Source organism: Pimephales promelas, chromosome 14 (genome assembly GCF_988280905.1).
Source record: "Pimephales promelas chromosome 14, fPimPro1.hap1.1, whole genome shotgun sequence".
Lineage (NCBI taxonomy): Eukaryota > Metazoa > Chordata > Actinopteri > Cypriniformes > Leuciscidae > Pimephales > Pimephales promelas.
This window is the reverse complement of record NC_142782.1, coordinates 5,362,631-5,477,724: the sequence shown is the minus strand read 5'-3', so window position 1 is coordinate 5,477,724 and position 115,094 is coordinate 5,362,631. Positions and strand designations below refer to the sequence as shown.

The 115,094-nt window shown below is 37.6% G+C and overlaps 2 protein-coding genes across 3 annotated transcripts; one reads left to right on the top strand and one right to left on the bottom strand.

Annotated features, from left to right (window-relative positions):
- Positions 1 to 12,207: 12,207 nt before the first annotated feature.
- opn7d (opsin 7, group member d) lies at positions 12,208 to 88,428 on the bottom strand. Of its 2 annotated transcripts, XM_089119315.1 has the most exons (7): positions 87,990 to 88,428; positions 33,129 to 33,216; positions 30,925 to 31,087; positions 30,306 to 30,433; positions 26,525 to 26,663; positions 20,357 to 20,552; positions 12,208 to 16,824 (listed from the first exon to the last, which is right to left on the bottom strand). In XM_089119315.1, exons 2-7 carry the CDS (start codon positions 33,214 to 33,216, stop codon positions 16,327 to 16,329), a joined length of 1,212 nt encoding a protein of 403 aa, XP_088975441.1. In that variant the 5' UTR covers positions 87,990 to 88,428; the 3' UTR covers positions 12,208 to 16,326. The 2 variants fall into 2 exon arrangements, with proteins under 2 accessions (XP_088975441.1, XP_088975440.1); XM_089119314.1 differs by lacking the exon at positions 87,990 to 88,428 and having other exon boundaries at positions 33,129 to 33,243.
- A 2,674-nt stretch (positions 88,429 to 91,102) lies between these two features.
- rasef (RAS and EF-hand domain containing) lies at positions 91,103 to 114,773 on the top strand. The gene is made up of 17 exons (XM_039674908.2): positions 91,103 to 91,771; positions 94,001 to 94,147; positions 95,998 to 96,088; positions 97,400 to 97,495; positions 97,747 to 97,824; positions 99,048 to 99,163; positions 100,066 to 100,134; positions 101,867 to 101,948; positions 102,172 to 102,236; positions 102,454 to 102,736; positions 106,154 to 106,288; positions 106,407 to 106,554; positions 106,648 to 106,729; positions 106,906 to 107,020; positions 108,989 to 109,108; positions 109,758 to 109,834; positions 113,289 to 114,773. Exons 1-17 carry the CDS (start codon positions 91,449 to 91,451, stop codon positions 113,392 to 113,394), a joined length of 2,133 nt encoding a protein of 710 aa, XP_039530842.2. The 5' UTR covers positions 91,103 to 91,448; the 3' UTR covers positions 113,395 to 114,773.
- The last annotated feature ends 321 nt before the right edge of the window (positions 114,774 to 115,094 follow it).

The following is a 115,094-nucleotide window of genomic DNA, read 5'->3' as shown; positions in this document are numbered from 1 at the left end:
TGACAACTGTCATTAAGTGTTATTCGCTCATAATGACATTTTGAATGCAAATATGACATTGCTTAAGATGTCTTTGTTATGACACCTTGACATAAAATGAAGTTAAACTGCCATATGGTTGGGTTTGACATTGACCGTCATGAGGCCATTATAACTGTCATGAATATTTTTCTTGACCTCAACTACGGTGGTACTAATTGAATTTGTCATTAAAAAGCTATAATGGCTTCATTACGGCCAATGTCAAACCCAACCACCTGACAGATTAATGTAATGTTGACCAATAAAGCTTCTTAAGTTTGATCATTAATCAGATTGTGTTGTCTTAGTAATGTCAAGTTGTCATAACAAAGACACTGACAGGTTATGATGTATTGGTTTATGTCAAGGTGTCATAACCAGTGTTGGGTAAGTTACTCTAAAAAAGTAATTAATTACTAGTTACTAATTACCTCTTCAACAATGTAATTAGATTACTGTACTAATTACTCTCTCTAAAAAGTATTTAATTACTTTTAATTACTAATTACTTTCAAAATCCCATATCAATCTCAACCAGTTGAATAATACAAGGATAGACATGAATCTGTTTTAATTTTTTCAAATAAATACTATAAAATTGCATGAATTATCCTTAAACAGACCAAGGTGGAGAAGGTTACATTATAAAAACATACTTTTTAACATCAGATAATACATTTTGATGTTAAACCCACTATTGTTTTATGTCTGATCTCATGACATTTCACACTTTTTTCATACATAATTTACAATAATTCATACGAATTTGTACGAGTGCGGTCGTACAATTTAGACAGCTCATGAAATGCATACGAATCGCTGTGAGATCGGATTGATCTATACACAGTATTTACCTCAATTACATCAGAAGTAACTGTAATTAAATTACAGATTACAAATACATCCGGAAATGCTTCTCACCTTCATCCACCTTAAGTGAATGTAGCCTTGGCCTGGAGGGCCAACACTAGTCATAACAAAGACAATAAGACATCTTAAACAATGTCATATTTGCATTAAAAATGTCATAATTGAGCGAATGACACTTAATGACAGTTGTCATAAACATGCATAAAACTTCCTTCATATTCATAACATATGTCATGTCTTATGCACACCCCTTCAAGTAAAGTGTTACCGTAGAATGTCTAAAGTTTACCAAAGAAACAAAGTAACCAAAATAATGCGTATGTTGTTGTTTTTTAAGGTTATTAGATTAACACACATGACTTTTTTGCGATTATACAGAAAATATTCTTAAAATTGCAATTTTTTGACAATATATGATGAACAATGCGATTTTACAGTGTATTACCCTAGGTTAAATCAAGGTTACAGCTTCTCAGTAATTTGTTAGCAGTTGGCAAAATGAGCCCATGCATTCTCATGAGGCACGCTTCATCATGCGAAACAACTGTCCTTTTAAATTTATGATGTAACAAGATGATGATGATGAGGACAAATGATTTGTTCTCCTCTCTTTTCTCTCCCCGCACCTCGTGCAAAGAGAAAATCTTGCATTCTATCACAAATTAAGGACATGCATTCCCACAAAGCTCACAAACAAATACATGCTCAAGAGCCTAAGCGTGTGTGCTGAAGTGAATGCAGCTGAGCTGAGAGATACACACGCCAACATGGATTTGCAAATCGAGCAAAAGTGTCGCTGGGAATCACTGGGAAGGTCCACAACAGCTGGTGAGACAAATCTCAGCAGACGCCCCAAACTCACTGACTACAGCGGCCCTCAGGGCTTCAACAACAACTAGAACAACAACTACAGGCCATGCTGTTTCAAATCATGAGCTTTGAAATCATATTACAAATACACTTCAACTATATATATCTATAGGGACTACAGAATATTGAGAATATTCAACTTTAGCATACTTTTATTATGGAAATAATATGCAAACTGAATGCAATGTTGCATGCTATTGTAATTAAATGAAAATGGATTATAATTTCAATTTGTTTTAATGCAATTTAGTTGATCTTAAAGGGATAGTTTGCCCCAAAACGTACAAATTCTGTCATCATTTACTCGTCCGTAAGACTCGGAACACAAATTAAGATCAATTAAGATGAAATCTGAGAGATTTCTGTCCCTTCATTGACAGCTATGCAACTGCCACTTTGACGCTTCAAAAAGTAAACAGAGATCATAAAACTAATCCATCCAAAAGAGACACAACCACTTTATATGATCAACAGATTGAATTTAGGCTTTTATTCACTTATAAATCCAAGTGAAAAAAAAAATACTTTATTGTATTTCAAATATATTCCCTTTTTCAATAGTACATTGCTAACAAAAATGTATCTTTAAATATATTAAAACGTTTAACACACTTTAAAATAATTATACGTTGGTATATTTTCTACAAATATATTTTAGAAAAAATATACTTGAAGTGAAAGTGTATTTATTACTCGGTCGTAAATGTAAGATCACTTGGATGTGGCTGTGGTTCCAAAACGATAGGCCATTAATTTGTACTTACATTTACGAGTCATTAAATCATGTTTAATTTGGACTTCTCTGTGCATAATCTTTGAGGTGGTGACCATAGACCTCCATTATATGACTGATAGACAAGAACGGTTTGACCTAAAAATATCAAAATTGAACTACTGCGGAAACAAAGACACCCACATCTTGGATACCCTTGAGGTAAGCTAAAACATACCAAAAATTGATTTCAAAGTGAACTATCCCTTTAAATTATGTACATAAACTATTTATCAAAAACACCACTATTAACTGGACGCATTATGGCAAGGTGTCCAGTGTTTCCAGTTTATCTCCAGCCATAATTAAACAAAACCTGATCAAGATCATTAGGATCAATGAAATCTTCCAGGCAAGCGCTGGAGCTAAACATTAAGAGGAATAATCACCTCGGAGCTATGCGCATTACTACATATACTACATGTAGTTCATTTCACAGCATGCAAGGGACAAGTTTATCTTGGAAAATAAAAGAGCTTAGGTTTTTCCAATGATAATTGCTTTAAAGCGGCAAATTCACCTCAGACCTTAATCTCTTTGTCACAATAGCCACGCCAGTCACTTTCTCATTAACGCAAGGTGTAGTTTTTTGCGTTTCAGTAGGGACAGGCTGAACTGAATGGAGATCGGTTATATTCATCACATTTAATAGTGATTCAGGAATATGAATGATTACCTGACGAATAGCAATCAGCGAGCAGAAGATAAGCCACAGGATAGCATCGAGTCCCAGGTCAGGTGATTATACTGCTGACTACAACTCAATGTATCAATGTCACCAATATCAGGAGGGTGCTTCACATTTTTTTTAATTGTCCATTTTCACTAAAAGGAAAGAAGGCAAGGTGCTCTGCAAGCATATTTACAATATACGCATGCAACATGCAATAATACATGCGTGGGCTATATGTATATGACATTCTTGCTCATGTCTCTTGCACTTCAATAAATGTGTTTAATTTGAGTAAGGAAATTCCTGATAAACATTACTAAAGCAAGATCAATTTTTAAGAATGTGTAAAAATTGATGCGTTATTCAATCACTTTAATAATCTTTTTAATGAATGTATTTCATTGCAGTCGGTAACAGTAAATCAAACACAAATAAGAATTAATAAGGTAGATCATCATTGTTTGAAAATGTAGGTGAAAGTCCTGTAAGTATGTCAGGTGGTTCAAGGAAGCATCAAGACTACTGAGGCCCTGTCCACACAAACACAGGTATTTTCAAATGGGGAGTCTCCATAAAATTTGCACTAAGCCGCTCGATTCATATTAGTTTTACAATCTCTTAATGAACTTTTTGAAGCGTCTAAGTTGCACAGCTATAAATGAAGGGACAGAGATCTCTCAGACTTATAAATATCTTCATTTGTGTTCCGAAGATGAACGAAAGTTTTACAGGTTTGGAACGACAATAATGACAGAATTTTATTTTTTGGGTAAACTAAACTTTGTGTGCTTTTTTGATAAGAAAATAAGTATACTTCTTTAAATAATTACAAAATTATTAAAACATAATAATTTAAAATGTATTAAACTTTTACAACTTTTAATGAGATATTATTTAATGAAATAATGTGATGTTAGTGCACTTTTTAAGTGTAGGCTACTTAAGTGTACTCACTTTATGAGGCCTTATATTTAATTAATATTATATTATATGCAAGTATGCAAGTACAGTTTTTTTTAAATACTTTTATGATTTAAAGTACACTATAAAACAATTAAGCACACTTCTTTTTCTCAAGGGTTTTTCTTTGATCTGGACCAGTGTATAAGTTTTATTTAGTTTTAGTAATTTTGTTGTACGTTTTTGCCATTTTTATTAGTTTTTGTGTTACTTAGTTTAATGAAAATGAGAAATGTTGCTTTGGTAACTAGCTTTTATTTCAAGTAACATAAATGGCTCTATCTTTCATTTTCTTAACCCTGATTTGAGCCCAATAATAAATCAGCTAGAACACGCTAGCAATGCCCTAGCAACCAGTATACCATCAAAATACCCACATAGCAACACACTAAAATACCTTAGCAACGCCTTACCACAATGGTCTTTCTTGTGAAGCCATGTAATAATATAGAGTAAGACCTCTCAGGGTCAGTCGATGTCTGAGTAGCAAAGCATGCAAAATTGCTACATCTGTTTGGTTATGTAACATAATTTAGATGACTACGCAGAAAGTGCTGCCCGCTTATTTAGCTAGCCTGTCAAGCCACATAAAGTCATTATGTGTGTATTGTGTGCGGCCCTTAAGACATCTGCATCACTGAAGGCTGCAAAAGGCATCCTACTCACACGACCCCCTCAAACGCTTGCTTTCTAACTCTTTGTTGTTCTCTTGCTCTGTTTTGTGTCTGTGTCTGTTTTCCGCTCTATTCTTTTGCACTATGTTAGCAGTTCTGTGTAATGCATTAACCTCCATAGCACTAAATTATCTTGTGTTTCATTGCACACAGTAAAGCTTTCGATTTGAGTCACGATCTGTTTGAGTTTCAGCATCTTGAACTGGAGTTTCTTGACTGTATGATTCAACTGACGAAGACGCAGCGCAAGTTCCTTTGAAAGGGAACTGAATTTATTTAAAATGTAAATCTTTTACAACATTATACATGTCTTTAATGACACTTTTGATCAATTTCATGCATCCCTGCTGATCCATTTTGAAAAAAAAGCTATAACACTAATACAGTAACAGCTCGACTCGATTCGACTCGGCTCGCCTTTGTTTGATTTTCCACTGTGTAAAAGTTGTACCTGTACATGCTTTCGGGTTCTATTTTTTGTACTGTATCTCCTATGGCGAGGTTCTGAGCGAGCTGAGGTGATACAAAATTGTGATGTGAAAACAATGCCGACTGCTGATTGGTCAGAGAGAATCGTCACTATTCACCACATCATTGCACGCGCCAGATGGAGTATCGAGAATAACCCCGCCATTTTTAAATAGCTTGGCCAGAGATATTTACTAAACTTACTACTATTATTATGACAAGGAGGTGCAAACTTTCCTTTGTTTGGTTGGCAAAGAGAGGATCCAGCGAGAGCTTGATGGGGCAACGAGGAACGAAAGACGTCACTATGACGACCAGGTACTATTTGTGGCGGTACTGTCTGCAATGGAAAATGGAGCGAAATGTGAGCTGAGTTGAGGCGAGCCGAGTCGAGACGAGCTGGTACTGGTAATGGAAAAGCGCCATATGATTGTAATTTTAATTACTTTTCAGGTATGTTTACATGACAATGATGCACAAAAAAATGGAAAAATGTTTTCCTTCATGTTTTTCACGTACAAATGACAATGTTGTCTAAAAGATCCCGTTCATATGCAAGATTCCACGAAAAAGATAAGAAATGCTGTATTATGCTGCCAGACCATTAGTTGGCGATGTCACTTTGTAAATAAACACTACGCGCCAATAGACTGAACCAGAGCCATATATTGAGAGAGTTGCGAGACGCTTTGATGTCGCCACAAGGCTGTCACGTGGTTCATGGAAGCCCCAATACTTCCAAAACATACGCGGGCTGTCATGTTCTTCTATGGACAAACAACAGCGATTGCATTATTAAATGGTAAATTTAAAATAAATCACACATCTAAGTAATTTTTGAAGCTTTTATTGCATTAGGTTAATGTCAGTGTTGCATTTGGAGAGGCAGGGTGACAACTTAGATACGTTATAGAATATATTTTTGGAGGGAAAAGCCTAGTGTTCATGTTCGCATTGGTGGTTGCACTGGCTTTAGCGGCTCTAACTTAACTTTTCCATGTCATTCATCTGATGATGGACGTCTCATGATATTTATTTTAGCACAACTGGGCTGTATGAGTGTATAGTTCTATGGACCATTTCACTCATTAACTCGTCATCATCATTATCAGGACATACATATAAAATGGTCCATAGCACTATACAAAATAAAGTACATTTAAAATAGAAAAAAAAAATAAAAAAAAGGAAAAAAATTGTAAAAAAAATGACTACACAGTCAAGATTCAATCTCTATAATAAGAAAAATATCTATGTCTCCGGTTTCATTTTATGAAGTTAAAATTTACCGAACATTGCTGTTATACAGTCGTTGCTAGGTTATGGGAGCAGTCTATTTCCCTCCCTATATCATTAATTTGTACATGCACAGCGTAATTATTTACATTTTATGTTGGTTGTCATGGTTGTAATCTTGAACGGGTTACCACGGCAGACCTTTTTACGTGATCACGGTAGGCTAATGGCTGAATCGGAATTCATAAGCAAGATCACGGGAATCAATAACCTCTACAGCCTAGCTGTGCTAAAATAAATTGGAGCAGCCAAGAGTTCCATAGTTCCAGCATTGAACCCCATTCATTTTCAGTGCTTCCGAAGTACGCTCGCTGGTAAATTAAAGAAATTACTGTTTTTTTTTTGTTTTGTTTTTTTTTGCTTTTACACACATAAGCCGACCTCTCGTGAATCTAGTCTGTAGTTATATGTTGTGTAGCCAGGTGTAGTAAATGTTTATTGGAAGATAATAGGTTAATCGCAGAGATAGCTTACGTGACCAACACTTCACGTTGTTAGCTAAATTATGGTAACCTGGGGCCCGTTTTAATAAGGAGGTTCAACCAACTCTGAGTTAAAGCTTGAACTCAGAGTTGACTTACCCTGAGATGGGAAACTCTGAGTTTTCGGTTACAGAACAGCTGAAATGAGTTAGTTCAATCAACTCTGAGTTGACCGACTCTGAGTTAAGCGCTTGCACCACAACTATAAAAAGCCATTATCAATGGAGCACAGATATTATGAGTCACCATGGCAACAGCGCCAGACAAAAAGAGGTGTTTAATAATTACCAAGTAATCTAAATATTGTAATTTAATTAAAGGGATTACTCTTAATTCTTCTGTAATTTAAAATAAAATATGATGCAATTACATTAAATAGGCTACTACATAAACCAATTAAGTATAAAACAATAGTGGATTTAACATAAATTTTTAAAAGGTATATTTTTTATGTAACCTTCTCCCTCTACACTTTGATCAATTCAAGAATAATTCATGCAATTGTATATTGTGAATTTGAAAGAATTAAAAGTGCAGTTTCTTGTCTCTCCTCTTTGTATTAATCAAGTGGTTGAGGTTGAGATTTAGCAATTAGTAATATGTAGACCAATACTTTCTAGAGATAGTAGCCTGATTATTACATTAATCTAACTACACCGTTGAAGATGTCAGTTAATAATTCATAACTATTTTAGAGTAACTTACTGTTATAATATAGTAAACTTACTGTTATTCAACCTAAAGTAGGCTACTATTACTTTGATAAAATTTTACCTAAGTTAAAGTAAAAATACCAGTCTAAAAATCCACTCAAGTAAAAAGTAGTTAATTTAAAACATGAGTAAAAGTTGCTGAGTAACTTGTGGGGGTGGGGTGGGGGACTCCCCCATGTGGGGAGAGTTGAGAAACATCTCAGAAAATATCACGGTTTATGGTATTAAACAATTATTAAATATATAAACTGCATTCTTAAATTATGGTTATTATTATCATCAGTTAAAATGACAGTTAAATAAATTAAACATTTGTTCAATAAAACATATCAACTAACTTCAATAATTGATTATGAATAAGATTAACATCTTATTTTTTATCATTAATAACTTATTAAATTATGTTTGAAAAATAAGTGAGTTCTACTAAATGTTTTTTATTCCAATTTTTTTAATGATTTAATAGAAATATATGATCAAAAACGGTGGTAATCAAATAAAAGTTTAGCAAACGTTTTAAATCCTTTTATTTTTTGGAAAAGTGCTACAAAACAGATTTAGTCAATTAAACCATGGACAAACAATATATATTCCTTAAAGAATGTGTAAATACATTTTAGTATTATTGTTGGTGTTTAACAGCACTTCCTCTTTAAAAAAGGGGAGGAGACCGCAAGAAACTCTGAGTTTACTGAAGAAAACCTGCTCCCGACCAGGTTAGGTTCACGGAGTAAGTTACCATGGTAACTGACTCTGAGTATAAGTTACCTCTCTTTCAGAAATGGGCTTGACCTACTCTGCTGTCTCAGGTTTAACTTTTAACTCCCTTTCTGAAACGGAAAACCCAGAGTTTCCCTCATTTCAGGGTTAACATACTCAGAGTTTTCACTTAACCTCCTTTCTGAAACAGGCCCCAGATGTATAAAATATTTTGTATAATATTATACACACACACACACACACACACACACATATATATCTTGCATAGCCTATATCATATTAGAAACAAACAAACACACAGACACACACACAATTCATGTATTTAAATGGTTTAGGGTTATGCATATGTGTTTGTGTAATGCATATATAGGCATACATAAATTCACATGCATTCATATATATATATATATATACATATACTGTATATAAATGTGTGTGTGTGTGGGGGGGGTAGGGTTAGTTATTATGTGTGATTTCAACATGTGTACTGTGCACAATACATTGTATATATGTATTTGTGTGTGTTTTCTGATGAATGGTTTAGTCTATGATTGAGTAGGATGAAGGGGTACATTAGCCATACTGAATTGAATCCCAACAGTTATGGATCGTATTTAGTATACAACACGTGTTACATCCGCATTCCTATGGCAGTCTATGGGAGTGTCGTAACTCTTTTTCCATGGCTCTGGACCGAACACGAAATCCGCATGTGAATGACGTCATCGTTTTCTCAAATTGACGTGTTTGTAATTTACAGAGAGACATTACCGGTAACGCTTTCAAAAACCCACACTTAGTTTGAAACTCGTTTTCAAAAGCCATCAAAACGCCATTGTTGTGTAAATGAATGGCAAATGAATAAAAGTTTTCTTTCTTTCTTTCTTTTTTTTTTTTAAAAAGTGCCAAACGGCCCCTAAAAAAAATAATGCCAATCCACCTGTGATGCATGTCCATGTTAAAAAAAGTGAAAGTGTGTGTGTTTTAAAAGTGTGAGACCTACTAAAAAGACAAAACACAACAAAATGACTGAAAATAACATATTTACTAGCATCGCTGACTAAGGCCGTGTGTCCACCAAAGCCTTTTTCCACGCGCCTGGCGTATGTTTTCAATTGTTTTCAATGGGAGCGCAGCGTTTTTTAAACGCCATGAGCGTACCGAGGCGCTGAGCGTTTTTTTTCACGCTGAAGCGCCGAGCGCCCAGGCTTTTTTACTGGTCGCTGGGAGTTCAAAAATGTTCAACTTTGGATAAAACGCAGCGCTCATCACTGTCACTTTTTACCCAGCCGTCCAATCACAGTGGAGGAGGGGTGGGACTAATACCACACCGACCAACTGTCACAACATTCAACTGCTGCGGATATTCTGTATCATAGCAACGAAACGTCTCAACGGAAAAAACGCTACACTGCCAAAACGCACAAAGCACGGCATCTTCGGCAGAGCGTCTAGCGTTTTCAGCTGGCTAAAAACGCTTTTGTGGACACACGGCCTAAGGGTTTCTAGATGTTTCAGGAACTGCAAGATGCAGCTATATTTAGGTATAATAAACTTTTATTTACAAATTGACTATTGCATAATGTGTAAACATTTCTTTCCACAGTGCATTCCAAATCATGATAATAGCCAGTATTATGATATTTATTTCAATCTTATTTACAGAATATACACAATATATCACAAAAATTAAAGAGAAATGAAACCCCAAATTGAAAATTGTTAACATTTAGTCCCTTTCAACATCAGATTGGCACAATGTCTTGTTGCGGCACAGGAGAAGACTTTCAGTGAATAATAACTTTAAGGGTGAGTAAATAATTCAAAAATTTGGATGAACTGTCCCTTTAACAGAAACGTTTTCGTTTAGACAGGATATCATTCCAGCAGTGGAGACATTTAGAGAAATATACTACGCTTGTCCCAGAAACTGTTGATCAATACTGTGAGAGATTATATGATTTTGGGAGCAGATTAGCCATCCAGATGGAATGAGTGATGGGTTAAGGCTATGTTCAGGGACAGGCTTAGTCTTTTGTAAATCTGCCCTCTGAGTAAAGATGACTCCACACATAGTGCCAGTGTGACATTAGTCAGAAATGAAAGCTCACAGCCTGAAAATATACAGGTTTTAAAATCAAGGGGCAAAATTCAGTGCAACTGCTGAAGGAGGATTTTCACAGATCCCGCAGGCCGTGGCTGTTTTAAACCGGAACTCAGGCTAAGGATTAGTCCATACTGAAATAAACAAGGAGTCATTTCAGATACACGGTCACTCACATTCTCCAAGCTGGAGGCAATCACATGGGGGAATGAAATCTCATGAAAATGGTCACATTTCCAGGTCATGTTTCACCCCAAAATCAAGTGAAATAATTAATAAATTATATTTTGTTTACAAAAAAATGAATGTGACAAGCAGGGCGAGGCCAAGAGCTGTGGGAACGGAGCCAGTTTATGTTAAGTTTATCATTAAAGTTAGTGCCGTTTCCCTGCCTTCTTCCCTTTGCTACAATGAACGGTAAAACATTGATGCATATTTTAACTCTGTGCTGCAATAAAAAGGATATTATTAAATTAAGTATTTATACATCATTTTAGTATCAAATCACCTAAATTCATGCAATCGCCATTGCAAAAACAATTGCAAACTCTAAAGTAATGACAAGGTAGGGTAAGAAAGATGGAAGAATCTGTTTTGAAACTGATGTCACAAGCTCCTAAATTTAGATTCATTTTCTAAAGGTCAAAACTAGTTTCTTTTTTTGGCATTTAAACACACGCATATATAATTTTGGTGTGAAATGAGATCTAAATGGCTTATTGGGAGAAATCTATGTACTATTTTATGCCATTTTATCATATGATTGTCTTATTGTCACCCAGTGTCTTTCTAGAAATAAGAAGGAATACATGATTACTGTATAATATGAATACTGTTGTGGGCATTAACAGTAGATACGCAAAATATGGTAAGGTTTTAGTGCATCCTCGTGCTTCTTCCATTTTCTCAATAAATGTGTTTTTCACAACACCATCAGATATATAATGTGAACTATTTACAAATCTCAAATATAAATAACAAATCAAGCATTGAAATTTAAGAATAAAATTTGAAATGCTTTTTAAACGCTGTCAGCTCCATCTAATGAAGAAAATCTGACAGCGTTGACAAATTAATCATATATTTTGCATTACATAAAGAAGTCAGTTTGTTTGATGTAGCTTATTACTTATAGGACATTCTCAAAATGAGAGAAATTACTTGAAAAATGTTTTTTTGTTTTTGTTTTTTTCACAATTTATGGAAATGAACCTCTCCAGTTTGTCAAAACATGTACAAATGTTCTAAAGATATATATTTAGCCTATTTTTTTTGTTTCTAATATATATATATATATATATATATGAGTGTGTTTTGCACGTACTTGGTCTTCCTCAATATACAGTAGATAATGTTATTTGTTATTCAGATGAATATATGAAGAGTTCAGATGCAAAAGCCTCTAAATGCCATTTGAAATTTTCATCTTTAATGATGATTTTTATCAAACTTGTATATTTAAGTTCAGTAATTTCACTTAAATAACAATTAATAGGTAATTATCATTGCCATTTAAGTAAAATTACTGAACTTAAATATACAAGTTTGATAAAAATCATTAAAGAAGAAAATTTCAAATGGCATTTAGAGGCTTTTGCATCTGAACATACATATTAATCTGGATAATGTTAACTATATTGAGTAATGCTCTAAGGACTCAGCGTTTTTTGAGTAGTAATCTATAAAAATCAAATGAAATAGAAACTCATAAGAACATTCTATTGATCATCTCCGATTAATTTTACTTGTTCTAATGGCAGATTAGAATTAGTCAGTTGTCTCGCTGTAGTATATCATAGCTCACTGTGTTTTACTGATATGAAAACAGCAATAAATGCTGCATTGATACAGAATGTCATGTGATATCATATTCCCACATCCAGAAATGTCTTTTAGTTCCAGTAATGATCATCTGATTTTTTAATTGCAGCTGCTTTAAAAAAATAAAAAATATATACACTGCATGCAAGTTTTAATAATGTTTTTTACTTTTGCATAACTATTAGTAGTGTTTAACAACAATATACATAGAATATATATAAAAAACAGTGAATTTTGGAACTCACAGATACTTTTATAGAACGCAAAGACCATTTTATGAGGATGTTGATGTCAGTCTGCTGAAACCCATGTCCTCCCCAGAGCTTTACTCCTCTAGCTGACCTTTGTCCTGCTTTTCTGCGTATCGGCTCTTTCTTTCTCCACAGAGAATTTGGTGTTCAGTAAAATGTTATAAAGAATCTCCTCTTCTTCTTTGTCACTGTTTCATTGAACGATTACTGATTCACCTTCCTCTAATGTCACAAGATCTGATCAGGCACCAGCTGTGCTAGTTAAACAAAGTCAGTCACTGTTTCTTGTTATGTTGGTGATTGTGGCAAAGCCATGGTTCAAAGCAATGGAGAAATTTTCACACAATATTTTGTGATCTATGATGGTTTTCAGTGAATAGTAAAATGGAGTAGTTGATTTCACAGATTTTCCAGTTCCCCTAGGCTATTTCTCTGAAAATACTCTTATGAACTTCCTGAATTGACCCTTCACTTAGCTCCGCCCCCTTTGTTACTGTCACTCTCTCAGACCAAAAAGGTTGAATATTTGGAGAAAGCTTATCATTAGCATTCCCATTCATCTCAATGACTGTGCAAGTATGCGATTTCAAATCAGCCAACATAGGCATGATATGGGCTTGAGGTATAGTCCCAACATTGGGCTAATTGACCTATGGCTAAGCCACGCCCCCTCCAGGCGCTTTGGCAGTGGTCACAGTAGACATTTCACAGGAGGCAATTGGTGATTTTTGGAGACAGAAAGAGTATATATCATCCCGAAGTCACCTAAAGGGCCTATTGTATTGGAGGGTTAAATTAATCATTTTATTGTTGAGAAGGTCGATGAAAATCTTCAGCTCCAGGCAAAAATGTACAGGTCACAGTGTTAATGTGATAAACCGCATATCGTTGCCATCACCGTTTGGTGCTAAATCATTCAGCACAACATTGTTAACATTTGTTATTTCAGTTATTTACAGTTAATGAAGCTAAGCTAAGCTAAGATGTAGCTAGAAGCTAACGTTAACGTTTTCTAATGTTAGGCTAACTTTACATTAGAGATTTTAAAGATAACATTCAAATACGTTGTTGACTTAACTTAGAACAGATGTAGACATCCTTGTTTAATTTATCCACGTTTGGTGTTGTGGTCAACCGCATAACTTAATCCAGAGCAGACACTTATCTCGGTTGAGATGTGGCTTGGGAAAGGGTAAAAAAATACACACCGTCGCCCAGCCTCTCGGAAACCTAGTGTTGGAGTTGCATGTACCCCATGCACACCGTTTGCCAATTTTAAACTTAAAGTGACAAGAAAAAACTAATGAAAACTGATTAACTGCTATGGACGTGGAAGCAGAGAATGTCCGAGTGTATTGGGTTAGCTGCGCACTGTGATTGGCTCATCGTGTTTGAGGGTGTGGCTTAGCCCATAAACCCATAGGGCTCATAATTTAAGCTCATATTGTGCCTAAATTTGCCCCACAATGAAATGTCTAAACCGTTTAAGCTGTAACATCAAAGGAAGCAGTCCTGGGAATGTTTTTTTTTCTTCTAAAAATCGATTTCAATAAATAAAAATAAATAAAAAAATCAGGCACAGGTAAAATATTTACTATGACTCGATTAAACATGCACAATGGTGCTTGCAAGAGATTAGTTTGGTTAGAATACATGGATACTTTTTGTCAACGACACATGCTGTTAGTGGTCCTCACACGTGGCACCAAATCAATGGTGTGGGTTTTGGTGGTACAGAACGTCACTAAAGGTGAAGTATGTAAGATTTTATTTTGTAAAAATACATGCTATTAACCCAGTTTTGTTGTTCATTGACTACTGTTTATCTCCTTAAAAAATGTAAATGGTTTCCTCGGCACCATCAAAATTTTGAGAGTGGTCTGCTCAGGAGTGTGTTTCCCGTACAACTATGTAGCTCGCTGCTTCACTACCATAGTACAATGCATCGTTGGAGAAATCAACTAGCTAGTCACGACTGTTTCCCGAAACCTATTGTCGCAAAGTATCGTTCAACCACGTTGGTTTATGACGTCTCGCACGTGGTGGAGTAATAACTACTTTTAATTTACGTTTACTGTTTGAGATCCAATTAACGCTAGATTTTTATGTCATCTGAGGACTATTTCTAATTGTTCGCAATTTGCTTCATTACCAGACTCAATATTTGGCTCGTTCTTGCGTAGTAGAGCATGTTCGCACATGCGCACTCTTCAAACACGTTACTTTAAAACTTTTGACAAACTAAAAGACGTAAATTACATTTGTATGTATTCTAAATAAAAGGCACCCATTGTATTGAATGTCGGCTTGCTGATTTTGCTCAGGATAAGGATTTATTACGTCCAAATGTCATGCAATATAGAAACGATGCTTCTAACCGGTCGAGAGCAACTTTGCGATGCTGTGTGTGAATGTTTGCTGGAATGATAGTTTCGGGAAACACTGACTCATAGAACTATGCTGAATACGCCGGAACTTGCAACCATATTTGGCAAACTATGCTTTCAGGAAACGCACCGAGACCAGTGACAGACCGTTGAAATTTCGAAACGTTTACTGAAATCAGCAGTTTGATAACAGCTCAAAATTAACAGCTCATGGTTTCACGAAGCAGTTTCGAAAGTGCCCGTCACTCACCCAGCATAGTCTGTTGTTTTACTGGAAGATCAAGTTAGGATATTTTAAACAAAAATTGAAGGTAAAAAAAAAAACGAAACGTATGCATAGATGAATTTTTCACAATAACATGCATCTGGAATATATACATGTCTTTTTATTTCATATCAACTTTAAATTTAGACTAGGCTAATAGTTTATTCAACCCCATACTTCACTTGTAAACATATTCTTATTAATTACTATTACTAATTGCTCTTCAGTACAGTTGATTTAAATTAAAGTAGAAGTTTGAGTCTACCTTTCAAAAATGAGTTGGCTCAACTAACTTCAGAAGTTGAGCAAACTTTGCTGGTTACCTTTTAAACGTATCTTTTACTTAAAGGTTTTCTAAGCGATGTCGGGTGACGTGACTTCTTGTTAACGTTTAAAGTATCTTCAAACAAAACGAAGGCTAGATAGACCCTCCCCCCTCCTCATCTGCACTGACCCCCCAAACCCCACCCCCAGGGCCTTCTTGTCAGTTATTGGCTGGAAGAGTTTGTTATGTTTCGTGGACGGGTCGCCGCAGTTTGTCTTTGTTGCTATTTGTGGAGCCCGGGCTGTCTGCATAGACCGCGTTTTTTTTACAGTGTGTTTAGGGGACAGGCATCTAGCGGATAATGAGGAGATGTTTGCTGTATGTGACAAAAAAAATGTTGGCCTAAAAACGTGTGACATCGCTTCGAGCACCTTTAACTTTTTTTTTTACAGTGAATGAATTGCAGATTTCTACAGATATTCAGTGAAAGAGCACAAGCTAGACTGACAAAATGGCAGACGGCCACAGCTTCTACGCTAGGATTGGTCAGTAACCTTTTTAAGGCGGGACTTTGTGTAGGGTCAATTGTTTTGCTGTTCTTATACATGACATCAGTATCTGAAGTGTTTCTTGACCACAGATTGACTTATCTCTAGTGGCCAGAAGTTTCATTTTGAGGCTGCCCATCCATCATGAGGTGAGCGTACAGGGCCTTCACAGAAGGTCAGCTTGCATCTTCTCCGGCATCTGACTCACAGTCACCTCGCTGTAGGATGTACCAATCAGCACACAGGCAGTCCTTTGAGGCGTGGTCTGTTGACATCGAGGGTCCGCCTCGGTGCAATGAAGACAAGCCCCATGGCTGTCTGCCAGGCCATTGGAGAGGCGAGTGGAGTTGCTAGCATCCTTGTTGCAGCATTGAGATATTTGCTGTTGAAGATCCTTTTGTCCAGGCACAGGGCTTCCCTTACATGGGCTGGAACATATTCGTCTGCGAATCTGAGCTGTGTCCCTGCTCAGAGATTTACGAAAGTTGGGCTTAAAGACCAGGTACACCACAGGGTTGTAGATTGTGGAGGATTTGGCAAAGATAGCTGCCAAAGCAAAGGCTAAAGGTGGGACGTCATTAGCTTCTCCAAATGCAGCCCACATTGCCACAACAGCATAGGGGCTCCAGGCGATCAGAAAACCAATGCAGACCGCCACAGAGAGCTAGAAGAGAAACAGAAATGACTCATGAGAACATTTACACATGTTCTGGAGAAAACGTCAAACAGGGTCATTCGTCATTTTTGGTGACAGATGGTGTCCCTTATCTTTGTTACAGTAAAAATAAACTTTAATTGTCAATAAAATATGAAATCTCTATTTTTAACATGTAGTAAGGAAAATTGATACTTTAAGTAAATCTAAATTTATTTGAAGTACTTATTGTTTATAATTATTTGATTTGCATATATTTTGTCACTCTTTATTTTTCAGTGGTAGTTGCGTATTTTACAACCCGAATTCCAGAAAAGTTGGGACGTTTTTTAAATTTGAATAAAATTAAAACTATACGACTTTCAAATCACATGAGCCAATATTTTATTCACAATAGAACATAGATAACATAACAAATGTTTAAACGGAGAAATTGTACACTTTTATCCACTAAATGAGCTCATTTCAAATTTGATGCCTGCTACAAGTCTCAAAATAGTTGGGACGGGGGCACGTTTACCATGGTGTAACATCTCCTCTTCTTTTCAAAACAGTATGAAGACGTCTGGGCATCGAGTTTTTGAGTGTCTGGAGTTTTGGTGTTGGAATTTGGTCCCATTCTTGCCTTATATAGGTTTCCAGCTGCTGAAGTGTTCGTGGTCGCCTTTGACGCATTTTTCGTTTAATGATGCGCCAAATGTTCTCTATAGGTGAAAGATCTGGAAAGGCAGGCCAATTCAGAACCCGGACTCTTCTATGACGAAGCCATGCTGTTGTAATAGCTGCAGTATGTGGTTTTGCATTGTCCTGCTGAAATACACAAGGCCTTCTCTGAAATAGACGTTGTCTGGACGGGAGCATATGTTGCTCTAAAACCTTTATATAGCTTTCAGCATTCATAGTGCCTCCCAAAACATGCAAGCTGCCCATACCGTATGCACTTATGCACCCCCATACCATCAGAGATGCTGGCTTTTGAACTGAACGCTGATAACACGATGGAAGGTCTCGCTCTTCTTTTGTCCGGAGGACACGGCGTCTGTGATTTCCAACAAAAATGTCAAATTTGGACTCGTTTGACCATAGGATACTTTTCCACTTTGAAATAGTCCATTTTAAATGAGCCTTGGCCCACAGGACACGACGGCGCTTCTGGACCATGTTCACATATGGCTTCCTTTTTGCATGATAGAGCTTTAGTTGGCATCGGGAGATGGCACGGCGGATTGTGTTTACCGACAGTGGTTTCTGGAAGTATTCCTGGGCCCATTTAGTAATATCATTCACACAATCATGCCGATGAGTGATGCAGTGTCGTCTGAGGGCCCGAAGACCACGGCATTCAATAAAGGTCTTCACCCTTGTCCCTTATGCACAGAGATTTCTCCAGTTTCTCTGAATCTTTTGATGATGTTGTGCACTGTAGATGATGAGATTTGCAAAGCCTTTGCAATTTGACGTTGAGGAACATTGTTTTTAAAGTGTTCCACAATCTTTTTACGCACTCTTTCACAGATTGGAGAGCCTCTGCCCATCTTTACTTCTGAGAGACTCTACCTCTCTAAGACATCCCTTTAATCATGTTACAGACCTGATATCAACTTAATTAGTTGCTATAGATGTTCTCCCACCTGAATCCTTTTTAAATTTATTGCTTTTTCAACCATTTGTTGCCCCCGTCCCAACTATTTTGAGACCTGTAGCAGGCATCAAATTTGAAATGAGCTCATTTAGTGGATTAAAGTGTAAAATTTCTCCATTTAAACATTTGTTATATTATATATGTTCTATTGTGAATAAAATATTTGCTCATGTGATTTGAAAGTCGTATAGTTTTCATTTTATTCACATTTAAAAAATGTCCCAACTTTTCCGGAATTCGGGTTGTAAATATTTAGATTTAAAAAAAATTCTGTAGAGACACGTGAAGCCCAAGTATGGAAACCCATAGTACGAATTTGACCTCTGCATTTAACTCATCCAAGTTTGTGCACACAAATTAGGAGTAGTGAGCAGTGAACACACACACTGCAAACCGTGGCCTTGAAACTAGCACAATGGCAGCCTCCATTTTATTTACCTCGAAAGACTAACACCACGGATAAAAACATGATTTGTCAAGAGGATTTCATTTCATAAAAAGCATGTAAATATATTATATTATTATAAAGAATGATAAACCTTTTGACTAATTTCTATCTCTCATTTGTCAATCCAAAGTCCCTTAAGGCCGGGAACAACGCCTAAAACCTAGCGACTGTGGCATCCCATCACGTGCGGCTGCGTGAGAGGACATGCCTCTCCCATACCAGCAGGTGGCAGTAGTCTGTATTTGGCATTCAAAAAGCAGGGCTGCCAACTCTTACGCATTGAGCGTGAGACTCGCGCAATTGGCTTTATGCCCAGCTGCACTACTTCCTGAACTTAAACCAGCTCCTTGTTTCTTGTCTGCCATTATTGGACAAATTGATTAATTCAGGTGTGCCTGACCTCAGTAGTCATGGCAACAATAATCAGACACACCTGAATTAATCAAGTTTGGCCAATAATGGCAGACAGGAAACAAGGAGCTGGCTTAAGTTCAGGAAGTAGTGGAGCTGTGCATAAAGCCAATTGAGCCAATTCCCACGCTATCACGCCACACCCCCGATTTCTCACGCTAAAGTATCGAGCCAGTCGGCAAACTACCTCAAAGATAAGTTAATCTATAAATCCACCAGTTGAGCCACTCGTGAAGTGATCGACTAGTTTTACCGCTAATTAGTTAAAATATCCTCTAATCTAGTCTAGAGCGATCGTGCATGCGAGACGGATGTTGAGCTCCTAACGGCGCGGACGCAAAACCAGGACTGAAGCCAATTCCTCTCTGCACTCTAAGCGTTCTGTTATCACTCCGGGTATACACATCACTGTAGTTATTACATCCACTACGGGTTTTCCAGTCTCACTCACAGGAAAAACTGCTCTGTGTTCACGTGAGCAAAGTGCACACGTTTCTCTAAAACACCCAGCACAAACAGAATGCCTATTCTTAAAGTCTTGTGCTGTTTTATGAAGGCAAACAGCCATATCAAGGTTTCGTTTTTTAGTTCATTGGCAAAATATAACGCTAGAGACCTTCATGTTAGTTTATGCATTTTACATCTCATATGTTCGGCAAAAGGCGGATTCGAACTCGGGTCCGAGCGCATCAAAAGCTCTTTCACGAACTACAAGCTCTACTATCTACACCACTGTAGCTGTTCCGTAATGGGCATGTTTTTGCTATAAAGACATTTATCAGAGCCAGAACCCCCCCCTAACCCCCCCCCCCCCCCCGGCCCCTCGGAAAAGTGTCACGCCAAGCTAAACTCAAAAGTTGGCAGCTCTGAAAAATGGAAACTAGAAGAGCCAGATCTGTGGTTTAGAGATGCACAGATCAGCTCTAACATCACTCGAATCCGCTGCTAACAAAGCCGACTGACGCTCAAACACCTGACGGCCGATCATCGGCTAGGTGTGTCTCAGGCTTTTAGCACTGATTGAAGTTTTATCCTCTCACCTTCACAATGAGGATGTGTGCATTCGTTGTCTTGGTCTGTGGCGACACGTGTTGCTGTACTGCCTGCCTTGACCCTCGTACGGTGATGAGGATCAGGATGTAGGACATTAGGATGATGCTAAGAGGCAGCGCATAGCAGAAGAGGAAGAGGCAGATAATATAGGACATGGACAGAGGATCCTGGCCTGGTGCATACCTGAAAGTTGAATAGAGAACAGGACATAGTCATGGTTATCAGGTACACTGCAAGATATTCTGACCCCCCTGTACAGTTTATTGCCTCTGGCTATAATCACTGATTACTGAATGCTGATCGTCTGACCAGGGCCCTTAGAATCATCCCAACATTTCTCTCCATTACAGAGCCCTTGTTCACATGCCCAGTTTGTTAGTGTCACCTGACCACCTGATTTATTGAGGCAAATGAATTACTGGCCCAGTATCTTAATGAATAAGGCACTTGTCTCCTAAACCAGAGATTGGGGGTTGGAGCCCAATCTGGGGTGGGTTAGCAGAGAGGTTGACCTCTGTTAAGATTTTTTTACTTAGATACAAAAGTCATATACTTGAAGCAAAGCTTCCAGAGTGCTATGCTAAGTTGTTTAACCAAACATTATATTTATAAAAAGGAGCAGTTAATGTGGGCCAAATGTCTGAATGGGTTCTCTTCTCAGGCAAGCAGAATGGTACACTGGGAATGTGCTAGGCCCATAATCCAGAGGTCCATGGATCATAATCTGCTATGGGCTTGTATGGGATTGCTAACTTACAAAGATGCCCAGACCCTAAATAAGGATTCAATTCCAATGTACAGGTGTAAAACACAAAACCTCTTACTGCATTAATGTTCTGAGAAGCTGTTGAAGTAGTTGAACAAACTCCAGTCATTGGGACCCACCTTACAGAATGTTTGAGATGTTTTTCTATTTAACAAGTTGATGAGTCGAATTAGGAGTTTCAATTATTGAGTCATCTAAACCATTCTGGGGAAGGACCTGAGGACTGAGGTGAAGAAACAGTAATCTAAATGATTATGTTTGTTGGCCTTATTCAAATACCCAGTTAATTGGTGTCACTGGGCCACCTGACTAAGACTGATAATTATTGGAGACACAATATAGGCCCAGCAGCCTAATAGATAAGGAACTTAAGTTTGAATATTGGCCTAAACACAAGCTGTTTTGAAGATTGCTGGGTATGAGATCAGGTCTAAGGTGAGCAGAGTGGCACAGAAAAAGTGTGCTGTAGGCCATAACCCAGAGGCTGATGGATCCTTTTTCTTATATAAAAAAAGGCCCAAACCATAAATATGGAGTGAATTCCATCCAGGCTCCAAAACCTCTTAGTGCCGGAACATATGCAATTCTGCATGAATGTTGTGAGAAGTTGATGTTCATATGGATGACGTTGTCTGCGTCCAAAAACTTGCTGCCTCATTGCCTTATAAGGCAATTACTTTGAAGGCAGCATTTACGTTTACAGCGTTTACCTCACAAAACTAATTTTGGAAAGACTTCTGAGGTAGCTTGGTTAATGGTTTAATGATCTACAGCAAAATAGAGCGAGCTTTGATGAGCAAATATTTAACTCAGTGTTGTAGTCGAGACCACCTCACTCAAGTCCGAGTCGACACCGAGACCAGAGAGAGTCGAGTCCGAGTCAAGACCGAGTCCATAGAGAGTCGAGTCCGAGTCGAGTCTGAGACCAGAGACGGTCGAGTCCGAGTCGAGACCGAGACCAGTGAGGGTTGATTACCTAATTTACTTTTATTTACTTAGAGAAATTTTTTTTTTTTTTACTGAATTTACTTAGAGTTTAAAAAATATGATCAGTTTAGGGTAAAAAGGCCACATAGTAGGTGGTGTTAAAAGTAATTTTATTACAATTTGTCATGCGCAGTTGCGCACAAGAAAATCACCAATCACTGGGCGTGTCAATCAATTTAAAGAAATATTTTATTAACATACATTAATAATCATGAAAAATATTTTTAATTGAACTCGAGTGGACTCGGGAATAATTCCGAGTCCTAAAAAAAAAATGTTCGAGTACGAGTCAATTCCGAGACCAAGACCATTAAAATATGGTCTCGAGACCGAGTCCGAGTCTCGAGTACTACAACACTGATTTAACTACTACAACAGTTATTTTCTCGCAGAATTGACATCAGAAATGGAAAACGTTGGTCAAAAACTTAAATTTACACACAAACTGACCACCAACTGCAACTTTCAGATGGCATCTTTATTTTTATTTAGCTCAATTGTCACAGAATGGAAAGCACGGGATTGTGGGATATCAAAGGCAACAAAGTAAACATCTACGCAGCCTTCAAAAATCAATCAGAAGGTATCTCAGGAGACAGGAAGTGAAGCTAGCATTGGACTCGTGTGTGCCTTGTTACCTTCTACCATGTAATGCGTCCTCCGAACGCTGCATTTATAAGCTTTCGGACGCACGAATTTGTTCAGATTCCTAGGATGTTGGTAGGAAATAAGCATTAGTCTCAGTGGAGTAATGGATAAGGCACTTGCCTCCTAAACCAGGGTTTGGGTTCAATTCTCATCTGGGATAACCTATGAAGTGAATGTGGGCTCTGAAGACACATGGGAAAGGGAGCTGTCCTACGGCAAGCATAGAGGTGCAGCAAGAACATGCTGGAACTGTAGACCACAGCAGGGATTACATACATTTGTTTGCCAACCTTGGTTAGCATTACCCTGGTTCCCCTGACAAAAAACAAAAAAACTAATGGGATTTTTCAGTTGGCTTTTGGATTATTGCAAAAAATAAGCTCTGGGACCCAACAAAAGTTTAAGATCCTTATACATTTCATTAGATTATTCTTCACAAATGAACACAATTTCTATTAATTTTGAATCCTAATTACAATCATAAGAAGTAAAAAAGCTAAAGGTAGGCTATAAACTGGCTACACCACTTTTGCACAACTTAAGCGTCACCACCACGATTTCCATTACACGAGAGTAGATGTTAAAACTTCATGCTGAAAATATAATGTAAATATATGTCAGTTGCATTGTTTTGTCTATGCACACCAGTAATGTTTTATTCTAAGGCATGTTTTAAGCCACGTAAAGGCCCTAATTGAACTAAGGCCTCATCCGGGCTTAATCTAAGCACTGTTTGTGAAACCAGGCCAAAGACTCATAGGCCCGGTCCACACTACTGCGTTTTCGTTTAAAAACGAAGAATTAAAACGAATCCGATCTCTGTCCAAACCAGCTTTTTATCTGCATATTAAATGATCTCCGTCCACATTAAAACGACTGAAAATGCGGATCACGTGACCATTCACTAACACCGGGCATGCACGTGCCGGTGTAAACAGTGGCTGATGATTCAGGGAAGGACACGTCATGACTGATGACACCCAATCATGGAGCCAAGCGTGAGCCTCTGCGTCAGCGTTCCTAAAGCCCTCCGTTTTGTCCCGTCTTCTCCAAAACACAAAACGGAGCAGCAGTGTTTCTAAACTTCTCCGTTTTATGTCTTCGTTTTTCCGTTTTAGTCTGGACGGGAGGTGCAAACGTAGCAAAAGGTCTCGGTTTTTAAACGAAAACGCAGCAGTGTGGACGGGGCCTTAGTCCTGAAACTATGGCAATACGGAGTGTTTGTTGGCCTTGTTCATACAGTATGTCCAGTTTATTGGTTTCACTGGGCCATCTGACAGATACTGGGAATTATTGGAAGCAAGAGAGCAACAGCGCCTATGGCATAAATGGATAAGGCCTCCCAAGCCAGGGATTGTGGGTTTGAGCCCCATTTGGGTTGGGTGGAAATGTGCTGGGCCAAGAGGTTGATACAGACCTGTCTTCTGCTAATAATTCTTAACCTCGGCTACAACTCATCTTATAAAATTGCCCAGGCCAAAATAAACTCTGCAGGATAGTGGTTATCCAGGAGGTGGTTTGGATACCCCTGCTATAGCTACCTTTCTGCGGTAGTTACGAACTGTCCGTAATTGTCAAGTGCTCCTGAACATCCTAGGCCTTGTACACACTAATATGTAAATCAAGTTTAAAGTTTAAATCAGTTTAAATCAGTTTATGAAGTTTGTGCCAGTTTAAAAACACATTTTTCTCTCCATTTTGGCTTTCAGTCCACAATGAGACAGCATTTGTATTAATGAAAATAAAACTTTTTGAAAATGCCGTTTTCGTGTTGTAGTGTGGACTGTCAAACCAGGGGCAGTGGTGTAGTGCAGGGTATACGCAGGTATACGGCGTATACCCACTTCCTTTTCAGTCGGCATTGCGTATACCCACTTCTAAATCCCCTCTGATGCGCATCATTTAGTTGCTAATCCAATTTCGTGAATAAAAATACAACCAGTTAGGGTCGTACCCGTAATATTAACTCTAATTTGTTGCTGCAATGATTCTCCCATCGCGACGATAACTGACCTTCTCATCTGATCTGCTTCAGCACTCAAACACCCGCTCGTCAATGTCAAAATGTTCGTGAGACCAATCAAAGAATGCAGTATTTTTGTTCACAGAAGCGCGAGCCGAGCGCGAATCCCAACGCGACGCTTCACTTCAGTTAACGATCATACAGTGTAAGATAAGATGCAAGTAGCTCACATTTATGGCTGTTTTTCAATAGACGTTTTAAATTCCGACAGAATTTCAGTTTGATTAAAGACAGTGGAAATTATAAGCTCAATAGCAACACAAGCACCCTATTAAAATATATTGTCATTATTATTATTGTATAAATATATTTGTATAACGTTTTTTCGAATGTGTTTGACTTTTCACTGTTTGTATAACTCTGAAGGTTTGCGCCACTTGCATCATTAAGCCAGTCTTTTTGAGTGAGCAATGGGCTATATGCACGCATAAGTTCCGCATTTGACGTAAGGATGCTCGTACATTTCCGGTTGTGTAGATTAAAGCGGAGGAAAACCGGAGAAAACGGGATTATGGCAGAGTCTTCAATATTTACTGTCCTCTCGTCTTTGAAACGAAACGTACATACGTTTAGATGTAATTTTATATATAGTTATGTTTATTTAATATAATTTTAAAAAGAAGCATAAACACAACGAGGGGTGTCTGTTTAATCTGTTTTTGTGACTAACGTTTCATTAGTATAACCATGGAGTATAAAATTCAATATAAATTCTCGGTATTGCATTGGACTCTATGATCGGCGGAAGTTATCGAGCATCCTTAATCCATCACCGGAAATAACGCCGTGCATAGAGCCCATTGAACCATTAATTAAATTAACAGATTAGTCCATAAAACATGGATTAATTTAGGAAAGAAAAGTAGCTGAAACTGGAACTGATTCTCATGTTTAAGAATCTGATCAAATAGGCTACTTCATGCTTTAAAAGCTACTGTTGTCAATTTTTTTGGCCATCAAAACACCTTAAAATGCTCATTTCGAGATCAGGAAAATCAAAATTTTCTCGGGGGGGCATGCCCCCCAACCCCCCAAACAATATAATTTATGGGACCTGGCACCTGGGTATTTATAAAACCATATGTGCGTCCCTGATATGCAAGAATACTGATTCTATGTGGTCTATTGTATCCATTATACTCTATTTTATAGTCTTGCATATTGAATACTAATGCAAGACTAGTAGTCTTACATGTCACTGTTTATAACACAGAGCGTTCATCTTTGACGCTCTGTGTCATCTTTGCTGGGACGCTTAAAAAATATTGGGGGCATAAATTAAGAGTATACCCACTTCTCCAGGCACCACTACATCACTGACAAGGGGTATTTAAAAATGATGATGTAAGGTTAATCATGTGACTCATATTGTACCAATAGATATTCATGTCTATTCTGGTATTGTGCCTATTCAAAATCTAAAAATAAAAAGAAATAAGAGTCCAATATACTTTAATAAACACGCCTTTCAGACCAGAATCTCAGTCTCTAAATTAGAATAGGGCTCTTTTGATTTGGGTCAGTAAACAACCATCCAGAACACACACTACTCAGAACACCTAAACGATTACAATGCCCTTTGCCCAGGCAATCACACTGAACACCATAGCCTAGCATTGTGGCACTAATGATGTATAAATTGCACACATCTGCCTTGCTTTGACTGGTTTTCTGAGAATCCTTTTGAGAATCCTAAAATCCTTTTCCATTAACATCATCCCAGCCACTTACCAATCAATGCAGCACGCTGTCCCATAGGGTTCAGGGCCATACTGACCCCAATTTGCCAAGGGACCCATAGCAAACACCATGGCATAGCACCACACCCCCACAATCATCAGACAGGCATGAGAGTAGGAGAATTTGTTTCCTGTTAAAGGAAAGCAGACACAAAGTATTAATTCAGCCCAAAGTATTGATCACTTTCATTTTTTAAACTAGAGATTATAAATAGAAATTGAAAACTGATTTTTAAGATTTGAAAAAAAAAAAAAAAAAAATCTTAAAAGTAAACCTTTAGAATCACACCACTTCCTGTTGCCCAAATACATTATTTCTCCCACATGCTCTTATGGTAGAACCCTTATTCTTGCAATGTTGTCAAAAGTACACAAATAAATTATTTCAATAAAAGTTGTTTTATTTTTTTATTTAAATGCTTAGCTTTTGGAAATAACGCCATTGAACATCAAAGTCATAAATAAGAGTGTTGCAGGGATTAGGTATTTTTTTGTAGGCCAAACCCCAGAAACAAGTTAGCATTTTAGCATCTGGTTGCATTGTCCTGAATTTAATGTTAAAAAAAAAATGCTTTCATTCATGTTTCCTCATATTTTTTAATTCAAAATAACTTGTTCTCCCCTCATTCTTGCAGCGACATCTCTTCTCTTTTCGGATGACATGTTTACTGATGCAAGCTGTCACTCACATGAGATCAGCCAATAGAAAATGACAGCTAAAGAACGATCCAATCAATTCCGATCAAAAAAAATCAAGTCCCACTTTATTTTTATTGTTTGAGGAGCCGTTTCACTCGGATGTACTGTATATCATAATAAGGAATAAACGAGTATGGCAACTTCTGTTTCAAGCCGACTTTATCACAAGCTCAAGATATTTTTTTATTCTACAACATAAAATCCATCAATACTTGTATTTAAAATTAAGCATTACAGTTCATAATGGTGTTTATTTGTGAAGATTATCATGATGAACAAAATGTGTAAGAAAAATAATCTTTAGTTACAGATATTATTTTCTAAAATAAATTAAATAAATTAATAAATAAACAAAAACTATAGACTAATTTTTAATTAGTAATTTTTTGAGATTCACCATAATAGCTTCAACATATTTCTAGACTATTAGGGCAAGATTTACTAAACAGGTAAATTAGCGGGAAAATTAGCCTCCTCTGATAAATTTTACATCTGAAATGGAAACTCCTACAAATGCATTAGCAATAAGGTCATCTGCAAAAATAACCCTGCCCATAGTGCAAATTTTTCACTGTTTGTCAAAAGAGGGTTTGCGCTTGGTAAATTTGGCCCATGGTCTGCTAGCTTGGCATATACTCTACACATGCCATTTAGTACTGTTGTGAACTCTTTCTTCTAAAGTGTTGGAACTCAGAAGCGAAGACCAGGAGACTCGGTTGTATCTTTTTTTAAGCAGGATTCTTTATTGCTGTTGGATCGCTGTAGTCTGCGTCGTCCAAAAGTCTTAGCCAAGTCAAACTAAACTAAAATACAGACTGTTCATATATGTTTCAGGGGGGTGGGATTAATTACATAGAGGAGAAACTCTTGAACAAAACATGTACTTTAATGAAGTATACAAATTTAGAAACCTGCCCTAGACTGAGAGTGCCTAATCCATTCAGCATAACTATTCAAACTGAGTCTGGGGCTCCCAGAACCATTTAAAACAAAAGGTAATTCGGATGCATAGAAACTAATCTAATCAGCCGGACCAGTCAATGACAAAAGGTGAACGTCTCCAAATGCTGAGACAGGAACTCAAAGAACCATTTAAAACAAAAGGTGATTTGAATGCAGAAACTGATCTAATCAGCCGGACTGTTCAATGACAAAAGGTGATAGTCTGAGACAGGAACTCAAAGAACCATTTAAAACAAAAGGTGATTGTATCAATTTAACTTGCAATAGAAATAATTTACCGCAGGCATATTTTACCTCAGTTACAAAATTCACTCAAATGAACTTCCTCAGTTTACATACTATTGTATTGGAACCTAAATTAAACATAAAATATGTAATCCTACACTGCACGTATTTGCAAATCATTAATGTATTTGCTCAGACCCAATAGACATCTATCTTTACACCCACAGCAAATTCCCCAGTGTTAAATTAACACTGAGAGTGTGAAAGTGTGAAACTCTGCTTCAGTGTTAAAGTTAATGAAATGATTAAGTGAATAATTGAGTGATGATTGAGCATTATGACCAGTATGAATCATTATTAAGTTACCATTATGGTGATCAGTGTTTGCTTTCATTGGGCTCTTTAAATTTATTTATTTATCAGGGACAATGCACAAAATACATTCATCTTACGAAAAGTCTACCCGGAGCAGTCCCCGGGCAGGTGAACACAATTTTTAAACCATTACATTACAAAACAACTATCAATATTAATAATAATGGGAAGTAGTCTACACATAATATTAGTCAATGAAGGTCATATAAAACAATCAGATTTTCAAGATGAGAGAACATATTCAAAAGACCCATATATTAAATGTGCTGATGCTGACACAGCTGGTTCTCAAGGATATATATCTTTAACTTTATCACTTTTAAGAGTAGATTTAAATGTTCTTTGACTCAAGTACATTTCTAATGTACTTCGTTACGCTGGGCGACGTTCGTCTCGTTACTTTATTTAAATGCAATACATGTTAAGAAATGCGTAGTTTATTCCAATTTTCTGGGGCATGAGTGATGTTCAATTCACAACTGAATCACTCTTTTAAGTCAGTTCTGTCGAAAGACTTGATCAAACAAGTTGGCAAAACTGTCTAAATTGGTTCGCGAATCTGTTTGAATTATTTGTTCAGTTCCATTCACGGACTGAATCGTCTGAAGCGGTTCTTGAACCAGCTAACTAGCTACTTGAGTAGTTTTTTTCCATTGGATATTTTTCTTAATCTTACTTATGTAACAATAAGGATTATTACTTTTACATTTTCTTTGAGTAATATTTCTACAAGTACTTGTACGTTTACTTGAGTACAGTTTTTGGATACTCAACCCACTCTGCTTTACACGAACCCATTTGATGGGGTATAGACCCAGGAATTTATGACACCGTAGCCAGAATGTAAATTTGTAAAGAATGTAAAAATACTGCTTATGAGATCATAAGAAAAGCAAAGAGTTCTGTGCACGCCAGCTTACCAACTGGCATTGAGGTCAATGGGAATGCTTCTGCACTACTTGGTTACCCTCAACACTGCTTATAATACAAACTATACTGTATATTACTCTCTTTAGGTGCCAAGTTAAAGAACCACATCTTATCTGGCAACGTGCCCTCTAAAATCTTCAACTGCATCCCAAATGTGTTTGCCTCGCGCACCTACAGAATTCATCTGTTTACCTGCTGCCCTTTTTGCCATCGTTATCTCTGTTCTCAAGCTCACCCACATGATAAACTATCCCGTTCGAATTTTCTCCACTCACCCACGCACACCTTCATCTTTTCAAGTCAATCAAAAGTTGAAACCAACTAAACTAATGAACTGAGGCCAACTGCTCCTGTCCATACATAGGAGTATTGACCAGAAGCCGAACAAACACCGGGCACAGACCCTGATGAGAATGAGAATATCCAATGAACATATTGGAGAAAGCCATAAGGTAATGAATTTCTCTTTAGTGTGCATCACGGCGGGACAGAAGGGTTGTCCAATTTTTAATTAAGATAAGGAGGAGGGCTTGGGAGGAAGATAAATGTATTGTGGTGTGAAAGGTGTCTAGGAAGAATACCATAGTTTGGGAAGCAGACTTTGAGGCAGCAGACGGATGACAGAGCGGTGAGATTTGTCAGGCTGGATAAGCCGAAGAGGACGCCACATACAGCATAGCATAAACACGTGAGCTCTCCAAACAACCACCTGAGAGAATGAGAGAGAATTACATTCACATATGGATTTGGCAGACTGAGAGGGGCAAGTCAAAAATCAAGGTACAATGACTTTTGTGTTTTCTACAAAGCCCCTATAAGTATGAGATTGGAGGAAAAATTATGTCAATATGTCAAATGTTTTGAAACTTTAAATTCGTTCACAAAATGCTTGCATTTTGCCAGAGAAACTTTGTGTTCTCTCGCAGTTCTTTGCGAGGGAACGCAAAGTTTCTTGGGGGAAAACAAACATTTTTGCAAGTGAACACAAAGGTTTCGCGAGCGAACGCAAAGCTTTTCTTTGCGAGAGACTTTTGCAAGGGAATACAAAGCCATTGAAATATTTCTTTCCTCCCATCTCATCTTTTTTCTATCACCATGTCCTTCAGGGGCTCTGTAGTTTTCACTATAGCCATCTCAACATTTAAAATGTGGGACAGTATTTTCAATAACTGTACAGTCATATTATTGGTATCTGCCTACTTGTGAGCAAAGGCTGATGGAATTGCCAAGGGAAAGAGTGTAACTGTCATTCCAAGGTCACTGATAGATAAATTTATGATGAAGAATTCTGCCGGCTTCAGAGATGATCTCTTACGATACGCAACAAGGAGCAGGATGCCATTCCCCAAGAGTGACAGAATACCTAAAAAGAAAAAAGAAATGCATTAAGTGAATAGTTGCTACCACAAGCAATTTGTTTTTCCTTGTTCTAACTCCCTGCGACCCCTATTTTACTGTTTTGTTATTGATCTGACAACTCGGCAACAAGTAAAACTGCAATGATTTATTCTGGCACTTTACGATTTGATGCCGCAATTTGATTGTATGTCCTCTTACTCCGTTTGCCAGTGACCTCTGAAGTTCTGATCTAACATCATCTTGATAATTTATTTTTCACATTACACTATAGCTGTAGCTCAAATTCACAGAATAGCTGTAGCTCTAATTCACTGTGAAGCTGATTTGATACAATCTGTCTTGCATGATCTTGCATGATTCAATAATTCATGTTAATTTAGCCAGCTCAAATACCTCTATTTGCTTCCTGTTTTCGGTCGAAGTCCACAGTAGTCGATTGTCGAGTTCAAGCGGGCGATCTTTGGTGAATATCATCTCAAACCTACCGCTGTGTGGTGTTCTGAGAACATCAGCTCCAATGGATAGTTCATCCGAATCAGATGTTGAACACACGGAGGAGGTTTGATATGATATTCACTAAGGATTGCGCACGTGAGATCGACAATCGACTACTGTGGGCTTCGACCGAAAACAGGAAGCAAATAGAGGTATGTGAGCTGGCTGAATTAACATAATTTTATTCACATGTTTCACATCTACTGCAGTCAGATTGAGCGTGGTCACTCACCACTCACATGGCTGTGCACTCGTAATGACAAATCAAGGATGTTAATAGGCTAAAAGCAGGTTTAGAACATGCCCCATTGAAGACGATAACTTTTTTTGTCAATTTTGACCAAAAAAAAAATAGCTCAATGTTAAAATTGAGTTCAATTGAATTGAATTAGAATTGAGTAAAATTGAGTGTGAAAGGAGTTCTCCTTTAACAACCTCAGTTGAGAGATCACTTTCTATGAGTTGGGCCCCCTCAGAAGCCAAACCCATAGTTTACAAATCTCAGGCCGGGGGTGAAATATTGAGACAAAAGGTCTCTCCTGATCAGGATCTCCAAGGGAGGGCCGCCAAGGAGATTAAATTAACTCCGCAAACCAAATTCGACTTGGCCAGCGTGGTGCTACTAGCAGTAGGCTTATTCCATCCTGGCAGACTCTCTTCAGAACTCCTGGGAGCAAAGCAACAGGGGGAAATGCGTACAGACATAGCCTCGGCCAAGTCTGCATCATAGCATCCCAGGGGGGATCGGTGAGTGAGGGAGAACCAAAGTGAACAGTGCGTCATGTACTGAGACGCAAACAGATCCACTTCTGCTTGGCTGTAAAACTCAAATTTTTCAATTCTCCAGCCTTGCGATCGATCGCTAGATCCACAAGAGCAATTGTTGCGTTCCTCTCGAATACCGGTCTTCCGCCTCTTTTAAACAGAAGTAAGTTATTAAGCCAGCTGATCCGACTGACGTCAACGGGGGATTCCAAGGAGCTCGGCAAGCTCTTGCGATAGTACAACCAAAACACAATAACACAAAGACTTGCGGGCAACAAAATCCGGTAAAAATAATTATATTATTGCAGCCGTCTTACAAAGTATAACATTTATATCGAACAGCCATACAATTATTATACACATTTCACCTCTTGCTCCATTACCAGAGCCTGCTCGGGATGCACTAACGTGAGAAACACCCCGTTGTAGCATGCGGACAAGAACCAAACTGAATTCTGTAACCTCTTTCTACTATCTGCAGGACCACTTGAGATATGTTTGGCAGGTTCTTCCATTCTGTCCGAAAATCTACTTAGGGAACCAACTTCAACTTCAACTACAAAAAATCTTATTTGTACATCTTTTATATCATTTATCTAATCTTATAATCTTATAAAATGGTATCAAAGTTTTTCAAAAACATATGAAACTAACATGAAGAAATTCTCATCCTGTTTCTCCTCTCTCTCCCTCAACTTTTCTGTCTCCTAACTGCTCAATAAATAAAGTCTAAAAATTCAATAAATAATATATAAACAGTATCACTTGTAAGTAAGTGGACTCACAGAAGGTCGTGTATATGGAACCCATGAAGACATCTTGTTCCTTTGGGATTCTGGAAACAAAAAGGGTAGTTTCCGAGGTATTTCCCATCTGCAGAGAAGATGAGAGAAAAGACATGAAGTTTAGATGAATATTGGGAAAAGGATGAAGCTGAAACCGTGGTAAAACAAGAACAAGTATAAAGCATTCATGAGCGAGCTGATGGTTTTCAGGGTTGAATCAGGCGACTTTGTGGTTCAATAAGCTCTTTGGTGAGACCATTACAATTGAGATTAGCAGCTCATCTCTCTATGAAAAGATCCAGATTCCCGTTCACAGCTAATGCCAACACAAGAATGTCCAGTCCTTTTGTTTTATGGAACATGTATAGGAAGGAAAGGAAATATATATAGACACCCACCTAAAGGATTATTAGGAACACCATACTAATACTGTGTTTGACCCCCTTTCGCCTTCAGAACTGCCTTAATTCTACGTGGCATTGATTCAACAAAGTGGCGAAAGCAATTTTTAAAAATGTTGGCCCATATTGATTGGATAGCATTTTTCAGTTGATGGAGATTTGTGGGATGCACATCCAGGGCACGAAGCTCCCGTTCCACCACATCCCAAAGATGCTCTATTGGGTTGAGATCTGGTGACTGTGGGGGTCATTTTAGTACAGTGAACTTTTTGTCATGTTCAAAAAACCAATTTGAAATTATTCGAGCTTTGTGACCTGGTGCATTATCCTGCTGGAAGTAGCCATCAGAGGATGGGGACATGGTGGCCATAAAGGGATGGACATGGTCAGAAACAATGCTCAGGTAGGCCATGACATTAAAACGATGCCCAATTGGCACTAAGGGGCCTAAAGTGTGCCAAGAAAACATCCCCCACACCATTACACCACCACCACCAGCCTGCACAGTGGTAACAAGGCATGATGGATCCATGTTCTCATATTGTTTGCGGCATCTGAATGACTTAACAGAAATCGAGACTCAAAAGCTTGAATCAGTCGGCCCATTCTCCTCTGACCTCTAGCATCAACAAGGCATTTTCCCCCACAGGACTGCCGCATACTGGATGTTTTTCCCTTTTCACACCATTCTTTGTAAACCCTAGAAATGGCTGTGTGTGAATATCCCAGTAATTGAGCAGATTGTGAAATACTCAGACTGGCCCGTCTGGCACCAACAATCACACCACATGCAAAAATGATTAAATCACCTTTCTTTCCCATTCTGACATTCAGTTTGGAGTTCAGGAGATTGTCTTGACCAGGATCACACCCCTAAATATATTGAAGCAACTGCCATGTGATTGGTTGATTAGATAATTACATTAATGAGAAATTGAACAGATGTTCCTAATAATCTAATATATAATCTAATATATATATATAGGTTATGGCCATTTTTATGGCCAAACTAAAGTTTAATTTGTCCAGAAAAAAAGAATCATTTTTGTAATTTGTTTCTGAAATATCGTTCTAATTTAACCAACAAATATAATTTCCACCACATTATGTATTGTTCAACATATTAATTAACATAACATAAATTTACTTTCAAAATGGAAATATACGGTACTGCGTTGACGATAGATGCGACAACCAATGAGCTTTGTCTTAGTTTACTGCACTGCGATTACATAAAGAATAAAACTGGGGTAGATCAAATTTTAAGTGAATACGTTTCAAATTACAGTCTGTTTTTCCTTTAATGAAGCATTCAGAAGGCTTTTCTGAGCTTGAATTACAACACCATCCTCTCATCCTTCAGCTTCATGGATGAAAAAGTCATATATGTTTGGAGAGACATTAGGGAGAGTAGATTTTTTATTTTGAAGGCATGGTAAAGTTGGCAAGAGAGTTTATTAAATAAAAGTCAGAGTGACTTTTGTGTAACAAAAAGAAGAAAAAAAAATCTCTTAGTTCTTCAACAGATTAAAAATCAACCCCTGAGACATAAATACCAGTAGATAAATACTGAAATACTGAACTAAAATCCACAATAGGAAACTGTTTGCCTGGGGAAATAGTTAATAACGTTTAGTGGTTATTAAACCAAACATAGTTTATTAAGGATAGAGACATAAAGATGTTCGTACATTGATTTCCCTGCAAAGCCTCTTACGATCTATACACAACTGGAAGAGTCAATGACCAAATTGTACAAATGGCCTACTTTCTGGAGGCTGATAGATGTCAACTCAGCGGTAATGCAAAAGAGGAGTGATGCTTCAGCCAATGCCTGAGGTTTAGGAACACAGCTTGTCTCTCTGTCTGTATGAGTCAAGCAGATACAAATAACAAGCACTGTTTCAGCATGAAAGATTACTACATATTGTTGTATTACACAGCTCTCTTCAATACTTTCTGATAACATGATAACATGCTCACAGCCAAATCCAGCAAAAACTCACATTATTAACACCATGTTTCGGTTCATGTTGGCGTAATCTGTTCTCCATTCATTCTGAAATCACTGCATCCAGCCACAGATTGTTTTTCTATTTTGTTTGTTTATTATTTATTTAACCCTTGTGCTGCATTAGATTTTTAACACCGTTGAGTGCATTAAGGACCAAAAATGGCCACATATTAAACATTGCCTAAAATATTATATATTATTATTATTATTTTCCACTTAAGTTAAATCTTTTAACCAGCATCAGTCCTCATCATAACTACCAAAAATGTATTCAATTTCAGGATTTTAACCCTTTAATTACCAGTTTTGTTTGCGAAACCATCGATTTGTATAAGAGGAAAAAACACAAAAATTCAATTATTTTCAATAAACTAAATGCAAAGAGAAAACTTTAGATTTGGATTATCACAGTCCCACTTTGCAAAAAATCCCACTTAGCGCGTTAGAGACCAAAAATGGCCACCTATTAAACATTGCCTATTGCCTAAAATAAGGTGCATTTCCACCCATAGGGAATAAATATGTAGTGACGTCATCTGGTGGAATACACTATATAATGCAAATATAATGCTTTTGCTTCAAAATGAAAGGAGGTTTGTGCAAAAATCATGTTTCATGTATTACTGACAGCCTCAGATTTAAACAACGTTTTAATGGGTTTCAATGGGCCATTTTTGGTCTTTATGGTGCTGAGTGTTACTATTTGATCTACACAGTGTGTGTTATACATATTTTGCAAAATGGGATCACATTTTTTACATGTATCCAAAAAGTCACAATTTTGCCAAATTTCATACCATTTGCATTAAAACAGCCAAAACGGTCAAAGAAATTAAACTGCAAACGACCAAAAATGTCCCTAATGCAGCATAAGGGTTAATTTGATTTGATTTTAAGGTTGGCTGCACAAGGGTACAAACAATTCTGAAAGTACAAATGCGAAGACTTTCTAAACTCCAACTGGCATCTTACAGAATAAAAGTTAAAAGAGGGAAGAACTACGGAAAGAGAATTAAGTAAAAAAAAAAAAAGGCAACATGATGCATTGAGGTTTTAGAATAACTGTCTTAAAGGTACACTTTGTAACAATTTCTTGTTTAGTTCAGAATTAACAATTTTACATAAAATATTTACTTGAAATACTCCCAAGCCTGAGGGTATATATTTGCTGAATGATATTGCATGTATTGTATAATGTTTCAGAACGTTTATTGCATTGGTTGTTACTTATGGCAACTCAGAATTGAAACTGATAAAAACACATTTGCTGAACCAACCATGCTCTTTTAGTTTGCTAAGTCTTTCATGGAGTGTCATGACTTGTATTTCACGATACTCATATCCGAACTCTCCATTTCACAACTGTACCAGGTGAGCTTCAAGCAAGTTTATATGTCAGAAAAGCCATACATATGGAGCTAGTTATGTAAACGTCAAAATGTTTTAGTTTACAAATCATTCAAATTTAATGTTTTAAGCATTGTGCAAGGAACTACGCAAATATAACTCTTTATTCATCGATAATTTGCAGATAATTTGTGTGAAAAAGTAATAGAATTGTTACAGTTTACTGCTTCTAGTGTTCATTTCAAATGAACTATAATGAAATTTTCAATGAACCTGGGTTGCAAAAAAAAAAAAAAAAAACCTGTATGCTGGATCAAATGAAGTAATGCCTTATCCAAATATGGTCTGTCAAGGAACACTGTTGCTCACACCATTGTTTGCTTTATGAAATGAAATGACAAAATAAGTAGAATTTCAGCATACTCCTCTCATATGATTCCCCCTCTGTGGTAGTGAGAAGCTCATTACCAGCTCACACCAAGCATGTCTCTCCAACTGTATTCAATTCCTGAGTAATTCAAAAAGCTGTCATAATGCCAGCAACAGTTTCTTGCTCAAAAATAGATGAGCCCTGGCATGAGTTCACACAGATGGGTTAGAAAGAACACAACTAGGCATTAGAACTATTCGGAAACATATTTTGATATTTTGCTAGCGAAACTCTGAATATTAAACAAACATCTGTTTGTGTTTAGTGTTTGAGTGATTATTTGCATTTCACCATCTGTAGCCTAGATAGGACATGCATACATGCATCAACATGAAATTATTAAAAAAAAATAAAAAAAAAATTGATGGACTGACCCAACAACTGCTGAGAAAGTCAGCTTGAAATGAAAATTCACTCAGCCTATTTTGTAAATGCATGTTATATAGATCTTATTGTGAACAGGGTTTTTAAGTAAGGAAGACTACAATTTACCTCAACAAGGACATAATGTACGACACTCGTCTCATTCGTGGAGGTGGAAAGTTCTTTGTGACTAAATTTAAATGCAGAAGAAAAGGCATGAGAGTCGGCTGTTTTTATCAATTTAAAAAAAAAGTTTTAATTTTAAAATGTTTGCGATTTTAATATGCGTACTACATGGTTAAATATTGGACCACTTGCTTGAGAAATATAACATATATAGAAGTAATCCATGGAATTATAGTCCTACATTGTTTATAGTGTTTAAACGTGCATACGTCCATTCAAGTTTGTAAAAGTGTACAAAGAGAATCGCAATGCTGACAAAACCATTTCTAGGGTTTACAAAGAATGATGTGAAAAGGGAAAAAAAAAACAGTATGCGGCAGTCCTGTGGGCAAAAATGCCTTGTTGATGAGGTCAGAGCCGAGAATGGGCCGACTGATTCAAGCTGATAGAAGAGCAACTTTGACTGAAAAAAACACTCGTTATAACACAGTCTCATCCCAAAAAGTCATATAACTGACGTCTTGGGACGTCTTTTGACCATACGTCAATATCCGCCTTTTTAGGGCCCCCTTAAACGTCGGTAGATGGCGATCCCGGGCCGTCATACAATTGACGCTAAACCTTTAACGTCAGTTAGGTGACGGGTTAGGTTTAGGGTTAGGTTTAGGTCTGGGGTAGAGTTAGGATCCCATAACCTCATCTACCGACGCTTAAGGGGGCCCTAAAAAGGCGAATATTGACGTATGGTCAAAAGACGTCCCAAAACGTCAGTTATATGACGTCTTGGGATGAGACCGGGTTGCTCGTTACAACCGGGGTATGCAACAAAGCATTTGTGAAGCCACATCACATTTACATTTATTCATTTAGCTGATGCTTTTATCCAAAACAACTTACAATTGCTATATATGTAGAGGTCGCACGCCTCGATCTGGAGCAACGGTGTCTTGCTCAGGGGCACATTGGTGTCTCACAGTGGATTCAAACCCAGGTCTCTCACACCAAAGGCATGTGTCTTATCCACTGCACCATCACCACCCAACAACACGCACAACCTTGAGGCGGATGGGCTACAACAGTGGAAGACCCCACTCACCTCCACTACAAATAGGAAAAAGAGGCTACAATATGCAAGAGCTCACCAAAATTGGACAGTTGAAGACTGGAAAAAGGTTGCCTGGTCTGATGAGTCTCGATTTCTGTTGAGACATTCAGATGGTAGAGTCAGAATTTGGCGTAAACAGAATGAGAACATGGATCCATCATGCCTTGTTCCCACTGTGCAGGCTGGTGGTGGTGGTGTAATGGTGTGGGGGATGTTTTCTTGGCACACTTTAGGCCCCTTAGTGCCAATTGGGCATCGTTTAAAATGCCACGGGCTACCTGAGCATTGTTTCTGACCATGTCCATCCCTTTATGGCCACCATGTACCCATCCTCTGATACAAATAATTTTAAATTGGTTTCTTGAACATGACAATGAGTTCACTGTACTAAAATGACCCCCACAGTCACCAGATCTCAACCCAATAGAGCATCTTTGGGATCATCTTTCGTGCCCTGGATGTGCAATCAATGCCACGTAGGCAGTTAAGGCAGTTCTGAAGGCGAAAGGGAGTCAAACACAGTATTAGTTTGGTGTTCCTAATAATCCTTTAGGTGAGTGTATATATATATATATATATATATATATATATATATATATATATATATATATATATATATATTTTTAGGGTTTATTTGCGTTACAAAGTACAAAATATATAGAATAATGAAAAATAAAACATTTTGCACTCCGGTAGTCTTTTTCCGCCTAGCTCCGGTGATAGGCACATCTGGATGATGTCTGCAACCAACAAGCTCTTGCGCGCATCTTCTTCTTTTCGTTTCATGGCTGTTCACTCCTTTGGAGTATTACCGCCACCAACTGTATACCTTACGCACGATTAATGGATCTGATTAACTTGCGTGCATCTGAACTCTTGATTTGGGATAGTTCAAAGATCGTCTCTTCTTCTGCTCTTTTTCTTGTTGTGGCGGTTAGCAAAGAGCATTGCATCACCACGCGCGCCCCCTTCTGGATTGGAGTGTGGATCACCTGTGACTGACTGTATGACGTTATGCACCGAACCATGACGTCTGTACCATGACGTCTGTCTTACTCTGCATAGCATGAAAGGTGTTGATGATGAATGATGTTTCCGAGACAAGGTGCAATAGAAATACATATGTGTATTAATACATTTAGACTGAACTTGGTTATTGCTATCAGGATGTAAAGAGACTTTCAACCAGCATAACCAAAAATGTTTCTGGAACAAATCACAGATTTTCAGATAAAGATTTCACATTTCTACACACTGGCTAGTATTGGTGTTAATATGCAAGTGAACATGACGTGGGTGTCCTTGAACTGTGCTTTGAGTGTTTGTGGCATTTGCCATGTCTTTTGTTTCATTTCCATGTTGAAATGATTAATGTAGTCCCTTGGGGCATTTACATGAGCTCTCAGGAGAGTTATTATCTCTAATGAAATGCTAAAGCTGGACACTTATGTTAAGGACATTTTGGTCATTGTAATATTTCATCCTGCTATGGCTGACTGCATTATAATCGGCAGAGACATAAAAACAGATGCCAAGGCAGGCATCACTACTATTATTTCTGATAGGATTAGGGATTTGAACAAACCCCTATCCTTAAGTATTAATCTTCGGCACATAACCAATGTTATTCCTGCTGAAGCCATGAATGATTCCTCAACTCATGCAGCTTGAGTAGAAGTGTGCTATAATATCTAAGTGATCAGATTTATGAGGGGTGATGAAATGGGTGTGAGAATCCTGTAGATTTACAATGAGGGATCCGAGTTATATCTAGAGACCAACATATTATAAAGACTTGTGGCACTCTGACAAGCAATGCATTAAAAAAACACTCAACCTGCTCGACATCCGCAGCATTTTAAACTTTCGTCATTGACTTTTGCATGGGAGAGCAGCACTCAAATTTTCTTCCGAAAATGTAGACATTTAGTTTAAAATATAAACCAACAACAAATGTATAGTCACACTAACTCACTAGTTTTAATCATGACGATTTTTCAAAAATTTAAATAAATCATGAAAACTATTAAATAGCATTACAATAGACATTTACTGAAGGATGAAAAACCACCAAAATGTCACTTGTAGCACGAATATGTTTTTGCCATGAAAATAAAAAGACTTTTCTCATAACTGCGAGTTCACATCTCACAATTCAACTCGCAACTGTGAGTTATAAAGTCAGAATTGCATGATATAAACCTGCAATTGCAAGAACAAAACAGGATTTTAGGCTGAAGTTTTAAAGGGTTAGTTCATCCAAAAATGAAAATTAAGTCATTAATTACTCACCCCCATGCTGTTCCAACCCCGTAAGACCTTTGTTCATCTTCGGAACACAAATAAAGATATTTTTGATTGAATCTGAGAGCTGGATCAGTCCTACATAGACTGCCTAATGCCGAGTTCAGACTGCATGATTTTCAAAGTAGTCGGGTCGCTGTTCTTTTCACACTGCATGACTATCTTGGCCAGCATTCAGTCACTGCTGTGTTCACACTGGACGATTGATCGGTGACAGAAGGTTTCACACTGCATGACTTTAGAAAAATCGCCGACAGACTCTGTCTAGCACGCTGCGCGCAAACTACGTTTCACAACAAACACACGTGAGATGTGAAAAAGAAACAACGCGACACCACACGTGCAAGACCGGAGTTCTCACGTGAGACTTTTTTTTTTCGACCCGGTTGTGGTACAGCTGGTGAAACGTCAAACAGACACGAGTGCTCCTCCCAAATTTCTCCTAATTTTTCTTCCATTTATTGTGTCCAAATAGACAGAGAAGAAGCTTTTTTTTTAAAACAAAGCCATATCATGTTGATATGTGATCTATAACTCCTCCCCAAACTCCCTGCTGCTCTGTATCTTGCTCTCTCACTGGCTGCCGGTGATCGCCAGTGTAGTTTTCAGTCAAAACACTTCACACAGCAGGATTTTGAATCGCCGACAGGTCCAGATATTTAGCATGCCAAATATCTCACGGGCGTCGGCGACTCGTCGGTGATTCTCTCAGTTCGCGTCTTTGTTCATTCACACTGAGTGATTATCACTCGCGTGAACGAGCGCCGATTTGCCTGTGATTTCAGGCATTTGTCGGCGACTTCTCAAAACCTGTCGGCGAGCCAAAATCGTGGCTAAAATCATGCAGTCTGAACGCGGCATAAGGGACTGGCTCTTGACGGCCCATAAAGTCATTAAAGAAAATGTTTAAATATTCCATGTGCCTACAGCGGCTCAATTATAAGTTTATCAAGCGACGAGACTACTTTTTGTGCGAAAAAAACATAAATAACGGCTTTATTCGACTATTTTATTACTTCCTTATGGGCGCATGCGCGAGAACTGAGACGAGGACGTTCTCATTCGTCTACTTCTTGTTACCGGCTGCTCACCGCTTAGGAGTTTTACCGCCCCCTACCGTATAAGATGATGTGCTGATATAGCTGGAAGCGCAAAACTTTCTGTTTACAAGCAGAGGAAGATGCGCGCTGTACATACGCTTTTCAATTTGCGTATTTTCCGCACTATAAGGTGCACTTAAAAGCCTTTAATCTTCTCAAAAAACGACAGTGTTCCTTATAATCCGGAGCACCTTATATATGGATCATCAGTTTATACGGTAGGTGGCGGTAAAACTCCTAAGCGGTGAGCAGCCGGTAACAAGAAGTAGACGAATGAGAACGTCCTCGTCTCAGTTCTCGCGCACGCGCCCATAAGGAAGTAATGGAATAGTCGAATAAAGTCGTTATTTATGTTTTTTTTCGCACAAAAAGTAGTCTCGTCGCTTGATAAACTTATAATTGAGCCGCTGTAGGCACATGGAATATTTAAACCTTTTCTTTAATGACTTTATGGGCCGTCAAGAGCCAGTCCCTTAGGCAGTCTATGTAGGACTGATCCAGCTCTCAGATTCAATCAAAAATATCTTTATTTGTGTTCCGAAGATGAACGAAGGTCTTACGGGGTTGGAACAGCATGGGGGTGAGTAATTAATGACTTAATTTTCATTTTTGGGTGAACTAACCCTTTAAAGAGGGGGTTTACTGCTTTTTTCTTTGCATGATTGTGTTTATAGGTGCAATATAACATTTATTCGTGTTTTTTCTTTTTGGAAATAATGTAGCATCTTGAACATCATCAGATAGATGGTTGCCATGAAAATGTGGGACAAGAAGAGTGGACAAACTGTTCAAAAGCTCAACTCGACATTCATTGCTCATCCGATTAGTGGTCTTTTATGCGGGTCCGGAGTGTGTCAAAGCGGGCAGTTATAGCATAGCCCAGCCTGGCTTCATTTCAGCCAAAGGGCGGCCGCTCCGCCTGTCCTTCACTAATCCGCTGGCTAAGGCATCCGAAGGACAACGTGTTAATATTTGCGATAACATCAGGAAGGCTATACTCAACCGCCTTATTGCCGGATGGCAAAGTGTTTGTTTTGATCTGAGGATGGGAATGTGAAGTGTCATGTATTATTGTGGATGTTTAGTGTCTGTGCCCTATGGGAGGAATTGCTGATGCATGACATGGAAGTCATTGCATTAGAGTCCAGAACATTTCATACTCAAAGGTCCCACTTTTGTTGTCATCACTGCACATGGCAGCTGTTTCAGTAATGCAGGCAATTTTATGTATCATTATTATTATTATTTTTTTTAAATAAAAGTAGCATGATGTCATTGTGGCTTATTCGTCATCAATTGCTTTTTATGTATGAAATCCATTTTATTGCTTAACATATGAAATATTACACTTTCAACTATGATTAATATGAAAACACAGACAGAAAAAAATATTAATACACTAAAATTTTATATTTTGTATATTATTCTATGTAAACTAGACAAACAAGTAAATATCACTTGTGAGCAGAATAATTACAACAAAGCTGCAATTATGCAAAAACTGTGCTAAAATGCAAGTGTTCCACCCCTGCTTCGTTATTATTATTTGCCTGATGATTTTAGCCAAAACCTACTGCCACTGGAATCCACGTTTCTGAGAAAACGTGTCTTGTGTAACTGCAGTGACATGCACTGGGTTTGTGCCACATGTAGCATGGCACATGTACCATACAGTGTGTGATATTTTACAGACCACTGGCCAATCAGCAGGCTGGAGGGATGGATATTCAGGCTCGGTTGGCCATGCCATGACTTACTCAAGTGTGAAGCCATGGCCATTGAACATTGTAGATGGAGCTGTGCAAGGTTTTTTCGTATCTGTGGAGAGGTTAAACCTTACAATGTTATGTTACTAAATATCTCATTTAAGTTTAAGGATCACTGGTGTGCAGTGGTGGAATGTAACGAAGTACAAATACTTCGTTACTTTACTTAAGTACATTTTTCACGTATCTTTACTTTACTTAAGTACAATAAATAGTGCATACTTTTTACTTTTACTTCGTTACATTTTGCAGCAATTATTATACTTTCTACTCCACTACATTTCTACAACTTCTGTTACATTTTCGTTACATTTTCTGATCAGTTTTTCCCCTGCCAAAACGTCATCTGACCATCCGTTCGTTGCACGTTTGTCTCACCAGTGACGTTTGCTTGCCATAGATACAGTATATTAACACGGTCACACTAAATGCGTCTCGCACGCAGTGTGTTTATCATGCAACTCATAGGCGAAAATTTGTTTTTACGTGCATAGGAAACACACCGTGTGTAATATATGTTTGGTTTGGTTAGGATTATGGCAAGCCAAGAGGTTCAGAATTACACCATAAATGAATCGCGTTTACTGCCAAACATAGTTATTAACATATAGTAAGGATAAGCATGATATTGCCTAATTGCAAGCTTGTTTCAGAAATGGTGACATTTTTTCCCATCATTATTGAACATCATTATAGGAGTAGGCTATTAGGTTGAATGAGTTAGAATTAAATGTTTTATTAATCATTAGAAAATAGACATTAAGATAATAAATTGTTATGCAAGTACTTTTACTTTTAATACTTAAAGTACATTTAAAATAAAGTACTTTTTACTTTTTACTTAAGTATGGTTGTCATTGTGTTACTTCTACTTTTACTAAAGTAAATATTTATCTGGGTATTTGTACTTTTACTTAAGTACTGAGATTCAGTACTTCCTCCACCACTGCTGGTGTGTGTGTGTGTTTGTGTCAAATACAAACCGTCTAGTTACCTGAGCAGTTTTACTTTTGTAGTAAATTGTAGTAGAAACATCTGAGTCAAAGTTAACCCTTCCTACTGTATTATATTTGATATATGCCATCGGAGGCCTCTAAATTATGAACATGGTCGCTAAAAAACATTTCGCACACAATCTAAGCCTTCCGTCGTCTGATTGATGGTTTATACTTTTCCAATATTTGTAAAAACGTCCCACTTCAGGTTGTGGTTCACGTATCATTTTGCTGTCAAATCTTTACAGATTTTTTGTAAAATAATCTCTAATTTTTATTGTTAGCAATATTTTAAGATGAACGTTTACTGGGGTGAAGCAACGTACATTTACTTGATTATTGATTCATAATTTCTTAGAAAAATCTCATAAGTAAAAAATAATCCTGTAAAAAAAACGGTAAACTACTGGAAGCTGTTGTTGCCAGCATCATGCCGTAAAAATACGGTGTGTAACTGTTTTTGAAACGAACAGCTAAATACTGTTTTGTCAGCTACAGTGTAAAACTTTAATTTACACAAAAACAGTAACACACCGTATTTTTACGCACACAGTAACACACACAGCTTCCAGGAGTTTACCATTTTTTTACAGGATTATTTCAATCACCATTGTATTGAATTATATTATATGCTTTGCCCTCACAATAAAAACTACAGAGCTTTTTAAAACGAAGCATTTAAACATCTCACTAAGACATTTTAATGGAAGATATGGAATGACAGCTGATATTTATATCTATTCTATGCAAGTATCTGCAAAAAGATCTCACTGTCGCAGGTCAAAACACCCCTCTTCTGTTCCAATAACAACATTAAACAGGTTCCACTGAGAATCCTGTTGAAAGAGCCCTAGTTATTGGTGATTCTATTACACGGGACGTGAAAATAGAGACACCAGCCACCATGGTCACATGTTTGCCGGGAGCCAGGGCGCCTGACATCAAAGCAAATTTAAAAGTCCCGGCTAATGCTAATCAAAAATTCTCTACGATTATTATTCACGTCGGCAACTACTTCGCCAGTCTGAGATCACCAAAATGAACGCTGAAGAGGTGTGTGAGCTCAAGTATGATGTCAAGCATTGTAATTTGCTCTGGTCCCCTTTACTATACACAGAAGTGATAGTATGCTCACTCAATGGCTGGCTATCTAAGTGGTGTCCGCAAAATAATATAGAATTCATAGACAATTGGAAATGTTTTGCGGGCAGACCTGACCTGTTGAAAAGAGATGATATTCATTCCTCTTGAGATGGTGCCACTCTTCTCTCTAGTAATATGGCTCCTTAGAGCTCAAACATGAATTCGGGCTCAGGTCAGGAAGCTGACAGATTGGCTAAACCGACCGTCTGCAAGCTGTCTCACGTCACTGAGGTCAGATAAATCTCATCACATAGACACTCTTTCACCTAGATATCATCATATAAAATCTGCTTAAACCCATTTAAGGGTAAAAAATGTATTGATGTTCAACAAATAAAAGGCAGATGATCCCTTACTTCAAATGCACTACATGATTACAGACTATAACCTAGATGTTGTGTGTTCGACAGAAACCTGGCTAAAACCAGATGATTATGTTACTTTAAATGAGTCCAACCCGCAAGATCATTTATAAACAAGAGCATCGTCTGAAAGGAAAAGGGGGAGGTGTTGCTGTAAGTTATATTAATATTTTCAAAATTACTCTAGTCTAGTTTTAAAGGGGTCATATAATGGTACATACACTTTTACATGTTGATTGTACTGAAATGTGTGTTGGCAGTGCCTGTACACAACCATCATATAATAAAAATCCATCAAGTGTTTTTTTTTTTTTATCTCCATATGTTTTCCCGTCTCAAATCGAGCCAGGACAGACAGGAGCCATCTTAGAAAATAGTCTCGATAAGTCGATCCCCGAACGCCGTTCATACAGTTCAGAAGTTCGTTGAACTTCATACAGTTCAGATCACTCAGCACGACGTTCGTGGTTTGACTTGTCGTGACTGTTTTCCAAGATGGCTCCTGTCTGTATGCACAAAGTGAACTGAAGGATCTTCTTATTAAACGGTCTGTACACTTACAATGTTCTCAATGCTTCGTTTTGCATGTATGGACCCTCATTATGTTACTGTGTTAGTGTGGGGCTATTTTGACTCTTGTTAGTGGTATTAACTAGCAATTTTATTTTTTTTACTTATTCTATGCCCCATATACTAGTGTTATACGCTAAGCAGTTTTTAGAGATAAAACTCTTTACATTCGATTATCATGAAAACAAATCTCAGAGAACGATTGACTAGGTACTGATGTTTTATTACAACAAATGTTAATTTTGCGCCAGAGTTCTCCTTTAATTTTGAAAAAATAACACAGTCTCATCTCAAGTCGTCGTATAACTGACGTCTTGGGACGTCTTTTGACCATACATCAACATCCGCCTTTTTAGGGTACCCTTAAACGTCGGTTAGTTGACGATCCAGGGCTGTCATACAACTGACGCTTTACCTTTAACGTCATTTGGGTAGGTTTAGGGGTAGGTTTAGGTCTGGGGTAGGGTTAGGATCCGATAATGTCATCTAACCGACGTTTAAGGGCACCCTTAAAAGGCAGATGTTGACGTATGGTCAAAAGACGTCCCAAGACGTCAGTTATATGACGTCTTGGGATGAGACTGTGCTGGAAAAAAACTGAGATTCTAATTATTGGAGAGAAAAAAACGTCCTCACCTAGAATATAACACTTGATGGCTGCTCTGTCAAGTCTTCGTCGTTGGTTAGGAACCTGGTTGTGCTCTTTGATACCAATTTTTCATTTGAAAGTCATGTGTCTAGTATCTATAAAACCTAATTTTTCCATCTTAAAAATATATCCAAATTACATCATGCTCTCAATAAAACATGCGGAACAGTTCAGTTCATGACATCAAGGCTAGATATTGTAATGCTATTATGGGTGGTTGCCCTGCACTTTTAATTAACACACTACAGCTGGTCCAAAACACAGCAGTTCGAACTAGAACCAGGAAGTATGACCATGTTTGCCTGGTTCTATCAATACTGCATTGATGGCTCCCTATTAAACATTGTATACATTTGAAAATATTGCAGATTACCTACAAAGCACTAAATGGTTTAGCATCTCAGTACTTGAGTGAGCTCTTAACACATTATAGTCCTTCACGTCTATTGCGATCTCAAAACTCCGGCCAGTTGATAATAGCTAGAAGATCAAAATCGACTGCTGGCGGTAGATCCTTTTCCCCTATATAGCAACAAAACTCTGAAAGAATCTTCCTAACATTTTCAGGGAAACAGACACACTCGGTCAGTTCAAGTCTAGACTAAAAACACATCTCTTTGAACTAGCATCCACATAACAGCTTCTAGACTTGTATAATTCAATGTTAGGCTGCATAGATTAGGTCAGCCAGAACCGGGAACACTTCCCATAAATCCTGATGTACTTGTTACATCATAAGAAGGATTGCGTCAATGTGAATCAATCAAAACTAACTTTAGCTGGACAATAACTTTATTCTAGAGCTGCTGTAAAGCCAAAACTATCTCTGGTACTTTTAATTCCTATTATGGGAAATTAAATGAGGCCGACTTGACTTGACTGATTTACATAATCGATCGCAATTTCATCTTACTTTTGGAGCATATATAAATATCAGTAACTGCTCGAAATTGCATATTTTTGCATATTGTGTTTTTTCCCTCCTCATGTGTGAGCTCTATATTCTTACTAATATATTAGATATAGAAGCTTGAATTATACTCGCAATATGATACACACCAAATCACATAAGTTTGAATGATAAAAATAGTGAAATAATTCATACAAACACTAATAATTAATCCCAACTGAGAACTCTGTGAAAAAACAACTAATTTGTGAAAGAGCCAAGGAGAAATACAATATTCCTCAGGGGTTTATAAAAAAGTGTACTGTTCAATTCGATAACAGCTGGTTGAAACCTGTAGAACTGTTAGAAGCAGCACACTCTAAAAAATGCTGGGTTGTTTTAACCCAATTCTGGGTAAAATATGGACAAACCCAGCCATTGGGTTACATTTTAAAATTACATTTTTTTACCCAATGGCTGGGTTTGTCCATATTTTACCCAAAATTGGGTTAAAATAACCCAGCATTTTTTAGAGTGCAGTGTCATGGGAGATTTAAAAGGAGAGACAGAATAAGTTGGGAGTATATCAGCGTAGTCAGCAATGCTCTGAGACAGCAGAAGATGTGTATGGAGGAGGATTGGGACGCAGTAAAGGAGAGACGAGGCAGATGTCTGGACAGGTGCTGATGTTAGGAGGTGGGCTGTAAATGGGGAACTGTGCCCGTCTGTAAACACACTTAGATAACCTAATGGGGTTGTCTTTCATTTGTACTATTAATACAGTATCTTGTTTAGACCTTTTTGTCAGTTTTTTTGGCTGATTTTCTCAAATGTGACACTGGCAAACGTTTTTCTTTCGCCGTTCAAGCTGTCCTTGCATGACTGGAAAGAGCTGTCCTGACAATGCTGATTGGCCAATTTGTGAAATTGCATGCTATACTTTTCAATGGCAGTCAATGGAGAAAAGTGTTCTTTGTTGACAGATGCTGTGGTTACGGCATCAACTGGACCATGTTAACCTGCCAGACCTTGAACCCTAGATGTATCCCAATAAAAGCTCAGACATTCTCGCCAAATCAAATGCTACATAAATTCCAACTATAGGCTATTTGCGGAAAATATAATATTCTGAAATAAATTCTGTTCACTTTCATGACTGTTTTTTTAACATACTTATACACTTTTAAAAAGTGCACTTTGTAATAATGTCAAATTAAAAACTTAAAATTTTAAATAATTATGTTTTATAGCTAAATCTTTTGTCATGGTTTAAAGTAGGCTACATTTCTTTTGACGTGTTGACTGACAAACTAGATAAAGTGAAGTTCTTGATAATAAATGTAACTAATGTGTTTCAATATTACCAGTGTTCCACTTTCAACATGAACTAGTTCAAAGTTCAGTTCACGCATTTTAAAATGAACTAGTTCAGTTCATAGTTCATACTTCAAAAAATGAACTAGTTCATTCATAGTTCTTTTTTTCCATATGTTGCGAGCTTCTTTTTTTAAATTATTATCATTGCCACAGCCAATATACAACCACAGACAACAATTATTTTGTCGACGAACAAAGTTTGCACAGAAATGTAAGATTTTTCCCATCCTCACCGACCTCATAAAATCATTTTAAAGGAACACTCCGACTTTTTGGGACTTTAGCCTAATCACCTTACCCCCCAGAGTTAGATAAGTCCATGCATACCTTTTTCATCTCCGTGCGTGCTATAAGTCTGTTTGACGCACCCACCGCTAGCCTAGCTTAGCACAAAGACTGGATGTGAATGGTTGCAGCTTTCATACTAATCCAAATGAGTGACAAAATAACGCAAACGTTTTCCTATTTACATGTTGTGGTGTGTATAGTCACAGAGTGTGCAAATATCAAGGCCATATGAGACACAGACATCTTTTAACCGTATAAATACTATATTTTCTGAAGGCGAAGCACTGCTACTTGGGCAGAGTGATAACAATCACCTGAGACGCACCGTGACGAGGAGCAGAGTGTTCGCTCAGTGTTGGAGTAAGTCAGCAATTACTAACGTTAGATAGAAAAGCATAGTTTATCATGGGTGTTTGCTTTATTGTATGAGCTGTGACAATAAACAGGGGAGGCCAGGTAATACAGTACCATGTTTCATTGATTTCCAACCAAAAACGCACCCAGATTTATAAATATCACATGAATAAATAATTATTATTACAGGAATCAATATATTTTAAATGCAATTTATTAGCTGAACCATGTATTCAACAGTAGCCTATATAATATACAGTATTGCATTACTATAGGATAGAATAAGGGGAAAGTAATAGCACAAATTGTTTTTGCACAATGAACTCACAGCCTATCGTACCCTTTTGCACGCTCAAGTTCGTTATTTCCATGGTTATTTCAAATTTAGGCTACTAGGCGCGCCGCGCGCAGGGTGCAAGTTCAACGCGGTGAACGCGCTCGTTTTTTTTCCCAAGCGCGTCCGCACCGCATCAAGATAAAAACATATTCATACCCTAATCATATAATAGTGTCACTAACGTTACATTAGCTCTGGCTAATGGCACTGTTACAGTAGGTCATCTAAAAACACTTACCTCAGCCGCAGGTGATCCACTTGTCCTGTCTGTGCTATCGATGGGATGGCCGTATCCTTCAGCACATTATGGTCCGTGTGGCAAATTCCATTTTTCAAAATAGTCGTCCATTGAAATGTACCGAGCAAACATAATGTTCCTTGATAATCTATTTAGGTGTGTTTGGATAAATATCCAGAGTAAGTTAGCCATTTCTTCATCCAGTCAGCGTTTTTAGTTGGAATTCTGTGAAACATGGTATTACCTCCCCTGTTTACTGTCGCAGCTATTTACAATAGAGCGAAAACCCATGACTCTAAACTACGCTTTTACTATTTATAAATTGCTGACTCTAATACCCAAACACTGAGCGAACTCTCCGCTCCTCACCACGGCGTGTCTCCGGTGATGCGGTTATTACGCCGTCAAAGTAGCAGTGCTTCGCCTTCAGAGAATAGTTCCCAGGTTTTATACGGTTAAAAGATGTCTGCGTCTCATTTGACTTTGTTATTTGTACATTATGTGACTACAAATCACAACATGTAAATAGGAAAACGTTTGCGTTATTTTGCCACTCATTTGGATTAGTATGAAAGCTGCAACCATTCACATCCAGTCTTTGTGCTAAGCTAGGCTAGCGGTGGGTGCGTCAAACAGACTTATAGCACGCACGGAGATGAAAAAGGTATGTATGGATTTATCTAACTCTGGGGGGTAAGGTGAATAGGCTAAAGTCCCAAAAAGTCGGAGTGTTCCTTTAAATGATCATTCGATGCCTCCTCGCTCGCTGCTATGTCAACGGCAGCCGCGGCGCGACACTGGTGTCTTGTGTTGCCAGATTGGGTGTTTTTTCGCTACATATTAAGGCCTATTTATGTGTGTTTTAGTTGGGTTTCGCCTGGAAGGCTCTATAGAAATCTGGCACCCTATTGTACGAAGTTAAACTGAGAGAGCGTGCGTTCACAGACACCAGAATGAACGAGTTCACAGTAAAGGCCAATTTACTGTATACTTCTGCGTCGAGGGTACGCCGTAGTGTACGGCGTTGGCTTCGCACGAAGGCGACGCCGTTGTGAGCATTTATACTTCTGCGTTCAGGTCTTGGTTGCTCTGCAGTACTGCTCCGAAACGCTAGGAGGCGGCGGAGGGTTTTAATGTTCCACTGTGTTTAGATTCCTCACGGCTAGGTTACTACAAGCAATAGCGACTGAAAGAGAGTGGATAATGTTGGAGTTGGAGCTTATTGGGGTGGAAAAACAGTTCATTTTAGTGAAATTACTAAAACTGAAAGGCAGAAATGAGAGAAGACGTCGGAGGAGATGATACGTGTGGAAATGCGTGAGAACCCAGATAGCAGACTGACATTGAATCAACGTGGAAATATGACATCGAAACAACGTTGATCTGACATTGTTTTGCTCATCGAATTAACGTTGAACCAACGTCAGATGCGTCATTCTTTCAAAACTAACGGAAAATCAACTTGAAATCAACGCGTTGTTTCAACGTTATGAAAGCAAACCAATTTTCGATTTCATTTAGCTTTGAAGAATGCCGCGTCTGACGTTGGTTCAACGTTAATTCGATGAGCAAATCAACGTTGTTTCAATGTCATGAGAGACGTCGTTTCCACGTTGATTCAATGTCAGTTTGCTATCTGGGAAGGTACGTGCGGAAATGCGTAGGAGGAAATGCGATGCTACCAAGCCGACCAATCACCGGTCTTGCGGTCCGCGTCGTCGCGACGTGTAGTTACATTTTTGAAGAGGTGCGCGTCAGGCAACGGCGAAGGGTACGCGGTATGGGACGCGTCTGTGCGTATGCTACGCCGTACCTACTGCGCGCACCCTACGCAGAAGTATAAATTGGCCTTAACGTTCATCAGGCAGTAGCCTAATACAGTAGGCTACGTTCAGTTCACGTTCGCCCAAAATATGAACGCGTTCAGGCACAACACTGAATATTACATTTAAAGTTAAAGTCCCCCTGTATCTTATCCCTTAAAACTCACCTTTGATCACCAAAATGACATTTAAACATTTTTTTTTCCTTAAAGGCCTTAAAATAACTTGAATGTAACCCTACACCCATGCCTCATTTAGAATACGGTCTTTGAATATGCAAATTAGCCCTGCCTCCACTCACTCACTCACTCACAACAGCTCGGAATTCCATTCGTTGAAGATCACACGTTGACCTGATTGGTTACAAGGAAGTTTTCAAATCATGTTTTTGAGGCTGTCTTTGGTTCACTGAAAGTTTTAAAGAGAAAATACTCAGCAATTGTGTTGAGTTATGAATGTTAAAACATATCAAAAACACCACATAGACATATAAACAACATTTAAAAACTTGATTTTCACAACAAGAGGAATTTAATTAAGGGATAATGCACATCCAGCCAAGAACAAATCTGACAATTTGAGAATAAATCCCCACGCGAACGCAAAGAAGAATTGTACTATCCTGCTTATTACACGGCTACTTGCTGCATAAATACTGATCTGAGTTTAAATGTTTTATTAGCTCTTTAAACCCAAAGCTTCCGCGGAGAGAGCAGTTGCAGCACAGCAAGTTAAAACTAGACCGACATTTAAGAGATACAGTACGGTATAAAGTCATACCACATATAATAGAATTTTGCCACATATGGAGAAAGGAGATATCGATTTCAGATTAAATGATTTTAAAATCGTACCTTTTTGTTATCCTATAATCCAACATTGTACAAAACAATAGTCACAAAATGGCAGCAGCTGTATTAAACTAGAGAGGGTGAGCCCACGATACTGGATGGCATAATTAAATAGCTGTTCACGAAATATTGATTCAACTGGGTTTTAATATTTTACTAACTTCCCAAAAGCAAAACTTCCACGAAGAAAAAAGTTTCTAGCAAGTGTATAGCACAGTAACCCGGATGAGCCTGTGTTATCTGTTTTCAGTGGTTGTTAAACTGCAACTTCATCATTACAAATGTGTAATTGCATGTACACTCACCTACAGGATTATTAGGAACACCAGTTCAATTTCTCATTAATGCAACTATCTAATCAACTAATCACAGGGCACAAAATTGAAGACTGGAAAAATGTTGCCTGGTCTGATGAGTCTCGATTTCTGTTGAGTCATTCAGATGGTAGAGTCAGAATTTGGCGTAAACAGAATGAGAACATGGATCCATCATGCCTTGTTCCCACTGTGCAGGCTGGTGGTGGTGGTGTAATGGTGTGGGGGATGTTTTCTTGGCACACTTTAGGCCCCTTACTGCCAATTGGGCATCGTTTAAATGCCACGGCCTACCTGAGCATTGTTTCTGACCATGTCCATCCCTTTATGGCCACCATGTCCCCATCCTCTGATGGCTACTTCCAGCAGGATAATGTTCCATGTCACAAAACTCGAATCACTTCAAATTTCTTGAACATGACAATGAGTTGACTGTACTAAAATGGGCCCCACAGTCACCAGATCTCAAACCAATAGAGCATCTTTGGGATGTGGTGGAACGGGAGCTTCGAGCCCTGGATGTGCATCCCACAAATCTCCATCAACTGCAAGATGCTATCCTATCAATATGGGCCAACATTTCTAAAGAATGCTTTCAGCACCTTGTTGAATCAATGCCATGTAGAATTAAAGCAATTCTGAAGGCGAAAGGGGGTCAAACACAGTATTAGTATGGTGTTCCTAATAATCCTTTAGGTGAGTATTTGAATACATGACATACTGTCATGGTTATGGAGTTTTATATTCTGTTTTGTTTAGTTCCTGTTTCTCTGCCTTTTTTCATTTTTCTTTTCTGATTATCTCCTCTGTTGTTTCTATAATTATGTATAACCACCAGTAAGTCATTATGTTCATATTGTATATAAACTCTGTTTTGTTCAGTCCATCGTCGGTTTCTCCGTTTATATGATTTGCATTTTCTCCTACTTTTCGTAAGATAGTGTTTGTTTTTCTAAATTAAGAAAGTCTTTTCACAAATTTGTGAACTCTATCGTTGTCTTACTGCAATCCTATTTTTTTCACATACAAGTTTCCATAGAAATGACAATAAAGTATATTTTAGTTTACCATAAATGCTTGTCAGTAAATTAGGCAATACACTTTAATCATATTTCAAAGACTTAAATTACATTTAAATATTTACTTAAGTTTTACTTAAGGTAGAAAAAAAACTAAAACTCAAACTAAACTTCATTTAATATATATATATTTTAATAATACATTTTCATGTAATTGCAAATGGGTTTAGTTAAGACGACATGAGCTTTTGATAATGGTGCCATAATATTTTCAAAATGCATTTTTTTCAAATCTGTAAATTGAAAAAAAAAAAAGATTAAATTTAATCATTTTAAAAGTATGATAATGCATGGTTTCAATGCATGCAAGCTATAGATTCAATTGGTTGTTTTTAATGATGACAAATATATAAAACTGGTTATCTTGCATTTAAAACTCATTCAGTTTATTAATACTAATACATAAATCTCACTCTTATTGCATTTATATATAACTGACAAATATGCATCACAATATGCATTTAGATGTAAATATATGCATATTTTTGTGTTTAGTTTCTTTCTTGCAGTTTTTCCTTCATGCCCTTCTCTCCTTGCACTTCTCCATTTAATATGCTCAATCAGTATGGTTATATAATTTCAAATCCAACATCTTTGTAGCTTGATTAAATTTCCTTAACCCTACCACCCCTTTCCAGTCTGAATGCTAAAAGAAACCACAATGGTACATAGTAAACTGCTATTATAAATCCCACGCTTAAACATTAAAGACACGTTTTTTATTCCCCCCCTCTTTCCTTTGCACTTTTAATCTAAATTTTCCACTATAATCGGCTTTTGGGCCATTAGCATTTGAACTTAACGGTCAACAGCCTCAATGTTGCAAAACGCATATCAAATGAATGGGACGCTTTGATGTGCTCTTATCCTCTGAGGGAAGTGAAGGCAAATTATTCTTAAAAAAGAAAAGTGTCTGTGGTACTCTTGAGCTGCTTTGCAAGCATGGCGAATACGTACTGTAATGAATGCTGCCGTAAACCTCTCAAACAAACTGATATGATCCATTCACTCTGCCAAACACACAAGTCAGCATCTTAACACCACTCTAAAATGAACTGAGGTTGAGAGGTTCATCGATTTGTTTTTAAAAATGAGCTTTGTACTGTTTTACACCTATACCGAGTACACAAATTGAGACGGAAATGACATATTCCTATTGCTACTTCAGTAAGGCTTGAGGCTTCACTTGTTCAAACTAAGACTGTGGCTTTAAAATTCGCCCAAAATCTTTTAAAAAAGTCAAACTTTTCACTCCATTGCATAACACTGATTAAGGAAAATCTTTTATACTCTGTTATGCGCTCTTTGGTTTTCTTTGATTATGAAGTGAGCCGCAAAATATTCTTAAGCTGTATCTTTCTTTTGCATTTCAGAAGACAATGGCCCATCGCTGGCCATTGAGAACTATTGCAAACATGATATTTTTGCAAATGTAATTTCCAGAGGAGAGGCAGGGGATTTACTTAAATTATTCTACATGGAATGACAGCCAAAGTTTTGTGCTGTTTTGCACCTATACCAAGTTTAAGGCGCAAATTACACATTCTCACTGAGGCTTGAGGCTTCACTAGTTCAAATTATGATTGTGGCTTTAAAATTGACCAAAATCTTAAGAAAAGGCTTTCATAACACTGATTAAGGACTTTCTTTTATTTGATTTTTGATAAATATCAAACATGATATTCTGTAAATGTAATTATCACAAGGAAAGGAATGACTATAATATAATTATATAATAAAATAGGAATATAATTCTATATAGGGTTCTTGACTAAATTTTAATTTTTGAGCACTTTAAAAAGGTTCTAAGGCGGGCATACACTGTGCGATTTTCGTCCGATTTTGAGCCGAATTCTGACTCGTGCGACTCATTTTCTTGTCGGACCGATTTTCAGCTTTGTCGTGCGTCGTTTGTCGTGCAGTGTTCGTGCAGTGTACAGGGAGAAACGAGAGGCGATTAACCTCTCACGATCGACAATCGGATGGTCGGATGAATTTCTGGCATGTCAGAAATTTTGGTCGCTCCTCGTGACTATATCGCACAGTTGAAGCAAAGCTACGAACCGACTGCCCTAAACTCAGTGTTTTTTCCCTCACTGCGCCTGCGCGAAAACAGAAGTTTAACCATTTCATCTGCAGCAAAAATAAAATTTAAATAAAAACGAGCTACAAATTACTGTTGCTTACCTCCAGTTCGTGTTGCAAAATGGATAATATTACCCACCGTCTTCAAGCCACCTGATATGTAACACCTCTTTTATTATTTTGTCAAACAATGTTTTTGAAATAAACCTGTTTTTAATTTTCATTGATGATTAATAATGGCAATGTTCGGACATATTATAGACTGTTAATAGTTATTTTATATGTATATAATTCATTGTAATCGACCTAAATGTTTTAGACAATTTTTAATGAGGAGTAAGATTAATTTTCCTCACAGCACGTTGGTTATGTATATATGTATGGTATATGTAATATTGCGTGGCAAATAGCGGATCAATTTAATAGTAAAATTAGCCTATAGGCCTCCCCTAATAATGATAATATAATAATAATAATAATTAAATGCATAAATTGAAAATACTAAATCATCTGGATACTGATTGCAGATGCTTGTTTTGACAATATCTCTGGATACATACACGTAAATAGGCGCAATCCAGGGGGTTATCGCAGATATTACACGTATAGTGTGAGCAGTGAAGTCGCAGCTCGACGATCGGACCGTACAGTGTGAGCACATAAATCCTGAACTTTGGCTTTGCATCGCATGCGATTTACTCGTTCAGTGTGAGTAGGTACCTTGCTGAAATCGCACAGACATCGCACAGTGTATGCCCGCCTTAAGGGGGAACGTCTTAAATGATTGCATAATACTTTCATGTTTAATGGATTATTTAAAAAAAATCTTGTGATAAAGTATATGCTTACATGGTTTTTAGTTCATAAAATTAAACAAAATTAAATCAAATTCATTAAATTATACCATGAGAACCCTTTATAGTTCAATTTAGAGCATTTTCAGGCATAGACAAGACTATGCTAATTAAGAACATTATCATACAATTTGTAAGATTTAAAACTTAACTTTGAATTGCATACGTGCATGTTTGTCATAAAAACATAAGAAATTATAAAAATAATTATAATGACTTTTTTAATCTGTTCTGACATGACTTATCACACATTTATAATGTTAATGTAAGGAAAGGAGTGTCAACATTTTACAAAGTATGTTCATTGTTTATGATCCACAGAAAATGACATTACTTTGTCAGCATGACTTTTCCAACTCCACAGAACATTGCTATTTCTCTGAAACTTATTGTGCATTTGCTGTACTTCACAATTGCTCAGAGTCCCCCATGCTTATTTTAATTAGATATTCATGAATGGCAAAGTGAATGCAATCATTCAACGCCACGCACACGGAGTCCCCCTGCCGAATTTGAAACTGAATATTGTAATGTGTCTTCCAATTATTGTCAGCACAGTTGAGTTTGGACATTTGTCCCCTTTGAAGTGAACTTACACTGCATCAGCTGCTGATGCGACGCACCCTTGCGGAACCTGATGTCTGAGGCACGAATAAATACGCCATCCAATGGCCGACTCAGTGCAATGACGTCGCAAGATACTCCCCAGCGTATAAGAAGGTCATCTGAGAACACATCATTAGCTTCTTTGTCTTCAGGAAGCCGTAAAACCTAATAGTAAAATGTTCTAAATAGAATTGAGTTCACTGCACTCAAATATGATTGAAACAGAACTCAAACTGAATGAGTTATAGAACATTTCCAGAATGATAACTGAATAATGATTGTGCACTCTAAAAAATGCTGGGCTGTTTTAACGCAATTTTGGGTCAAATATGGACAAACTCAAACATTGAATTAAAAATGTAATTTAAAAATGTAACCCAATGGCTGGGTTTGTCCATATTTGACCCAAAATTGGGTTAAAACAACCCAGCATTTTTTAGAGTGTAGGTCCCATTTTATATTGAGTGTACTTACATTGAAATAAATAATTTGATACAATAGACGTATTGTGTTTTTTTTACATTGTACTTATATTTTGAAAATACCTGCATGTAATTACAGCTGTAATTAATCTATGTAATTACACTGTTGCCCCATTCCCTTACACTTGAACCCACCCTTGTACCTACCCATACCACCACACCTTTCCCTAGCCGTAACCCGTATCACACCTCAATACAACCTGAACACAATACGTACATTGTACTTATTTTTGATGTAATGAAGTGATGATTGAGCATTAGTGATGAACACCTGCTGTTAACAAGCAGAATCACTGAAGAAAAGAGAAAAACAAGAACTATAACTGACTTTCTGTCAGGACCACTATTTTATTACAATTAGCATACAATTTGGATTGATGGTATGGTTCCGTTCTGGGAAAGAACAGCAGTAATAACCCCCTTGGGTTAAACAGAACTTGAATGTATTGCAGATATCATTAATTAATTTTAATGACAACATAATTAGAGAATTTTAGTCTGATTCAGGGGTAATCAGAATGCCAAATCCTGACTGATGAGAGGAGGAGCTGGGGATGGAGGAGGGTAATTAGCTCCTGAGAAACATGATAGCAGCTGAAAATACTGAAGGAGCTTATATATGTACATGGTGATAGGAGTCATATTCCTATAGTTAGACGTGGATCAGCTGAGAGTCAGCTGATGCAAGCTTGACCAACGTGACCTGCCTGAACTGACGCTATACGCTTGATTTCAGCTACAGCCTTAGATGAAATCAACTGAAGATAAAAGATGTTAAATCTCTGAAGATCTCAGCAGTGGATTAAACAACTCCAAAAACATCATTACCAGCTTCACATATTATTAACCAGTTTGACTTTCTTACTGCCATTCGTCTACAGAAGTTCTTATTAGAATTAACAGAGGTTTAGAAGTTGATGATTTGAGTTTCGTTTAAGGTCACCAGGATGGAGATCAGCGTTTGCTTTAGTTGTGCTCTTGTCCCTTGACTTTTGCATACAAGTTTCTCTTTGGCTGATGTAGCTGAGTGTTTATAAAACAAATGTTATTGCACAAAAGTCAAGGAAAATTATGAATGGGTGTTGATGAGATTCATGATGACAATCATCATTTAGAAACTCGATTCACTGATCACATTCAGAGACTAATCTCTGATTAACGGGCAACATTACATTTGTTTAATTCAAAACTGATTCTACAAGATAGGTGTCAGCACTGTTGTGACCATCAGATATTAGGAAAGACTTTACAAACAGTTTGTGAAGAAAAAGTTTCACAGAAAATGTATTGAATTGCCAAAACTCACACAGACATCAAGATTCAGCAAATTAATCTCATGTTCTCAATGGTGACAATGTTGACCATTAAAAAAAACGACTCATGCTGCAATGCATGCAGGGTACTAGCATTATACAAAACGTATCCATGGCTCCCAGCATGAACACTTTTTTAATGGTTACCATTGTTGAGATTCATATGATTATTCTTGATGTCTGTGTAAATCAGCATGATACCATAGAGATTTTTAAAATCTGATTGTCACAACAATGGACCTTACAGTATTCAGAGATTAGGCTCTGAAAAAAATCAGAGAATCAAGTCACTAATTGATTATTTTCATAATCAAATCACAACCATCGAATTTTGGCTTTTGTTCAATAACAAATCTGTTTTATAAACAGTATCAGCAGCCAAAATGTGGTGTTATAACGTCAAGGGTCAAGAGTCAAACTAAAGCAAAGACTGACCACTGTCATGGTTTCTTTAAATGAAACAATACATCACCATCATCATCATCTAAGCCACTGTTCATTCTCAATAACAACTTTTGTAGGTGTCTGACAGAAATAAAGTCAGTAATAAATCCGGTCAGTAATAAGTGAAGCTGATAATGGTGTTTGTGGAGTTGTTTAATCCTCCTGTGCTGAGATCTTCAGAGATTTAATGTCATCTTTTATCTTCATTTGATTTCATCTAAGACTGTGTCTGAAGACAGTTTTAGTTCTTGTGTTTCTCTTTCCTTCTGTGATTCTGCTTGTTAACAGCAGGTGTTCATCAATAATGCTCAATAATCACTTAATCACTTGAATACAATGTGTATCTACTTTTAGTGAACTCAACTGAAATAATAAAGACAATCAGGCAATCGGCATCCTCTCAAGTTTGTCATTTCACTGTTTTTATAAAGTATTTTTAATATAGAGAAGTTTCAGCTATATAAAGTATTTAAATGCAGTGTAAATTTTAATTGTTGATTAAAGGGTTAGTTCAAACAAAAATGAAAATTCTGTCAGTATTTACTCACCCTCATGTTGTTCCAACCCCGTAAGACCTTCGTTCATCTTCGGAACACAAATTAAGATATTTAAGATATTAAGATCGCTCCTGCATACAGTCCATAGGCTTCTTGAGGGACTGGCTCTTGCTGTCCTCGAAAAGTCATTAAAGACATCGTTAAAATAGTCCAAGCGACTACAGGGGCTCAATCTTAAGTTTATCAAACGACGAGAACACTTTTGTGCGCAAAAAAACAACAAAAATAACGACTTTATTTCAACTATTCGTTTATTTCTCCCTCTGCCTCGAGTCAGGTTACTAGTTTAATAGCGTAAGCTTCTGTTATTGTACGTCACACGCATCACACACACATGACCAGCGTCGGCCAATAGTGAGCCTACGTGTGACGTAGCTCTACGCAATCACACTACGTTAACGGACTTACAGGCTCATGGAGAAATAAAGGAATAGTTGAAATAAAGTCGTTATTTTTGTTGTTGTTTTTGCGCACAAAAGTGTTCTCGTCGTTTGATAAACTTAAGATTGAGCCCCTGTAGTCACTTGGACTATTTTAACAAAGTCTTTAATGACTTTTCGAGGACAGCAAGAGCCAGTCCCTCAAGAAGCCTATGGACTGTATGCAGGAGCGATCTTAATATCTTAAATATCTTAATTTGTGTTCCGAAGATGAACGAAGGTCTTACAGGGTTGGAACAACATGAGGGTGAGTAAATACTGACAGAATTTTCATTTTTGGGTGAACTAACCCTTTAAGAAATATCATTGTTTTAGAGTACTCTAAAACAAGTTCAGCCTTTCAGAGTACTCATAACTATTGTTTTTATAAACTTAATTGAACTGAGGCAATTGGTTTCCTCAAATGAAATGAGTTAGCTTAACTTGTTGGGTTTGAGTGCTGTGTGAAGATAGCAGTGTGTGAACAAAGGATAGAAGGCAAGAAGAACGTTCAGCCCTCGATGTAGAGGGGCTAAGCGAGCAGGGTTATGGGAGGATGCCTCGGTGGAAAGGAATTTAGGGAAAAATTACCGGGGACATCCTCATTCTGAAAGCTCCCATTTTGCCCTCTAGCATGATTCACACAACATCAAGGTTGGTGTGCAGAGCAAATGTGGCAGCTGGACAGACTGGTGGAGCTCTGCACACTATGGCAGCACTGCAAGCAGATCTGCTCAAAGATCTTGATCACGGGAAGGGTTTATCTATGCCACAAAAGTCCTGAAAAGTGAAGCCAAACTGTCTCGATCGCCCCCAGGTGGTTGGTCCCAATATAGGTCCTAAACCGGTTTATTTCACACCCGACATGATGTAGGTTCTGCAGTAAACATCTCTGTGAGAGTGTGTGCGGGGCTTTGATAACGTGACTCTATACTTCATGCTCACTACTGAGCAGAATCAGGACCCAAATCAGCAAGATGCCAGCACCATATTGGGACATTGGGGACTTTACTTTTCTACAATGAAAGAAAGTAAAAGTGGTTTGTCCAACTTTTTTACAGTCTATGGTATGGCCTAGCTCTTCATGCCACAAAAACGAAGCCCTCTCAATCGGCTGGTCCATGGCTACTATGGTGGCGGCAGATAGGTAGATCTCTGGCATAATTTGTCAGGAATTAAGGAGTCAGATACAACTGTCCTCCTTGATGCCCCTGTCTCGCCTTTGGGACTGTTTGGCACAGCTATTGAGACGGTTCTGGACAGGTTTAGAGAGGCAAGAACGCAGTCGGCTGCCTTTGAGAAGTAAATCACTTGCTGGCTTCAGGCCCCCCTAAGTCGTCTATACCCTTTTCAAGAAAGAGATCCTGGGGAGAAGATCAAAAGACGAGTGTGGCCATCAGGCCTTCCCCTCCGACTCCGGGGAGTGGGGGCAAAGGCAGCGTAATAGGAAATAGCCGTACACAGATTGGGGTGCTGTGGTTATGGCAAAGAAAGAGGAGGATGGTTTAGCAGGGCTGAGGCCCAAGCTCTCGCCCCCCTTTTACATCCCCTTCAGTTCCTCATAAACCTTCTGTGCCCTTTCTAGGAATGAGTTCCTTGAGAGAAGAGCAAAAAAACCCACATAGGCACACACACATCTGGGTGCTATCAATAAAAACAAATTGTGATCGCTGCTTAGGCCCTCGCCCCCTTTTTCATTCCTTTCCGCTCCAAGATCATCTGTGCCCTTTCCTGAGGAGAAAAGCTAGCTCTCCTTCTGAGGAACCAATGGTGAAGCGAATCAAGTAACAGCAGGGCTTGACATTAACTTTTTGAATCTATGTTTCACTTGGCCAAGCACAAAAGTCACTTGTCCGGGTAAAGATTTATAATTTTATCTAGGGCTGCACGATTTGGGGAAAATGTCATATTGCAATTATTAAGGTCAATATTGCGGTTGTGATATGTGATTGCGATATAATAAACAAATGGTTTCATGAGTCAACTTGTTTGGTAGACCAAATGTGGACACAGATTAGTGATAATTCTGAAATTAGCAACAACAACTAAATGATTGATAACACCTATAATGATCAATAAGCCATTGATGTCTGGATAAAAATTAACTGTCTAACAGGTAGGACATATACAGAAATTGAATAAAGTTATCAAACAGTCATAAATTATATATAGACTACTAGGGTTGGGTATCGAGAATCGAGTATCGATTGGAACCGGGACTAACTTTTCGTTTTTCCCAAAATCGTTCAAAAGTTCAAATTTCGATTCCTAGTTTCGATATTCACAGTCCGCCGAGCGGAAGAAGAAACCGCTGAACAACACCAACGAAGAAGCGTCTACCGGAAGCGTTGGTATAACCGCGCGAGTCGAACATGAGTAGCTTACGTCAGCGGTCCAAAGTGTGGCTTCACTTTTCTAAAAATAACGAAATCTCGGCAAAATGCAAAATTTGTGACAAAAGGAATATTTGTGACAGAAGGAGTATTTCCTTCAGAAAGGATTATTTCCTTCAGAAAGACCGTTGGTTAGCTAAACTTTTTTGACCCTGCCTCTTAAAAGAATCGGAATCGAGAATCGTTAGGAACCGGAATCGAAACAAGGAATCGGAATCAGAATCGTTCAAATTCAAATGATACCCAACCCTATAGACTACTCCTTATTAAAGCTACACACGTTCTTTAGTCAAGAGCAGTGAGTAATTTTCTCTGTTCCCTTTGTTCTTTCATTAACTTTACTGACAGAACGCTTTATTGGTAGCTGGCCCTTTAAGAGCAGCTGCTGTGGACAGGATCTCACACGCGCCTCATTCTCTCACGAGTCACAACTCTTTATGTCCATCATAAAACTGCTCTTATGTTATGAAGATACTCAACAAATGCATTTTGGCTTAATTGTGTGTGTTGTTGATATTCGTTCAAGCGCGATAGAGAACTTCTGGCGCGCGATCTGTGCATGCGCATTATACTGGCGCGCGTCTTTCTGTGAGTCACATTCAGGACATTCACAGGTAGAACGAAAAATGTTTTCGTTTCAATTCGGTAAAATAAAATCTGTAAAATAGACGTAACGAGTGGCACGTAATGTTATTTTGTTTGAAATTTACGGTAACTTGTCCGGTCGGACAACTAATTTTCTCTTCTACTTGTCCTACAAAAAAATCCACTTGTCCCAGACAAGTGGACAAGCCTTAATGTCGAGCCCTGTAACACACAGATCTGGATGCTAAAAAAAAAATAGAAGAGAGTGATTGAACAGGGACGCGTCTTATCTGCCCCCTTTTCGTGCCTTTTCTTTCTTCTTCCTTTCATAGTCTCCCCCCTCTTTTCCACTTTCTCCCTCATTGGCGTACAAGAAGTTGTTTTTTTTTGTTTTTTAGAAAAATTTTAGTATTAGATTTGGGAGCCTGGCTCTTGTGGCTATAAGGAAAACCTCAGTCTTCTGGCTAAACTGAGGTTAGGCCCACTCCTCACCTGAAAAAAAAAAAAAAAAAAAAAAAAAGAGAGCTATAATGCTTTCTAGACCGAGAAGCAGGCTCTCTAATGGCTCGGAGATGATCCATCTGAGTTTTAGTGCTTAGATTGTTAATTTGAGAACAACAAGCAGGCATTGGTCAGCATGGTGTTGTTGACCATTGATGTTTTCTCTCTGAAGAAAATAAAAGTGCCTGCACTGCTGGAGGTGGAAGCTTGGAAAAATAAGCATCGGCATGTTTATGATTTGTATGTAGATTTTTGCTCTTATGGGGCAGTTGTTTGAACGTCAGTAGATTTAATCTCCAACTGGCTCGTTGTGCAATATCAAAATCACATACGCAGTCAACAGCCTGTGGTGTGCACGCCACTACAGCAGCAAATGCCACAGATGAAAGCTTGATTCAATTTATTGTAGGTTGTTTTTAGTACACTGGTCCCAAAAGTATTTTGGATACTTTAAGATGTTTCCTAAAATAGGTTCAAAATAAAATCAGTTCAACGCACATAGAATGACTACATCAACAACTGGCTACAGTAATAATCAAAGGTGACATTTATTGATAAGCATGAAAAATATAAAAGTAAAAACAATGTGTGAATAAATGTGAAAAATGTAAACTCCGCTGTTATACAGTTAAACAAAGTCGCTTTAAAAGTTCACTGAACATTGTTGAATTAATATTGAAAAACTTATGTTTTTTCTTACCCCTATGAAAATACAGTAGTTCCACTACGGCCAAAGCCCAAGGCTTTGAGAGCCGCCAAGAAACACATGGACTCAAAAGTCGGGAATAAACCGTGTATTATAGAGAATCAACAAGAGTTTTTAATCACTCCTCTCAAGTGCCATTCTGATTTTTTTCTGTTCCCACTAATCAGTCACCGCTCGATTTATTTTTTTTTTTTAAAGAATGTTTGCTCTCTGCTTTGATTAGTTCTTTTTCGACACGTACAGCAAAAACACGGCTAGGCAACAGGTATCGGCACTTAGAGAATGATTTGAAAATAATAACCCAGCATTTGCCACAGTTTACAGTTATTTCTTATTAATCATAAGTGACCTGATTTCCTTCATAACTTTAAATCAATTTGTAATGGCTACCTAGGAAAATACTAATACTGGTCCTTTTTTGCTTCTGATTAATTATTATATTTATATGAATTATTATTTATATTAGGCCTATATTAATTATATGAATTGTTATTAATATGTATATTATATACATGTCAGCAATTATATTTTGACAATTAATATGAACTTTTAGTTTAAATTTAAATTAAATATAGAAATAAATAAAAACTAGAAAAAGAATATCTATTTAGTTCAGTCAGCTGATTGGTCCTGATCTGCACGCAATCAAATCACTACCACATGGCGCAAGCTGATTGGCCTCTGCTGATCCTGCAGCCAATGAGATTGCTTGCTCAGCATTCAAATAGTGTGGTTTAGTGCTTGCTGTAGGCTAGTCCAGGGTCTATACCATGATGGTGCAGTAGTTGAACAATCTACTATTACAAGTTTCAAAATAGCAACAGGGTTTATTAACAGAAGCAACAAACTCGAGACAGAGTGCATAGCAAACACCCACAATACCGGACAAAGACCGAAAGTAAAGAAGGATCTTAAAGGCATAGTTCACTGAAAAATGAAAAAGCTGCCATCATACTCATCCTCGAGTTGTTTCAAACCTGCATCACTTTGCTCTGCTGAACACAAAAGAAGATATTTATAACCAAATAATTGATGGACCAAACAGTTGAAGGGATGGAGATGGCGCAGTAGATGAGACACATGCCTTTGGTGTGAGAGACCCGGGTTCAAATCTACTGTGAGACACCAATGTGTCCCTGATGAGCAAGACACTTAACCCCTAGTTTCTCAAGAGGTGTGCGACCTCTGACATATATAGCAATTGTAAGTCGCTTTGGATAAAAGCGTCAGCTAAATGAATAAATGTAAATGGACCCCATTGACTTCCATAGTATTTATCCATTAAATGTTTGGTTACCAACATTTTTCAAAATATCTTCTTTTGTGTTCAACAGAGGAACGAAATTCAGACAGGTTTGGAACAACTTGAAGGTGCGTAAATGATAACAAAATTTTACATTTTTCGGTGAACTTTAAATACTCCCAAAAAAAACCCAATATTAATCAGCTGCGATGATTAAATGAATATCCATGGTAACAGACGAAACTAAAACCAAGCAAACAGATGATAAACAAACTAAAAGTCAATGAAAGTGAAACTAACCGAACCTAATCGTGACACAAGATTCAAATTGTGTAATTCCAGAGGGACCTGCGCCCAGTTTAAAGTTTAAAGACTGCAATATGACAATCTGATCTGTTTATGTCTGCCTGCACACTGTTAAATGTCTTTTGAGCTTGAGTAATTGAGTTTTCTGTTATGATGAGTAATTAGCTTTTTTGCATGTGGATTAGAAAATGATCAATATGGTGTCACTATATTTTTCTCTGAGAGCTAATCCATAAACTCTCAGGAGTGCAATTATTATAACCATTTCTGCATTTTTGTCTCAGTTCCATTGGCTCCCATGAAGGCTGTTTGGGGGGCTTCTTGCAAACACTGACTCCCTGGGAATGATCATCTGCTTTTCAAGCTGTTATAGTGGCACTGTAATTTCCAGCAACTGCCTTCAATGCATCTTGCAAAGGGCAAATGTATAAATGCTGCTGTGCAAAGCTCTACAGTGTTTTAGAGTGTGTTTATATCAGCTCTAATGCCTACTGGGTTAGACTTAAGTACCAGCCTGACGGAGGAGGGTTTTATTGCTCAGAGGATGCTCCTTCACAACTTAAAAAAACTTAAAAAAGGTCTGTACTTTATTAAATAGATATTAACTTTGTTTCAGAAGAAAGGTAAAAACAAACGAGACAGTTGTCATTTACTGTAAGTGTTGAACAGCAATGAAATGGATAGTTCGTTTGCAATATTCTTAAGTTCTTATTACAGGAATAGTTCACTTAAAAATAAAATTCAGTTGTTTCAATATGAATTTCTATTCCCATAGTAGAAAAAAAATACTATGGAAGTCAATGGGGTACATCAAATTCAAACTGGTTTGAAACAACTTGAAGGCGAGTATGAAGACAGAATTTTCATTTTTAAGTAAACTATTCCTTTAAGATCTGACATTTCATTGCAAACTTTGTATCTCAGCAAATCTGAGCACAGTTTGAGATGCATGTAGTTCTGGAAAGCAGGAGTCACTTCCCACAAATTGGTGACAATTACAGTATGAATTTAAAATGACTTTTAATATATTTTAGGATGTAATTTATTCATGTGATCAAAGCTGAATTGTTAGCATCATTACTCCAGTCTTCAGTGTCACATGATCCTTCAGATGTGGATTTGATGCTCAGAAAACATACATTATTATCATGAATGTTGAAAACAGTTGTGTACAATGTATTTCCAGGATTCTTAGATAAATAGAAAGTTCAAAAGAACAGCATTTATCTGAAATATTACATTCGAAATAATAATTATGACTTATCTTCAGTCTAGCTCGCTAATGAACAATAATTATACAATAATTATACAATAAGTGTCATCAAGAAAAAAATCCGAATCCGTTTTAATCTCGAGTTACAGATAGCAGTTAATAAGGCACTAGTAATAAGTTAATAAGGCACTTACAACATTAGCAAATTGCATTTGTGTCGAGAAATCAGGGCGACAAACTTAGCGGAGCTTCCCGATCAGACACAGACGACACTCCCAGATGTCCCACGGCAACTGAACAATAAAATAAGAAAACACAAGCAGAGGACATTGTCTCAGTAGACACACACTTCTATTCTATTGGTTCATGAGTAATGATTGAGTGGGAGTCTATATTTTATTTTAGTCCCCTTTTATATGGCGGATTAAAAACAAAAGAAGCATTTATTCACTTCCATTCAATAACTGCGTGAAGACCATTCATTTTTTTTGATGCATTCGATGTTTTGTATTGATTATGTTTTGAATTGATTATGTAATTGTCATGATATATTTACCTGACATAATAAATTGTTACATTGATTTACAGAAATTATTCACTTTAGTAGATTACGTTGTATCGTTACAGCAAAGATGTAGTCCAGTCCAGGCCTACATAAAAAAATGTAGTCCAGTCCAGGCCTACATACTAGATCTCAGGTTAGATGGAACACATCTGGTGAGATACTAGATTCCTGACTAACTTCTTGACTTTAACCAAGTTGTTATGCAGGCGCATTACTATAGGGGGCTAGATTAAAATACTATTGAATAATAGCAAGCATTGGAGCGGCATTATCTTAAATTTACTAGCCATAACTCTGGTTATATTTGAGCGGTTTTCCATTACCAGTACCAGCTCGACTTGACTCGGCTCGGCTCGCCTCGTTTTCTATTGCAGACAGTGCCGCCACAAAAAGTACCTGGTCGTCTAAATATTTTCAAGATTTGTTATCACAACATATTTTCTTTTGTCAAATCAACTTTATAATAATTTATTTAGTTGAGATAACTTATTATTTTGAGTTTCTGATGGTTAAATTAATCTACTTCATTGTATCACTTTTTCCAGTTCAATCAACTTAAAATTTTAAGGCAACCAGGTTACTTACTTTTTTAAGTTAAACCATCAATATTTTTTTACAGTGTAGTAATCACAACATTTTTTCTTTTGTCAAATCAACTTAAATAATTTATTTAGTTCAGATAACATATAATTTTGAGTTTCTGATGGTTAAATTAATCTCCATTGTATTAACTCACTTTTTCCAGTTCAATGAACTTAAAATTTTAAGGCAACCAGGTTACTTACTTTTTTAAGTTAAACCATCAATATTTTTTTACAGTGTAGCGACGCCTTTCATTCCTCGTTGCCCATCAAGCTCTCGCTGGATCCTCTTTTGCAAACAAACAAAAGAAAAGTCGGCACCTCCTCGTTTGACCACGGCGTATTTTTCCGAGTTGCCATAATAATAGCAGTTAGTTTAGTAACTATCTCTGGCCAAACAATTTAAAAATGGCGGGGTTATTCTGGATACTCCATCTGACGTGTGCAATGATGACGCAGTGAACAGTGACGATTCTCTCTAACCAATCTGCAGTCGGCATTGTTTTCACGTCACATTTTAGTATCGCCTCAGCTCACTCAGAACCTCTCCGGAGGTGAAGGTACCCGAAAGCAGGTACAGGTACAACTTTTACACAGAGGAAAACTTAACCCGTTCTCATCTAACTGATACGTCAACATCCGACGTTTTAGGGTACCCTTTAACGTCAGTTAGATCTAATCCTAACCCTCCCCCAGACCTAAACCTACCCGCGACATCTAACACCGTGTCCTAACTACACGCGACGCGATAAAATTCCAGCGACAGCAAGTGTGTCTGTCCACACTAGACGCGACGCGACTGTGAGATGCCACACATTCAGAACAGCGTGTGAGCGGAGTCTCTCTGTGAAAGCAAACTGTTGGCCCGCACTTGCATTTGAAATGGGTAAGGACATAATCAAATCAAGAAATAACATTATTAAAAATCAAAACATTAACAAAATATACTCATTGACTAATTTTGTTATGAATTACAGTTGAATGTTTGCATAGAATTCATTTTGAACGCTATATTACATGCTTTCAAAATCTGAGGTAAATTATCTGTTATCGCTTGTGGCACAGTGACCTATTTTTAACTAAAAATAAACAATGTGTACTCATAACCAGTGTAATTTCTTCATTCTGTCAGCCGCGACGTCGTAGAAATAGGAACCGTTACTAAAATAGAAACTTCACGTGTCGCCGTCACGTCTGGTTAGGACAAAAACTCTGATTAACACGGAAAAAATTCCTTTTATCGCGTGTCGCGGTGTCGCGTCGCGTCTAGTTAGGACATGGTGTAACTGACGCTAAAGGTAAAGCGTCAGTTGGATGTCCCCTAGGATACCCTAAAACGTCGGATGTTGACGTATGGTCAAAAGCGTCAGTTAGACCCCATTTACACCTGGTATTAAAATGCGATCTGTATCCAGATAAGTTATCCGGATAATAAAAAACGCATGTTAATGCAAGGTGTAAATGCGTTGTGATCGGATCGTGATCGGATCTGCCTGACCACATCTGGAGGTAGTCTGGCTCGCATTGTGTCCGGATCTTTACTAGGTGTAAACGCAATCTGGTTGTTGAAACCACATATGTATATTTTACTCCTCCCAAAAAGGCAAAAAATAAACGAGTGAGCTTGTTATATAGGCTATATGTCATGTTATTGTCAGATATGACGGCGCTACTGCGACACGCATCACCCATCACCGCAAATGAGCAGCTGAGCGTCTATTCATCGAGCCAACGTGCAAACATCGCAAATAAAAGTGAAAGTAAGTCACAGACGCTTAACACACAATCATCTTCAAGTAAAGAAACGAAATTATCTTACCAGCGGTGTTGCCACTCTTTTATTGATGTCTTTGATTTGGAAATTAGCTGATGATCAATGAAATGCAGCTCAAATCTGTTGCTTTTGGTGGCGTGCAATCCAGTAAATCTGCATACGCGGGAGTTTAAGATCGGATTTATATCCGGTTTGCAAAAACACATTTATGTGGCCAGGTGTAAATGGAATCGGTACTTATTATCCGGATAACTTATCTGGATACAGATCGCATTTAAATACCAGGTGTAAATGGGGTCTTAGATGACGTCTTGGGATGAGAATGTGTTGGAAAACCAAACAAAGGCGAGGCAAGCCGAGTCGAGTCGAGCTGGTACTGTGTAGTGGAAAAGCGCCATTTGTTGTTATATAGGCGACTGTAGGGGGCTACACGGGTACCTTTTTACAATAGCAAGCGTGGGCAGCATTGCTTTAGCCATAACCTCTGGTTATTGATCAGACTGGCGAGTTTATGATCGCGTGCCCGCATTAAATGGTCGGTACGAGGACCCTGTGCGACTTCGGCACTGAATCGAGTGAACAACAATAATAAGAGTAAAGAGTTTTATAGAATAATTAAATGTGCTACTAAACTATTTTATAAATGACCAATAACCAATGGCATTGCAAGCTAAATTCAAAATGGAGTCAGATAAATGTTTAATTATATTACTTTGTCACGCTGATAAGACAGTAACACACAGTAAACCTTCACCCGCATATCTGAAACTGTTGTTGGATGGATTGGTGGGACAGCTGAAATGAACACTATGCAGCAAAACTTAAAGGGCAAATTATCAATAAATAAAGAAGTATTTTTAAGCAATTTCTTCCACAATACTATGCTATGACACGTTTACTGTAGTGGATGATTTATAAACTAATACATTTTGACGTTTGCATCACATAACCAGCTCCATATTCAAAATAAGTTGAAAGTTAACCAGGTCTGTTCCCTGACACTTTGTTAAATGAGATAAAACATTAATTCAGTTTAAAGTCCTATTTTGAATCTCTCCCGCATAGTCTTAATCACATTGCTGTCTAGACTCTAGAGGAAACATAAGACAAGTTGCAACCCTTGGAAGTACATAAATCTACTTTAAAAAATTCATCTTTCTTCCCTTCTTTCTGCCTCCCTCTTGTTTTTCCACTACCCATTTTTTAAATATCTCTTCATCTGTATTTAATAATCTTTCATGTCATTGTCTGTCTGCATGTTATTTAATCTTTTGAAAGGTCATCATTGTCTTTATATGAAGGTCGTTTGTATTAAATTATGAGCTACTTTCAAATGGACACGCGAGTTGTTTCAAGAGTTCCAGAGATAATATCCTTCGACCTTTCCCTCTAATCCTTCCTAACTCAGTTAATCTCTACAGAATCTCTTCATTATTCCCATATAAACTCTCAGGGAACATATTATGGTGCTTATAAACAGCAATCTTGCACTGATTTCCAGAACTCTCGCAGCCTCACGTGGTCAGGGAGGAGGGAGTCGATGTTGGAAGACATTAAAAAAGGGAAGTCATTAATTATGAAATCATGACTTTATCAATGTTTGCCTGTAATTGCTTAAGATGGCCATATCAACATTGCTAATTGCTGTTAGGATTTGACCATTATTAGGGCAAGTATGATAACATTTAATCCCAGTGTTACCCGCAATCAAAATTGATCCTGAATGTATTCAGATTTATGGAAATGTATGGGCGGTCTTGTAAAGTCTTGGTGCACAGATTTGTGGGCATTGCTCAGATTAAGGGGCTGTTTACACGACACCGTTTTCAACTAAAAACGTAAAACTTTTTATGCGTTTTGCCCGTTTGTTTACACGACAACGGCATTTTGGGTGCCTCAAAACACAAACTTGTGAAAAAGGGTTTCAAAGTGCAACGTTCTCTGAAACGTGAATCTCTGAAGATGATGGCGTTGCACATGCGTTTTACGTGTTCAGTCTATAGTATTTCATCGCCATCTAATGGCCTGGAGCAGAATACAGCGTTTTTAAACGTTTTCCTGGATCTGTGAATTTAATAATGGTAACCCCGGATCCGTTTTAATAATGGCGTAGTCTGTACGCAGAAAACTCAAAGGAAAAACTTTTTTAAACATTGTTGTCGTGTAAACATATACCCTTGAAATGATAACTGCACGCTATTAATCATTCGTTAAGCATGAACAAACAGTTAATTCTCATTAATAAACATTAATAAGCAGTTTATAAATACAGCTATAAATGCTTTCTTTCTTGATTTATAAGCATATGTATTTAATTATTGTATTTTCATACTATGTTAATTATCAATTAATCATTTCTAAATGAAGTATAGCATTATTTACAAACCAGTTATTTAAGAGTTGTCAGTCATTCATAAGATCACTTAGAAAGTGTAAGTAAATGTAGTTAATTCGGGTAGTTATAAAGCATTTAGTAGTGGTTAGTTAACTATGTTTGTGAGCTCATCTAAAGTGAGGACTAGTTATGCCTTGTAAAGCATTTATAAAAGAGATTTAATAGCTCATCAATCTTCTAAACAGTAAAATGTACTGTAAAAATGGTGTTACAGAACATCACTGTAAAAAATATTGTTGGTTTAACTTAAAAATTAAGTAGCCTGGCTGCCTTAAAAATGTAAGTTCATTTAAATAGAAAAATTGAGTTAATACAATGAATGTGATTGATTTAATCATCAGAAACTTAAAATATTATGTTATCTGAACTACATAAATTATTTAAGTTGATTTGACAAAAGAAATAATGTGATTAAAAATCATGAATATATTTTTTTACAGAGATAGAAGTATTTAACAGCCTTTAAATCTCCTTTATAAATGCTTTACAAGGCATAGTCATCACTTTAGATGAGCTCACAAAAATAGTTAACTGACCACTACTAAATGCTTTACAACTACCCGAATTAACCCTAAATTACAGCATAAATAAATGTTAATAAAGCATTTATTAACACACTAAGTAACCATCACTATATGTCTGATGAATGAATGTACATTTAAATAGTTTATTAATCATTTACTTACACACTCTAAGTAATCGTAGGAACCACTGAAAACTCTTAAATAACTGGTTTATAAAAAATGCAATTCTTCATTTAGAAATGATAAATTGATCAATAAAGGATGAAAATACAATTATTAAACAGATTATAGATATGCTTTTAAATCAAGAAGAAAGCATTTAGCTGTATTTATAAACTGCTTATTAATGTCTATTAATGCTTTATGAATGATGAATTAACTCTTTACTCATGCTTAACTTATTAGCGTGAAGTTATTATAAAGTGTTACCAATGATTTTTCGAAAATATGAATGAGAAAGTATGCATAATCAAGTAAATAAAAGTTGCTTCAGTCCAGTCAATGTTCAACTCATTACTAATAAGTTATTCTTACATTTACTTTATAAAAATTAGTTTTTACAGCAGCTTGAACCACAACCTAAAGGGGGAAATTTTCACAATTATTTAACCCCCTGGGGGACCAGGGTGTATTTGGGGTCCTTGAGATGTTCTGATATGCCCTGACATTTGTACTTTTTTCAGTTGCTTATAAACATATTCATGGCACAGGTGAAATTACACTCTATTTAGCAGAAACAGGGCTACCATAATATGTGAGCAACATGTGTGTACTTGTCTGTATTTTTGAGAGAATATTATGTGTGGTTATTGAAAAAGACTTTTAGCTAGCTAAAACGTATAAACTATCAATCAGATGACAGAAGAAATGTAGTAGATTGTGTACAACATAGTTTTCAGCACAGTTTTGATTGTTAAAAAAATGTATTTAATAATAATAATAATTGTTTACTTCACAATTTATATCTGTACCGATTTTGTTACATTTTGTTGACCATTAACTCACAGAAGAAAAAAAATCGTCATCTTGCACGCATGAAGCTCTCTCTTGGAAATACACTTGACATTTAGCTGAAATGGCAGATGCTGTCAACTAACACTAACACAACTGTCATAACACCAAAGCACAACATGCTAATTCAAAACAATAGAATAAGCAAATTAGCCAAACTACTCTGTCAAATCTAAACTCTCCAATTCTGACAAATTAGCAATCAAGTTAATTTACTAAATCAGGTAATTATCATATGTTGTGCATCAAAGTGCATATGGGATTATAACCAGTTACAGAAGACATGAGTCACATTGATGTTATTGTGGTAGGTGCATCACACAGACAGATATTGAAAAGAAAGAATGCATTTGAAAAGGAATATCACAAATGACAAAAACAAGAATTTCAACATTCCCAGACAGACATCCTCTTCAGATAATAGGCCCTTCTGTTTGATTTCTAAGCCTTTGAGAGCAAAAGAGAACGTCCATATACCAGATATTCAAAGCACAATGCTTAAGGCTTCTCAATGAGACACTCTTGAGTTACATAACCCTGCAATTATTAGCACCAACGCTGCATGAAACATGAGAATCATGTCAGCCTCCTCTTCACTTCTGAAAGTTTACTAAAGCCGATCAAGCAGAGCACTTGATGACTCATGAAAAAAAAAATCGGTGACTGTCATGGTCAAGATTAAGAGGGACTAACAGATTTAATTTGTTTTCGAAATGGTCTCTGGTTAATCCCAGGCAGACCCAGAGAGAAATTGACAAATTTTTCTTTCTTTTTTTGCTCTTTTCTTGGTGTCATATTTGTGCCCGACAGTGTTAACATTGAGAAGAAGGTCAAATTTGAGGTTGGCATTCAAGCAAAGTTATGACTAATATGTGTGTGTGTGTGTGTGTGTGTGTGTGTGTGTTCAAAATCCCTGTTCACAATCCCAAAAGGCCAATGGCTGACCAAACAGACAAAATCTAAATAATAATAATTTTTAAAAACCCCACAACTCCTGATGTTGACTGTGCAAGAGAAATTATGGTTATATACACAATTATTATTATAAATTTACATTTTAAAACATTTTTATTTGATTTACATATAGGCATGCAGCACCCCCTGATCCCTACCCCCCCCAAACCTACCAAGCTCCACCCCCTGATCCCTAAACCTACCGAACTCCACCCCCTGATTCCTAAACCCATGCCTAAACCTACCCAGCTCCACCCCGATCCCTAAACCCACCCCTAAACCTACCCAACTCCACCCCCTAATCCCTACCCCCCCAAACCTACCAAGCTCCACCCCCTGATCCCTAAACCCACCCCTAAACCTACCCAACTCCACCCCCTAATCCCTACCCCCCCAAACCTACCAAGCTCCACCCCCTGATCCCTAAACCCACCACTAAACCTACCCAACTCCACCCCCTGATCCCTACCCCCCTAAACCTACCCATATCCACCCCCTGATCCCTAAACCCACCCCTAAACCTACCGAACTCCACCCCCCGATCCCTAAACCTACCCAACTCCACCCCCTAATCCCTACCCCCCCAAACCTACCCAGCTCCACCCCCTAATCCCTAAACCCACCACTAAACCTACCCAACTCCACCCCCCCAAACCTACCAAGCTCCACCCCCTGATCCCTAAACCCACCCCTAAACCTACCGAACTCCACCCCCTGATCCCTAAACCTACCCATCTCCACCCCCTGATCCCTAAACCTACCCAACTCCACCCCTCAGATCCGGATCCGACTCCGCCCCCTGGATTTTGTGTACTGCAATGAGGTGCTACTGATTATTTCTGAGCCCGGCAGTTTTCAGGGCTCCAAAGTTCTTCCAAAAAATGAAGAAACTCCATCAAAAATGCTGCTTTCGATCTAAATGCATGAACAAATAAACACCCGTAGCCTATTTAGCTAAAATATGCATGTGTGTGTCATCACCTATCACCACCTATGAATGTGATTGCATTCATTTTCAATAACTGAATGCAACTTTAGAAAAGACCCCTTTTTGATGGGTCGATTGCTGTTAGTTATAGTTTATTAGAAAATGTTAATGTTTCATTTGCATGATACATTTTCAATACTATTGACTACTATATCTAATGGGGATGGTGATAGGGGATGGTGAATTTACAGAGTTTTAAAAAAAAAAAAACATGGGGGAGGGCATCCCCGCATCCTCCCCCTCTCAAATCCCCCCCTCCCTCAAATCGAGCCCTGTGGATCTCTACAGGTCTCTGAGCCCTACTATCTCCTGATCTTACAAAATCAAGCCCGAAGGCGTCATAAAGATGAGCACACTCAAGCAGAACTGTTCAGCCAGGGGCCATTCCCAGTGAATGCGATCTTTGTTCATTGTCTTTATCTTGGAGTTTCTAAAGGGAACATGCAATAGGTTGCAGTGAATCATAATCATATGATATTAACAGTTAAAATCAGGAAACAGTTTAATTTAAGGTGTTAAGCTGGCCTCATGGAGTTCATACGCAGAAACTCCATAACTGTTAGACTCAAAGGCTATATTCCGAATAGCACACTGCCATCATATTATTTTTGCTGTATGCAGAGTGTTTTTTTGTAAATTTGTGAAAAATATATTTAGACCATGTTTCATCACAAAGCATCTCAAGTTTCTCTGGTCACTGTGACATGCCGGAGCTAAAGCCTGTCCCAGAACTGTCTGACTCACTGTCACTACAGACATAAAGCACCCACTGACATTTGCAAGCAAACAAGACGTTAGTCAGAGTGTTGTTTTTTCAATATACACCTGTAATTTATCACATTTAATAAAAGCATTCTTCCGGTTCTAGATTTTAATTTACCTCCTATTCCCCGTTATCTTGAACTCCTGCTTTATATAATTTGTTTTTGCAATTTTCTGATATTTTAAATGGTTTAAATTAGCACCTTTGATGGAAACATAGCTAAATTATAAACTATGATTTGAAATGTTAATTGTAGCATATTTGGCTCTGCTTCACATGAAAAAAAAAACTACTCTGGGGAGTATACTGTTTATACTATGCAGCAGGCATTAGTATCCCATTCAAAACATAGCCAAACCCTTAGTAAGTTAAGTTCTACCCAGAAGCACACAATTGGTTTAAATCAGTAACATCAATGTAGCCTAATGCATATAATCAGCAGCACTTACTGCAACTGAAAGCCCATTACAACAAATATTTATCCCACACGCTGCCTGTAAGAACAGATAATATTTCATCCGTAAATACCCAGAGGTACCCCAGCACATGTTTGTGTGTTTGTCAGTGGACAGTGAGTTCTCCTTGTCTCCACACACCACTGAACCGAAAGTTGTTTTTTTTTCTACCATGCCCTCTGTCTTTTTTTTTTTTTTAATGTGATCTCTAACTAAAAGCGTTGTTCCTTATTATTTAAAATCCTACACTCAAATTTAGCTGTATATTTTGGTTTCAGTGCAGAAAATAGACTTAAAACGTGAATTTTTGTTTGCATTGGTGTTATTCAGTCAGTGATTTTCCATAAATAACGTACATTTCAGTTCACAGAAAGTGTTCATCAGTGTTCATCACCTATAGAAATTGCCTAAAAAGGTTGTCCTTCAGATTTTGACACAACAAAGAGGAAGTCTTCTGAGAGAAACCACAGAGAGACAGACAATCACTTTAAAGAAGCTACATAAAAAAAGGTTCTTTACTGGCATGTGAAGACCCTTTAAAGGATTAGTTCACTTTTGAAAAAACTTTTGCTGATTATTTACTCACCCCCATGTCATCCAAGATGTCCATGTCTTTCTTTCCTCAGTCGAAAAGAAATTAAGGTTTTTGATGAAAACATACCAGGATTTTTCTCCGTATAATGGACTTACATGGGAACCGGATGGTCTGAGGTCCAAACGACAGTTAATTACAGTTTCAGATGCAGCTTCAAATATCTTTAAATGACACCAGACGATGAATAAGGGTCTTATCATGCGAAACGATCGGTTATTTCAAAGCTTATTCCAAAAATGTAACTTTTCTAAGGACAAATGTTAGCCTTGCTCTATTCTGTGAGGCGCGTTTGTAACGTCACGTAATACGTAATTACGTTCAAAAGGCCACGGGCGACGTAGCCGGAAGTACAGAGTCAGAGTGTTTACAAGTTGAACGCATTGGTTGAACGTGCAAACTAACTCAAACGCCGTTTACAAAAAAGGAATTTTAAAGGTAAAACAACGATGTCGGACGATTTTGATTCTGTACTTCTGGCTACGTCGCCCGTGACCTTTTGAACGTAATTACGTATTACATGACGTTGCAAACGCGCCTCACAGAATAGAGCAAGGCTAGCATTTGTCCTTAGAAAAGTTACATTTTTGGAATAAGTTTTGAAATAACCGATCGTTTCGCATGATAAGACCCTTATTCATCGTCTGGTGTCGTTTAAAGACATTTGAAGCTGCATCTGAAACTGTTATTAACTGTCTTTTGGACCTCGGACCGTCTGGTTCCCATGTAAGTCCATTATATGGAGAAAAATCCTGGAATGCTTTCATCAAAAACCTTAATTTCTTTTCGACTGAGGAAAGAAAGACGTGGACATCTTGGATGACATGGGGGTGAGTAAATTATCAGCAAAAGTTTTTTCAAAAGTCAACTAATCCTTTAACATCGATGGATCCTTTCCTAGCATAAGGTTCTTTCGATAATTAAAATGTCCTAGAAAACAGTTATTTTAAGAACTCTTTAATGAATGTTTTTTTTTGTGTGTGGAAACTTCAAATGGATCTTCTGTTGAATCAGTTTTGCATTGCATAACTCACTTTTTGGAGCCTTTCATTTTTTAAAGTGCACAGCGGAGAACAAAATAAAGACGAACCAGTAGAGAGGATTGCACAATGGACATCATTCAAAATAAATAATCATGCAAAAAACACATCTGGTGTTTGCCAAATCACTGTGTGGTTAGATGAGACAAAGTGGTTTTCAACACAAATTTAAAGCAATGTGAAAATCTACATCCGGTTTTTATCAAGTGTGGACAGTGGTCCAGGCTAAATTAACCCTGATCCCACTACAATTGGGGTATCTAATGGGGTGGTGTGTTGCAATGGTTAGTGGCTCAGGGCTAGAAACTGGAAGATTTCTGCATCGATGCCCCCAAGAGGTGAGCCATAAGTCAACACCATTGTGCCCTTGAGCAGGGCACTCAACCCCTGGTTATTCCAGGGGGCCTGTCCTTGTAATAAGCTCATGGCATCATTCTGTGGTGACATTACATGAAACAGCCAAAACAACAGCATGCAGCCCTGGTCATGTGGAAATGCATTATATTACAAAAGAGTACATTTAATTTATATTTTTAAAAGTTTGGGGTCAGTAAGAAAGAAAGGGAAAATAAAAATAAATTAATACTTAACAAGGATGCGTTCAACTGATCTAAAGTGACAGTTAGGACACTATAGGCTAATATTATGAGAGACTTATATTTTAAATAAATGTTCTTTTGAAATTACTGTTTTGAAAAATATTCCTGAAAAAATATATGCATCATTGCAGCATGTAATTTTATGCTCACAGATCATGTATTTACACATCCAAAAACAGGTAGAATATACAAAATAAAAAGTAGAATCATATGCTTATCCACTTTACTGTGTATCTTGTAGGCTGCTTTATGTAAAACTAAGCGACAACTAAAAATCCGAATTTGTTCACGAATGCGCTATCAGAAAAAATGATGACACATCATCAGTCGCAAGGCGTTTCAATTCTGCGAGTCATGATATCAATATGCTCAAATTCATGGGTCTAGAGGTTACGGTCCCTCCAGAAAAACGCGATTATGCGATCGCTGAATTCAATGCAAAATCAGCATATTTATGCGGGGGCCGCATTTTTTCAAATACGCCGCACTTTCGCCACATAAATTGCCGATTTCCGTGCAAAATATGCGGGGTTTGCATAATTTCATAATCCTCGCATTTTCGTTGCAAAAAAGTCACATGTATTTTATCAGAAAGTTGAAAAATGTTGCGTTTGCTTCACATAAGAGCAGCCATTTCCCCCTGTTTCCATGGGAACGTTATGAAGTGACGCAATTACGCGACGCCAGACAGACTCACGGAGGCGATTGACATCTCACAAATCGAACTCGTATAACTGTCTGTCGCACGTTCTACCGTCACATCGTTACTTAATAAACAACATGAGATAAAAGAAGTAGCATCAAACAGAAATTACCCGCACACATGGGGTGTTCGAGGCGCACATATAACACTGCAGAGAGTTCAACAGGGAGCGCGCAGCTCTTAAAGGGGCCACACCTTATTTACACTCTTACAGTCTGAAATAAAACAAGATGAGAAATTAAATATTCCCAGCACTTTCATTGATGTAGTATGCTTGTTTATCAAAGGAAGTAATAAGAAATGACTCTTACATTAACAGGATGTTGGGGGAATCACTTTTTTTCTCTTTTTCATCAAACCGCAATTTTTGCAAGTTCCCTCAATTTTTGCAAATTCCTGCAATTTCATCGCATAAAATTGCATAAATATCCCGCATATTCCATCGCATTTTTAAAGAAAACGGGCCGCATAATCAATCAATTTTTGCCCGCAACAATCACAAAAAAAAAAAACTCTGTGTTTTTCTGTAAGAACTGAATACTATTATGGTAAATGTTAAATATAAATCGCAAATTTTTTCACAAATTGGAAATTTGGACATTACCACCACAAAATCAGTCATTTTGATCGCAAAAATCACAAAAAAAATCGTGAAATCCTGGAGGGACTGGTTAAAGGTGGGGTAGGTAGAAATGTTCTAAAAAAAACTTTTTCCCAAATTTGTTTAAACTGTCTATATACTCTATTCCAACACATAATTAAAATGTAAGTACTCTGAAAAAGAAAGTATACAAATCGAGTGTCTGTAGTCCTCTCAGTGCTGCAATAAACAACGCTCATTATTTCATTCACTCCCACCCCCTCCCGTCTGGGAGCCTTACAAAGCCACACCCCCAAAACACATGAACGCGTGCTACCGATCACACTCAGCTGGAGGACGCGTTTACCAGCGCCGCGGAGAGGAGCGGTGCATGTAGTGACATCATGTCAGAATCACATGTACAGTAATAAAATGCCTAACTTTATCATTATTAATATAAACAACTAACATGGCTGGTAGTACTCACTATCAAGCTAGTTAGCATATCGATACTGGTATAGTTTAAAATATATTGAGTTTGCTTCGGTAACGAGCTAGTAACATAAAAACTGAAAACAGATTGCATTGATACAAGTTTTCCCGTCAGTTACACTGCGATGAAGGTGAATTTCGTGGAAGATTCATAACATATACAGTGTTTTACAAGCACTGTTGGCGTCACTTTTCAGCCCCTGGTTGTCAGTTGTCGCCACGACTGGAAAGTTCTGCCGATATTGACTCTCGTCGGACTTCTTGCTTTATCCAAAGTCTTTTTGGTCATCATAGCCTTTTCAAATACTGTCTTCCTTTTTTGCCTTTCCTTCGCTGACTGTATATGCAGGTAACTGGGAATTTTGACTGCTCTTTCTCTGCCATAATTGTGATTCTTCCAAGCTTCCGTGCCTCTTCCACTCCTCGAGCAAACGTGTGCGTGCATGTGGGCTGCTCTTACGCAGCAGTGCTGGTAGCCATGGTAGCGAGGAAGAGTTACAGTCTCCCAGCCAATCATTTCTTTCGTTCCGGTTGGAAATAGTGAGCTGTGTTTATTGCAGCACTGAGAGGACTACTGACACTTTCTTTTTCAGAGTACTTACATTTTAATTATGTACATAGACAGTTTAATCAAATTTGGGAAAATTTTTTTTTCGAAAATTTCTACCTACCCCACCTTTAATCGGTCTCCAACTCATGTATCCCCAATGGGATGAATGAAGTTCTGTCACTAAGTTGCTTCTTGTAAATGACACTAGCATGTATGTTTATTCTGTTAGTCTTTCATTAATGTACTGATTGAATCATTGTTAACATCATTGGACTGTGTATCATTTTAAAATTATTGGTTGACGTTAATATGGGTGTGGGCATATAAGATTGGTTACATTGTGATCTTGTTGCACACTGAAGAAGGCATGCGCGAAACACGTCTGTGTTTCGTAAAGTATAAATATGCGTAAAGCAGGAAAACGTTTCGGTTACTATTGTAACTCCCTTATGGAGGGAATGAGACATGGTGTCGAATTCTGAAACTAAGGGTCACACTTGGTAGCCTCAAACACCTCTGACAACGAGAATTGGCGAGTGGAATTTGCATGCGCCACTCCTCCAGACATACAGGTATGAAAGAAGCTAGCGTGCATCCACTCATTAAGGTTTGTGCTGGAGAGTGTGTCCGGGTAGTTCAGGGTTGAGGCGGGAAGAACACCACGTCTCATTCCCTCCATCAATGAATGGACGTTACAGTAGTAAACGAGATCTGTCAGCCAACTTTGGTGTTCAATGCTAACATCAGGGGTTCCTATGGAGAACGGCACAACTGTTGAACTGAGTTACGAAGTTCTGACGATGCATATGTTGGCAAACCGTCTAGTCCTTTGTGCCACTCGGGACTGAAGGACAGTACTTACAATGACAATGGGTTTTAGCTGAACTTCCTTGACCCTTTCTTCTGTTCTTTTTTGGGGGGGATCTACAGCTGATGCAGACCATAGCGTTGAGGAATCAATCTCCCTCCCAGATGGATATGTGGAGAATACAACATCACATGGACTTACACCCAGGAAGTACCACACAAAAAAGTCACCGCAGTACGTCCTACATGAAAGGAGGGAACTACTACGAATGACTGGTGGCAGAGACAGAGCTCTGTCTAGGGGAAGTCACAGGTTTACCATCAGGGAAAGCATAACATAGACAATCCATCATATGGCTTTAACATCTGGGTATAACTCGATTGCAATCCACAAAAGCTTTCTCAGCGTGTGAACGACCCAGATACACGAGGCAGCGCTTGTGGCTTACAGGTATTGACCGCAACCAGAAACACACAGGTGGAAACACATCTTTAATAAGATGCTCTTAGTATGCGTTTTGCTCTTTCAGATGAAACTGCTCTGTTTTTTGATAAAGCACTCAGGGGAACTCTGCCATTATCTGTGTAAGTGTGGGAGAGACCGCTGTGATGCAACATATATTCAGACGAATCAGCTTCCTCACAGAGGTGAAATGGCAGAGCAATTGCTTCGACAACACTCGGCTTCGAAGAACAAATCTGAATAATTGCGCGCAAGCTCCTTTTAGCGCCGCCTGGTCAGGTAGGCTGTGGGATTAAAACGATGCCCAATTGGCACTAAGGGGCCTAATGTGTGCCAAGAAAACATCCCCCACACCATTACACCACCACCACCAGCCTGGCATGATGGATCCATGTTCTCATTCTGTTTACGCCAAATTCTGACTCTACCATCTGAATGTCTCAACAGAAATCGAGACTCATCAGATCAGGCAACATTTTTCCAGTCTCCAACTGTCCAATTTTGGTGAGCTCTTGCAAATTGTAACCTCTTTTTCCAATTTGTAGTGGAGATGAGTGGTACCCGGTGGGGTCTTCTGCTGTTGTAGCCCATCCGCCTCAAGGTTGTGCGTGTTGTGGCTTCACAAATGCTTTGCTGCATACCTCGGTTGTAACGAGTGGTTATTTCAGTCAAAGTTGCTCTTCTATCAGCTTGAATCAGTCGGCCCATTCTCCTCTGACCTCTAGCATCAACAAGGCATTTTCGCCCACAGGACTGCCGCATAACTGAATGTTTTTCCCTTTTCACACCATTCTTTGTAAACCCTAGAAATGGTTGTGCGTGAAAATCCCAGTAACTGAGCAGATTGTGAAATACTCAGACCGACCCGTCTGGCACCAACAACCATGCCACGCTCAAAATTGCTTAAATCACCTTTCTTTCCCATTCTGACATTCAGTTTGGAGTTCAGGAGATTGTCTTGACCAGGACCACACCCCCAAATGCATCGAAGCAACTGCCATGTGATTGGTTGATTAGATAATTGCATTAATGAGAAATTGAACAGGTGTTCCTAATAATCCTTGAGGTGAGTGTATATTCAACACTAGCTACGTTTACATGGACACAATCGGATTGAAATCAATAAGATTGATGAATCCGATCAAGGTGTTTACATAAAGTGATCAGGTTGATGTGCGCATTTATATGTCACAAGATTCAAATCGGAATTGATTTTTTGACATGCGCACACTGCACGAATATGCCACTGTTCACGCATAAGCATAACTATTCTCCCCTATGGTTCTGTATTTGTTTTAAACAACAGACTTAATTTGTAACTCTGGTCATGATTTGGAGACGATGAGCATGAACCGTTTTGCCGTGCTGATTGTATTTATCACGCAGTAAAACCCCGCGCCCAAAAGTCGTGTGTGGATGAGAATGTAAAACAAGCACTGGTGGGACGTTGTCCTACTTCACTTCACAGACATGGAGTGAAACGAGAATTTTTTAATAACGGAAAATTCATTTATATGACACTTTATTCAACAGGAAGAACAGCTCGTTCCGTGCGTCATGCGTACGCTATTTCAACGTCATTGCACATGCGCAGTCCTTTTAGTTTCGGTTTTCAATCCGATCAAGTGTTTACACGTTCTCTCGCTCGGATTACAAAAGGAGTAAATCACCCCTTTCAATCTGATCGAAATTCTAGTCGGATCGAGCTCCATCGGATCGATTAAGGTGTTTACATGAAGGTTTTTTAGTCCGTTTAAGCCGGGTACAAGGGTCTTGAGCAACAAATCATCATATGATTTCTGCAAAAACATTTACAATAATTGCCAAAAATTAAAAAGAAACAAAAATTGGTATTTCAGTTATTTAAATCACATTACTGTTTTACTGTATTTTTACTGTATTGCAGACTTTGTGACCAAAAGAGACTTTCAAAAACATTTTCCTGACCATAAACTTTCATTTATTTTTTAATTAAAAAAATGTTTCACACAACAGAACTACTCGAGTGACTTTTGAAACAAAATATCATATTACAGTAATTAATTCGGAGATTAAGTGCTTTTAAAAAAATCAACAGGTCACATTTTAAATGTAGTATATGTATTTAAGTAAAATTTGATTATATGAAAGCCGAGATTACTTGTATACTCGTATGAACATTCACATGTTGCTTGTATTTCAAAACAAGTCTATTACTGAATGGAAGATATTAGATTCCACAAGAGCTAATTACTCCCTTCTGTCTTATGACAAGAGATATTTGCTTTGCCTATAACCACACATTTAGATCAGGATATGAGTAGGGTTTTGTGCTCTGAACAACTGTTGGCTAAATATAATTCCCTCAAAGTATACTGGGATATGAGATGGTGACGCACACACGTCAGCAGTCAGGGAGCAGTTTGCCATCATTATTTGTCACAACGTCCAGGCTAGATGCCAAAATGTCCATTCATCTGAAGGAGCATGTCATGTGGAAGTCATTGCACAAAAAAAAAAAAAAAAAAAGCGAGACAAGCAACAAAAGGAATTGGCACGGGAATTAAGCACAACCTAAATGTTTTGTGATGGTTTTTTATCGACAACCGTCCACACTGAAATAATTTTTTTGTGGATTTTTGAAGGTCCGAACAAGGCCAAAATGATTAGGCATCACACAGTAGCAATTCATTTAGAATTATTCATGCATGTTATAAATCACTTGCACACACTGTATACATTATACTACTCCATACAACAACAGTGAAGACACTGAAAATTCACCCTTGCCACAATAATAAATGGCATTTTAACATTTTTAAAATCATTTTTCTAATTTTGAATTGTAAAAATATTACTTTTTATGTATTTCCAATGCAATAATTCAAGCTCTTAAATTTTTGGGTTATTTTTGCTTCGCACAAAAAACAAATAAAGCAGACAAATTGCATCAGGGAAACCCTGGAAGGTCGTAGAAGTGTCCAGCCCTCCAATGCATACCCAAATTGGTTCCCAGAGGAACTTTGAGTGGAAAAGCCTCTGATTTCAATAAAACAAGCATATGATAAAACATTCCCACATGCAAGCTCTTCTGACACTCCAGGTTTGGCTTACCTTCCAGGGAGAGGCTGGATTTCCTCAGTTGCACTCATGGAGGCCAAAGGTGATCCAGGGCAAAGCAGCGAGAGGGGAGAAGATGTGTCGGTCCTCGTACTGAGGCAGAAAGAGCGCAAGACGAGCTCGGAGAGACTGCGCAGAGCAAGCCAGCATCTGAAACGCACAGACACACCGATGGAGAAACGTGGATCCACACAGAGGAGTAAGGACAGTTAGGACAGACGATTGCAGAGGTGTGATGTGCATTGGGCTTGACTCACTCATTCAGGCTGCACACACAGACACACTCTCTCTCTCTCCAATGTTTTTCCCATATGAAGAGTGGCTCAGTCCAGAACGCTGACAGTCCAAGCATGGAAAGAAAGACACTGAGGTTTGATGTTTACCTAAACAACATGGTCTCTCTCACTTTCAATCCTACTCTCTCACTCACTGTTTTCCCTCCCCGTCTGTCTCTTTTCATCCTAGATGTATCATACATGTCTCTCCACCGGGTCCACCCCCTTTTTTTTTTCACCGTTCTTCTTTTATATGTCTTTCCTTTGCCTCCTGTCTCTCTGATTCGCTCGCTTTCTACTGGGTTTAGAGACACTTTTTCCTGAACTTAGCAATTCTTTTTGACAATCTTTGCTGCCACATTATGTTTAACATGAGTATGGGATATGGACATGTGAACATGTTCCATATATGAATATGTTGTTGATGTGTAAATCAAATCATTATACGAATTCTTCGGTGCCAACAGCAGTTAAATTATTAAATAGACTTTATTTAGAGTTTAATAGAGATTATTAAATGTTGCAGTATTTTCTTCAGTTATTGTGTGTTATTGTATGTATTATGTGTTATGTTATATAAGTCCAATGTTGTGCACTGGCCTTGTCATGGTTGTCCAAGACAAATTTTCACAAATAGGACAATAAAGTCTATTTTATAATAATAATAATATTAAAATAACAAAATAAAGTTACTTAAAAGTTGGGGGTTGTTAAGATTTTTAAATGTTCTTTAAAGAAGTCTCACCAAGGCTGCATTTACCTGGTCAAAAACACAGTAAAATTTTGAGAAAACTTATTCAATTATTATTATTTTAATATATTTTAAAATGTCATTTTTTTCCTGTGATACAAAGCTGTATTTTCAGTATCATTATCCAGTCTTCAGTGTCAAAAGAAATTGGTACTGATCCTCACAATTTAGCAAATAAAATTAGCATAGGTTAAGCAAATACCATCATTACTAAAACAAATTGATTTATAATTTCAATAATCTATTTTTTTTTTTTTTTTTTTGCATTACTGAATACCACTATTAATTCTTTTGACTTTTAGGATTTTCCAATATAGTGCGGACATGTTTTTGACCGTTTTGGTGAGATTCACCCACCTCTGATGTACTAAAATGAACATGATGCCCTGGCTTCAACTTCAGTGATGCATCTAGAATGCTCTTATTTATTGATATAACTTGTTAGTCTTAAGATATCAATATACGCAATAAAATGAGCAAAGGAGGAGATCATGTTTCACATGACCAATGGCGTAATGACGTGCTCTAATTTATAAACCTTGATGATACTGCATTCAATATGCATTTCTGCAGGAATGATGCAATAAGACAGCTGACTCTTCATTTTTCATTTTCCTACATCAAAAGATTAAATTTTTTTCCTGCCATCAATCTTGCACTCATATTGTTATTATTTTGTAAAATGATTTGACCAGATCCCACGTACATGTGCTTAATCAATTCTCACATGTAGCTAAGTTTGGCCGGCAGTAAATTTGGTGGCTGTTGTTTGTCCTAAATATTTTGTCTCCATCTAGTGTTTCAAGCTTTAAACTGCATAGGCAGTTTTCACAGTACTTTGCTAGGGTTTCACCTTGCATAAAGAGCTGGCTGTTTGAACACTGTGAAGATGTTGTTATTGCTGAAAACAGAGATGAATTCAAAGGGTTAGTTCAACCAAAAATAATAATGTACTCACCCTGAAGCCATCCTAAGATTTATATCCTCCTGGCTCTTCCCAGCTTTATAATGGTACCATTTTTTTAAACCCAAAAAAGTGCATCCATCCATCATAAAAGTAATCCATTTGATTCCTAAAGGCCTTCCGAGATGAAGCCATGTGTTTCTAAAATATCATTATTTATTATAACTTTATAAACTATGATCAGTCACTGGCTTCCAGTAACGGCCGTACGCGACTTCTGACCCGACATTTAACATATTGATGAATACGTGCAGAGAGGAAAACAAAACAGCAGTTACGAATTAGAAGCCTGGAAAGAGAAATGATGGAGGAGCTTGAGTCTGTTGCTCAGCTCTATCTGTTTGAGCCGTGAGAGGGGTCTCCTCTCAACCAACCTTACGCTACTCCTTCATCATGCATCGGGTCAGAGGTCACTCTTCCACTGGAACTAGACTTGCGCACGGACGTTACTGGAAGCCAGTGGTTATAGTTCATAAAGTTATAATTTTGGATATTTTTCTTACAAAAATGCATCGCTTCGCATCAGAAGGACTTTATTGATCCCTGGAGCAGTATTGATTACTTTTAGGATGGATGTGCTTTATTGGGCTTCAAAATCTCTGAATAGAACAGCTACTATTCACTCCCATTATACATTTTTTTTTTTTTTATATAAATTATTTTTTAAATATAACTCCGATTGTGTTTGGCTGAAAGAATAAAAATCTTATACACCTAGGATGGCTTCCAGGTGAGTAAATTATGGGATCATTTTCCTAGATTTTTTGGGTGAACTAACTCTTTACGAATCTCTCTGAGCACTTCTTCAAGTAAGCAGCTGCATATTATGTTTCTGTTATCTTTAAATCCTTATTCTGAGACAAAAGCATCAATTAAAAAGACTACAATGATTATAATAAACATTTTTTTTTAAACTCTAAGCTATTTGTGTATGTCGAAAATATTGGTAACTAGGGTTAGGCCTAAAGTTAATCTAAAGTTAACTGCTAATGTTAATCTCAGCTAGTATTTAATTCACTCAAAAAGGGGGGGACAATCTTAATTCTTCAAGTTTTCGTGTTTTTTTTGTTTTGTTTTGTTTTTTTGTTCCAACCCTTTTCGTGTAAAGTGTAAAAGTAAAGGGGCAGGTAGGCCTAATATTTACATTCCGTTGTTGTTGAATACATCGGCCAATTGTAAGTGTGTCGTCCAAAATACTAAATAAGAGTGTCTTGTACTGTAAACAATATTATATTATTTGGTGTTAAGTAACCCTGTTTTGTAAATTCCTCGTGACGAGCCGCAGCAAACTAAACGCCTCAAAGTTGAGAGAGTTTGTTTATTCAGCGCAGTTTGTGTAAGGGGCGTTTACTCCACTCACCGAACTCATGAAATTGTCAATCTACAAGCAAGATACCACAAGGTCTACTCACGTTGAAAAGTCACTCATTATGTTTGCTAAATAACATCTCTCTGGAGCAGCCATGGGGTCTGACGCGCAAAAGGAGAGACTCCTCGAGCTCTTCCACGCCTGTGATGTGGACCACTCCGGGCGCATTGAGAAATGGGAGTTTATGAGAATATGTTCCGAGCTGAAGGTCCGACCCACCGAGATAGATGACATTTTCTCCAAACTTGACACCGACAAAGACGGCACGATCAATCTGGAGGAATTTATGGACGGGTTTCAAGAGTCACACTTGTTGAAAGACGAGGAGATGAGCAGCGAACCCGCCGGGGAGAGTTCCTCTGCCGCCGTGGAGGATTTTAAATCCCGTCTGGGGGATCAGCTCAAATTCATCCCCAGGTAAACACACCTGGCTGGCTGTGCCATAAAGCTGTCAAATTACATCAGTCAACCAAATCCTGTAGAATGTGTTGAGAAAATTCTACAGTAGCTATCCCTATAAAAAGGTCTATAATTTAAAAGTTCCTAAATGGAAAATATTTAGTCTAATAGGACTACAACATAACACAAAACCAAGTTAACAAAGCTAAATGTTTTTCTTGTGGTTATATGACGTTCCATAATATTTCTGATTATAAATCTCACAGGAGTTTAGCTAAAGAAGTTCAAAGAACATAAGGTTTTAAAACTCATCTATAACCCATCTATGATTGCCTTCTGCTGTTTCTTTTTTCTTTTTCTCGAGTTAATGATATTAGTATTTAAGGCATAAGACATTCCTCCCAGAAAGAAATTTTGCGTTTAAAAGACGTCTAAATAGCCGTCATCAGACGTCTAGGCTCAAACAAGGCGCAATTTTGTCTGTCAGTGAAAATTTAATAGACGTCATAGCCCAAGAATAGACTAGTCATCAATTAGATAAAAAAAGAAATTAAATGAGTGAAGAAATTAAACCAAACTTGTAATCACTGTTGACTTTGCTTACATGATGGAATATCTCGTAAGTTATTTTGGCAAAAACGACATGTAACCAAACTCAAGGTTATTTTGGCTAGAAGTGGGTTACTCATAGCCGGACCATAGTTTAACTAGACGGTTAAATTATGGCTATTGCTTGTTTGGTAAAAGGATTTTGCAAGGTTTTTTTCTAACATCACACAAAACCTGGTAAAACCGACAAAACATATCTAGGCACACAAGGCAAGGAAAGTTTATTTATATATCACATTTCATACAAAGTGCAATTCAAAGTCCTTTACAGAAAAAAAAAATAAAAAAAAAAAATATATATATATATATATATATATATATATATATGGCAATCATAAAAACTTTCATAAGAAATATAAAATATTAGGCTACAATAAAAGTTAAAAGAATAGAAATAATTTAAAATAAGATTACATTAAAAAAGGTATGTATATATATATATATACAGTATATATATATATATATATATTTACTTAGTGTAATGAACATTTAAATAACCCAAAGAAAAATGTTCCACTATAAAGAACTTTTTGTGGAATGGAAAGGTTTCATGGATGTTAAAAGTTTCTTCAAGGAACCATCAATGCCAATAAAAAATATATATTTAAGAGTTTTGATGTTAAAGTTTTTTCGTAGAACCATATATGCCAATAAAGAACCTTTATTTTTAAAAGTGTGTATTCGGAGATGCAGCTACACTGCTTTTGCCAAACACTGTTTGGTAGACTGCAACTAAACAAAATAAACATATCTTTATTGTGGGCTGAAATGTTAAAATAAAAAAAAGTATCACATATCAAAATGAAAGGGACAATTACACTATACACTACAATAACTAAATATATCTGACCTAGTTTTAGTTTTGGTTATCAGCCTGTGCAAATATCCAAACAGGTACACTGCCACCCATTTACCACAATGTACAGGTCTCCATATATATCCGTATGTAGAAATATGTGAAATTATTCCCCTAAATGTGGCTGATAAAATATATACTTATTTTTAATTATATATTTATAAATATATATTTCATATTTGTGGTGAAAGCTGATGTTCTAAATCATGAAATCATTCCAAGTCTATTAATTGTACAACTTTAATTGTTCAAGTAATGAGAATTTGAGCTTTTGTTTGGTTGATGTCGGTCCATGTCAGGACGGTGGAGTTGAAGCCAGAGGCTTGACATAAGACACGTCACCGTCATGCCCGCTAATGTCGACAGAACATCGGTTAGTTGTGGACCATCAATACCTCTCTTATTTCACTCATCAGCCATAGCATCTGGTGCCACAAGTGTTACTTCATAAAAGAGAACCGCAAAGTCATGAGGCTCAAAAAACATGCAGTTATGAACAACCTGGCACCAATTTATTAGACTCCATTGGGTTGAATATTGCATGAAAAACACATGATTGTCCTTAAGTTTAAACTTTAGCTTTAACCTCATTAACCCGACAAGATGCATAGATGTTTTCCATAAATGTGTGTGCAGAGATCTTTCATTATGTCACAATGCTTGTCATTTTTCGTTGGGCGATCCCCAACAAAGGAGTTTTACATAAATTCTGTGACTCCAGATGAATCTTTCTTTTCCATTCTGTAAGTTTTAATGGCTTGGTGTTGTTTTTATGTGTGTAGGATTGAGCCGGTATCAACTCTCTACCAGAACATCAGTTTGACGGAGCCCAGAATGGTCCCTCAGTATGAAAGAGTTCTCCTCAGTTTTATCAAAGAGATCCGAATACTGAACACTGAAATGGAGCATCTGGCACTTGCTGTAAAGAGGTACACATAGGCAGTTTTCTTATCCATAAGAAGCAATGTTGCATATGGTATAATCATGAATGGAGTTGTTTGTCTCTCTACGGACTCTTTCAGCCAAGCTTACAGTCTCCTTTCTTTTCTATATGGACTTCTTATTCTATTTGTTGGATTCAGCCTTTACCCTAGGCTTGCTATATAGCCTAAACTATGGCACGAGCACAATAAAGCTGACTTTGAGTGAACTGCACTTCTCTGTTTGTCATTCTTGGTCTCCAGATTTCTGCTCTGCATTGATCGTTGACTTCGTTCTGATATCCAATTTTATCTAACACTCACTGAAATACTTCTGCTAATCAGCTGTCAACTATTACCTAAAATTGTGTCCATTAATGCAGATCTTCTGTTGTTCTTACTACTTTAAGTAAAGATAAAGGATGGAGCAAGATTTGTTTTACAAACGTTTTTGTTCCATCAGTCATTCACATTAGCGCTCGGCCAACGTGCTTTTATTGTTACAGTTCCCACATGCGTACCACAATAAATTAGAAATAAATCAGTTTGATGATGGACATACTCTAGTGAGTAGTTCACTTTAAAAAAAAAAAAAAAAAACTTTTGTTGATAATTTACTCACCCCCATCATGTCATCCAAGATGTCCACGTCTTTCTTTCTTCAGTCGGAAAAGGTTTTTGATGAAAACATTCCAGGATTTTCTCCATATAATGGACTTCATTGGGAACCACAAGGTCCTTTACAAGGGCTTTAATTGACACCAGACAATGAATAAGGGTCTTATCTAGGACCCTTCGAGTCATGACTCGAAAAAAGATTTGTTCATTTTGATGAACGAGTTTGAACAGGAGAGTCACAGAACAGAGCAGGGCGAGCATTTGTGCTTATAAAACTTTAACTTTTTTATTTATTTTTTAAATGTCCGACCATTTCGCTAGATAAGATCCTTATTCATCGTCTGGTGTCTTTTAAAGCCCTTTGAAGCTGCACTGAAAGTGTCTTTTGGACCTTGAACCGTTTGGTTCCCATTGAAGTCCATTATATGGAGAAAATCCTGGAATGTTTTCATCAAAAACCTTCATTTCTTTTCGACTGAAGAAAGAAAGGCATGGACTTCTTTGATGACATGGGGTTGAGTAAATTATCAGCAAACGTTTTTTTTTTTAAAAGTGAACTACTCCTTTAATGCTGATGTAGAGGAAATACAGTCGCAACATCTCATGATGAACGTCAAACTAAATAATGTCCTGCTCAAGTCGTCCTTGTGAGGTTTGGGTTCAAGAACTACTAGTTCTTCCAATGTTTCATCATAGGACTTGATAATCATGATAATGTAAACAGTAGACCAAATCACAACAGACTGGGCCATCTGGCCAATCAGAGCAGAGTAGGCTGGCACAAAGAGGGATTTAGAGAGATTCATCTGTTGAGTTATTTGAGAATCATTGAAAATTGTGGTGATGGGCAATGTATATTATGATTTGACCCTTGATGCATGTAAACCTCTAAAACAGTATAGCATGATAATAATGACACTTTAAAAAAAGAAAATTCGGTGTCCTTGTTACATGTTACATGTAGTTATTATTCTGTCATCATTTGCTGACCCTCATGTCATTCTAAAACTGTGTAACGGTCTTTCTTCTGTGGAACAATTTTTTTTGTCCATACAATGGAGGTTGGTGAGAACCAAACCTTTTTGGTCACCAACATTCTTCAAAAAAATAAAAATAAAAATAAAAAAATCTTCTTTTGTGTTCCACAGAAGAAAGAAAGTTTGGGTGAACTATTTTGTTAAGAGTTTTGTATATTATTACATATGTGATGACTAATGTTTGATATTTGGGTGTTTGTTCAGAGCTCAGGATCAGTCGGCTATACAGTTGAGTGAGATGGAGGAAGAGATGGATCACCGCATCCACATGGCAGAGAGAAACACACGTCTACAGGTGAGGAGACAAACACAAGACCTGGCTGATCCAACCTCAGGACTAATATATACTTATATAAGCAAAAGGTTCTATATAGAACACTAAAGGGTTTTGTCAGGCGCTTCATTTTTAGACAGTTTAAGGTGTTCCCATCATTTTATGGTTTTAGTTTCATTTAATTTATTTTGATCTAATTTTTAATTTAATACGACATTACATTTTTGGCATAATTATTTTTATTTTCAAGAGCAACTGTGAATGTAGAGAAGTTAGGTGGGAACCGGCAAATGTTTCAAACACACTTTAATAAATAAACAAACAAACACAGAACGAAAATTTAGAGGGAGCCCCACACGGACGACTACCACACACACCGAAACAAAACACAATGTAAAATTCTGGCCTGGTCCTCTCTCATCCTTCACTGTCGTCGCTCCTCCTTTTATGCTCCCGAAGCTGAGAAAAATAATAATGATATGTGATATGTGAAAATAAGGATATGTTGATGTGTGCATGTATATACACACACACATACATTATATAAAGACAAACTTTTATGTTAGATGCAATTAATCACAATTAATCGGATTGACGGCACTAATTATAATATAATATATAACTTAAAATTATCAAAAGAATGATTCCTTTTAATTTTCAAATCATGATTTGTAATGATCGCTTATCTTAAAGGAGCTGATTAAGCTGATATGTTACCAAACATTTGAATGTTTTTTGCAAGCAATTTTCTTTTCCATCATCACTGTAATCAAGCAAAGAAAGTAATATATAATCAATTACAATTTTTAGTGTTGGTATTTGTATTGTTTCTATGGATACAGTGCTCTGTTTATTGTGAGTTAGGAGTTGACATACACAACTCAAAAAGAATTGGCACAGGTGTTTGCTGTGATCTAGGTTCCAGCCAAATCATGTGAGTGTCTTGGATCACTTTCAAGGCTTAATTTATCCATGACGTCACGTTTTAGTGCAGACAATCTTCGACAGTCCTGTGTTTGTTCTTAGTCCTTATCTTAGAGCCGTGTTCCGCGACTTCTCACGTTATGTAATGTAAAATGAACTGACTGTTTGTTTAACTGCACCTGTTCAAGTTCCTGTAAAAAGAGACAAGCATTTGTACCTATGAATGCATTTTGCAGCCTTTTGTTCCCTTAATTGTCTTGATCTAATGTTTCACTTTAAGAAGCTTCTTAGGTCATTAAGTTTTTTTTTTTCAATCCAACACATTTTACAGAGTGTTTTGTACTTATAACGTTATAACATTGTATTATTTTTTAACCCCAGCATATGGTTTTTGTCATTTTCCCCCAGGAGTCTAAAAAAGCAGAGACGACTCTGAGCAGCATGAAACACCAGTACGAGTCTCAGATATGTGAACTTCAGCAGAAGATACAGACTCTGCAGATGGTGACTGACTCCTACTAACAACACACTTATATAGTTTTAGCTGTATAAAAGTTGGGGTTTTATTGACAATTAATACTGAGTCATATTCAGACACTATCAGATGAGAACTGAAGACCGAATTAAGCTGGGAAACGACTCCATTGTCTTTTGCAGAGCAAATGAATTTGATGAAATGACGAGTTTTGCAGCATTAACACTGTTATTTTCCTGTTAATTACTGTGATGCTGCTTTGAAACAATCTCTTTTTTAGATGGAAAACCAGAACAGGAGTACCAGCCTCAAAGAGGAAACCTCAGCACTGAAACGACAGAACAATGAGCTAATGCTGGTATGGCTCCTATTTATTTTTAAAGTTTGTTTTTATTGATTTTTACAATACATTCACAATCCCTCACCATCCAATATGGAGAATGACGCCCATACTGTCCATTGATTCAAAGTGGAATTGCAAGAACAGAACATACATACAATACTTCCAAACATAAAGCTCTAACCAAAAAAAAAATGAAAACAATAATAGTGGCGTTATTCAAAACAGACTTGTCAACATAGTCAAGAAAAGAACGCCACAATGATTTTTCCAATCCTCTTAGTGAATACCTAATTTTTTCGAGGCAGAGGTATGCCTGCTATTTATCGAAGCTTGTTTCCACCACAGAATAAAACATAAAAAAGGTAATCGCGACTTTTTGTCTCACAATTCTGACTTCTTTTCTTGAAATTGCACGTTTACATCTCACAATTCAGAATTGCATGATATAAACTTGCAATCGCAAGTTAAAAAGTCAGAATTGTGTGATATAAAGTCGCAATTGCAAGTTAAAAAAGTCTATTTTTTCCCTCAGAATGGGACTTTATAACACGCAATTGCGGGTTTATATCTCATAATTCTGAGAAAAGAAGTCAGAATTGTGAGATATGGTAATTGCTAGAAAAAAACAAATGTTTCAGTTTATTACATTTATTTCTTTAGCTGACGCTTTTATCCAAAGCAACTTCCAATTGCTATATATGTCAGAGGTTGCACGCCTCTGGAGCAACTAGGGGTTAAGTGTCTTGCTCAGGGACACATTGGTGTCTCACAGTGGATTTGAACACGAGTCTCTCACACCAAAGGCATGTGTCTTATCCACTGCGCCATCACAATTCTGTATTGCAAGATATAAACGATCAATTGTGAGTTATAAAGTCAGAACTGCGAGATATAAACTCGAAATTGCGAGTTATAAAGTCAGAATTGCGTGATATAAAGTTGCAATTGCAGTATAAAAGTATAAAAGTAACTATTTTTTCCCTCAGAATTGGACTTTCTCACAATTGCGAGTTTATAACTCACATTTCAGCCTTTTTCATCTCACAATTTGGACTTTATATTTCACAATTCTGAATTGTGAGATGTAAACTTGCAAGTGTGAGATAAAAAGTCGCAATTATCTTTTAAATAGTTTTATTCCATGCCGGAAAACAAGCGTTCCTACTTATTCGAATCTTAACAAAATTGATGAATGATATTATATAATATGTATTTGTCATCTTGTTTCTCTTTTTCAGCAAAACCAGAAGTTGAAACAGGAGCTTTTGGAGTCCCACACTAATGTTGCGTTCTTGCAGAGTGAGCTGGACTCTCTGAAGAGTGATCTCACAGACCAAAGCATCAACTTTGAACGGTACTGAGCATCTCTCTCTCTCTCTCTCGCTTTGTATGTGTGTGTTGCCGTTGCTATTGATGAATATGTAATAAAGCTTTGGATTCTGATCTTCAGACCAGGAATTTTTAAGAACCCCATCAAACATGTATTCTGAAGTAACCCAGACTATCTCTTCTGATTCGAACTCTCTCAATTGGATACGTCAATGTCAATAAGGAAAGAACATAATCATTCCCCCACATGAGCAGCTGTAAACTGGTTTTGTGACTGTTTGCAGTGCTGAAATCGTCAGACCAGGATATCCTGGTGTCACACATTACACTGCACAGGAATGTCTGAACCTTGTCACCTAGTAACGACAAAACAGAGCGCAGTTTACTTGTGTGTGAGTGTCCCAGCGTTAGTATAAGGAGTATTAAGCCTGGAACACACCAAGGACATGATAAAAAGGACATCTCTAGAATGAACAGTATTACATAAAGACGTTTAATAACTCTGAATTCAGTGTAATGGAGAATTACGTTGAATACATATCCATCCTTGATTATAGAAACCAAAGAATATCCGTTATTCAGTCGACGAACTAGCGCTGATGAAAGCCAACTGTGTTGTCGCCTCTCGCCCGCTCTCGTCGGGGTAAAAAGCTACACTTGAACATACCGAGTGTTCAGTGTAAAAAATGTTGTCAGGTAACCCAAATATTGAATGACTGAATCAACCTGACTACATTAGGTAGCCAAGACCTGAAAGGTACAAAAAGCTCCTTAAGATAACAGTTGCAATTTGTTTTACAGTATAAAATTAAGAAGTGGTGTTTGCTAAGGCAGCATTACCATTTCTTTTGTTTGTGCTTACTGTGTACATAAGAATTTGAACAAACCTCAAACAATGAGTATTGAAGTTTGTTGATTTGTGTGCAGAGATGAGGCTCTTATGAAGTGCTTTTCTGAGGAGAGAGATAACCTGGAGAGACAGATCGAGGTGCTTCAGTGAGTTGAACACACACAGAACTACATGAAACTGCTACCAATGACACTCCAGCACAGCTAGAAACATGTCAGGCTAACAGCAGAAGCCACTTTTGGGATTCACTTGCAGATTATTTGTGAAAATGGAAAACAAGTCCAAACACTACAAATTCAAAGTGGAGATGCAGTTTAGCTAGTAAAAAAAGTAATAAAAAAAAAAATAGTAATATGAATGTAATATTTACGTGCCTTTAATCTTAATTTTTAATCTAAAATACTAATCTTTAATCTTAAACATCTTTAAAGGAGAACTCCGGTGCAAAATGAACCTTTGGTCTAATTACACATTGTTACCTAGTCAACCGTTATCTGAGATTTGTTTTCATGATTGCCGAATGTAAATAGTTTTATCTCTAAAAACAGTTTAGCCTATAACGCTAGTATAATGCTAGTATATAGGGCACAGAGTAATGACAAATAAAAATCGCTTGTTATTACCACTAACAAGGCTCAAAATAGCCCCACAGTAACACGGTAGCATAATAAGAGTCCCTACATTCAAACCGAAGCATTGAGAACTTTGTCAGTGTCCATACAGTTTAATAAGAAGACGTTTTATACACACAGTCAACTTTGCGAATACAGGAAGAAGCCATCTTCGAAAAATAGTCTCTACCAGTCGATCTACGAACGCCGATCCAAGTGCGCTGAACTGTGCAGAACCTCATATGGTCCGTTGTTTTCGGAAGAAACACAAACACGAATCATTTTCTTCTCTTCAATATGTACACATAGCCTACTGTTCGCGCTCACCTTATCACCTTATTCACATCTCACCAGCGCACTTGGATCGGCGTTCGTAGATCGACTGGTAGAGACTATTTTTCAAAGATGGCTTCTTCCTGTATTCGCGAAGTTGACTGTGTGAATAAAATATCTTCTTATTAAACTGTATGGACACTGACAAAGTTCCCAATGCTTCGGTTTGAATGTAGGGACCCTTATTATGCTACCGTGTTAGTGTGGGGATATTTTGAGCCTTGTTAGTGGTAATAACAAGCGATTTTTATTTGTCATTACTCTATGCCCTATATACTAGCGTTATACTAGCATTATAGGCTAAATCTGTTTTTAGAGATAAAACTATTTACATTCGGCAATCATGAAAACAAATCTCAGAGAACGGTTGACTAGGTAACAATGTGTAATTAGACCAAAGGTTCATACCTTTGGTCTAATAACACATTGGAACCTAGTCAACCGTTCTCTGAGATTTGTTTTCATGATTATCGAGTGTAAAGAGTTGTATCTCTAAAAACGGTTTAGCTTATAACGCTAGTATATATGGCATAGAGTAATGAACATAAAAATCATTAGTTTATACCACTAACAAGGCTCAAAATAGCCCAACACTAACACTGTAGCATAATCAGGGTCCATACATGCAAAACGAAGCATTGAGAACGTTGTAAGTGTGCAGACCGTTTAATAAGATATTTTTGAAAGACAATTCACTTGACACGCGAAAGCAGGCAGGAGCCATCTTTGGAAAACAGTCTCGAGCAGTCGAACCATGAATGTTCACATCTCACCAGCGCACTTTGGCTCGGCGTCCGTGGTTCGACTGCTCGAGATTATTTTAGTGATTGCATATTTTAGTGATTTTAGTAAAGTTAGTTCTTGGTTGAGTATGTTTTGTTTAGTTTTGGTTAGTTGCTTTATTGTTTTTGTTGTTATTGTTTTCCATATCCAGGGCTGCAAACAGAAAGCTCCATGACAGTAATGACAGTTTGCGTACGGCCTTGGAGAACAGTCAGAGTAAGAGTAAAACTCAGGTAAGAAATTCCTAGTGGCCAGAGCCTTTCTTTAATGTAAATGATGTTGTAAAATGGATTAGGCTATATTTGAGAGCAATGCTTGCTGAACAGGGTAATGCTTTGATGGCTGTGTGTGTTTTTAAGAGGCATGGATTAGGGTTCAAGTTAACTGTATTTACATTTCTGCTTATCCACTAAGGACAGAATGATTTTTTTATAGATATATATTTTTCTCTTACAGCGTGTTAGTGGACTCTCACCTGGAGTTTATGTGACCAAGAGAAAGAATTCCTCTCATTTTGATCGGTAAGATATTTGCATTGGTATTTGCAGATAACATTAGAGTTTTTTGCTATATCCTGTGATATGTAGAACCCTATTGCAATGTATTGATATTGATCACACATTCTAAACCCTAAATACACAAATACATGTTTCTTGCACAAACTTTGTTTTGTGCATTTAGGAAATGCAAATATAGATTCTTTTAACTGTGATGTTGTCACAATGAAAACTTGCTTAGATGCTGTAACACATGTGCGGACGAGGACTATGATCCTCATTTTCGGCTGATGGCTGATGATGAGTCTGATGAGTCTCTGGCCCTGGCTCTGTGCGACCCCATGCGCAGACGAAGCTTTGAGGAAGACAGCCTCCCCGACAGCTGTGTGGACAGCGGCATGTCTACCCTGCGCTCAAATATGGGCTACGATTATGAGCATGGGAGATCTTCCTTGAACCTTCTCATGAACTTCCAACCAGAGGACAACAACACCACTGTGTCTGGAGACACATCAGATACAGAGGTATGATGCCAGTAAATGTGCCCAACCACCATTCCAACACTATGTTCTCCATCATGCGCTATTAGAAATACATACTTCTAAAGAGAGAATATGCACTGTAAAAATGAATATGCTTTATCTAATCAATAAAATTGTGGCAACAGATTACAAACAATATTATTTATTAAATTGAACAAATTAGAATTGAGTAATAGAGTCCCTGAAACAATCAGGCCTTCACTTTAACGGGTTAGTTCACCCGAAAAATGAAAATTCTGTCATCACTTATTCACCCTCTGTAAGACTTCTGTAAGACTTTCGTTCATCTTCAGAACACAAATGAAGATCTTTTTAATGAATCTGAGAGATTTCTGACCCTCCATTGACAGGTACACAACTACCACTTTGACGCTTCAAAAAGTTCATGAAGAGATGGTAAAACTAATCTATATGAATTGAGTGGACTTAGTCAAAATTTTCTGCTTTTAAAATGCAGTTAAATGTAAATCTTTCAATTTAAGTGTTCTTGTGCGTTAAGAAACAGTCTCTAGAGAATACTCTCTTTAAGTACACTTAAGTGGCTTTTTATTTCATATGTAAGAATTTTGTATGAAAACATAAAAAAAACACTTGCACAGTGTTATATATTTCTTTCAATTGTGTACTTACATTATCCTAAATGTTTTCAAGAATTTGGAAATTCAGAGAAATTCACAATTTTAAATAGACGTAATATCCGCTTTATCCTTGGTTTCCACTAGGACTGCCATAGTAACCATGGCAACAGACATGGACAACTGCGTAATGTCTAGTGGCACGCTATTGTTTCGTTCAAACACTATGGACCATGGCAAGCAGACTTGGGACAAAAGAAGAAATAAAACGAGGATCAATATCGATGTGCCGCGTTCGAGATGCAGAGAGCTTCAAAGAGCTGTCCTCATTCCTTTATATCCACGGGACTCACGTGTGGCACTGATACCTGTCTCTCATTAGCAATTGCCATAGACATATACACTAGACCTCACCTTGGCTACGGCAGTTCATTGGAACGAATGCGTCAATAGAGCCGCCATCTTGAAACAGGGGAGCCCCTCCACTTTAATGCATCAGCTTCAATGTAGTAGACACAGGTCTAACGGAAATAAAATCACCATAAATCATCATGAATGCGATTTTTCTTGTTTTTTTGGTTTGTTCCAACAGTCAGACATGTATTTATCATTGATTCCAAAAAGAAAAATTATTATTATTTTTTTTAAAAACATTCTTCTTAGTTCAGATTTCATCCGTGAACATCAGACGCTGCACAAAAGTCCGCCACCATTAATGAATTCGAAGTAAAGGCAGAGATAGCAGCCTTACCTAGCTACTTCCTATGACAAGACCCCTGTTCCAAGATGGCGGCGGTTTTGACGCATGCTTAGAACCCCAAGGTGAGGTCTAGTGTATATGTCTATGAGCAATTGCGACCTGCTTGATATAACATAGTCATGTTAAAAAACATCAATGTATTAAACTCATCCATAACCATTATTTCCCATAAACATTATTTGATCCATTGGCATGATGACAAGTTCTATGATTCCACTTATTCACTGCGTCATCAATCTACGCCTTTGTTATTGAAAGAGGTTAGCGACTTCTAGCGACGAATATGCTTTTAACCCTCTACTGCATGCATTTTGATGGCACATGGAAAAAAAAATGATTCCACATCATTTCTTGGCTCATTTAGGAACATTTTATTGATTTATTGAAAATTTCCCTCCCCAAAGGCAACATTGTGCAACAATGGTAATGAATCATAGAGAAAATTATCATTATACAATTCTCAGAGAGCAATACAAAAATCCTATTTCTTTCCAAAAATGTTAAGAAATCATTTAAGTAAAAAGGGAAAAACACTTGAAACTCATCGATCTATTTGATTTGATACAGACATAGGTTTGTATCATGTAGTGCGTCGTCATATCATGTACTTAGATAGTGATCCATGCCTTTATTACATCTAAACTCGTTGTACCTTGGGGTGGCTAAGTCTTCCTTATCCCGCCTACAAATGGTACAAGTCGCTGCCGCCAGGCTTCTTACTGGTACTCGAAAGAGGGAACATATTTCGCCCGTTCTTGCTTCCCTTCACTGGTTGCCGGTCGAATACCGTGTCAAGTTCAAGGTATTATTATACGTGTTTAAGGGGTTAAACGGTCAGGCGCCTCAATACATTACGTACCTTCTCCACAGGAAATGTTCTAGACCTTTAAGGTCCTCGAACAAATTGATGCTTACTTCGCCACGATCTAGACTGAAATTAAAAGGGGATCGTGCCTTTTCGGTCGCTGCTCCACGTCTGTGGAATGATCTGCCGGATCATCCAAGGCTATCTCCCACTGTTGAGAGTTTTAAATCTTCACTAAAGACTTATTTTTTTCTCTTTGGCATTTGGTCAAATGTAATTTTATGATGCGCTCTATGATGGGCTTATGTTGTGTTTATGTTGGTTGGTGTATTTATGTATTTTATATTTTCTTGAACTGACTGTACAGCACCTTGGTCAGCAGTGGCTGTTTTAAACGGCGCTTTATAAATAAAAGTGCCTTGCCTTGCCTTACTTTATGGATCCTAATTGTCCCCGTATAAACTGTATTGCCAAACGTTTTGGGACACCCCTTCAAATCATTGAATTCAGATGTTCCAATTCCCTTCCATGGCCACAGTTGTATCAAATAAAGCAGCTACTGTAGGCATAGAGACGATTCAACAAACATCTGTGAAAGAATGGGTAGCTCTCAGGAGCTCAGTGAATTCAAGAATAACGAAAAAACACTGAGGCACACGCTGAGGCACACATTGCGCAGAAGTTGCTTATTTTCTGCTGTGTCAATACTTACGCCTTCCGCTCAAGAACAGTGCATAGAGAGCTTCATGGAATGGGTTTCCATGGCCGAGCAGCTGCAATGTAAAGCATGGGATGCAGTGGTACAAAGTACGTCACCACTGGACTAGAGCAGTGGAAATGTGTTCTCTGGAGTAACGAATCACGCTTCTTTCGACTTTCGACATGTTCCAGGTCTTATATTCATTCAAAACCACAGTCCAATCAACTCAAAAATGATCCCTGACAGGCAATATTTGCTTAGGCAGCTGTTGTTATAAAAAAATATGTTCTTAAACTGATGAAATAAATAGAAACAGTCCCACACGCTGTTGTGGCTATACATCTTCATTTTCCAACAGTCAGATTCATTTTTCAGGTAATTGTTCTGTATGATTGTGATTATATGATCGCATTTTTATTTTTTTAACATTGACTCAATAAAAACTTTTTGAGAATAAAAAAAAACCAACCAAGCATACTAAGTATGAACTGTGTGTTCTTAACTTGCTGTCATTTCTGGATCAGTCAGACTCCTGTTTTAAAATATACTGTTCGCTCAGGTTGTGGAAGTGCAAGAAGAGGCCGCGTTTGGGTCGGACAGCGAATCCGATCTGAGCTGGACTCTGTCAAAGCCTGCTGAGAAAGATGAAGTTACTGCTTCAGGGAAGAAATGCCTCTCTGCCATCTTCACCGAGGTACTGGATTCACCTGCCAGAAGTATCGTAAAGGCTTAAATTTCTGAATCCTGAACTCAAACGAATCCCAGTCCTGAGACTCAAAGTCTAAAGCCCAAATGTGTGTGCATCTGTGCAGAGAGAGCAGGATGATTTGGCAGTGACTCAGCCTCCATCTGAGAAGGCTTACAGGATTGTGCTGGCAGGAGACGCCGCTGTGGGAAAGTCTAGTTTCCTCCTTCGCCTCTGTAAGAACGAGTTCAAAGGCAACACTAGTGCCACACTGGGTAAGACTTACTAACACTTAACCCCACTTGAATTTAATTTTGAACTGTCAGGAACATTGTAAAACGATGTTCATTTGTGTCTTTTTCCTGCAGGGGTTGATTTCCAGATGAAAACTTTGGTGGTGGACGGTGTTCCAACAGTGCTGCAGTTATGGGACACAGCTGGACAGGAAAGGTAAGATCCCAGTGCCCAAAGTCAAGTTGAAGCCCAAAACATATCTATACTCCTTGGTCCAAACTCTAAAGTTTGTGACACACCAAACCGAGTAGGACTGGTTACACATACTGTACATGTAAATACTGAAGTCTAATTTGGGCTAAAGGCTAATTATTCTGGTGTCCTTTTTACAGGTTTCGGAGCATTGCTAAGTCTTACTTCAGGAGAGCTGATGGGGTCCTTCTACTGTATGACGTCACTTGCGAGAAGAGCTTTCTAAATGTGCGCGAGTGGGTCGACATCATTGAGGTATTTCATCGACGCTGTCCTGTTTAACATATTTTTTTACTTCAGTAATTGTAAACTTATAATGTTAGTTAAGGTTTCATACAAAACAGCCATAATTTAGTTGACTTGACCACCAAATTCTCTAGGAATTAAATGCACTGTTTGTACCTGGTGCGACCGTAGAATTTGAATTCTCTCTGTTCCAAACCCATAAGAATTTAATTTCTCTTTAAAACATAAAGATAATTTAAATGAAATCGTATCTTATGAATCAAGCATTTTAATCCAAGTCTTCTGAAGAGACTCGATCACTTTATATGATGAACATTTAATTTGGGCTTTTATTTACATATAAACATTGATCAGCAAACATAAACAAGCTCAACTGTACTTGCTTCATGCAGGGAAAAAAAACCTCATTGGTTCTTGACGAAGCACAAAATCAAGCAAGCATGCTGTTCCTAAAATGAACAAAAGTCTTATGTTTTTAGATTTACATGATAGTGAGAGTATTATGTTTTTTTTTTGTTTTTTTTTTCATTTTTGGGCGAACTGTCCCTTTAAGACAATTAGGACAAGCCTTATTGCTGAAAAGTCCTATGCAAATGTGTTCATGTGATTTCTGAATGAAGTGTTTTTATAGCTTTGTTTCCATTAATGTTCTTGGTGAACTTAAAGCTGTAGTATACGATGTTGAAAATCGGTCGAGAAAGCCTGAAACGGGAGGGACGTTTTAAAAAAACTCATCCCGCCTCTCCACACACACACACACACAACCCCTCCCCTCTGCTACGTGATCCCTCCCGGGAAACGAATTGAACAACGTCACTCAGTCAAGTTGTGATCATCATACTTTCACAACATTGCTTAGTCGCTTCAATCACATCATATGTAAAATTGCCTTTAGACACTTGAACTTAGTTGCTTCATCAACGATTCAATGACACGTTTGAGATCACGCCAACGCAAGATTAGCAACACATGAAATGTTCTACACTACCCACCACCATAACTATGATATTAATAGTATTGCTAAGGTTTTGAGTAATTGTTATAGCAGCATACAGCGCATCTTGTTTAAATTCCGATCGGCTCGAACAGAAACCCGCTAGGCATACTGAAATATAATCAAGCACTTCAAGAAATATATTTACTTTGACCCATGATAGGCGATGCTAAACAGCTAACATTCCAATGCCGACCGGCAGCATTAGCAAGTTGTCAGACTAATAAAAAGCTATTTATGTAACACTTCACGCGACTCACGCCATTTACGAGTATAAATAAATGTTAAACGTTACCTGCTCAACCAAATGTAAGCAGTGTCAGCATCGGTATTCAGTCCCAGATCTCTGAAGCTTTCTCAATCGGTCAATGCTGGACCCTATATTTATTCTCCTCAAATTTCGGCATTCTTCACATTTTCTTGTAGGGGCAATCAGGGGACGCTTGCTGTTGTCTCTTTCGTTTTTATCCATCGCTGTTATGCTACTTAGCTAGCTACCATATGCGGTCAGCTGCTAACACGCGCGATTCTCATGACGCAGAAGGGGGGCGCGGTCGGGTGCGGTGGGGTCGAGACGTGAGCGCCAGGCGGAGTTTCAAGTGTAGCTGGTGATTGGATGAGAGCAGTTGACCAATGGTCAACTTTTCATTGGTCAACTTTTATGCGGCTGTACAGCCAATAGAGTGAATGGATTTTTTTCGTTCTTTTTTCTATTTATATTGTTAGGATTGTACTATATAACTATAACCAGCATATAAACGAGGATATTAATAATGAACAATCTTTGAAATCGTATACCCTAGCTTTAAGAGGAATCTTCTGAGCATGTCTAAACAGATTTTTCTTGATCTTCTTGAACTTTTCTAAAGTTGAATTGTACCCTGACCCTACATTTTGAATATACCCCTAAAGTTACAGATGGGTTAGATATAATAAGATAATTAGATGAATAAGATACTGATTGATATTCTTTTCTGATGCAGGATGTGTCCCAGGATGACATTCCCATCATGCTTGTGGGGAATAAGACAGACCTGAGAAAGGAAGCTCTTCTGGATGGAGTCACCTGTATTCCAACCAGCTACGGAGAGAAACTGGCCATGGTTTGTACTACCTGGATATTATTCACTATGATTTACCATTGCTTTTCTGTTTGTTTGTTTGTTTGTTTGCTTGTTTTTTAACAGGGATTGTTCACCCAAAAATGAGAATTATCATTATTTACTCACCCTCATACAAACCGTTTGACTTTGATTCTCAACTAAAACACACTACTGGCTGTTCTTTTCCATGCGGTTTATCATGAAACTTACCATGAGACTGAAACGTTCAAGCTGCAAAATGGACACAAAACACCATAAAAATAGTCTATCATAGACAATAAACTATCATATGCTTTAGAAGACTGGACTTTAAGAACTTGTAAGGGATAGTTCACCCTAAAATGAAAATTAAATCATAATTTACTCACCTTGGTGTTGTTCTAATGACGTGTGTCCTTCTTTCTTTTATGGACTTCAAAAGGAGAATTTTTAAAAGAAAAAATGTCCTACTCAAGCTTTTTAATGGTAGTGAATTGCAACCAGCATCATGTGTTTTGGAGGTATACGATAGAGTTTGGTAAAAAAAAAAAAAAAAAAAAAATTTAATTTTATGTTTAGTTTACAGTAATGTAAATCCTGAACTTGGCCGTTGGTCTTCTGTGCAGTTTTTATCGCTGTAAGTATAACTGTGGCTGCTCTCTCCGTTCAGACATACAGTGCCTTATTCTGCGAGACGAGTGCAAAGGATGGATCTAACATCATTGAGGCTGTTCTTCATTTAGCCCGGTAAGCCCAGTCCACGATTCAAAACGAAATCACATTCTGTAAATACAATACTTCTGTCTGGTACTGTATATATTTTAAAGTCAACATCTGACTCGAATGATACCCGAATAGACTTGTCCAAAAACATGTCCGAATCACATTCCTCCCTGTATTCAAAAGACCAAGTTGAAAAAAAAAATACATACATATTTTCCCCCAAAGACAGTTTTTTTTTTTTTTACATATTATTTGTTTTTGTATTTTCATGACTTTAATTTAATTTTATTTAATTGAAAATAAATAAATATGTAAACAGTGATAGAATTCATGTACTGAAATGCAGGAAAAACATTAAAATATTATTTGGGAGGCATATTCTTGAAAGGTTTTGTGAGATTCACCCATAAAGCGCTTTCAGAGGAACTGACTGCATACAGTGAGATTTGTAATATTAACCCAAAACACAAGAGGGCAGCAGATTGAGGTTTATTGAGATTAATAATCTGATCATAATGCGTTGATGAACCTTTGTAAAGTGAATGAAAACACATTATTCTGAAAGTCAAACCTTCTTGTGTAATGTTTTGCAGCAAATTTCAGTATTCAGTTCACATCTGAAAATGAGAACCTAGGGCTGCCCAATATATATATATATATATATATATATATATATACACTCACCTCAAGGATTATTAGGAACACCGTTTCAGTTTCTCATTAATGCAATTATCTAATCAACCAATCACATGGCAGTTGCTTCAATGCATTTAGGGGTGTGATCCTGGTCAAGACAATCTCCTGAACTCCAAACTGAATGTCAGAATGGGAAAGAAAAGTGATTTAAGCAATTTTGAGCGTGGCATGGTTGTTGGTGCCAGACGGGCCGGTCTGAGTATTTCACAATCTGCTCAGTTACTGGGATTTTCACACACAACCATTTCTAGGGTTTACAAAGAATGGTGTGAAAAGGGAAAAACATTCAGTATGCGGCAGTCCTGTGGGAGAAAATGCCTTGTTGATGCTAGAGGTCAGAGGAGAATGGGCCGACTGATTCAAGCTGATAGAAGAGCAACTTTGACAGAAATAACCACTCGTTACAACCGAGGTATGCAGCAAAGCATTTGTGAAGCCACAACACGCACAACCTTGAGGCGGATGGGCTACAACAGCAGAAGACCCCACCGGGTACCACTCATCTCCACTACAAATAGGAAAAAGAGGCTACAATTTGCAAGAGCTCACCAAAATTGGACAGTTGAAGACTGGAAAAATGTTGCCTGGTCTGATGAGTCTCGATTTCTGTTGAGACATTCAGATGGTAGAGTCAGAATTTGGCGTAAACAGAATGAGAACATGGATCCATCATGCCTTGTTCCCACTGTGCAGGCTGGTGGTGGTGGTGTAATGGTGTGAGGGATGTTTTCTTGGCACACTTTAGGCCCCTTAGTGCCAAATGGGCATCGTTTAAATGCCACGGCCTACCTGAGCATTGTTTCTGACCATGTCCATCCCTTTATGGCCACCATGTACCCATCCTCTGATGGCTACTTCCAGCAGGATAATGCACCATGTCACAAAGCTCGAATCACTTCAAATTGGTTTCTTGAACATGACAATGAGTTGACTGTACTAAAATGGCCCCCACAGTCACCAGATCTCAACCCAATAGAGCATCTTTGGGATGTGGTGGAACGGGAGCTTCGTGCCCTAGATGTGCATCCCACAAATCTCCATCAACTGCAAGATGCTATCCTATCAATATGGCCCAACATTTCTAAAGAATGCTTTCAGCACCTTGTTAAATCAATGCCACGTAGAATTAAGGCAGTTCTGAAGGCGAAAGGGGGTCAAACACAGTATTAGTATGGTGTTCCTAATAATACTTCAGGTGTGGTTTTATATATATATATATATATATATATATATATATATATGTAGCACCCGTACAACCACTCTGTGAATTACTTAAGAATGGAGGGTGCTTGGGTTCGACGTAGTCAGGTGGATACCACGAAGGTGCACCTAATAAGTGTATTTGAGCTACACAACTGTTAATAATAAAAGGAATAGGGTAAAACCCTGGTTTAATTAGATCACAGAAATTCACAAAAGAAATATAAAAGCTTTTCCCTTATCTCAATATTAACCCATAAACAAAATAAATGACCAAAATCTTCTCTGAACACTTGAATAATAGCCCCTTTAAGCTATTTAGCTAGCTACAATAGTTTCACTCACATGTTTGAGACAATATAAGTGGTATAGCAGTTTGGACTAAATCTCTATCCACACAGGAAAATACACAGAAAGCTTTAAAATAAACAAAACAATACCGTCAAGTGTCCTAAAACAGATACTAGCAAATGTAGTGGTGGGCCCACTCTCTCACACACACATTCACACGCGTTTCAGTTTACTCACGGTCCCGTTTTACTGAACAGGGAAAACATGTTGCAGGCCTGTTTGGGTCTCGCAAAACATTGAGTGCGGTGAACAAACACTTGAAAAAAAAACATTGAGAGCGTCGAAAACTTCGGTCCAGCTGTTCATGTACGGTGCGATTAACCGTCAGTTCCGCCCAGCAAAACACCACGGTGGCTAGCGATCTCGACTAAACAGTTAAGTTACCTCAGATTACAGCTCGTGCTCTGTCTCTCGCGCTCCGTCAAACGGGTCTTCAGCGTCGTTTCTCACTCTGTCTCTCGGTTCACCAACATCTCGAGTCCGCGGTCCACTTCTCTGATTCGCGGTCCTCCCGATTCATGAGTTACCCGCACTTCTTTGCGTCTTATTTCTCTTCTCCCGTGCCTGCGTCTCGTGCTCCACACGGGTACAGCGGGAAGCGCGGGAAAAAAACTAAACTTCCAGCACTTTCTCTCACCAGGTCACGTGCATCTCTTCCGCCAAACACTATTGGCTATACAGCGTAAATACTCAAATTACACTCAAATTACCAATACAATTAGTAACATAAAAACAGTAAAAATAAAGTAATAAAAAGTTAAACGGCCTAAAACATCTTCCAAATATTATTTAACTAAATAATATAAACTTCTGTTTAAATTACTGTCACAAAATAAAATGACCAAATATCACTCTCCTTTTAATTACGTAAAATTAACTGATATTTGCTTATTTAGAAGTCAGGTGTCTCCTCATTATTATTTTCCAAGTAAATAATCGTTTACCCTTTTTTTTACTCCACTTTTGAGAGTAAGAGAGATTCATAACAACCCACCGACTCCCAGTGCACTATAATACCCAAGTTTATCACTGGGCTACATATAATTATTGTTTAATTAAAAAAATGCTATTACTTTTCTTTCAGAATCATTGGAAGCCAAAATTAAATTTAATCGCCCAGCTCTACTGTTACCAAATTCACTTCCCAGCATGATACTTTCATAATAGCCTAATATTACATTTAAAACTCAAGACTTAAAAGGTTAAATGTTTTCTCTTTCCTGCACTTTAGAGAGGTGACCAAGCATGCTGATGAGTTCAAGAAGCCCGTATCAGTGGCCAAACTGTCTGGAAACCCTAACAAAAAGATGCCAAGCCCAAACTGCTGCATGGGCTGATGCGTGGGCACGTCACATGACCCGGCGACAACCCGCGTGCAGATACGAAGTGAGGCTTGGACATAGTGCTAATCAAATATTTAATCTTTCAACTATTTATTCAAGACACATGACATGGGAGATGCCGGTTTGCGATTGTCCAAGTTGTTTTTTTACTGTGCTAAATGTGTTCAAGTATTGTCCTCAGGACTGTCTCATAGCTGTGTGTCATGGGTTGCCTTTAACAGCCCTGCATTTCACAGCTTTTATATTACAGCCAATTATTAGTAGCTTATGAAGTGAACACACACTGTGTCAGGATTTTAGTACGCTGCACTTTGCCTTTATTTATTTCATGAAATCTTCCTTTCGCTAAGAGAGAAGGAATATATAATAATAGTTCTGTAAGTGTGTGTGGTAGAATGTGAAAGTTGAAGAAATGTGAAAAGTTCTGTTTAAGTTCTAAGAAGTGTATGAAGTTGATGGAAGTTGATGCCTGATGCAAAGCCTTCATTTTTGGCTTGTAGCTTTAAATTGTAAAGTTTAAAAATCTTCCTATATTTGCTAAAGCATTTTAAAACAGATTTTATCTTTATACTATCATTGCTTTATGAATTTCTCAAGAGCACAGCTCATATATGTAACACTATATTGTGTAATAAACAGTGCACACTTAAAAAAAATGTAATTAATGTTAAATGTATTCACAATTATATGAATGACATGCAAATGTCTTATATGTAATTCTTATTTCATGCTTATTCCACTGTATTTAGTATTTAGTGCATTTATAATTGAGTGAATGTTGGTTTAAATTTGAAATAATACGCAAAAATAAAGACCGCAATGTTTTCACTCCAGATTTATTGTGGCAGTACTAACATATAAAACAGTTCCATTTTTTTGAACATATAAACAATCAAAAATCACTTTACAAATTTAATAAGGCGATTCCCAGTGAATCTGGGAACTGATTTCTTCTTTTTTTTCTCCCAGAGTTGTATTTTTGGATTTAAGTGACAGACTGTTTTAAACTGAAACATTTCTAATAATGCCGCTAAACATGCAAACAAAACACATTTCACATACGCTATGAAATCACCAATCACTGAAAAGATTTCAAACCTCTAAAGAAAAAAAAAGTAAAGTTGAACACGCATTTTCCAGATGTTCAGTTCATTTGCATATTTTCTTGCTTTGATGTATAATTATTATGTCTTTTTTAAAGGGCAATGGGTTGGGTTTATGTTTAGCCATGTTATGTAACAATCATCTGGGTTGTTTTTTTTTTTTTTTTGGCCACAAAGCTCTGATCAAGATCTAGATCTTGAACAGGAATTGGTGAATGTTTTCTTTTTTTTAATCAGTGTAAAGAAATAACCAGTACAGTCAACTCTAAACTGTCATCCAAAAGGGGGAATTTCACTTTTTTCAAATCATATTTCATAATATATATATATATATATATATATATATATATATATATATAGTCTATTTAAAGGACCATTAAGATTTTTTGCATTGTGACATTATGTTCATAATTAAGGACATTTCAGTTCCAAATCCTCATTACGGTAATGCATCCGGATGATTTAATTTGAATTTGTTTGTAATTCTCATGATTCTCAATGATGATTCTCATTATTGTAATCAGAGCAAAGACAGGCAATATTTTTTTTTGTTTGATCATGATGTGAACAAACAAAATTCTGCAAGTAATT

Coding starts and splice junctions, on each gene's coding strand:
- opn7d (XM_089119314.1), bottom strand. CDS start 33,243: ATGTCTTTTCTCTCATCTTCTCTGCAGATGGGAAATACCTCGGAAACT. Junction 30,434..30,924: donor CCATCAGCCTTTGCTCACAA/GTAGGCAGATAC, acceptor TCATTCTCTCAG/GTGGTTGTTTGGAGAGCTCA. Junction 26,664..30,305: donor AGTCTGCTTCCCAAACTATG/GTATTCTTCCTA, acceptor TTCCTTTAACAG/GAAACAAATTCTCCTACTCT.
- rasef (XM_039674908.2), top strand. CDS start 91,449: ATGGGGTCTGACGCGCAAAAGGAGAGACTCCTCGAGCTCTTCCACGCC. Junction 100,135..101,866: donor AGACAGATCGAGGTGCTTCA/GTGAGTTGAACA, acceptor TTCCATATCCAG/GGCTGCAAACAGAAAGCTCC. Junction 109,835..113,288: donor GCTGTTCTTCATTTAGCCCG/GTAAGCCCAGTC, acceptor CCTGCACTTTAG/AGAGGTGACCAAGCATGCTG.